Below are 139,439 nucleotides of genomic sequence, written 5' to 3'. Positions count from 1 at the left end.
TAAAAAAAAAAATAGTTGTCTTGGATATCTTTCTTTGCTGTCAAGCGAAAATATTTTGATTGGGAATAATGGACTACCCTCTAATAAAAATTACTCTAGTCTAAAGGCTAGATGTTGCAACTTACAACCTTCTCTCCAATAAACCGATCACCCGAAGAGAAAAAGTGATCTAACAAAGGAATGACACAAATAAACCATAAAATAGGTTTCAACCTTCTCTCTAGATCTATCCATTTGTTATTGACTGTTTGCCGACTCCGGCTGCTTCCATAGAGCTGTAGTCGCTCTTTGTATTTGATCTAGATATTTCGCTTTTGCTCTCGTTTTACTCTACATGTGGATTTCCAGACCTTCGATCTTGCTGTGCCCCTTCCAGAAGGAACAAAAGTTTCAGCTAATCTTGCAGTGTATTAATCGTTCTTCTCCTATTAATCTTTCTAGTCAGCGTGGGTTGGGTTTACTACCCTTCAGATCTATTTATTTCCAAGATACATAATGATGGATTGGATGATTTGCATGATGATATTAATCTCTCTTAATTTGGCTCATATTTGGTTTCGATCTTCATCCTTGTCAAGTTCTTGATCAAATTTGAACCTGTTTATGAGTGGTTTCGGTCCTTGTGGATTATCTTATGATTTGATCGAGATCTACATTCTGTCATGCTTCAATTTTGCGTTTCAAGTCGGTTTTTCTCTGTCTGCGTATTTCTGGTTGATGACTTATGAACTAAAAGTGGTTCTGTCTCCTAAAGTATGAAGCTTTAGTCTCTTATTCTCTTGGGATATTCACTATAGGAGGATTCCCTCGTATTGTCTCTATCAAAAAGCTCTAAAGAAAATCTTCATGACTTGTTTTATTTGAAACACTTTTTTTTTGAAACACAATCTTCATGCCTTGTTATTATTGATTTTTGTTGTTTTTTTTATCTGTTCCTTGCGTCTGCCAGTTTGGATCTGTTAGTTTAGATTATCTGCTTGTTCTATGTTTCCATACTTTCCCATTTGTGGACTTTCGTCTCTGAAGACCTTTGTGTTGGTTTGTCGGCTCTTGATTACCGGAGTTCATTGAAATTGCAAGATTTTGTAACTGTTCTTGTTGAATATAATCCTTCTTTTATTGTTAAAAAATATGTTAAAACCTCCTCAGTAATGAACACTAGGCCAAAGAGGATGACACTCATTGCAGTCTCTCGAAATACTTTTCAATGAGTTGGATACCTCTCTTCTCTGATTGCGAAAAGAGTCCACATCGAATGTAAATGTAAAAAATGAAAATTAAAGTGTTCATATTTTTAATGATGCCGAGGTTTTGGGTTTGTAAGCTAGTGTACCTTTCTAGACAAAAACTAAACCTATATTAAATTAATTCTCTTTTGGAGGTACCGTTCACGTTAGGATTTAATTCAAATTCTGATATCCTTAATTTTTTATTTATAATTATTTCTTAAAAATTATTATAAAATATCTAGTATAATATGTGGTTTGTCCTTTATTTTAAAAATTTGTGACCCTCATATCCATATATGTGAAACGAACATATTAGATAGCGATCACATTATTGTGTCCGGATTTTGCGTGGTAAGTACTATACACTAAGTTTGCCATTTTGGGCTAGTGATATAGATACCACTTCATATATATATGTATGGACTAGTTTATCTGCAGTGAGGCCTCTGCTGTTGTTGGAGATTTGGCAAAAGATCTATTTAGGTTATGATGTAAGAGCATGGAAGGATCCACGGATTCCAACTTCAACTTCACCTGCAAGGTCGGCTAGGCCAAATGTCCTAGTAGCACATCTCATAATTAAGTTAGTGATTTAGTTGATGAAGAATCAATGGAATGGGACGTTGTGATGCTTGATAACTTTGTAGCACAAGAAATATACTATTGGTTAGAAGCTTGGACATAATCTGATATTTACATCGTGATACTTATTGTTGAATTTTTACCAAGAGTGGTATGTAAACTGTTAAGTCAGGAAACTTGATGGACATACATATACTTAAGGCTGAAGAATATGTTGTTTACGTAAAACCAAGCATCGCGAAACTCCAGCATAGGTGGGGGAGGATATCACAGTTCATTTTGAAGACCCAAAAACGTCCATGATGAGGAGCCATATATCGGGCAAAGCCAAAGGAGATTCAAGCTCATTTTTACTTAGTTTTCTTATGTATGAAGTACTTATGTAAAATATCTAAGTATTAAATATTATAAAAAGTGTGTGGAAATATGTAGAGTACTTAGGAGCGAAATTGCTTAAGGGAGGCTATTTCACCACGAAGTAACTTCATAGATAGGAAAAGATCTGAGTTGTTAGATCGGTTCATTCTCAACCGTCCATTAAGAAAGTGGGATGTGTATATAAAGGGCTGAAGCCTCATTGTAAGATTCATTCACCAAGTTATAAAATAAATACTTCCTTAAGCTCTAATCTCTCTCTACAATGTCCTCACTCTTTGTCTATGTACTGATCGAGTAATAGGAGTTAGGCTGACTTAGCAATCACTAGGATGAAAAGGTGCTAAAACTGCACGTTCTGGCAAAGTAAAGAATCAGTCCGTGACAACATGCCCCCTTAGGTCTTCACCTACGTCCACCCCTGGACTCAAGGTCCCCCTCTCAAATAACCACTCTTGTTTCCGTCAGTTTTTGAAGCAATCATACATAGTTTTAATTTTTCCTCTTATTCTTTTTGTCGGCTAGTTTTCCTATTAACAAAAAAATCAAGATTATACAAAATGCCAGTGTACAAATATATCTCTCGAAGAGTAGCCTCGAGCGACTCCCACCCTTCTGGAAATTAACTCAATCTAACCATTTTGAATTTTTCTAAAATATGTAAAATTTAGAAAATGTATTAAAATGAGTGTTTGACACACTTTATTCTAATAACTAGGGGTACTATCGCGCTGCGCACAAGATTTTAAAATATTGCTTACTCGTTTGTTGTATAGATGGTGTGGTTCTACTTGGTTACTTGCATAAGTTATTGAGTACATGTTGGTATGCATAAATGGTTTGTGGGAGGATGGTGTTTTAGATATATTTGGTCGTGTAGTCACATCTGTTTGCCTACACGGATGTGTGTGAGTGGTGGATGTATTATTTAGTAGACATAGAAGGTTGATATAGTGTCGTTTTGTACTGGCGGAGATTTTCTTTGGCATAGGTGGGTGTATGATGGTGTAGTTGTTGTGTCATTAAATTGTTGTTGGCATTTGATATGCAAATGGGTGAATTTGATTATTTAGGTTTGGGCCTGCTTGCGTTTTGGAAAGTTAATTGTAAGTGATACATAAAAAGAAAGATTGGATGTGTAACTACCATACCTTCTCTAGAACAAATCTAAATGTTAGCGAGTCTTGTCATCTGTATGTAATAATAACACTTCTAGGATTGCTCTTTTATACATTTCATGTAGGAATTTTGTGGAATTCTTTAGACTCTTAAATTAGCTATGTAAAGTGGGTTTCTGTGTTTTCTTATTATGCCGAGCCGAGTGATATACATGTGTATTCCCAGCAAACTTTTGATTTGTTTCTTTTTCTCCTATCTAATTTTATCTGAATATGTGCTCCATTCATGAAAATTTTCAGTGCAGAGCATGAGCAGACCGTAGAGATATGTTGCATAGTCGTGTGAAGTTGTGGCTGTGGTCCGTATGTGATGCAGCCCAATGTTGATGTTTTTGTACATATGGTACTCTTCTATGCCTAAAATGTAGTGGCCTCCAGTAGTTGGCCACCTCTGTTAGGTTCAACTTGTTGTAAACATGTCAGTATTTTGCAGCTTGTGTCAGCGGTGGTAAAACGAGCATACTATGGCTGGGATGATATCTTGAGGATGCTGCAACGTGTGACATTATGTCTCTTAAGATGGCATGTGAGAGAGACTCCAATGGTGTCAGCTGTTTTGTTTGTTGTCATTACTATTTTTTTCTTTCTCATAGATGGTTTTTGAAAATGATTGTAGTAGCTGAGTATATATATACCGGATTGTTGTGTATATGAACTTCACTTTATCTATCTTGTAACAGCAAGTGTTTTTGTTGTATTGTTCTCTTAGTTGTTAATAAGAGTATCTCTTATGGCTATCCTCATCTTTTTAAATAATGTAAATTTAAAATGAGTTTGAGTTTTGATCCAATAATTTTTCTAATTTTCCCCCTTAAAAGAAGACATTCCAAATATATTTTTTATTAAATTCTAATAATACTTTTTAATACTTACAAATTTTACTCAGTAATAAAATAAAATATTTTTTATATATATAAGTTTAGTTTTCAACAGCATAAATAATGATTTATTAGAATTTATATTTTTGTTAATGGAAGTATTAATAATTTTATTAAATTATAAAATGCATATCTTAATATATTTAGATATAAAAAAACTATGTAGAAGTTTAAAGATGGTAAATAAAAAATAGTTTTAAAATGAAATTGTAAATAGTATTTTCTCAAACTTGATGTGTTACAAATTATATCTTCTCTATTCATTAAAATTATTTTTGGAAATAATAGCAATTAGTGCAGAGCATGAGCAGACCGTAGAGATATGCTCCATAGTCGTATGAAGTTGTGGCTGCGGTCCGTACGTAATGCAGCCCAATGTTGATGTTTTCGTACATAAGGTACTCTTCTATGCCTACAATGTAGTGGCCTCTGGTAGTTGGCCACCTGATCTGTTAGGTTCAACTTGTTGTAAACATGTCGCAGCTTGTGTCAGCGGTGGTAAAACGAGCATACTATGGCTGAGATGATATCTTGAGGATGCTGCAACGTGTGACATTATTTCTCTTAAGAGGGCATGTGAGAGAGATTCCAATGGTGTCAGATGTTTTGTTTGTTGTCATTACTATTTTCTGTTTTTCTCGTAGATGGTTTTTGAAAATGATTGTAGTAGATTAGTATATATACCGGTTTGTTGTGTATATGAGCTTCACTTTATCTATCTTGTTACAGCAGGTGTTTGTGTTATATTTTTCTCTTAGTTGTTAATAAGAGCATCTCTTATGGTTATCCTCATTTTTTTAAAAAAAACGTAAATTTAAAATGAGTTTGAGTTTTGATCCAATAACGTAAATTTAAAATGAGTTTGAGTTTTGATCCAATAATTTTTCTACTTTTTCCCTTAAAAGAGGACATTCCAAATATATTTTCTTATTAAAGTATAATAATAACTTTTTAAGATTTACAAATTTTACCCAGTAACAATTTTATTTTAAATAAATCTTTGTTATATATATAAGTGTAGTTAGGGCTGGGCAAATAAACCGAACCCGAAAATCCGAACCGAACCCGATCCGATGAAAATGAATCCGAACCGATCCGAACCCGACATAAATACCGAATGAATCCTGTTTTTTGGTATATTGGGTTATGGGTATTATCCGAACCGAACCCGGACCTAAATGGATATCCGATAGAACCCGAAACATTTATAATAACAAAAAGAATTTCTACCAAATATGATCTTAATTCTTAATATGTATCCAAAATACTTTAAGATATTATTGAACTTCTAAAATAATTATCTATTAGATAAAGGTTGATGGTGGAATGTAGCGGTTGAAACCTAAAGTTTTTTTATTTTGGTTTTGTTTTCATTAAATAGTGTTTCTCATTTCATGAGAACTTAGTTTTTGTTTTATGATTTCATTTATCTGGTTTTCTTTATATCACTAACTATGTTTATCTTTCGCTTGATTTTGAATGATCATGTTTGATGTTTTTTCTTATTTTTGAATCGATTTTACTTATGTTTTGGCTATTAAAATATGTACAAATCATGTATTTTAAATCTGAAGAACCGATTTCATTTATGTTTTAGTTACAAAATAGGTACAAATTATGTATTTTTAAACCGAAGAACCGATTGGGACCCGAACCCGAAAGTACAATGGGTTATACCGGTTCTTTGAAGATTTACTAACCCCGACCCGAACCCGATATAACCCGAACCGGTCCCGAACCGAACTTTTATATAACCCGAATGGGGTTGATTTTGATAAACCCGAAAAACCGAAACCCGAATGGATAAAACCGAAACCCGATTGGGACCCCGAATGCCCACGCCTAAGTGTAGTTTTTAAGAGAATAAATAGGGGTGTCAAAATGGGTCATGACACATGGGTTTACCCAACCCAAGTTGACCCATTAACCCAAATGAACTATTTATTTTTGATCCAATTGGTTCATGAGTTAACAGGTTAATGGATTAACATGTTAATGGGTTAACAGGTTAATGGGTTAACAAGTTAATTGATTTATTGGGTTGGGTCAACTCTGAACCATTTTATTTTCAATTAAAAAAAAAACATGAGTAAATCCATTTCTAAGGTTTGATAGAATTGAGAAATCATGAGTTTCTCTAAAGTTCAATCATTTATTCGGTAGTAAAATGCATTTCCCGCCAAAACCGCAAAAAATTCGTTTTTCCGCTAAAACCGCGAAAATATGTTTTTCCGCCAAAACCGCAGAAATGCGTTTTTCTGCCAAAACCGCAAAAACTTGTTTTCCCACCAAAACCAAAAAACACATTTTTTCGCCAAAACTGCAAAAACTCGTTTTTCTGCAAAAACTCGTTTTCCCGCAAAAACATGTTTCCCGCCAAAACCCCAAAAGCGCATTTTCCCGCCAAAACCACAAAATGCAATTTTCCGCCAAAACTGAAAAACCAGTTTTCCTACAAAAACGCATTTTTCCACCAAAACCGCAAAAATGCATTTTTTTACCAAAACCGCAAAAACGCATTTTCCACCAAAACCGCAAAAACACAATTTCTCGCCGAAACTGTAAAAATCAGTTTTCCCGTAAAACCGTGTTTCCCACCAAAACCGCAAAAATGTGTTTTCCCGCCAAAACCGCGTTTTCCAGCCAAAACCACAAAACGCGTTTTTCCGCCAAAACTGCAAAAACTCGTTTTCCGCCAAAACTGCAAAAACTCATTTTCTGCCAAAACGTGTTTTCTCGCCAAAACTACAAAATGAGTTTTCACGCCAATATTGTAAAGCTCGTTTTCCCGCAAAACTCGTTTTCCCACAAAACTGTGTTTTCCCGCAAAACCGCGTTTTCCCACAAAACTGCGTTTTCCCGCAAAACCGCGTTTTCCTCCCAAAACCCAAAAACGTGTTTTCCCACCGAATCCGCAAAAACACATTTTTTCCGCTAAAACCACAAAACACGCTTTCCCGCCAAAACTGCAAAAACTCATTTTCCCGCAAAAACTGTTTTCGTGCCTAAATTGCAAAAACGTGTTTTCCACCAAAACCCACAAAACGAGTTTTCCCGCCGAAACTGCAAAAACTCATTTTCCCGCAAAAATGTGTTTTTCCGCCTAAACCACAAAAAACATTTTCTCATTTAGATCAACTTGGTCTTAACTTAAAAATAATTCATTATAAAGATGTTGGTTTGATGGGTTAGCCATTAACCCATCTAACCAATTTAATTTAATGGGTCAACCCAATCCATTTAAATAAATGGGTTGGGTTGACCCATAACCCATTAACAGTAAACTCATTTGCGTTATGGGTTGTATTGACCCATTTGACTCATTTTGACACCCATAAGAATAAACAATGATTTATTTGAATTTATATTTGTGGTAATGGAAGTATTAATAATTTTAGTATAAAATACATATATATTTTTTTTACATATAAGAAAACTGCGTAGAAGTTTAAAGATCAATTGTTAAATAAAAAAAGAGTTTAACATTAAAATGAAATTGTAAATATTATTTTCTCAAACTTGATGTGTTACAAATTATATCCTCTCTTTTTTTCCTTTACAATGATGTATTATTGGAAAAATTTCTTTCATTTTTATGCTTTTCCACAAAATGATTTATCATTGAAGTTGGTTTAAATAAAGGAGTAGTGTAAGTTTAAGGCTATGCAAAATCAAGAAACTGAGTTTCAAACATGTGGTGACAATTGTTTTTATATGTGTTTTTAAAAGCATCCAGTGCATGTAACATGGGATGGTCGGTTGAATTGTTATTGGGCCTACTAGTTGGTAATTATTGGGTCATTGTGGCCAATATTTTTTACCGATGATTTGTGCATTGCTGTAAAATTGTGAGGCATATGTTATATATATATATATATATATATATATGGGCTTGTCTGTGATTGTAGTGGCCCATAGTTTATATACAGGGGTGTGTAATTTATGTATGGGCGGGGCCGAGATTTAATTGAGTAATGAAAACGATGTATTTTGCGTAGGAATCATTGTTTTTTTGTAGTTAAACTTATTGTGGATTAATGATATAGATTTGGTTTGTGGCATGCGTTACTAATGTTTTTATTTTTATCGTGGTCTGTTTTTTTTTTTAAATACGAAGTAGTTGTTTCATATTTCCAAAAAAGGAGCAAAGCAGAAGCGGCCCACTCTCCTAAAGTGACGTTGACAACTATAATGGGCATATTAAACATGGCCCATGATAACTTTTAATTGACAAGCATATCCAATACAATATTATATCAACAAACATGTGAGACTTTTTTAAAGAAGAGTCTAGCTGACAACATGAAGAAAGAACAATGTTGAGGTGGCATGCTGTAAAGAGAGAATGTTTTGATTTATTGATATAAATTTTCAAGATTCTCAGTTAAGCACTTGAATAAGAAAAAGCAAAGCAGGTGTACAAAATTAAAGTTTATAGTGAAAACAAAAAAAAATTCTACTCAATGACTCACTCTAACTTTAAAAATGAAAACAATCTTAATTAGGTAAACGTTTCAGTTACAAAAAAGCGAGCAATAAGAGTATATCAATCAAAAGGAAAAAAAATTAGGGTTTACAAACGAAATGACATTATTGTGGAGGATGTTAGTCAATGTTAGTCTAATAGGGAAATGAAAAAAACATACCTTTGGAAAAAGAGATGACGGTGTTTGAACATGATACAACAAAACTTGAACAATAGTGTTAATCTGCATATACACAAAAAAGGTTAGAAAAACTCAAAAGACGTTAAACTGTAAAATTAAACTGGTCATATTTATGCTTAATTTCTTCAAAATTAACTACGAAATATAAAAATAACGGTTTTACCTAAATTTTTAGAGGAGATACAGATTAGGAAGATAACAGTTCATATCGAAAAATTTGAAAAAATGAAGGACGATCAAATCATATATGGTTCAAGGGATGAATTGTATATGGCTTCAAGGGAGGAATCGTTATAATAGTGCACAGGCATATAAACCAAAAGCAAAATCAGCTCTCATAAAAATATGTATATATAAAAAGCTTAATGTTTCTAAAATAATAAAAACATTATCAACATAAAAATTTCAGCATAAAAAGTTGAGTGACTTTGTTTCTTCTGTTGTGAATGTCTTATATATAGTATATTGGTGAATGTTTCTAAATGATTTAGTTTATATGATAAGTTAATAAATATAATATTCTCTAATACATTTTCAAAACATTTTATGCTTATAAGATAAGATTATTTTTGGAATATTTTGTTAGTAAAGCTAAAATATAATAACTCGTGAATATATTGTACAAGAACTTTTAGTCACAAATCTCATTATAAATATTAAATGCATGATATTATATGAGAAATATTCTCGTCAGTTGATTGTAACAACTTTTTGATTGACATATTTCACTATATATATTTAAATATTAAAATATATAAGAAGAAATATAAAATATAAAAGTAGATTCCAATTTTTTTTTTAATTTACATATCCCACTATAAATATTTAATATTACATTCATGGTTATTTTGAAAATTATAACTTATGAAAGAAATATTTAAATATTAAATGAATAATTTTGAATCAATAGAATGATTATATAAAGCATGCTATAATATCATATTTAAATTTATAATGCATTAATAAAATAGTAAAACCCAACTTCCGAGTATAGTATATTTATCGTATAGACAATATGTATAAAATAGTATACTATTTACACGATAAATATGTAAAAAATTAATACTAATTTTTTTTAAAAAAAATTTTGATTAAATTATTTGAAATAAAATTATATAGTACTTACAAATTGGAATCATATATATACTTTATTATAAAATTGTATACATTTATATCTTATATTTTACATAACACTATATATTTCATATCAATCTGAAATTCATAAAATATACACTGTATAATATGATAAAATTGAATGTAGTAAGATATTAGCATAAAATTGTTTATTAATGATGTTTCAATTGTAGTGATTTGATTTTTATATAATAATAATCTAATGATTGATTATTTTATAGTATTTGATTAATATATGTGTTTGTCTATGCAATGGGCTGAGCTGAATAATATTTCTATTTGTTTATTTTAAAATTAAATATTTTTTCTAGTCATCAAATTTGGCAAGTGTAATCCTAGTCACATATGACTGGATATCCTAAGTAAATTTTGGTGAGCCACAATAGCACGTTAATTAACCAATAAAATTATAACATTTTCATTTAAGTGTGTTCTCAATTAATAGTATGATAGTGTCTACAATATACTATAACTAATTACATATCAGTTACTTTTGAAGAGAAAAAAGGGAAGATGAAGCGGAGAAAAAAAAAATAGGAGTAAGAGGAAGAGAAAGAAGGAAGAGAGATGAACGGGGAAAGAGAACAAATGAAAAAAAGGAAAAGAGGGAAGATAAATGAGGAAAAAAAAAAGAGGAGGAGTGAAGAATGAGAAAGAAAAAAATGTGGAGGAGAAGAGGGGAGAAGGATGAAGAAGACGAGTTGAAGAAAAATATATTCTACTGTATTATACTATGCCATTAAAATAAAATAGTAAATAATATTTATAATATACTATAACCTATTACATATTGGTTGTTTAATGAAAATATAAAAACAAATATGAAAGAAAATCTATAGCTTTGTCCATAGAATTCTAAACAAATCAGCTTTGACTTACAATTATTTATACTACAAGAAGTGTTATTTCTATTTTTTTGTACAAGTCGAGAAAATATAGAATAGACTCACAACATATATATAACTTTTCATCTTCTTCTTCAACTCACTATCTAGTTTTTATATTCCTTTTCTTCCATCTCATATTGATTCAGATAATTAACTATAATGTGAATTTCTTAGTTTTGTCTTCCAATTTTCCTTATCTTTGGAGTACTAATCATTAACACATTTTTTGGTTGATGCAGTTTTTATCATCGTATGAGAAAGAATCATGAAAAAAAGATATGATTGAGTTATTATGGAGAAGAAGAAAAATAAGAGTTTTTTTTGTTCGCCCTTAGACTAAATATGTATGTTCACCATTGAAATGATAGCCAATAAAAATTTACCAAATTATATTCTCTTTTTATGAAAAAACTACAAAATAATCAGAAGATAGTATTCAACTATTCATTACTGAAAAATAAAAAATAAACTTTAACTGTCGCCATCAGTAAAACCCTAAATCCTAACCATCAGCAAAACCCTAAACACTAGGGTTTAGGGTTCATAGGGTTAAGGCTCATATAGTTTGAGGTTTAGGGTATAGAGTTTAATGTTTAGTGTTTAGAACTTAGGGTTAAGGGTTTAGGGTTTGGGTTTAAAATTTTGATGATAGCGCTAATGATGTCAAAAAAAAATTCGTTATTTGACAAAACTCTCATGGGCTTTTTTTCCAAATATGACTCAAAACAAAAAGTCAAACACAAAACCAACCCATGATTTTTTTGAAACTTTCATTTGCCCTATTAACCCCAGAAGTTTGGATTATTCAAGAAAATGTCATTACCATTTTTTTTTTTAAATGAGTGTTTTACTCTATCATTCTCACCTTCATCAAGTACTTACAATATTGTCATTGTCATCAATCAAACCCACCATGAACAACCAATTTGAAGCTCTTAATGCACTAAAGTTTCGATTTTTACTCTTCATATCTTATTACTTGTACACACAAACTACATCTCTTTTACGTTGTCTCTATATTCATTAAAAAAACCCCAAGATTTTGATTTAACCTTTATAAGGTTCAAAATCATGATTCTTAGTCATTAACAAGTGGGTATGTTTCATGGTGAAGTTCTTTTGTGATAAGAGAAGTTAATCAAGTTATATCACTGGTTGAAAGTATAAAATTGATTTTTTTTTCAGATCTATTCGTCAGAAGAATTCCGTGTAAGACTTCTGGTCGTAGAAGACTTATACGGAAGTCTTCTGGTCAATGCAGATGTTAGTTTTGCAATTAACTTTATGTGTGTGTTTTTAGAGACGACTTCTCTGGAAATATTCCAACTTTTCTTTGATAACAAAAAAATCTCAAAAGTACCAGAAAAGATTTCCTAGTAAGTCGTCTAGGATAAACAAGTTAGTTTTGCAATTGACAGGATTGTGTTAGAAGTTTAACCTTTTCTAGATGACTTTTAAGTCTTCCAAACTCTCGGTGGAAGTTTTCTCACTGTCGGTGAAAGTAGTCTCGGGTTACTTTTGCAATTGAAAAATAAAACTTAAATATTTCATTTTAGTTAGACGACTTCCATGTAAGTCTTCCTGAAGACGATTTACACGAAAGTCTTCCAGAATTTTACTCCGAGATTCTGGTCAAACCATGGTTATCACAGAAGACTTTCGTGTAAGTCTTACGCCGGAAGACTTACATCGAAGTCGTCTAGTTAAAATTAAATACTTAAATTTTATTTTTCAATTGGAAAAAGTTACCTGAAACTATTTACATGGATGTAATATAGTTAAATGTAATATTTAAGTTTTATTTTCTGTGGAAGATTTCCATTTAAGTCTTTTAGAAAATGTCAAATTTGTGACAAAATTCGGTAAACTGCAAAACTAACATGTTTATCCTAGAAGACTTACATATAAGTCTTCTCTGGTATTTTCAAGATTTTTTCATAAGCAAAAGTAAGCCAATACTTACAAAGGAAGACTTTCAAAGAAGTCTGCTACAAAGTAGACTTCTATGGAGGTATTTCTTCGTAAATTTTCAATAGCAAAAATGACTTAAATGGAAGACATCTTGGAAGTCTTCTGGCGGACAATTTCTGTGGAAGTCTTTTACGTCAATGTTTTATAAATTTTCATTTTCTAGTTAATTCATGTATATTGATCGATATTGGGGCTCCTGAATAACATTCATATATTAATTGATTTTGATTATGAGGTTAGCAACATTCATGTTTATTAATGTTTCTAGCTAATTCGAGAAGACATTCCGCGAAAGTCTTATACTTTAGTTTTTGTAAACTTGTTAAGTAACTCTAAGATATTTATTTTAATTTTCAATAGGGTTAAGTAACTTCAATATTATCAAGTTATATGGTTTGTATGTCTTCTTAGATCATTATATATACTTTTCAATTTTCATAAGAATTAAAATTTCAATTTTCACCTAAGATTTAAGTTTTCCACCTAAATTTTAATTTTTCGCTCAAATTTCCAGCTTATATTTTATTTTCTCGTTTAAAATTAAGTCTTTCGAGAAAACTTCCTGGAAGACTTCCCAAAAGACTTCTAGTGAAAGTGCTAAATGTTTGAACTTATATAATGTTAGATATTGTGCATTTGAATAAGTTTTCTTAGAACTCTTCTTCCTTAGTGTTAGCAAATTTGATTAAACTTTGTGTTATTTTATTTTGCTATAAAATTTGTATTAATAAGTTCAATAAGTTCAAGTATTTTTGGCAAGATAATATTGTAAGCATGAACATATTTACGAAAAATTTCATTAATATCTCTTCAAATTTACAAAAAATTCACAACTAAAAGAGTACACTCATAAATCACAAAACATGACATAAATAAAACTATTACACACGGAGTTAGAGATTATTCCTCCACAAAGATAAGCTTGGACTCCACTTAACATGTGAGAAGACTCTGTCAGAAAGACTCTGTCAGAAAGACTTCCAGAATGTCTTATAGGAAATTATGTTTTAGAAAACTCTGTCAGAATACTTCGAGGAAGTCTTCTATGACATTATATTTTAGAAGACTTCCAAAATTTGACACAGATCTGAAAAACCTGCATATCCACAAACGTTGAAATGACTTCAAAACAGAGAAAATGAGTAGAAAATTAGATAGATCTATCTTTAGAGAATACACAATATATATATCCAACATTTATAGATCTAACTTAAAGGAGTGGAAAATGAGAATCATGTAATAAAAAAACCTGCAAAAAAAAGATAAATTAGTGAGAAAGATATGAGACAAAAATGAAAAATTGATATAAAGTTTGGTATTTCCAAGTTCAAAAAGATTAGAGAGAGGTTAGAAAATTTTAGTTTGAGAAAAATGTAAGAGCTTTATGCAACAAGAGGTTACCTAATGAAGAAAAATAAGACATGAAGGCTTTGTGACAAAAACTAAAAAAAAGCTATCTTAGGGAATTTTTCTTAAATTAATGAATACATCATTTATTTAACTGATATAAATTTTTATCATAGTATCATTTTTGGTAAAGTGATACAAAGTGCAAAAAACATATCATTTTATTGAATTGTATTTATTTGTCTCATTTATAAATAAGTGATTTGAAATAGAATCACTTAATTATGTGATACAATTTAAGTGATTCAATTCCCTTCTTTTTTTGTAGTGAATTGTTTTCCACTTGATTGACACAACAAAAGCTGAAATGAGAGTACATGTTTTTTTTCACTCAAAATATATCGTGATATCTGATTACACTCCGACTATATCTAAATAAATAATATAAATTTTTGATTCGAGACATAAATATCTTAATAAAATGTTTTGAATGCAAACATTAATTAATTTTCTGTAATGATATCTACGAATAACATTTTGAAATCTCTTACAAAGTGATTGAATGTAAACCTGTGCTCTATTTTTTTGCATATATGATTAGTAGAAAGCCTCCACAACCGTCGTAACATTGCCAATCGATGATATTTCCCAAAGTAAAGTGTTTTTGTTTTGATCTCTTACAATCGAACATGTATTTTCTTGAATCTCATTCTTCTAAATATGAATAAAATTTAAATTTAACAATTCCATTATTTGGTTGTGCCCATTTATATTTTTTGTCTTTATTGTTAGGTGAACTTCAAGTGACTGGTTCTCCCTCGCACTGTAATTCACTTTTAGGCTTGGTTGTATCGTTTATCTATTTTTGTACCTCAATATGTGCTTCCATAATAACGTTTTGGTAGATTATGTTCTTTTGAAATATTAAGTTACATCTTGACTTCCATATTCTCCACATGATCCAAAAGGAAGCAGACTTTCAGATTGGATAGCCATGGTATGTTTTGTACATTGATGATTGAAATAGTATGATCAACACATAATGTGATGGTAATATTTCCATGTACTTTCAGACATTCTCTAGATCATTTATGAGATCGGACATGAAAAAAAATATGTGATATAGTTTCTGATGTCGAGCAACATCTCCGAAACATATCCATAAAATTACCCTTTGTACTTAATCTAGCAGTTGTTCCAAATTCTTGATTGGATCCTCCATATGAAATATTTTATTTTTGGCATGGCCTAGAGCTTCCATAATATTGATTTTAGTCCATTATCACCATATGGTGTATTAAGGTTTGTTACGATGGGATTGATGTTTTATATGTTGTCCAATAACTACTTTCTCCACACGTTGTATAGTTACAGATAACTCAATCATTTTTTATCTTTGATTGTAACTAGATTAATATGATTATTTTACTATCTTCCTCATAAAATAACTTGCCTATAAGATTGGTATTCTATTGTTGGCTACTACCCTTGGAGGTGATCAAGTCTCTAACTAATAGATCATTGACTATCTGATGGCACATAGCTGATCAGGGGGATTTCTTTCTATCCAATTGTCTTTATAGTCTTATGTTGTTTCACCATCACCAATTATGGTGTATAATCCTTTCTTCAGATGATGAAACTGGTAACAATGTAACTTCATTCATACGGTTGATTCGTGAGTTCAATATAATTGTGTCTTTGTTATATCAATCTTTCATTAGTCGTGCAAATAAAGAGTTCATGTGTTTGTGAAGTCCTAATACTTGTTTAGCCAAAAGAGAATCATTAAAAAAAATTGAATCCTTAAAACCTAAATCTTCTTCCTTCTTAGGGTCTGAATGGTAACATGCGGAATAGATGTAGTACTGTTATAATAGTAATAAAAGCTTATATTAACCGCATCGTGGTGCCGTTTAGTTACCATTTCAAAGCCTGCAGTTTTTTTCATGCAATCCATGATATACTTTTGTTATGCTATCCGGTTTCCCACCAAAAAATGCATCAACATATATGTTATTTCATCCACTATTTATTTTTTGTAATTTAAAGCAAGACACTGAAAAAACTGGCACTGAAAACCTCACTGATTTAGTAAGTGTCTGCTTTTTCAGTATTTGACATAAAATTTGTGCTCCAGTTTGATTTTATTTGACAAACCTTGTTTAAAATGTTCTCAAACATTTCTTTCTTTAATTTTTAAATTGTTCCAACAGCCCTATCTATTTATCATCTCTTCCATGATATATATTCCATGATTTGGAATATTCAAAATATCCTTAAGTTGTAGTTGTAGCACCATATGTACTTGAGCCGATTGTGATTATGGATCTGGATGGATTAATGTTTGATCTGATGCAAGCTCATGTTCTTTGAGAATTTCTTTAGTTTCTCTGCTATTCCTAGTGTTTGCTTGACAAAAAAATGAGAATCATCTGCAAAGAGGAGTGGTGAGATAGGAGAGAATCCATAACCATTTAATTTCCTTTTTCAGACCAAATGTTATCTGCAATTAGATTAATCAAAACATCTGCACTTATTATATGGAGGTACAAAGACAAGGGGTAACCTGTCGGAGACCCTTTGTGGCCTTATAACTTCTTTCACATTTCCATATATAATAACTGGATATTCTATAGGCTTCACAGTTTTCATAATCTATTTGTTCAAATGTCCACTGAGATTGAAGGCTCTTAATGTGGATTCTAAAAAATCTCATTCTAACCGATCATATGCTTTAGTGATGCATGTCTTTATCACCATATCATTATGTGAAACTCGTTTCTTTGATTTTAACGAGTGCATTAGGTCAAGAACAATTTGGATGTTATGAAGGCGCTTGGAGATTCAAATATTATTTTATTGATTCTGGAAGTGACTTAAATCTCTGTGTACCATTAAAAGATCACACTCGTTTAGTACAATATGCTTTTTGGATTATAAAAAATATTTTTAGTAAAATAAAGATATTTTCCTATAGGAAAAAGAGGCTAGTATAAATACGGGTTAACTGATTGAAATTATAATTTTCACACAATCAATATAGAAATTTTAAATGGGTATTTTTTTCAATCATACTTTTTGCCTTACTTTCGTCGAAGTTAATTTCTCTTATGTGCACAACAATTTTGTCAAGGAAAACTTTTATCTTCTTTACAAATTTTTTTGCATCATTTTGTAAATCATATTTCACAACCAGTGGACTTATAATCATATAATGTTGCTGGCCTAGCTATTTTAGGATCATACAAATGTTGGTATGGTTGGTTCCATTTTTCATGTATAATGTATCAAAAATGTTTTTGCTTCACAGATCACATCTTTTCCAATAATATCCCAACCTAACTGATACAAATGAGTTGTTAAGGCATCAGGTCCCATATTTATATCCTCACATATATATTTCTTGATTGCCTCTGCTATTTTTGTTGCATTCACCTTTTTTTTGTTAATTTTGCATTTATTTCTCTTTAACGAACGGTTTGAAAAATTTCGAAATTGATATTTCACAGTAAAAGAAAAAAATAAAAATTAATAATAACTCTTATCTTATTTTTTTGTTATTGTAAAATTTGCTGTTCTAATTTCAATTAAAATCAGGACGTCCAAAATAATTATTTTGGTTGTGCTGTTTTGGGCTTTTAAAAGCTATAGCAAGATTGTACCATGGTTGGTTATGGGCAATGCAAGAACCTCTTAATCAATCGAACATGGAATATTAAAATTTGAAGAGAGCACTAGAAACATTATGACTCTAAAGCTTTTACTCAGAGTAACAATTATATTTGACAAAGAAATAACATTTTTTTATTAAAATTAATAATTTAAATAAAAATACTTCTAGTAGTCTTACCTTTATACCTTTTTTAATGTAACTTTTGACTGTTCCCAAGATCATGGTTGTGTACAAAGAAGTTATCCATAAGAAAAAAAATCCAGTTTGTAACCTTTTTTAGCAGTATAATTAATCTAACCACACAATGATGGTCTAATGACAGGTGAGTTTTAGATTGATAAGCAATTTAAGTTCAAAGGCCCTTCACAATACTCGATCGTGTGGCAACACAAATATGCGCCTCTTACTTACAATTCATTTCAATACCGGAAAGAGGATATATCTGTGGATTACACTTTTCTTTGGAAATTAAATTGAGCCCTTCAATAAGTTCGAGATACTCTAGATTTAAAAAGTATGTAATCGTTTACATTCGTACAAATCTTCTACTATATAACTATTCTATATAAGTAGATGTTATTTATTTATATTATTCAAAACCCGAAATGCTTTTATTGTACATTAAAAGAAAGAAAATCCATTCAACCATACTTTATACAGAGAGATATCATCAATTGTCAACCTCACAATTTTAATTTGATTTAGTAAAATTGTAATATATAATAATATATGAGGTGTTTTTATTTTTGCTTCAGAAGTCAGAAAAGATTTAGGGTTTTCCATAAAAGAAAGAATTATAAAAAGGAAATTATTCAAAAAAAAGTTGGAATACATGGTTTAGAGATGAATGATGAATCATCCATGATGATCCAAGGGTCATGATCTATCAGTTAAACGAAGCCTTGATACTCTTTCTATCAGAAGGTATATGACTTTCAATCTCATTAATAAGAGATATGACCGAGGAAGTATATTATAGAAAAAAAAGATTGCACCTTTTGACCAATTTGACTGGAAAATCATCTATTTAAACTTAGTCTAGAACAAAGATCATTTCACCACCTCCATAAAATATCTAAGAAATATTATGGCTTATTCTTCTTCTCTTTTTCCTTCTCCATTTTTCTCAACCGATTCTTCTTTATTTGAAGTGGAGGTAACTCGAGACGAGTTTCATTCTTTCCACAAAATCGATAGAGACTTGTTCACTCGCCTCGTCTTTGTTCTAAAACGAGACATGAACCAATCGTCTCAAGTGATTGCGTTTCTCCTCGTGGTCGAGCAACTTCGCTTTGCACGCAACTTGGTCGCGTATCTTGTCTCATCACAAGACATGTTAATCGACGCGGTGGCCAATGAAGTCGGTGTGTGTCTAAGTATCTTATACAACCAAGACTACTCAAGCTTCTTCCTCCTTAACCACAACAACAATGATGAGGTGGTTATTCCTTTTCTCAAAGGTCTAACTGACAGTAATCTCACACTCAGTTACATCAACCAGTACCGCGAAACTATTCTCGTTGGAGTGACAAAGAATTTGAACGATGTCTGCAACCGAGCTTTCGATGATATATACGAGAAGGGCTACAAAGAGCAACTGTTGGCGATAGAGAGGGCAAAACTCATTGAGGAGATGAAGAAGATCCGGTTGGGTGCTCAACAACAAACCCCTACTAGGTTGAGTGTTCAACACCAAACCCCTAGCTGGTGGAATGTTCAACAACAGATCTCTCGTAGGTCGAGTGTTCAACAACGAACCTCTATTAGATCGAGTGTTCGACGATCAACCCCTATAAAGGTGAGTGCTCCACAAGAATGGGTTCCTGCTCCAGATGTTGAAAAAAAAGCAAAGGCGGTCGTGATGGAGACAGAGGGGGCGGACATCAAGGAGGACGAGGAAGAGGTGACGCCGGCAGATGATAGGACGGTGATTCTAAAGTTTTCCAAAGGATATCCAATTTCTGAATCGGAGGTTAGGGTTCACTTCACGAGGGAGTTTGGAGAAGTGATAGAAGCCATTGTGATGCAAGAAGTGCAAGAGAATGAGCAGCCCTTGTTTGCGAGGATGGTGTTGAAGATGGAATATGCGTCGAAGATTGAAGAGATCGTGACTCCAATGAACAAAAACATGTTCACTATTGATGGAAAACATGTTTGGGTTCACAAGTTCTTCGCTGCGCCCTCCTCCTCGCATGTTTGAACGTCTTCTTGAGTCTTATAAGTTGTGTTTTTGCTTCTGAATAAAAAATAGTGTTTGTTCTTTATTATTACATTGTAATTCATTAAAGTGGCAAGGTGGATTACCTATTTTCTAATATATCTTTCGTTTTGAATGTGAATTTTTTTCTATTGGATAATACAATTTTAAAACCTGAAGTGCAGCACCCAAGGAGCAAAAGACCTTTTTTCCTCGGTTGTAAAAGTTCAGAATAAATATTAAAATTAAATGTCTGATATAGGGATAAGTTGGAATATTAATAATTAAATTAGAATCTTAACATTAATGACATTTATAAATTTGATAAAAAATACCACAATATCAGAATTTTTAAAACCTGAAGTGCATCTATTGGACATCTATTGGATAATACAATTTTAAAACCTGAAGTGCAGCACCCAAGGAGCAAAAGACCTTTTTTTCTTGGTTGTAAAAGTTCAGAATGAATATTTAAATTAAATTTCTGATATAGGGATAAGAATTAGAATATTCATAATTAAATTAGAATCTTAACATTAATGACATTTATAAATTTGATAAAAAAATACCACAATATCAGAATTTTTAAGTTTACAAAATGAAAATTTTCTTGGACCAAAGTTTAAAATTAATTACGATAAAATTATATGTAAGGTAACAAACGGCTCTCATAAAATTATGATTATCAAACAAAATTTAGGTTGTATTTATTTCGTGGTACGATACTTTTTTTTATGAAAATAAATTTCAGCATGTAGAAAAAGAGGTACGAACTAAAATGAATCGACAACAAAACTAAACAAACAAATAGTAGCCATTGGAATTATTTTGCAAGGAATTCATTCATTATTAGTGAAAAGTGTAGGATTTTGAAATGTAAAAATGCATGATATAATTCGGCGTATGTAGTTCGTACAGAAGAATAATAAATCAAAGCATGATCAGACGGTTACCAAATATGGTATTTACGATCAAAGCTTGATCTTAACATTCATACAAGAAAAGAATAAACCAAAGCTATTGGATGGTACTATGAAGGCAATGTTATTTCTATAGGAAAAAATAACCGCTGAACTCTAATTAAATCCCACCATTTTGTCTTGTTGCCAAGATAAAAGCATGAATTATGTTTCGTGTTTACCCAAGAATTTTTGATGAACCATATCACTCTGTTCTTGTATTTCAACATGTAAAAACCAATTAACTCTAATTAAAACCCCTTACCAATCCTTAAGTTTTAGTTTCAGCTATGACAATTTGACTTTTGATACAATATGCTACAGATGTTCGGTACAACTTGTAATAGTGTTTGAAGCATGATTGTGAAATGTGTCCAGAGTGCTCTTCTGCTGCATCAGTGGAGTTGACAAAGACAAGAACCAAAGCGAAAATACAAGAAAGAATTACCGCAATCGGTGTATATGTGGAATTAATGGAGAAAGGAGTCTTCGGGTTGAAGAGTGGAGATAAAAGCTTGGGAAGTCCAATGCTGCAACTAATTGCTATTATTTATGAGAACATGCGGTAAAATGAAAGCTCCAGAAACATATATGGAGGATAAACCTTCAATTCATCCTCTTAATGGCAAGAAATATGCTCGTCTTCTACATACCATGCTCAATCAACCAGTGTTCATGGTATTGTGGTTACTCTCAAACACACCACATGAGTGGTGAAGATATTGCTTGGAATTGTCAAAGGTTGGGAATGTAGATAAGTGTGTATATAAGGTAGGAAAAGAACTAAAAATATTCTCACTCTGTTGTAGTATCTGCTAAGGGGGGAAGGGTGGACTAGCCATCTTTTGAAATGATGAGGTCAAGATTCATTTTGGAAAACCCTTCTCTCTATTGTTCAAACATGTATGTAAAAGATGGCAGAAATACTTTCAAACATCGTCAGGCTCATTGGTGAAAACTAATAAAGTTGCTGCTGCTCGAGCTTATGAGCACAAACCTCAACTAATATTTCGGGACTTCAATGATATTAATGGCAATTATGAGAAGGAGTTAGGAGCTATCAGGCATAAGCCTCATTTTTCTTATTTTATCATATGCTATTGTTATCCGGGCTTCATGATTTAAAACAATATAGGGAAGATTTACTTGTATTGGTAATAAATCCAAGTTCAAAATTAAATCTCAGATTTATAGAGCAGTGGCTAATTATGACTGCATTGATATGTAATCATCTGCTTGTATTTATCAACCACCTTGGATTGGTTCTGATAATCGGCCATTATTTATTAGTACTTATTCATTAAAATATAGTGAAGAAAAAAAGTTTAGATATGATAATAGATAGATGCTGCAACACGAAGTAAAACAAAGAAAAAATTGTAAGAATGGGTCGTGAGTAAGTTATCAATTAGGACTATGGGTTATGCCAAGTTTTTATGGGACATTTGCTAAAACCAACCCAAATATTCAAATCAAATGTAAAAGTGTACCCCACTTTCAGTCAAATGCAAAATCAACCTAAAGGAGTAGTGAAAGTACTATTTAACCCTTATGACCAAACAAAAAACAGAAATGTATTTTACGTTTCTATCCTTTGGAAGTTTACACGTAATAAAAGAAGTCTACATATATATAGACTTCCTACGAAGTCTACCTTATAGACTTGTTTTGTCGTCTACACTCTAATTTGATAATTTAATTTTGAAAATGCATAAAAATAATTATTGTGATATTTTTAACTAATCATCAATATAATGGATAATATGAAGTAAATAAATTAAAATTTCATATAATCGAACAATTTTAAATAATATATACTAATTTGGTTATCATGTGTTAGACTATGTTCATACTTTAGAAACAAAAGGTTCTAACATGTTATGTCTTTTAGTAGTTGATTTCATAGGGTTAGATTTTAGATTTTTTTTTTTTGTTTTATTAACTTAAATCTGCATATTAATGTTTAGTTGTTTATATTTTGTATAAATGAGACTTTTTGATTATCAAGCAAAACATTTAGGGTTTGAGATTTGTGGTTTAGGGTTTCGTAGACCTACAATAAAATCTATTTATCTGAAGACGTCTTTTTCAGTCTATATTTTTCAATTTTTTTTACAAAACATCATTATATTTAAACTAAGTTAAGTTCCTTACGAATAAAAAAGTGAAATCATATACTATAACTATTAAAAAATAAATAAATCATATATTAAAATTATTAAAATAATAAAGAATAAACAACAATAATTAAATTATTATAGTAGACTTCCAAAAAGGTCTACTATGTTATAGTAAGATCTACTCCAAAATTTTAATTTTAGTAGACTTCAAACAAAGTCTACAGTATCGTAAATTTTAACCTAGTTACATTTTTGTCTCCCTATATAAACAAAATTTATACAGTCTCTCTCTAAAGTGGCTGCACAAGTTTTTAAAACTCTCTCCTTTCTCTCTAAAACTCTCTCTCTTCTCTCTAAAATTCTCTCAATTGTTTCTAAAACTCTCTCATTATCTCCTTTCTCTCTAAAATTTTCTCAAGTCTTTCTCACAATATTATCTTGTCATTTTAGATATTATGATTCATGGTTTTCATCTTCTCCTTTAAAAAATGTAAGTTTTAGATCTATAGATTTTAAATGTGTATTTTTATGTTATTTATTTCTCACAATATTATCTTTTTTTGGTAGGTATTATCACTCATGGATTTCATCTTCTCCTCTAAAAATGTAAGTTTTAGATTAATAGATTTTAAATATGGATTTACATGTTTATATTCAAATAAATTTATAGATCAAACTCTCTACATTAATTTGCTACTAGTTTACCTTATAAATTCTATTATGTAAAGTATTTTCAGATTTAAAATTATTTTCACATTTCAAAATATATATATTTTTTCAGATCTGAAAATTATCAGACAGTGTAGACTTCTAAAGAAGTTTACTAAAGCTTGCAGACTTCATATGAAGTTTACTAAACCACAAAGTTTAAGCAGACTTCATTGGAAGTCTACAAAAATATGACTTTAATTTTTTTTTATGTTTTTTAATAATTTTATCTTATTTTACAGGTATTTTCTTTCATGGTTGTTCTCTTCTCCTCCTAGAAATGAAAGGTTTACATCTATAGATTTAAAATATGTGTTCTAGTATTGATATTCAAATAAAGTTACATATTAAAATTCATATTAATATGTCTTTAATTTATAACTATTTTGTCTATTAAATCATATTTTTAAAAGTTTTTTAGATTTAAACTTATTTCATATTTTTAATGTATTTATTTTTCAGATCTATTTTTTTATAGAGTAGATTTCATTTGAAATCTACTTAAAACTTACGGCTGGTAGACTTCAAATGAAGTCTACTAGCTTTGACTTTTAAGCATATTTCATTAGAAGTTTACTCAAATATGATTTTAATTTTTATCTTATTTTTCATAATTTTATTTTATTTTGCAGATATTCTTTTCCATTGTTTTCAAATCATCTTCCCAAAAATGTAAGCTTTCCATATATTCATTATAAGATATTTTGTGTTTATAATGAACTATATTTATAGATTCATACATTATCTTTTTGCTTTGTTACAATGATGACAAAAAACCATTTTCGAAATATTTTCCAGAACAAAGTATTTTCAAATTTTCTAAATGCACACTTTTAGATATGAAAATTTTTCATTAGTGTAGACTTCAACTAAAGTCTACTAAACAATAACTTTACGTAGACTTAATATAAAGTCTACTAAAATATGATTTCATTTTTTATCTTATGTTTTTCTCATAACTCTATTTTATTTTGCATGTACTTTTTCCAAGACTTTATTTGAGGCATCAAGATTATGAAAAATCAAACATACTCAAGAATACTTTTTAATATATTGCTCTGTAATAACTTTCATAATAAAATATTAATTTTTAAATAATTTTTTAATGCATAATCTATAAACATTGTATTCATTTTTAGTTGTTTTCACTTGTATGATATTATTATTTTTTTGTTAGATATCAATTTTTTCACAAGATCTAACCAACCAAACAAGTAAAACCACCATAAGCTAAAATAATAACTAACACACATGTGAGAAGAAGAAAATCTATACAAAATTTTCCCAAAAATTGTCAAGAGTAACACTAATCAAAACAATTTGCAATAAGTATCAAGTGTATAATTATAACACATTAAATTGTGAAATTCATCCAAGACCATTAAAATTTTACTAACATACACTGTAAAATAATTAAATCATGAAGAAATATGATGAATAATACACAAATACACTTTTAATAGAATTTACGACGTAGACTTCAACTGCAGTCTACATTTGTAGATTTACAAAAACGTCTACACTTATTATCTAACATATAGTCAATCCAAAAAAATTTAGTGTATTTGGCGCAGGCTTGATACACAAAGGCGTACAAAGTGTATCTTAGATAACTCGATCAAGTTCCGTACTTGTCGATTATTCGTGACAGGCATAAGAGGAGTATTTGCCTATTCGGAGTCATTTGCTTTAAATGATGTTTGGTAAGGAATAGGTTAGCACCATCTTCTCAATTTTGTTGTCCAGATCATAATCTTCTTATGTCATTTCAAGAAATTTACCATGTGTACAGCCATCATGCACAAGGAACATTCTTCATCCTTTTCGAATATTTTGTCACCCAAAATGTCTTTGGTCCATGCTTCACACTCGTTCTAAGTTTCCAACCACATCCTTGAACACGACACTTAGCCACATACAGAGTTTTCGTTGTCTTATATACTGAGAATGTAAATTTATATTCCACAGCCACCGACTTCAGCTTTGAAACAAGCTCAGCATTACTAGCAAAACTATAAACGAAGACTTACAAATACGTCTACAATTATTAGCTAACAACATTGTCAAATCAAATTAATTATACCTTCATAATTATAAAAAAAATTATTTTCAAAATCACTCAAACTATTAGGATTAACTAACACACACTGTCAAATAAAAAAACTAGAAAAAAATTTAATGAATAATACACAAATTTAATACACAAATTCACATTTTTATAGATATTTCTATGCAGACTTAATATTCAGTCTCTGAAGATGTAGACGTTCTTTTCAGTTTACAAACGTAGACTGTCAAATAGGTCTACTCTTTGGGTTAGTTTTTGCAATTGACCATTTTACGGGTTGCTTTCTATAGTTGAATAAAAGTTGTGATTTTGTACATGTAGACTTTCATTTCAGTCTACAATTTAAAAAGGTTACTTTTTGCAATTGACCAGAATTCATCCAAGATTTGACTTTCAGTACTAGACTTCATATGCAGTCTACATGTTTAAATTTTTTTGAAAGAGGTTAGTTTTGCAATTGACCAAGTTTGACTTCCAATCAGTAGATTGAAATGAACGTCTACGGGTGTGTAGACTTCTTGTGAAGTCTACTCTCAGATCCGACGGGTTGGTTTTGCATTTGACCAAAATAAAAAAGTAGACTTTATAAGCAGTCTACATTTTTTTTAAGATAAGAAGACTGCATATGAAGTCTACAATTTAATAAATTTTTGATTGCTTTTTAAACTTTTTGGTCAAACACAAAACTAACCTATTCCACGAAGTCAAAGTTTTGGTCAAATGCAAAACTGACATTTTATAGACTTCGTTGGCAGTCTACATTTTGTAGACTTCCGTTGAAGTTTATTTTGAAAAGTCAAAAGTTTGGTCAAATGAAAACTAACCTCTTTTAGGTAGACGTCTTAGTAAGTCTACCGAAAGTTTTATTTTTGTTGTCAAAGGTAAAGACGGAGACTACTGAGAAGCGTGCGTTAGAAAAAAAATTTATCTAGTCAATTACAAAACTAACCCGTGCGTTGACAAATAGACTGCATCGTAAGTCTCCACAGAGGCGTAGACATACAAAACAGTCTACCGTCGCGACACAGATCTGAAAAAGAACGAAAACCATGTAAATAGTTACATTTTTCCTGTGTAAAGCTCGTTTCCAACCTTTTCAACCGTCCAAACTCCAAATATGAGCAAAATGAAGCATCTTTAACGATTCACTAATGAAGAAATTCGAAAATATGAAGTTTGTGATTATGAAAATGATAGTTATGAGAGTTTTTTAGATGGAAATGTAGAGGAGATGAGAGGAAATGAAGTTTTTTGGGTTAGAATGAGAAAAAAAAGTTGTTGAAAATTGAATACTAGAGCTTTAGAGCTCAAAAAATGGTGGTTCATGGTGGTTGAAAAAGTTGATGATGATGGCATTTTTGTAAATAAGAAGAAATGGTTAGGGTGTATTTGGTTTTTTGTTAATTTCGAAATTAATAAAAAACTAAATAAAAATGGTAATTTTTTAAATAATTGAAAAACATAAGGATAGTATGGAAATTTTATTGATGAATAGTATGGACAAAAAAAAAAAGATTGGTTTTGGGTTTGACTTGAAAATATGGGTTGGTTTTGAAAAACACCCAGTTTTTATTTGCAAAGAGGACAACATACTTTTTTGACCCAATAACAAAGTCTTGTAAAAGTCTCTGCAGACCCTATGGAACACAAATATTCACAGTTTTACCATTTTGATTTTTTTAGAAAGAAAAAATAATAAAAGGTGACCTACTTTATATTTACAATTTTTGTTGTTTGTACTCTCTCTCCCTGATTGTCTTAAGATAAATTATAAAAGAAAAATGCTCTCTCTTTCTTCTTCTTTTTTCTGTTTTCTGTCTACTTCTTTCACAGGGAGGACGATGAGGAGATGAGGTTACATTTTTTGTCTTTGGTTCTTCTGATCAATAGATCAGATTTTTAGTTTCTCTTTGGAGATTTTTTTTTTCATGGCGATTTTGGAGTGTAGTTTCAGTTTAATCAGAACAGATCTCCAATCTTTTTATTTTTTATAAAATTTAAATTATTTTTTAAAACTTTATATATTATTCTAATGAATCAATTAAAATCAATATATCATATAAGGTTAAATATTCAATTTAATAAATATTAATAAATCATAAAATTCACAGAATATCTATAAAATTAGTTTTTTATTTATTTATTTTCTAATTACTAAAAACAAAATTAATTAAAATAATTGTTTGAGCAAATTTTAAATCAATTTTATATTCTGAAGAAACTAATACTAAATAAAATAAAATAAAAATAATTATAGAAAGAAAGAATATTTAGGTAACACAAAAACAAAGGTAAAAGGAAAAATATTTTGTGAGAAAGTGATTAAAAGTGTTTAAAAAAGTAAAGAATAAAAAAAAATTAAAAGTGAAAAATAGTTTAGGTAACACAAAAACAAAGGTAAAGGCAAAAAATATTTCTTGACAAAGTGATTAAAAGTGTTTTATTTTAGTCTAATTTTTAAAAGCAAACTGAATAAAAATGATTGTTTGAGTAAATTTCAAATAAATTATATTTTTGAAGAAACTAACACAAAATAAAAGAAATTATATATAAAAAAGGAATAGTTTAGGTAATTAACACAAAAACAAAGGTAAAAGGGAAAACTATTTGGTGACAATGATCAAAAGTGTTTTTAAAAAAATTGAAAGAAATGAAGAACAGGAGGGGAGGCTCGAACATGAATTGGGCGAGGCACCAATCGTCAAGAATTAGCCGGAAGAACTAACACTTTCACTACGTACATATTTACTCAAAGGATTTATATTATTGAGCATGTGTCACGTGCCACACTTATTAGGTGTGTGAATCCACCCCTACTTACAAGGCTTTAGCGTATTAGGTGTCATGATTGTTAAATATTAGGACTAGATAATCGTGTGAAAGTGTAAGTCTGAGTCCCTGTACTTGTAGGTTTAACATCACATTATCAATGACTGACTTTCCTGTTGCTCACTCTCCCTTTACCCTTTTCGGGTGAGATTGAGTATTAGTTAGTAGTTGGACGTTGAACGCTTTTTTGCTACTTGGTATTTTTATTTTCTTTTAATTTTTTTTTGATTATTCAGTTAATGGAGATGTTATTTAATTATTAATAAAGTGTGATTTAGGATAAATTGAAGATACATGAAAAAGTGTTATTGTAAGTGATCCAACATTCTCTAGAAAGGATGTGATGAGTGTTATATTCTTAAGCGGTGATTTCTGAATGACCCTTTCTTGCATGGCTAACTTTGTGTGTATATATATATATTGATTAGTTTTGCCAGTTCATTTTATTTTTCTCTTCTAATTGGCACTCCTCACTTTGTGTTAATTTTCCTTTTAAGTATTCTTTATCTTGAGCCTGTCTAAAATCTAAAATAGGTCATGTGAAGGAAGAGAAGCCCATCTACAATAAAATGGTTTGTAACAATTTTTAAAAATATAAAATGAGATACAAACTCACAGCCACGAGAAAATAAAGACAACGATAAAAAAATATTTAAAAGAAAAACAAAAGAAAAATATGGTTTGACAGCAAAAAAAAAATATTTTCAAAACTATTGAAATAATCTATAATTTTTAGAAACAACTACAAAATAGAAAAGAAATAAAAAAATTAGATATATTCAGTTAAATAAAAGGAAAGAGGACCACAAATAGTTGAAAATAAAATATATCATAACTAAAATGTATATTATACATATATGTTAAGATTATATTGTATACAGTGAATCATAGATATGTCAAATTTTTATTGATTACTTTTATCAAAGAAAAAAATAATATCCAATTATAGCTTGGTTCATATGGTATCAGTAATTTACTAAAAAGGTACCTTACACTTAGCATATATATCATCTCATAAAAGTATTTGATTTTCTGAATTGTAACAATCTTTATTAACATATAACATTTTTACATTTTTGTAATAGTTAAACATGTGTTCCAATAGTCTGTCATACTCCAAAAAAAAAAAACAAATCGTTTTCGGTTCGGGAATTGTGAAAAATAATCCACAACAATTGTAAATGTAACATAAGAAGAAATGTAAAATATTCTTCTTCTTTTTTGCGAAAATTTAAATATCATATAGATGATTTGAAGATCTTAATTCTTAGGTCAGAGCCACTTCAGAAAATAGAAAAAAAAAAAAACAAGGCGGATCAATAGAATGTTTACTTTGTTTGAATGACTATAAAGTTTTGTTAGGGATAATTCAGACTATGTTAAATTAAAATTATCATTTGAGCGGTAAAACTTTCACAATGCGATTTACACCCATCATTTATATCTTTGATTTTTTATTTGTAACAGTTATTGGTTGGTAAAATATCTAATTATCGTATGGATAAAATGAGATAATGAAATCTTTCTGTTCATTATCTTTAATCTATTAAATTTGTGACCCTCATATATCTGTATAAAACGAACCTATTACATAACGAGAACAATATAGTTTATCTTTAATTTTCACATTCTCTAAACTTTGGGCGGTCGGTATTTTTTTCTCAGTTCTTAAAAATCCCAGTCAGTTATGTCAAATTGTAGCATTGAACAACTGCATGCTTTCTATGTTCAAGAAAGACTGCTTTTCATTAAATTGGTACAAAAATTTTCAAGATCTCTAGCTGAGTCACTTCTTGTCATGGCCACATGGCTTTGGCTTGAAGACTTTGGCTTTGAGCACATCTTCTCAGTCATCATGGCTCTCAACGATCCACTCATTGCAGCTCTTGCTAATGAGGCTGTCTTATGCTTCCGGTGTCTTGAATCCGAAGAACCTCCAAATGGTTTCAGTCAGATCCCTGTGACTGCAGAATTTATGGATATATCTCTTCAAATAATCTACCAAAATCGATACAGTGCCATCACAGGAATCAAAAACTTTTTAACCACTGTTTGCTCAAGAATTTTCTCTGACATCGTTCAACAAGTTCTCCTATCCTCCTACATCACTAGCCACAACCAGCCTCTGTTGGAGATAAACTTGAAAGATAGCTTAGGAAACAAGCTATCATTATCCTAGTTAAGTTATGCTTTAGATAAAGATTGTTTTACTAATGAGATTAGGAAATATATTGATCTATATAAGGAGATGTCAACTTGTGACATAACTTGTGAGTTTGATAGATCATTGTGGGAGCTTAAGTTTTGAGATATTTTCTTAAGCTAATAAGAATTGAGTTATTCTTAATTGATCTTTGAGTTCTATAATTGGTATCAGAGCTTCTAGGATTCGATCCAAGCAGGCAACATATGAGAACAAGGTATGGGTGATATTACGACAACAATGGCAGCTACAAAACCGAAAGATGGAGGTCTTTCAATCAAGTGTCCAATGCTAAATACAACAAACTACACCGTGTGGGCAATTCGGATGAAAGTGCTACTGAAAGTCCATAAGGTGTGGGATGTTATTGAAGATGAATCTGTCGAGGTGGAAAAGAATGATATGGCAACAGCCATACTCTTTCAATCTATACCAGAGACATTAATCTTACAGGTTGGAGAGATGAACACAGCAAAACAAGTGTGGGATGCTATAAAAACACGGCACATGGGAGCCGAACGAGTTCGAGAGGCCCGTCTTCAAACACTAATGGCTGAATTCGACAGGCTCACAATGAAAGAAAGTGAAACCATTGATGATTTCGTAGGAAAACTTTCAGAGATTTCATCAAAGTCAACCGCTGTAGGAGAAAACATTGAAGAGACCAAGCTGGTTAAAAAGTTCCTTAAGTGTCTACCACGGAAGAAGTACATTCATATAGTTGCTTCTTTGGAACAAGTACTTGATCTCAAGACTACTAGCTTCGAGGATATCATTGGACGTTTAAAAACTTATGAAGAACGTGTTGCGGAGCAAGATGAGGACAACACACAAGAAAACCAGAACAAGCTAATGTATGCGAATACAGAAGCACAATCTAACCAGTATCATCAACAAAATCGTGACTCTAATGGCTATTACAGAGGAAGAGGACGTGGTGGCCGCTACTTTAACAGAGGAGGTAGAGGTAGAGGTCGATCTTTTACCGACTTTGACATGACAAAGATAACATGTTACAGATGCGACAAGAATGGCCACTTTGCGTCTCATTGCCCTGATCGCCTACTGAAGTTACAAGAAGCGTCTGAGACTAAAAATGATGATACACGTGAAGCTGAAGAATTGATGGTCCATGAGGTTATCTACCTCAATGAAAAAAACGTAAATCCACAAGAATTTGAGACAAGCTTGGACAAGGACAATATCTGGTATCTAGACAACGGCGCAAGCAACCACATGACCGGGAACCGAACTTACTTCCAATCAATAAACAAAGCTATAACCGGAAAAGTAAGGTTCGGAGATGATTCACGCATTGACATAAAAGGAAAAGGATCGATTATGTTTCATAGCAAAACCGGTGGGAAGAAGATCATATCTGACGTATATTTCATACCAGAATTGCGAAGCAACATTATTAGCTTGGGACAAGCTACAGAAGCAGGTTGTGATGTGAGAATGAAAGATGACTATCTCACTCTGCGAGACAAGGAAGGGAAACTAATAGCAAAAGCTCAGAGATCGAAGAACAGGTTGTATAAAGTAGTCATCGATATAGTTGATACACAATGTCTTCAACTAAACTGTGTAAGCGAAACTGAGAAGTGGCATGCCCGCCTTGGTCATATTGGGCGTGACTCAATGAACGTGATGATCAAGAAAGAGCTAGCTATTGGAATACCGAAGATGAAAGTAGAAAAAGAAACTTGCTCTTCATGTTTACTTGGTAAACAATCAAGGAAAGAGTTCCCTCAAGCCACTACTTATCATGCAACTAAACTATTGGAACTAGTACATGGCGATCTTTGCGGACCAATCACACCTCCTACCCCGTCCAGGTTTCGGTATATATTTGTATTGATTGATGATCACTCTCGATATATGTGGTCAATACTTCTCAAAGATAAGGCTGAGGCATTCGAAAAATTCAAGAGATTCAAAGCTATAGTTGAGAAGGAAACTGGAGCTTCAATCAAAACTTTCAGAACGGACAGAGGTGGGGAATTTACGTCAGGCGAGTTCCAAGTGTTCTGCGAATCCTCAGGGATCGTAAGACATTTAACCGCCCCATACTCGCCACAAAAAAACGGCGTGGTGGAACGGAGAAATAGAACTCTCCTAGGAATGACCAGAAGCATTCTAAAACATATGGAGTTGCCTAACTATCTATGGGGAGAAGCTGTGAGGCATGCGACGTATCTAATTAATAGGGTAGCAAGTCGTGTTATAAGTGTGACGCCATATGAGCTCTTGAAAAACAAACGACCAAACATTGAGCATGTCCGGATATTTGGATGCATTGCATATGCAAAGATCGAACGCTCACACCTCAAGAAACTTGATGATAGATCACGCATGTTAATACATCTTGGCACAGAACCAGGGTCGAAAGCATATAGACTACTCGATCCAGTAAATCGCAAGGTAGTGGTGAGTAGGGATGTGGTTTTTGATGAAACCAAAAGCTGGAACTGGAAAAATTGTATCACGGATCCAGAAGAAACAAGAGAATTTGCTATCTCCTTTGGAGATTTTGGGAACAGAGGTGTCGAAAGAAACAATGAGAAACTTGTGGAGCAAGGTAGCGGAGTAGTAGGAAACGACCAAGCTGATGATGATGATATAGTTAACACACAAGAAGGAGATGAAGGTAACGAAACAGAGGACGAGGAAGAAGAAATAAGCCCGCTGCGAAGGTCCGTAAGGGAAAGGAAGAGACCAGGTTACCTTGATGATTACATATTACTTGCTGAACTTGATGGAGAACGCTTGTTGCTGACACTAAATGATGAGCCATGGAGTTACAGTGAAGCCAGCGAGAAGAAAGTATGGAATGATGCTTGCGAAGATGAGATTAAATCCATCATTAAAAATAAAACGTGGGAACTAGTCGATCTTCCAGCCGGTGCAAAGGCCATAGGACTTAAATGGATCTTTAAGATCAAAAGAAACGCAGACGGAAGCATCAATAAATATAAAGCTAGATTAGTGGCAAAGGGTTATATACAGAGACATGGTGTCGATTTTGATGAAGTATATGCCCCTGTGGCACGAATAGAAACTATAAGACTCCTGATCGCTTTGGCTGCTTCAAGAGGATGGGAAGTGCATCACTTAGACGTCAAGACAGCGTTTCTGCATGGTGATTTAAAGGAAGATGTGTACGTTGCTCAACCGGAGGGTTTCATTGAAGAAGGCAAGGAGGGCAAGGTGTACAAGCTACACAAAGCTCTGTATGGACTACGCCAAGCTCCGAGGGCTTGGAATGAAAAGCTTAATAAGGTTCTTGGAGAGTTAAACTTTGTCAAGTGCACAAAGGAACCAGCACTTTATCAACGACAGTATAAGGACCAATACCTTCTTGTTGCAGTATACGTAGATGATCTCCTTGTTGCTGGCTCAAATATAGGTCTCGTGGAAGAGTTTAAACGAGGGATGTCAAGTAAATTTGAAATGAGTGACTTAGGACGGCTTACATATTATCTAGGAATAGAGGTTGTGCAGCATAAAGATGGGATCACTTTATGTCAAGAGAGATATGCGAAGAAGATTCTTCAAGAAACAGGGATGGCAGACTGCAATCCAGTTCACGCTCCTATGGAGCCTAGCCTAAAGATGTCGAAGTCTCAAGGGGAAGCAGGCATAGATGAAAAGGAGTATAGAAGAAACATCGGGTGTCTTAGATACCTGCTTCACACACGTCCAGATATGTCGTTCAGTGTCGGAGTTCTTAGCAGGTACATGCAGTCTCCTAAGCAATCTCATGGCGCTGCATTGAAACAAGTTCTACGGTACTTACAAGGCACTCTTGCACACGGACTGGTGTTTCAGCGAGACACAAGCAACACAAAGCTAGTTGGATACTCGGATAGCAGTCACAACGTTGATGAGGATGATGGACGATCAACTACTGGTCATATATTCTACTACTCTGGAAGTCCCATTACGTGGTGTTCTACCAAGCAAGAGACAGTTGCATTGTCCTCTTGTGAGGCTGAATTCATGGCGGCAACAGAGGCAGCAAAACAGGCTATTTGGTTACAAGATCTTCTTGAAGAGATAGTTGGAGCAATGAGTGAGAAAGTGATGATTCGTATTGATAACAAGTCAGCTATTGCGCTTACTAAGAATCCTGTCTTTCATGGACGAAGTAAGCACATCCATCGTCGCTACCACTTCATTAGGGAATGTGTTGAGAACGAGTTGATAGACGTTAAGCATGTTCCCGGGATAGAGCAGAGAGCAGACATCTTGACAAAGGCGCTTGCAAGGTTGAAGTTTAAAGAGATGAGAGAGCTAGTTGGAGTTAAAGATTTGTCAAAAATGGATTTCAAGTTTAAGGGGGAGATTGTTGGAGATAAACTTGAAAGATAGCTTAGGAAACAAGCTATCATTATCCTAGTTAAGTTATGCTTTAGATAAAGATTGTTTTACTAATGAGATTAGGAAATATATTGATCTATATAAGGAGATGTCAACTTGTGACATAACTTGTGAGTTTGATAGATCATTGTGGGAGCTTAAGTTTTGAGATATTTTCTTAAGCTAATAAGAATTGAGTTATTCTTAATTGATCTTTGAGTTCTATAGCCTCTCATCATCCCCGGGTTCCCGCATCCAACTTTTGGGAGCATCAACGTGATGCCTAGTGTTGCTTCCTTGGATAATTTCTCCAGCAGAAATTTATTCCCTATCCCTAGTGGTATATGGGGCTGGAATGCTAGTTGCATCGCAACTGAAAACGACCGGACCCTTTTTCTAACGTTTTCTCGTGGAATCCCAGTATCCGAAGCGGAAGTGAGGCTGGTATTCACAGAAAAATATGGAGAAAACTGTGTTAAGGGCGTTCACATACCTAAGTACGGTGGAAACTTACCCAATGAGAACTTGAATAGTAATCAGGATGTTCAACAACAATCACTATATGCGAGGCTGGTCTTGGATTCAGTCGTTACTGTAGATCGTATACTTATGGGCGAGAGTAAACAAAAGTTTTACATCGACGGGAAGCCTATTTGGGCTCGTAAATTTAAAAATAGATACAGAAAATAAAAAAATGCCTATGTAACTTGTTCAAGTGACAATATTATTATCTTCTCTTTCTTTTTTTCTGATGCTAAATCTCTTATCTTATGTCATAAATAATCATATTGTTGGATATGCTGACAAAAAAAAATAGTTGTCTTGGATATCTTTCTTTCCTGTCTAATCGAAATATTTTGATTGGGAATAATGGACTACCCTCTAAATAAACATAACTCCAGTCTAAAGGCTAGATGTTACAACTTACAACCTTCTCTCCAATAAACCGATTACCCCGAAGAGAAAAAGTGATCTAACAAAGGAATGACACAAATAAACCATAAAATAGAGGTTTTAACCTTCTCTCTAGATCTATCCATTTGTTATTGACTGTTTGTCGACTCCGGCTGCTTCCATAGAGCTGTAGTCGCTCTTTGTCTTTTTATCTAGATATTTCGCTTTTGCTCTCGTTTTACTCTACATGTGGATTTCCAGACCTTCGATCTTGCTTTGCCCCTTCCAGAAGGAACAAGAGTTTTAGCTAATCTTGCTGTGTGTTAATCGTTCTTCTCCTATTAATCTTTCTAGTCAGCGTGGGTTGGGTTTACTACCCTTCAGATCTATTTATTTCCAAGATACATAATGATGGATTGAATGATTTGCATGTTGATATTAATCTCTCTTAATTTGGCTCATATTTGGTTTCGATCTTCATCCTTGTCAAGTTCTCGATCAACTTTGAACCTGTTTATGAGTGGTTTCGGTCCTTGTGGTTTATCTTATGATTTGATCGAGATCTACAGTCTGTCGTGCTTCAATTTTGCGTTTTAAGTCGGTTTTTCTCTGTCTGCGCATTTCTGGTTGATGACTTATGAACTAAAAGTGGTTCTGTCTCCTAGAGTATGAAGCTTTAGTCTCTTATTCTCTTGGGATATTCACTATAGGAGGATTCCCTCGTCTTGTCTCTATCAAAAAGCTCTAAAGAAAATCTTCATGACTTGTTTTATTTGAAACACTTTTTTTTTTGAAACACAATCTTCATGCCTTGTTGTTATTGATTTTTGTTGGGTTTTTTTATCTGTTCCTTGCTTCTGCCAGTTTGGATCTGTTAGTTTAGATTATGTGCTTGTTCTATGTTTCCATATTTTCCCATTTTTGGACTTTCGTCTCTGAAGACCTTTGTGTTGGTTTGTCGGCTCTTGATTACCAGAGTTCATTGAAATTGTAAGATTTTGTAACTGTTCTTGTTGAATATAATCCTTCTTTTATTGTTAAAACATCCTCAGTAATGAACACTGGGCCAAAGAGGATGACACTCATTGCAGTCTCTCGAAATACTTTTCAATGAGTTGGATACCTCTCTTCTCTGATTGCAAAAATAGTCCACATCGAATGTAAATGTAAAAAATGAAATATAAAGTGTTCATATTTTTTTAATGATGCCGAGGTTTTGGGTTTGTAAGCTCGTGTACCTTTCTAGACAAAAACTAAACCTATATTAAATTAATTCTCTTTTGGAGGTATACCGTTCACGTTAGGATTTAATTCAAATTCTGATATCTTTAATTTTTTATTTATAATTATTTCTTAAAATTATTATAAAATATCTAGTATAATATGTGGTTTGTCTTTTATTTTAAAAATTTGTGATCCTCATATCCATATATGTGAAACAAACATATTAGATAGCGATCACATTATTGTGTCCGGATTTTGCGTGGTAAGTACTATACACTAAGTTTGCCATTTCGAGCTAGTGATATAGATACCCCTTCATATATATGTATGGACTAGTTTATCTGCAGTGAGGCCTCTGCTGTTGTTGGAGATTTGGCAAAATATCTATTTAGGTTATGATGTAAGAGCATGGAAGGATCCACGGATTCCAACTTCAACTTCACCTGCAAGGTCGGCTAGGCCAAATGTCCTAGTAGCACATCTCATAATTAAGTTAGTGATTTAGTTAATGAAGAATCAATGGAATGGGACGTTGTGATTCTTGATAACTTTGTAGCACAAGAAATATACCATTGGTTAGAAGCTTGGACATAATCTGATCTTTACATCATGATACTTATTGTTGAATTTTTACCAAGAGTGGTATGTAAACTGTTAAGTCAGGAAACTTGATGGACATACATATACTTAAGGCTGAAGAATATGTTGTTTACGTAAAACCAAGCATCGCGAAACTCCAGCATAGGTGGGGGAGGATATCACAGTTCATTTTGAAGACCCAAAAACGTCCATGATGAGGAGCCATATATCGGGCAAAGCCAAAGGAGATTCAAGCTCATTTTTACTTAGTTTTCTTATGTATGAAGTACTTATGTAAAATATCTAAGTATTAAATATTATAAAAAGTGTGTGAAAATATGTAGAGTACTTAGGAGCGAAATTGCTTAAGGGAGGCTATTTAACCACTAAGTAACTTCATAGATAGGAAAAGATCCGAGTTGTTAGATCGGTTCATTCTCGACCGTCCATTAAGAAAGTGGGATGTGTATATAAAGGGCTGAAGCCTCATTGTAAGGTTCATTCACCAAGTTATAAAATAAATACTTCCTTAAGCTCTAATTTCTCTCTAAATTGTCCCTACTCTCTCTCTATGTACTGATCGAGTTATAGGAGTTAGGCTGACTTAGCAAACACTAGGATGAAAAGGTGCTAAAACTGCACTTTCTGGCTAAGTAAAGAATCAGTCCGTGACAACATGTCCCCTTAGGTCTTCACCTACGTCCGCCCCTGGACTCAAGGTCCCCCTCTCAAATAACCACTCTTGTTTCCATCAGTTTTTGAAGCAATCATACATAGTTTTAATTTTTTCCTCTTATTCTTTTTGTCGGCTATTTTTTCTCTTAACAAAAATCTTTTTGTTATATATAAGTTATATACCTGTCTGGACGAACAGGTGATGAAATCTTTTTTTTTTTTGATCAAAAAAAAAAATAAATCTTTGTTATATATATAAGTTTAATTTTTAACTGAATAAACAATTATTTATTTGAATTTATATTTGTGTTAATGGAAGTATTAATAATTTTAGTTTAAAATATAGATTTTTTTTAGATATAAGAAAACTATGCAGAAGTTTAAAGATCAATTGGTAAATAAAAATGATTTTTTTCAAATATGACTCAAAAATTGAAGTGAGACACAAAACTAACCATTGTTTTTTTTGGAACTTTGACTTGCCTCTTTCACCCCTAAAGTACATATTATTCATGAAAATTTCATCACCTGTTTTTTTTCGAAAATGCATATTTTACTATATCACCCTCATCTTACTCAAGTATTCAGAATATTACCATTGCCATCAATACACCAACCACCATGAATAACCAATTTGAAGCTCTTAATGCACCTAAAAATTGATTTATACTCTTTCTTTCTCAATTCTTATGAACTAAAAACAACATCTCTTTCACTTTCTCTCTATATTCATCCAAAAAAACCCAAGATTTTGATTCTAAAATTTTTATGGTTCATAGAGCCATTGAAGCTTACGATTCTTAGTGGGTCACTTTTGTTTGAGATTATGGGTGCTTGGAGAAGACTTATGTGTGCTAAACAAGTTATCTCACTGGTTGAAACTATGAAATCAGTTTTTTCTCCCAGAACTGTTCATCCAGACAACTTACCAGTAAGTCTTCTCTAGTATTTTCGATATTTTTTCAAAAACAAAAGTAAGCTGATACTTACAAAGGAAGACTTCCAAAGAAATCATGACTTAAATGGAAGACATCTTGAAAGTCTTCTGGCGGACGACTTCTGTGGAAGTCTTCTACGTCAATGTTTAATAAATTTTCATTTTCTCTATAACTATAAAAAATTTATAACATTTTCTTGTTAATTCATGTATATTAATCAATAATGGGGCTCCTGAATGAAATTCATAACTTAATTGATTTTAATTATGAGGTTAGCAACATTCATGTTTATTAACTTTTCTAGCTAATTCGAGAAGACATTCCACGGAAGTCCTATACTTTAGTTTTTGTAAACTCGTTAAATAACTTTAAGATATTTATTTTAACTTTCAATAGGGTTAAGTAACTTCAAGATTACCGAGTTATATGATTTGTATGTCTTCTTAGATCATTAGATATACTTTTTAATTTTCATGAGAATTGAAATTTCAATTTCACTTAAAATTTAAGTTTTCCGCCTAAATTTTAAGTTCTCGCTTAAATTTTCCGCTTATATTTTATTTTTCCGTTTAAAATTAAGTCTTCTGAGCAGACTTCCCAAAAAACTTCTAGTGAAAGTTCTATATGTTTGAACTTATGTAAGTTTTGATATTTTGTGAATTTGAATAAGTTTTCTTAGAATTCTTCTCCTTTAGTGTTAGTAAATTTGATAAAATTTTGTGTTATTTTATTTTGCTATTAAAGTTGTATTAATAACTTCAATAAGTTCAAGCATTTTTGGCAAGATAATATTGTAAACATGAACATATTTACTAAAATTTTCATTAATATCTCTTCAATTTATAAAAGAATTCACAACTAAAAAAGTACACACATAAATCACAAAACATGCCATAAATAAAATTATTACACATGGAGTTAGAGATTATTCCTCTTGACATGTGAGAAGACTCCGTCAGAAGACTTCTAGAAAGTCTTATAGGGAATTATGTTTTAGAAGACTCTGTCAGAAGACTTCCAGGAAGTCTTTCGGGAAGACTTCCAAAATTTGACTCAGATCTGAAAAACCTGCATATCCAAAAACGTTCAAATGCCTTCAAAACAGAGAAAATGGGTAGAAAATTAGATAGATCTATCTTTATAAAACAAACAATAAAGATATCCAACATTTATAGATCTACCTTAAAGGAGTGGAAAATGAGAACCATGTAATAAAAAATCTGCAAAAACAAGATAAATTAGTGAGAAAGACATGAGACAAAAATGAAAAATTGATATAAGGTTTGGTATTTCCGAGTTCAAAGAGATTAGAGAGAGGTTGGAAAATTTTAGTTTGAGAAAAAGGTAAGAGATTTATGCAACAAGAAATTAACTAATGAAGAAAAATAAGACATGGAGACTTACCAAAACGCTCAAATCTGTTATGAAAGAAGTAACATGAAGTCAGAAGACTTTCAGGAAGTCTTCAGGTGCATTATATTTTAGAAGACTTTCGAGAAAACTTCCCAGAAGTCTTCCTGAGTCAGATCCAGATCTGAGAAACCTGCATATCCAAACTCAGATCTGAAAAACCTGCATATCCAAAAACATTTTAAATTAAAGATATTAAAATTTTTAATGGCTTCAAAATAGAGAAAATGAGTGAAAGATTAGATAGATTTACCTTTATAAAATACATAAAAATAGATATCCAAAATTTAAATGAGTGAAAGATGAGAATCATGTGATAAAACATCTGCAAAAATAAGATAAATAAGTGAGAAAGACATGAGAAAAAAAATGAAAATTGATATAAAGTTTGGTGTTCTTAAGTTCAAAGAGATTAGACAAAGGTTGGAAAGTGTTAGTTTGGGAAAATGTAAGAGCTTTATGCAAAAAGATGTTACCAAATGGAAAAAAAATCAGACATGGAAATTTACCAAAATGCTCAATTCTGTTATGAAAGAGCAAACATGGAAGAAAACTCCGTTAGAAGATTCCAGGAAGTCTTCCGAGAAGTCTTCCGGAGTCTGACCCATATCTGAAAAACATGTATATTCAAACCTTGATCTGAAAAACTTGCATATCCAAAAACGTTCAGATGGCTTCAAAAAGAAAAAATGAGTGGAATATTAGATATATGTACCCTTATAGAACACAAAAAAAAAAGTAGATATCCAAAATTAATAGATTTACATTTAAAAGAGTGAGATGAGAACCATGTGATAAAAAATCTGCAAAAACAAGATAAATTAGTGAGATGAGACAAAAAAATGAAAAATTCATATAAAGTTTGATGTTTTCAAGTTTAAAAAGATTAGAGAGAGGTTGGAGAGTTTTAATGAGAATCATTATATTTTTGTTGCAGCCATTTGAGAGGAAGAAATAGAATGTGTACATTTTTTTTTATATGGAAACAAAATTTTTCTATTTAGGTTAAATATTTTTGATTTAAAAGATTTTGAGGGAAGTTTTTGACCAAAAAAAAAAAAGACTTTGAGGGAAGTTTTCTATTAGAAGAAATTTATACCTTAAGCTTAAATAACTAACTAAATAGAAGAAAAAAAACATTGAAATTGTTTAATATACTCTAAGCTAAACCATATAGGTCAAATTTTAATATTCCAAAAAAATGTCAAACTTCTGAAATCCTAACCCTAAAAATACAAATAATACTACAACATATGTTACAAAACCCTAAACCAAATAATACTATGACTCACTTTATTCACTCATATGTGTTGAAAACTATTCAACTTTACTATATCTTAATTTATATGATTTAAAAATGTTCATAGTTGCATGATTTCATTTTTTCACCCATTAAAATATTTTTAATAAAGTTTATAAATTATTTTTAAGATCTACAATATGAGAAGACTTCTTGGAATACTTACAAAATCCCTAGAAGACTTCCAGGGGTTATATTCGTAAAAGTAAATTCTGTTTTTTTTTTGTCATAATGGGCTACTTGTAATTTCACTAACCTTTTGGATTAGTTTTACATTCGATCAAGTTGGGGTATACCCTTTGTGTTTAAAATCAAATTATGGGTCATATTTGGCAATTTTCCCAAATTTTATTTGCTATCGTTTTATCGGTGAAGGCACATGTTCATCCTAGAGGTGAACAGAAGAAAAACTCAAAAATAAAAGGTAGGCTAAGATGTGTGTGTTTCTATTCGAAGGACAAAAAAGAAATTAATACATATTATATCTATACTATTATTTGTGAAGTTTTTTTTTCGCATTCGAGCTTCCACGTTGAAAGTTATAGTGTTAATATTATTATATCCTTAATAAATAAAATATATAAATTAGTCAAAAAATAAAAATATGAAATCTAAATAAGTGATTAAAATTATCCAAAATCTAAAAAAACAATATTTTAAAACAAAAAGATAATTCCTATATATATTAAGATGTTCTTTGAAAAAAAATGTTCATAAGAATTTGAAAATGAAAAAAAATACATAACTAAATATTAAAAAAGTAAAATTCTTAATTTTATTTTGAAATTTACTTTACCAAAAAAAATTTAAAAAAAAAATACGGAAGAATTTTTAAAAGAATACATACTTAATAATTATATAGTTCTAGTCTTTTAATTAGTAATGAATGTATTAATAACTAATTATATAATTTGCATGCCCACATGCACGGCCGAAATATATTATAGCCATTAGTTTTTTACGATTAGTCTGTTAATTACCGTGTTTTATGGTTACTAGAGCTTTTTTCCGCGCTACGCGCGGATTATGTACTATAAACTTATTTTACAAATTAGATTTTTATGTTCCTATTGATCTTATTTTGTACTTTACATTAGAAATACTGTTCGAATGTTTGATTCGGTTCAATGTGATTTTCTTATTTCAATAGTTTACCACATTTTTGTTTTTTGATGCGAAAGTGAAAAAAATTTGTTTGGAAACAGTTTTTAACATGTTTTTATTGTGTTGTAAAAAACAAAAAAAAAAACATGTTTTTATTGTTAAATAGTAATTCATATAAATGAGCTAAAATGGCTAATACGATTAAAATGGCTAAGAAGAATAAGTAATTTTAACTATCTTCAACCCTATTTTAATTTTTGATTTATTTTAGAGTTGTTTTTGCTTCAATCCTATTTTATTTCTTAATTTAAAATGAATAATGAACAATGCTAATTCACATTTGAAGATATACTATTTACATTTTCATTTTTGAAGATGAACTTTTTACTTATTTTGTATATTTTGTAAAATATATTATATACGTTAATATTATCCAATTAAATTCAAAGTCTCGACTCTTATCTATTTAGATATTGATATCGAAGAATATGAAAATATTAATTTTTAAGAATTCTTACCCTGTTTAAGAAGAATTAAAGATAAATAAATTAATATTTTATTTCAAAACACTTTTGTTAATCACTTATAGAAGAAATATATACATAGTGATTTTTTAAAAAAATGAAACTATATGTTTGTTTATTTATGTTATATAATCAATTTATTGTATGATAATATTTCATTTATATTAAATGATAATTATGTCAGATTATTGTTAAAATAAAACAATTTTGTAACATGAGTGAACATAAAATAGTGAAAGATGTTATTAATAATTAATTAGAGATATAACATACTTGGAATATTATTTTACAGAAAGAAAATAAAATCAACTATTAAAGTAAATACTACTTCATCTTTTCTTCATTTTAAAGAAAGTGAATAAAATAAAATCAATCATTGGAAATGTCCTCATTATTATTATTATTTTTGCTACAGTTGAACTACTACACTTTCGTGCTTTATTTTCAAATATAGTTTTAAGTATTTTACACGATAATAAAAATTGTGTTTTGTTTGCATTGTTTGTTTTTCTACTGCGGTTGAACTTTACTTTTGTACTTTTATTTTCAAATAGAATTTAAAATATTGTATATGGTCATTTAAAAATTATGTATGATAATTTCAATACTGTATTTGAATTTAATGTACAGACATCATAAGAAGCTAATGTTGCCAAAAAAAAAATTAATGGTGCCAAAACATATTAACTTACTTTCAACTTCTCAATTTTCCAATCGATAAAAATATGTATTGACTAAAGTGTCATCACTTAAAATGCAGAAAAAAAAAATAAAGAGCCTTGATAGCCTTTCCATGAAAAAATTGCTTGTGTATCTAAAACTACAACACCATCTTTGAATACACTAAAGATTAAAAGTTAGAATGCCTAAAAGGTCCATTGAGCTCTCATTAGACTCTATGAACGTCTAATGATTTTGTGCTTAAGACCAAAAGTTTGGACGAACCAGTACCTAAGCTACCATTGGCTGATATGCCGGGAGAAGCTTTGGTCAAAGCCAAAAATGCCTGCCTCCTCTCCAAATATATAACACCTTTGTCAGGTGTGGATGTTCCAACAGCTTTACCGGACTTTCCATCGTCTTCTAAAAAATCTTGTTTTACTGATTTCTTCATCGACGCAGCCAATGCACCTCATTCTGATCTTGAACTCTTCATAATCTCTTAAAAAAGAAACCAAGAGTTAAGTTTCTGATAATGTTATGGATATTCTTAAAGACTTTGTTTACTTACTTTCATGGCTCTACGTTCTGTTGATAGGAGACCATTTAGGAAACTGATCCAACACCCACGAGAAAGCAAACCAGATCTCACATATCACAGATGTTAGCAATAGACCGTAAGCACTGTCCACTGGATGGGTGATACGGTAGTGGAAAAACAAAGCCAAGATGGTTAAACGCATGATGATAACGATTCTGTATGAAGTAATTTTTGTCCTTGGGATAGGAATCAAAACAGAAAGCACATCTGTAGCAGAAGCAGCCTCTGCGTTCCTGAAAAAATGACACAGGCCAGTCAGTGTCTCAAACTTTCTGGTGATTAATATACAAAGACTATGTTGTTCCATGAGTGAGAATGTGCTTACAGTGATATATCTTCAATGTGCTGTTGGGGAGGAACCTGAGCATCAGGGTCTTCAGCTTTTGTTGCCTTTGCATGTTTCTTCTTCTTCTTGCTCTTCTTGTCTTTCCAGCTATCAACTCTGTTCTTCCATATAGGATTTCTATATTCATCGTTGAGTTCTTCAACAACAAATCAAAATTCCATTGGTTAGCTTCTAAAACTAATTAAACTCATCAAAATTTTAAACTTTTGGATATTAGTTCTTACCACTGTCTATTGTGGAGACTGTACTTATATGTCTAGCATAAATTCCAGAATCCTACAAAAATGAAGAAGAATTATTTCGAATCTTATTATGACATAAAAACGACACTAATTATATAGTACACACCTGAGGAGTGTTACTGATGTGTGTTGCAACAGTGGATTGGTGTTTAGATGTCTTTGTCTCAACATCATCAAGCACATTCTCTGAGGAGTAAGCAAATAAAATATCATAAATTGTGAAACTACTTTTAACAAAAAAAAAAAAGATACAAAATTTATGGAAAAACATTTGAAGAAATGTGATAATTACCATCGTAAGGCTTGCCGCTACGCAAGCAGATTCTTCGACCTTCTTTGAATTCATGGCAAGCAACGAAGAACTCTCCGTTTGATTCCACACCAGTCTCCTCTCCGCAAGTGTTGCAGACCGGAGACTTGGACTCAATCATCTTCGTTTTCCCTTGAGAGAGAGATAAGAAGGTACGTTATGGAGGAGATCTGAAACAATAGGGGTAAACATTTGATTATTAACTTTGTAGAGTTTTCGCCAGAATAACTGAAAGAAAGATGAAAATAATCCATTGAAGAGCTCAAGCAAGGTTTGATTAGAGCAGTTAGTGGTGAAAGTATGAGTTCAAACGGATTTGGAGAGAAGAGCAAAGGAGGATGTGGAAGTCTAAAGGTAAGAGAAGAACGGTAGAATCACCAAAAAAAGAAAAGAGAGAATGAGTCGACAAAGCTAAGAGAAGAAGCCCTAAACAAACTAAGGAAATGTAAAATAAGAAGCCCAAAACAAAACACGAAGCCCAAATCAATATTAAACAAAAATGACATGGATGATTGATGCAATATTACTGGCTGATTTTCTGATCCTAGGTGGCATAGCTCATAAGGCTTGTTATTCTCCTTTTAGTATAGTTTAGATTGTTGTCAGTTTGCTAATAATTTAAGGGAGTTTTGATGCAATTTGTCATATCCCAATAATTTTAATTTAAGCCCTTTAATTTGATGCAAGGGTGGAAACTTCTTTGGTACAGTGGTTTAACTAAGAATTCATTAATGCTTCTATATCAGAAAGTCTGGGTTTTAATTCCCGAAAAAGACAAAATTATACGAATTAAGAGAGAAAAAGACTTACAAGAGATCTGCATCATTGCACAAGGAGTACCGTCAAGCGTGGATCCCATAGGGCGGCTCAGGTGATGCAGTCATGCCTGAATCAGCTCAGGTGAAATAGTCATGCCTGAATCGGCTGTAAAATCGTTTGTAATATTTCTGATAGTTGTAATAGCATAATTATCCAATGTAAAAAAAAAAAGTTATCCCTCTTCTTCCCTGTTCACAGACATCAATATTTCATCTATCTTCTTTTGATGTAATTAAGGCTGGGCAAATAAACCGAATCCGAAAACTCGAACCGAACCCGAACCGATAAAAATGAATCCGAACCGACCGAACCCGACATAAAAACCGAATGGATCTTGTTTTATGGTATTTTGGGTTATGGGTATTATCCGAACTGAATCCGAACCTAAATAGATATCCGATAGAACCCGAAACATTCAAAATTTCCAAAAAGAACTTGTACCAAACATGATATCAATTTCTAATATGTATTCAAAATATATTGAACATCTAAAATAATTATATATTATATGAAGATTGATGGTTGAAGGTGGCGGTTGAATGTTGAAGTTTTTAGATTTGGGTTTTATTTTTCATTGAATAATGTTTTTCATTTCATGAGAACTTGATTTTCGTTTCATGTTTTCATTTATTTGGTTTTCTTTCGATCAATAACTATGTTTACCTTTTACTTGATTTTGAATGATTACATTTGATGTTCCTTTCTTTTTTTTTTGAACCGATTTTATTTATGTTTTAGTTACAAAATAGGTAGAAATCAAGTACTTTAAAACCAAAGAACCGATTTTAGTTACTTTTTGGTTACAAAGTAGATATAAATCAGGTACATTTAAACCGATTGCGACCCGGACCTGAAAGTATATCGGGTTATACCGGTTCTTTAAATACTAAACCCGACCCGAATCCGATAGAACCCGAACCGATCTCAAACCGAATTTTAATATAATCCGAATGGAGCTGATTTTGATAAACCTGAAAAACCGAAATCCGATTGGACTAAACCGAAACTCGATTGGGACTCCGAATGTCCAGGCATAGATGTAATATCTTTTTTCGCTCAATCCTTTGGCTATTTTTCTTAAAATTTCAGCTTATCGGATTTACTCTTCGCTTGGCGATTTTGTTGTGCATAATCAAAACAAATTGGGACTGTTCTTCATGTTTATCTTTCCCTATTTGTTTTGAGTTTAAAAAAAGTTTATTTTCTCCTCTTTCGCATTAAATTGTGATTTGCACTTAATCCTTTTCTGAAAGAATCGATCTTTACTCTCTGTTTGAGAAGCCAATAGATGGCTCTAGTAAAGTCTCTGAAGGGAAATGAAGCGGTGATGTGGGATTTGATTTCGGCTGGCTTTAACGGAGACTTGGCAAAGCTGGCATCTTCTCTATATTGAAGATGGTCTAGCAAAAATCTCTTGTTTGGTCAATCGATCTATCTTAGAGTTATTATTCGATGGACATGGAGTTTTCTGAACACAAGCAAAGGATTGAGCGAAAGTTGGAGGTTGAAGAGTGCAAAGTAAAGAGGATGCAATATGGTGATGGAGGAGCTGTAGCTTCAATCAGGGGTGGTTCGTTGGCGGGCGCCGGAGATACAGTTTTCAGATCTGCATGTTAAATTTTGAACACGTATTGTATTTCTTTTTTTTCTTAAGCTGACGCGTGTGTGTTACGTCGATGCTCAATTGTACTCTTCTTTACTTGCTGGAATTTAATAAAATCCAGAATGTTGACAAAAAAAAACCCTTTAATTAATTTATATTTTGATTTTATGGATTAGATATTTTGGGGAAGAGAATCTTCTATGCCAGTCACACATATCACAAACAAAAATACAAAACGTTAGCTTCAGTTTCTTTGTGTTACGTTTCCGACAAAAAAAAGATGGGTGAAATCGGAGCCAAGCGATGGAACTTCGGAGCCAACGAGGTGGTCGAACGTTCAAGCTCCTTAAGCATTCGTGAGTATCTTAATACCTTAATCAGTAACCTCGACGAAGGTGGCACCAGACCCGTCATCGCCCTCGGACATGGCGACCCTTCTCCGTTCCCAAGATTCAGTACTGATCCATCAGCTGTTAAAGCCATCTGCGACGCTGTTAGCTCCACCAAGTTTAACAACTATTCTTCTGCTTCCGGTATTCCTGTCGCTAGGAAGTAAGATTACTTCCTCTTCTTTTTCCTTTTTTTATATGTTCTTGTCTTAAGGTGTAGTTTTGTTAGGCGCCATATCATTATTCGAGGGTGTCTTGTCTTAAGGGTCTGTTGTTGTCTGAATTCAAATCTTGATGACTTTGTGTTTCTCTTTTTTTTCCCCTTCAAATAGAGCTGTTGCAGAGTACCTCTCTCGCGATCTCTCTTACCAGATATCTCCAAATGATGTTCATATCACTTCTGGTTGTTTGCAAGCAATTGAGATTTTGATCTCCGCACTCGCAAATCCTGGTGCCAACATTCTGCTGCCTAGGCCCACTTACCCCATGTATGATTCCAGAGCGTCTTTCAGTCAGCTAGAGGTTCGTTATTTCGACCTCCTACCAGAAAATGGTTGGGATGTTGATCTCGATGCTGTTGAAGCTCTTGCAGACGACAACACCGTAGCTATAGTTGTTGTCAACCCTTGCAATCCTTGTGGAAACGTTTTTTCCCGCCAACATCTTCAAAAGGTGTGCACTTTGCTTCTCATTTTTCGTTTTTTTTTTAATCGCAAAGTTTTACTCATTTTTGGTATGTGGTGATGAAGATTGCAGAGACAGCTTGCAAGCTTGGAATACTTTTGATCGCAGACGAAGTTTATGACCATTATGCATTTGGGGATAAACCATTTGTGTCCATGGCAGAGTTTGCAGAGATAGTGCCTGTAGTTTTGTTAGGCGCCATATCGAAAAGATGGTTTGTTCCAGGCTGGAGACTTGGCTGGATGGTGACTCTTGACCCTCATTGCATCATGAAAGATTCTGGGGTTTGTTTCCTATCAGTTGATTTACTTTTTGGTTATGATTTAACTTCTGTGTCTTTTATATATTAGTTTGTTCAGTCTCTTACCAACGTCATCAACATTTCGACGGACGCCGTAACGTTCATTCAGGTATATTGATGGGATGCATTGGTGTTGTAACACATATCTCTGTTAGGAAACATGATTTTTTCTTTTTTTTTTTCCATCTGAGCCAGGGTGCCATTCCTGAGATCCTTGGGAATACGAAAGAAGAATTCTTCTCAGTGAAACTTGAAAAGATGAGAGAATGTGCAGAGATTTGTTATGAAGAGATTATGAAGATCCCTTGCATCACTTGCCCCAGCAAACCCGAGGGGTCCATGTTCACGATGGTAAAGAACTGAGGCAATCAGGTTAACTCATCAGTCAAAGCTCAATCTCAGAGGCTAATCCATTTGTTTATCGGTGCAGGTGAAGTTAAACCTGTCGCTACTCGAAGATATCAGTGATGATTTGGATTTCTGCTGCAAGCTGGCTAAAGAGGAATCGTTGATCATCCTACCCGGTAAAATATAGTAATCTTGTTAACGAGCTTTGTTGACAGTTACGGGCAGTTAAGATAATCAATGAGGCTCTTGCAGGTCGAGCTGTTGGGCTCAAGAACTGGCTACGTATCACTTTTGCGATTGAGCTGGATCTCCTCATAGACGGCTTTTCCAGGCTAAAGAACTTTTCCCAGAGACACTCCAAGAAAAAGCCATGAGTGTTAAGTCTCTCTCTCCTTCTCAAGAGTCCAAGCAAATTAGATTTTGCTTAGAAACTTCTAAAACAAGACATTGTAATAACTAGTAAGCTTTGTTTTTCCTTTGAACAAAAATATGAACCAAGTGATGCCAAGCAGCAGCTGTTACCATGAGGTTCTCTCTTTGTCAAACACTAGCAATGCAACAAAAATTTAATAGCAGCCATCCCCATGAAATATCATATCAGTTGCTTTTTTTTTTTTGAGCAACTATCATATCAGTTGCTAGGATGCGAGAATCTAGATTGAAAATTATAAAAAAATTGAAAATTCCAAAAAAAAACGAGTTAAAAAGGATAATATAAGGCGGTGAAACGTTTGAAAACAATTATGAAAATATACGAATATGTGGGGTTCGAGATTTAGTCTCTTTCATTAACTTAATATATCATTTCTTGGTGGACAATTTATGTACGATATTTGAATCCAAGGATAAAATTGTGTGAGACTGTTTAGTATTATCCAAAGAAAAAGTTCTTTAAAAATACACAGATTAATTTTTATTTACCAATAAAATACACAAACTATTTTAGACTTTTGTTTAATACACGAGCTAATTTTTGTTGCCTATTAAATATACAAACTTTTGAAATTCGTAGATTTTACACATCATTTTAGACGAAATCAATTCTGTTTTAAAGAAGTGATGATGATGTTAGTGTTTAACTAAACATGTGGTTAAACTGTGAAAAGAGAAATTCTTAAAAATGCACTAACTAATTTTCATTTACTCATAAAACACACAAACTATTTTGAATCTCCGTTTAATATATACACAAACTAATTTTCATATCCTATTAAATATACATTTTAAAATTTTACAGATTTTACACTTTAATTTAGAAAACGTCAACTATGTTTAATAGAAGTAAAGAAGACATTAATGTTTAATTAAAAACATATTTAAACTATAAAAAACACACTCATCCTCAGTCAAAAATTATTTAAAAGTCAACTATGTATAATTATTGTGTTTACCACAATTTTCTCCGATTTTAGTTGAATTCAAAATATTTACTTCATGAATTATTATCATTATTAAATATGTCAAACAAAATATTAATATTATTTTTTGCGTATGTGTGGGTTTAGAATCTAGCACATAATAAATTAGAGACAAGTATAATAAAGTTTTGAAAATATTATTCTATTAAAAAAATAAGAATGTAGTATCGCCACACCTTTCTTTGTTTGCCACGAGACTATTTAAGTAATAATTAACATATTTTAACATTATAATTAACATTAAATATAAAATTTATATTATAAATCACAAAAAACTATTTTACTGAGAGCATCTCCAACCCATTGCTATTTTCACCTCTATAATAGCATTTAGAGGTGAAATTGCTCCAACCCATCTCTATTTCTTCCTCTATAATAGAGATCTCTATTTTTTCCTCTTTATAGAGGAAGAAATAACATTCCTCTATTTTTTACTCTATATTTTAGAGATTGCTATTTTAGGGGAATACATTAGAGCATATCTCACTTCTATTATAAAGTTTTCCTATTTTAGAACTGAAAATAGCAAAATACATCGGAGATGGTCTGAGGGATATTTCAGAATTGGATTTTAGATTTAGTGGCACAACACACGATTTATCGTTAAAGATCCTGCTTGTAATCTATTTGCCTCGGTAGAATCGCTTTTGTTTACCTAGAAAGAAGAAAAAACTTTTGCTTCTGATATTCCATGTCAGCATTATCCTCATGCACCAGATTTTCTGAGTCGTGTCTGTATTCTTAACCTTACGCTCAATCAAAAACAGAGTCAAAAATCAACATTTTTTGTTCACTAAGTACAGAGTTCGCGATGACAACAGTAGCCTCCGGCTTCGTATCTTTCTTGCCGGCGCTCAATCTGGTGAGACAAATCGACCAAGATGCATCAACTCCTTCTTACCCAACCTGTTTTCTCTAACCATCTCTCGAATTCAATACATTTTTCAGGCCAAATCTCGACGGTCATGTCCCAGCATTCGAACTCGGTCTGCATGTCTTCCAGTGGTTTCAGCATCGCTAACCCAAATCGAAGTAGACACAACAACAACAACAACAACAACAAGCCTCTGTTCAAGTATTGTCTCGTCAAAACCAATCTCGGAGGCCTTGCATAACATATCTCTAGCAGATCTGGATCCAGGAACCGCAAAGCTCGCGATTGGGATCTTGGGTCCTGCCTTATCAGCTTTTGGGTTTCTCTTTATTTTGAGGATTGTTATGTCTTGGTACCCGAAACTCCCAGTTGACAAGTTCCCGTACGTTTTGGCGTACGCTCCGACCGAACCAATCCTTGTTCAGACGAGGAAAGTGATTCCACCACTTGCAGGAGTCGATGTAACTCCAGTGGTTTGGTTCGGACTTGTGAGTTTCCTTAGTGAGATTTTGGTTGGTCCACAGGGACTTCTCGTTCTTGTTTCTCAACAACAAATTAGCTAGAATCTGAGAATCTTACTCCGTAATACATTTGTTTTTGTACACTCTTTTGGCCTCTGTTGATGGTATATCTTTCTGTATGTGCTGCTCATTATTCTTTGAATTCTGGGCATCCATATTTTGAGATTTTGGTCTGTTCGTTTTGGATAGATGTTGCATTAAGATGCAGATACTCTATTTTTTTTTTTTTTTGACAAAGATGCGAATACTCACAATGTTGCCTTTATAATGGAAATCGCAGTCATTTACAATTCAGTAATAACCCCAAGTTATTCTCTCCTTTTTTTATATTTCTCTCTCTTTATAAAACTAGTTAGATTTTGACCATTGCTTGAATAACTCCAACAACTAAAAACAGTGCTTTAATAGTATAGAATTCTTTTTTTTTCAAATAATCTCTTTTTATAAAACATTTTTACATCCGCAACATCTAAAATGTTTAACATCTGATACAATGTAACAGCGGGTTTGGTGAAAGATAGAAGAAGATCAAAGATGATCAAAGAGAGAGATGATAGAAGGAGGTGAGGAGATGACGAAGATAGATGAAGATGAGAATAGCATGAAGGAGATCAGAAATAAAGAGAATCGGAAGAAGAAGAAAATAAAGACATTTTATAATGATATTTAGAATTTAGAGAGTCTAGTGGTATTGGTTTATAGATTATCATATTTTCACTAAAATCTAGTAATACTTGGGTTATGATTTTATAATTCTATACAAAATCATTTGTTAATTAAAAAGTTTAGATTTTAGTGATTCTATAAATGTATTAAAATTAGTATTATTGAGAATTGTATTCTTAACTATTTAACTCATAAAACGAGATTTTGATAATACTACATATATCCTTCGGATTTTTAAAATCATTATAGTTATTTATTTTCATAGTTTGTGGCAATATACAAAATTCTCTCTAAGTCTTTTTTTTTTGATAAAATGTAAATTATAATATCAAATCAAAGTTTGAATACATCCGTTATATAACCGAAAACTTCTATGGCCAAAAAAAAAAGAAAAACCAGGGAGAAGCCAAAATTTAGCCAAACAATTAGCACTATAGAAATTAGCTATGGGCAAACCAAAGAGAAAGGAGTTGATCACAGCCTTTCCGATGTCTTCTTGCCAACAATGTGTCTCTGATGACTCTATCCAATTGCTTGAACGAAGCTAATGGAGCAGTTGAAGGTGCCCCATGTCGTCTGTCGTTCCTTTCCTTCCATGTGAGATAGATAACAGCATGACAAACGAGCTTCATAAGGGTCCTAGTCTTGACAGATGAGTGTCCATTTAACAGCCAGTCTATAAGCTCGTCCCAAGATTTGAAAGGTTGATAGGTAAGACCAAAGCGTCTCTAAGTCTTTCCAAATTCAACAAATTTCTATACTGTTAAAATCAACACTTTATATAGTCATATAGATCTAACTCCCACTAACATCTCCAAAGTTGATTATTTTTTATTGATTAGGTAAAGAACTACATATAAGTGTTTGTAAACTAAACTGGAAATACACAACCAAATACATAACAAAATATTAAACCGGGATGAGATAATTGAACCATAACTCATGTAACAAAAGTACTTGGTGAAAGTTCTTGCAGCAGTTGTTGTAGTGTTTTTTGCACCATTCCTTGCTCCGCCACTCGTTGTTGCCTCGACGATCGTCTTCAGCTCGTCCCTTCCTTATTTTTTTATTCTTGACCAGCTTTGTTTGTTCTGAAAAGCTGATGAGAAAACTGCTTCCTAATTATGCTTTTGGTGGAAGAGGTGAGAAAATGGTGCTACTCCGAGTCTCCGAGACAAAATTGGTATTTAATTTATGATGATGGCATAGCAAGAGTGGCTATGAGTGAGCCAATTTTTTGTGCAGGAAGAGGGGACTGCTGCAATTGCTTCACCCTTGAGAGTGACTAACTTCTTTGATGTATATGAAATCCCTGAGGATATGAGAAAAGAGTCAAAGAGATGAGGATAGAAACTAATCAGTACTTGATAGAGGAATCTATGAAAAAGATTTCAGAGAGGACAACAAAGAGTGGATTGGATAATAAACATGTGAGAGAATTTTGGAGGGTTTATTTGATATTGTTATTGGCCCGAGTCGAATGGTTGTTAGAATGTATTAAAAACCATATGTAACAGGGTCATTTTCAACTTAAATATATCAAAGTCAAGGACCATGTACATAGTGTCTAAACATTAACATAACATAGTGGTGGTGGTGAACTTATTCAAGAAGTCTGCCGATGTCATATGTGGAGTATCTTCCACAGTACCCATCAGCTTGTCTTATTCTTTCTCGATGGATATTAACTTGTTAAATGTGATCATGCATTGTATTGTTTTTGATTCCAAAATTAAATCACTCTCAAGTGGGTTTTTCTTTTTTCTTGTTCGAAACCAAGACTGTACAAGTTAAGTTGCTGAGATTGAGGTTTTTGTGGATGTCGATGAAGGTGTTGGTATAGCGAGGAGAAGATATGGGCAAAGATGGAGACAGTAAGGAAGATAGTCGGATACAGTGTTGCCAGAAGCACAACATATTCTGAAGAACTGGAGGCACTTTACATGTTTACGGGTGTGGAACCCCATACATCAATGTTGGAGAAGGAGAATCAAGATATGGCACAAGTCAGTGAGAGACTTTACTTGCTAATGTCTGGTATTGGAATAAACAGAGCTTTTGTTGGGACTATTTTATGATCTGATCGTTTCTTTTTTGTGTTTAACATGAAAATGTGTATCAATTTAAGAGATGTTACTCACCAAAGGTGTTGGAGAAATAAAGAGATGAACAAGAGAGAGACTACAGAACCTGCAGAGGAACTATGGCTCACAAGAGACTATCTGATTTAAACTTCATCTTTACCAAAGATATTAATACGAAATAATCCCAATAAATAGATAACCAGAGAGACAACAACATCAATGACAAGAAACTGTTTGGTTTATTTGTGCAATGAATAAGCATTTTTTCTGATCAAAGGTCCACAAGCCATGAACTAGTTTTGTTTCTCCAGCAAGAAGATTGCACTCTAAGGGAAATAACAAAATAAAATGAGAGTTTTAAGACTGCGGAATCAGGCAATACTTCCATAGTCCATCCTTCCATGAACATTTGGGACATGATGGTTAGTCCTACGTCCTCCTACAAGCCAATTTAATTTACGGACAGTCTAAGACCAATCAGAAGCTGTGAACAAGAAAAAAAATAAGGTCTAGAGATAAATTAGTTATGGGTGAAATGAAGTACCCCAAGGGGCACCACTGGTATATGAGCTACTTCTGGGTGAGCGTTGACCCCCAGAACTAGTGTTGGACGGAGGAAGCTGAGCGTTGACGTGATTCCGATCTGTAGCCCTTCCAGCATTTGGTCTCCCATGATTGGAGCGTTGCTGCCCTAAGCGACTTGGAGAGTTCTGGGTGACATGAGGAGTGAATTGCGATCCTGGCATAAGTTGGCCAAATCTGGCATAAGGATCATTACTTGGAGGGCTGCCAATCTCTACTTGCGAAAAGGATTGATTGGGAACATATCTCCTGAAGTGTAGATCAAAAGTTACAAGCAATTACGCCAAATCAGATCCATCAAGACTGAAACAAAACAACAAGAAGCGAAAATGCTTCCAGGACAGAAGCTTAAATTTCTCTATCAGAGCACGTTCATGTGATAAACAATACATCATATCGTCTAACATCTTAAGTTCAAATTGCTTTTTACTGGGTCACTAAATAGTGTAGAAAGATTTGTTACTCTTATTAATTGCTTCAGATACACGTCCACCAAGAATCAGTCTTGTACAACGGTTCACACATACTGTACAAAGCACTGTATACATTTTCTAATAGAATGAATATATAAGTCCCATCAAGATGACTATTATGCACATAGATAATATCACAAATTCAGGAGGCATCAACATCAAGTATGGGACTTTATGCATTTCTATAATCTAGTTGAAAAAACCCTGATCCAAGTATAACATAGTTCTGATACTCAAGACGAACACATAGTCTGCACTGATAAGTTAGTATATATGAAAGATGTAGATCTAAGTATCACCGAAGTTACTCGTGGGGGTATATGTTCACGCATTCTAACAGAGGTTCAACAGCAAAAGAAAGAAAGGTTGTCTTTTAGGTTACCTTTGTGTTACCGGATTTGATGATGATGAGGTCGAGGGATTACTGTTGAACCTTCTGGAACTGGAGGCATCTGTTGAACCAAATTGCATTCCTCTACTGAATGCATTAGCAATAACACTTTCATCTGCGATATCTTCTTGTAGAAGCAATTCTTCGCTGTTCATGTAACAAAACTGTGCATATTAGAGTACTTCCAATTAAAGGATTAGAAGCAAGCATGTATCTTATGCGACTGCAAATAGCAGAATGAAAAAAGAGGTTGATATCATTTTAGCTGGGAAGATTAAACAGAACAGAGAATAACATCAAGCAACAAAGAATGATTGCCCTTTAAATGGAAACGTGATTGGTTCTAGATGTCACTCCACCGATAGCTTTTGATAGAGTTTCAATGCCCTTTAAATTTGTCTATCTAAGTTTAAAACCCAACTACCAGTTAACAATGATGAGAGATCAGGGACTGTGACATGCCTGGTCCGAATGGTTGAACTGAAGGCAATACACAATATCACTCATATTCTATATAAGCCTCTCCCAGATTTCTTCTATATATACTCGCAGAAAAGAGCTTTGACATTCTATAATCTGAAAATTAGGGAATATCTTGAATACTTGCCTGTAATTTGGGTCCCAATCTCCTGGATCAGGCACTGATAAGGCTTTTTCTGTATTCTCAATATGGGGACTAGTACTGGACCGAAGGGATGAGCTGGAAATGTTATGCGTAGAGTACCCAGGACTTCCTTGTGACTGTTTACGGTTTTGGAACCCAGGATCCAAATGTCGATGTGGAAGTGAACCAGAGAATTGCCCAGAATAACCCTCATTTTGATGCAAATTGTCCATCCCATGCCCCTGAGCTTGTGACAAGGAAGAATCTTGAGACTGAGAACCTCCAGAATATCCAACGCTTTGTCTTCTGTTAAATTGACTGAATGCTGCCATTTTCCCTAAAGGAGACCCGTGACAACTGTTTCTTGCTGGAGATGTCGGGCCATGGTGTCCAGGAGAGCCAGCTAAATATTGATTGTTTGGATTTGGTGGAGTAAATTGTGATGGACTAGTGCCGAGGGGTAGTGGAGCAAAATTTCCCGCGGATGGACTTGTACCAAGGCCATTTCCATGTGGATACTGCATAACCCTGCGTCTGGCATCAGGACTAGTTCCAACCATTGGGACACCACCTCTGTTTTGCATGTATAGGCCAGTATGATTCACAGGTGAATAATAGGCAAACATATTGCCGTTATCTCCATAGCTCCCGTAGCTACTTCCCTGTACGGCACCATCATTGTAGCTACCATAGCTTCCAATACTCCCATAACTATTTGCATGTGAATAAGGTATCATCTGAAAATGGGGACTATTGTGCATTGGGATTCTGGTTCTCCCTGATGCCTATAAGAGAAATAAATAACTTTAAAAAAGGAGGTCCACAAACAACTTGTAGGTGTTGAAAATATTCTATAGAGAAAAGATTCATACATGAGGAGAAAGACCGGCGGCAAACCAGTGCCCTCCACCTGGATGATGGTCAACTTTGAAATTTTGAGCAACATGCTACAAAGAAAATGGAAAGATAACAAGAACCAATTCAGCGAATAGAGGAATTTTAAACACACGTCGGTCCACAAGAAAGAACTGCATTTGTCTTTCAGCTAACTTTCTGCAAGATCTTTAAACTGTGAAGCATATGTATCCACCACAGAAGATTGAAATATCGGAAGAAAGTGCTAGAATGAAAAGTATCTTCAATTTATCACATGATTGTTTGGTTTAGAAAATGATGAAATAAAGAACTATTGGTATGACAGCAAGGCCACACAAGAAGTTTGAGACATAGGAATAAATTCAATCTGACTCACCACATGAGGTGTTTCTGGCGGAGGGTTGTATGGGCACGTAAAAGGTTCCCCGGTGATAAAAGGGTGTTTGGCGGCCTAAAGAAATGAAAAGTAGATGTTTTTATCCACTATGGGTAGCAACATAATATTAAGCCTTTAAAACAAGATATATAGATGACGTTAGCCAGGAAGTTCAATACCTGAAAAGGTGACCAACGTTTAGCTGGATCAAATTCAACAAGTCCTCTCAAAAAGTCTATAAGAGCTAACCGGATCTGAGTTTCTGTGATAGTTCATGAAAAAAAAACTGTCACCATGGAAGATAGTCCAGTGATTATCCCTGAAACTTATAACACTATAGGGTCCTGACTTTACCTTTGACAACATCGTCTTCAGGCAAGTTTATCTTGTAAGGATAGCCTTTTACAATTTCTTCAAGGTTCTTATGGCGGAAGTACTCTTTCCCAATATCTGGCTTTTTCTTTTCTCTCTGAATAAAAAGTAAAAAATGGCACATAGTTATCCAGAGAAAAATCACCAAAGTGAAAAGTTAATGACTATCTAAGAATAAAATTAATTTCCTCATGAAACGATCTAAGCCTTCTTTGTTCACTGACATAATTATCTTCCTCTGTTTTCAATATTTTTTATATTTTTGTTTGTCTCAGAGGTAAAGCATTACTTACAGCTTCAAATTCTTCTTCCGTCAGAGCCATATAAGCACTTTTGAGGCCACCATGAGTTCCACCATTCCCTAAATTGTGGACACTCCCAACACACTTAAAGAACTTATTCGCATTTTTTGCTTCCTTGAGCACATAATCAGGTGGTTTCTTTCTGGAAAACAGTATGACATAATATTGGTACAATCACAACATGAAGAAGAAACAGAATAACAAGAGTTCCTCGCTCCTAGAAATCTCGACACATTGATTAAATAAAACTGAGGACTTCATTGAGAAGCTAAAATAAGGACTGCTGAAAACAGAGGCCAAAGAAAGAATGACTGTAAGCACCAAGAGAAGGCTAACACAATAAAATAACCGCTACTAGGAAAATGCATGAGTACTAGTATTGACCCATCAAGGGTGCAAAACCCCAAAAAGAATTTCCCTGGCCCCTACAATTGTAGTCTGCTTGCTCATTTACCAAATTTATAATAAAAGATCATACCCCAGTATTTCAATCATACGCCTCATGATATCAAATTCTGAAGCTCCTGGAAACAGTGGTAATCCAAGAAACAGCTCGGCAACAATGCATCCAAATGACCACATGTCGATAGCTGTAGTGTATCTATAGAGTGGTTAAGCCTCAACATACAATCTCAAAATACTTTAAAGATATCATGTACCAGGGGAAGACAAAAGCAAAGAACTTCTGTTAGCATTAAAATTAACGCGGGACAGGAAAGTTATGAGTTTCCAAGGACAGTGATTCCGCTACCAACGACTTTGAGAAAATATTCTAATTTCGTTTATTATATATATAACTAAAAAGGATACTGATGACCAAGTAAAACTTCCGGCGATCTGTAGTAACGACTCTGTAGAAAGGAAAAAATAGGTAACTTAGTTCATTTGTTTGGTTTGACATAAGAGAATAGACAGATAAATAGGAAGCAAAAATAAAACCTGAATATATGAATAAACAGTCCGATCTTCCATGCACGCTGATCCAAAGTCGATTATCTTAATTTCAGTTGGCTTCACACTGATGCAATTGAAAAAAAAAAAATTCAAGTAAATTAAAGTTATGGACTCCAGTTGTGTGTATTGTATTGGTGGTAGAGAGTAGACCTGGCACACAGAAGAATGTTCTCTGGCTTCAGATCACAATGAATTATGCCAGCATCTTTCAAAAGAGCCAAACCAAGTAAGATCTATGGGACACCATAAGAAAACAGTCGATACAGTAAATTCAGACGCTAAAACAAACAAAATGGTGAAAACACAGATCTAGAAAATATAAATACCTGCTTAGAGAAGAGCTGGACTATGCTTAACGAGAGACCTCTAAATTGATTTATTTTTATGAGCTCATACCTAAACCACAAATTACCACGGACAATTGACTTATCATCAACACAAAAAAAAAAACTGTATACAGTTGGCATTAATGGAAATAAGAGGACAAACATATAGTCACAAAGACGGAGAAGAATACTTTAGTTATACAACTTACAGATTCATGTCCAGAAGTTCAAAGCATATGCACAAATGACGTTGATGTAAGAAGTAGTCGTATATGCGAACAATATGGTGCTTATCCTCTGGATCGTACTTCTTGTTTAGCTACAAACTCAACCGATCCAAAAATTATGAGACAAACCTCATACGATTTTTAGTACTAAGACAAAGTTATCATTCAAGTACAGAAGAATCTCATACCGTTGTTAAAATAGATACTTCAACCAGCGCCTGCTGATAGTATGCAGGCTGGTTTTTTATTACTTTTACAGCAACAAAGCTGTTTGTCTCAGGAACCCAGCATTTAGCAACCTGACCAAAAGTCCCATGGCCAAGAAGATCTTTGACAATGTATCTAAGAGCACGTGGTGAAGCTTAATCAAAAAGACATCTTTCGTAGATAGAAAGCGGTTCAAATTGTATGCCTCTAACAGCACAACAAAAGAAGGAAGAGTATCGGTGAAATGAAAATTGAAGATAACTAAGAGAATAGCAAACCTCTGCCGTGAGTCTGAACTGCTCAAATCATCATTTACAGCCAGAATTAGGTCGGAGTTGACATTATCAAAGCCATCATTGAGCACACCAGCCGATGGAGTAGTCAAGTACCGCTTGGGATTCAACTCTCCTCTATATTTGAACTGTGGATTGCATATTTTGTATGTCTCAACCAAGCCGCTAGTTAGTCTCACCACTACCTGCAAACAGACAATTATATTAAAAAAAAAAAAAAGAAGAAGAAGCTAATTTGAGCTCTGGAAAGTATTGGAACAGCAACAAAAATCTTGACTGTTACTATTCTCACGTAGATATACATTTCTGATGACTTGTCATAAATCAGAACAGTGATCAAGTACAAGATAAAGAGGTAGATAGAGCATGGAACACAAGTATAACCTCCTGTAAAGTTATGGCAAGAAAACAACAACATTTATCAAGTATCATCCACTACCTCTGTAGCAGCTAAGGTTAATGCACACTTAAGAAACACTGGACCAATCATTCAACCAGGACCCTAGCGAACCCCACAGTAAGAAAATGGAAAACATTTTGCATCAGATTCATAAATGAGTTGATTTTGGCTGGTGAATACCTAAAAGCATGAAGGACTCTAACCCGAACCTTGCATAAAAAGAGATATTTGTTGAACAACTATACATCCTTCATCTAAAGTACTATGGTAATTGCATTGAGCTGTATGTAGGACTTGGCAGTGTATCACCTACTTAAAATAGTTCATGAGATAGCATGATTTAGGTAGAATGAAAGAGTGGTAACATCTTCTAAGCAAACTTTATCATAGACCTCCTTTATTACTAGTGTAAGCGATAAAGACTGGACCTAGAGCTAGTTCTGGCAGCTTACAAACAACATTGGCTTACTTAACGAACATACAAGTATTGCGTTCAATTACTTAAAATCTAAGAGCTATTATTATCACACAGAGTTAAAAAGAGAGGCTTGCTTTAGTGCATTTGAAAGATGAAATGAAATGTGCAGAGCAATTCTCACCGACTTCTTCTTCTTTGCAGTAGCACGGAATGTCCCACCTGTGAAATCAGACTCATTCGGTGGGATGTAAGGCTTGAAAACAAACTGAACTGGCTGCCACGGTGTTGATGAGCCCACCTCACGAGCACCACCATCAATGTCATCCATAATCGGAACGAAGCAACTTGAGATAGATTACAATCACCAATTCTAAGAGCCGATTGACTCAAGTCCCATGCCCCGCTCTTTTCTTCATCAAATCAAACCCAAGTCAGCGCCCTTGATCGATGATCCATAAATCAACACAGGTGGTGTATTAAAGGAATCGACTTTGATGGAACACCAGCAAAAGGGTAAGGTTGGATGATTGATGTCGGAGGAGGAAGGACTCGCAGAGCAGCCCAGGGTTTGGGAGATTGCGAGGAAGGGAAACGAAAAGAGAAGAGAAGAGATAAGGAATCAGAGGGAGAGACAAAAGTGAATAGCTTTTTGATTCTGATTTTTTTGGTCTGAGGAAGATGAGATGAGTCGATTTGATTTCGTCTTCGATTCCACCACTCCTGGTTTTTGTTCTTTCTTCTCTCCTTCCCTTTCCTCTCCAGTTTTATTTATGTATATATATTAAGAGGGATTATTATTATTATTCCTTTAATTTTTGTAGATATTTTAATGGCAAAGAATAATTATTTTATTGATAATCCAATTTAGTTTTTGTATCATTTAGAACACTAACCATCCATATCAATTTGGTTAACTTAAATAAAATCTTCTAAAATTTTAATTTTTTTTTATTACATATAGCTATTTACCTAAGTTAGTGTAAAAACAATAAAAATAAGCAAATAATTTGAAAAATATTAGTAAATGCAAGAACTGATATATCAGAGAGATCAATATTCAAGATCCATATAAGTTTTATACACACTTCTCACTTCACACCTCTACATTCCAGATCCCAACCCTTCATACCTCCAGATTATGGCATTAGCCGGATTTTTGCTATGTAATAAATATACATTAATTGTTATTTCGACATGAGGTGGTGGACATTTTTTTTTACTTGTTTTGCATTTTGAAATTAGATATAATGTGACTAATATTTGTATCGATTTTTAGTTAACATGACTTATGACCTAATTGTTCATGTCATACATTGAAAGACTCAACCAAATATCTAAAATACTTTTTTCTTATTCATTGAAAATTTCATAGATACAAATTTTGATGGACATTACATTCATTTTGGCAAGTCCATCTTTATAATACCACTTACCCACACAGCCCCATTCTTCCTAATCATTAGCTTGTCTACCTCAAGGTTCATGGCGAATCCATTCTTGCTGAGTAAGCTCCCCGTAATCAAGTTTTTCCTCATGTCAGATACATGCTTCACATTTTACAGAGTAACTTCAAGTCCATATGTCATCCTCAAAATCACATTTCTGCAACCTTCAATTTTGGATACTGTATTGTTTTCCATGCACAACTACTCTTGAGTTTTGCTCACTTGATATGTTCTAAACATCGACCTATCGATATAAATGCGTGTGGTGGCTCTTGTATCATACCACCACTCCTTAAGGTTGTTCTCAACCATGTTGACTTCAGTCACCACTGTGCAAAGTTCCTCTTCAAAGAGATTGACTTGATCTTTCCCATCTTTGATCTTACTGCGGCACACATCATTCTTGTGTCTGATTTTTGTTACGGTATTGACGTTTTCCTTGAAATTTTTCACATTTGATTAAACGGCTTTCTTTTCAAGTTTGTTTTAAGAAGTTCTCAAGTGAACATCCATTTTGGAAGGCTAGCAGGAGAGTTTATCTTTGGCTTTCCTTTTGTTTTTCAACTCAATAATGCTGACATTGTGCTCTCTAGTGACGAGCTTGTCAACATTTCATTTCATGGATTCTAGTTGAAGTCTCATGATGATGTCTTTAAAAATTATTGGCTTCTTCTTGTGCTTTAGGTAGTTTTCGAAAGTCAGCTACGCTGAAGAAAGCTTCTCGATGAAGTAGTTCATCGTCATGTCTCGCAGATCGATATTCTCTTAGCAACAATTTCATGGCACAACAGCTGCAAAGCTTTAACTTGATAATGAGTTTTGAATCTATCATTTTGAAGTCAAAGAAATTCACAACTGCAAACTTCTAGTATTCAGCATCTTTGCCTCTCTACTTCCTGTGCAAAGATTTCCAGAGCTCTTTCACTGTCGAAATCTCATTGTTCTGTACAATTGGTTATTAAGACGAGCAAAAATTCATCTTTCAGAGAATGTTAGATTGCGTTTATATCTCAACACTCTCAAGAGTGTGAACATCCTCAATCCTGTGAGGAGAAAAGATTTGTCTTCCTTGATAAATTTGTCCAACTTTAGTGTTGTGAGGAAGAACAAAATATTTTTCAGCCATATTTTAAAGCTTTTGCCATCAAATTTGTCTAGTATCAATCCTGCAATGACTTTTTTTTTTGAACAAATCTGCAATGACTTATGTTTATTGATTGTTGAAGAGATTAATGTTTCAATATAATAGAATAAATGATTTAGTTAACCAGATTCTTTTTTATGCGATAAAACTTACATTAATATAAAATTGAGTTTATAGAGAAAACATAAATAACAAAACAAAATTATTAAAAGAAATTTGACCAAAATGTATTCAGTCAAATATATATTTATATATATATATATATAATTTCTTTAAAAGACTCAAAAAGAATTATGGCCCAAATAGCACACATGGAAAAAATAACCATAATAAGTTTTTTTTTTAAAGAGGTAAATGACAATTCAACTCCAATTTTATAGATATAAAAATTGAAAATTTTCTTTCCGAAATTTTTTGTTTTTTTTTTTGAATTTTTTTTTCAAATTTAGTAAAATATATATATATATATATATATATATATTTTAAAACTTAATATCTTAAATCTTAAATTTTAGACCCTAAACCTTTATCTCCAAACTCCAAAACTCACCTCCTCAAATATAAATCTAAATCTAAGTCTAAATTAGTTAATCATATGAATATAAATTTCATGCAAATGTGAAGCTTTGATCTGGATAATGGAGTGCAAGATGACCTATGTATTACATATATAGTGTTCGCCACAAACTATTTACAGTTGGTGAAGATGATGTATGCACCGACAGAATGACTACCTTTTACTACGCATATGAAGGAATTTCAATTTTGCAAGTTTTTCCTCAACTTTGCATTCCAACATATTCCATAAACAAAAAATATAATGGCTGATAATTTTGCACATGGTGCACGGATTCAGTCTTTTGCTAAAGTCAGTGTTGATTAAGTTATAGTGACATAGTTTTGAATTTGGAATCTGATTAGTATGACCTTTTAAAAAAAGTTATATATGTACAAATATTTTTTTCTCTTTAACAAAATTTATGTTGGTCAAAAAGACCTAGTTAGAAGAGCTCTCTCTCTCATCTCTGTTCCTTTTCTAGTCACAGAGAATAAAGAAATCCTTTGTTTTTTTTTGGTTGCCGGTCCTCTCCGGGGTCTTGACTCTGGGTTTCGGTGGCTTCCCTAGCACCTCATGCCGACTTTGCCTCCATGAAACAATAGCTTATAAAGCACCAATTTCTATGGCTTTGGTTCGATCGTCACTTCTCGTTTCCTCTGTTTTACCCATTCGATCTGATACTATTTATATTCCTCCCTTTTGTTTAGGGCTGCTTCATCTTCAAAATGATTGCTTATTCTTGCAGGAAGATCGAAGTTTGTTGGATCAAATGAAGATGGTGCTTCTCCTTCTAGAAGCGATGATTCATCAGACTAGGTTCTTCAGATTGAACTTATGTGAAGGCTGGTCAGATTGAATGGTCTCTTCACTGGTTCATTTCTTCGCTGACGCAGTAGTTCTGGCGCATCTTCTTTGGCTCGGGCAAAGAAAGTGAGTTTTCACCATGACGCGTGTTCTGAGATCGCTGGGCGACCTTCCACGTGGTGGGTGACATGTTCTTTTCCTTCCCTACAATTTATGTTTGATGGGCTTATGGCCCCCAAGTTTTTGTTATGCATGCCCTTTTTATGTGTGCCTTTGTTTTATGATCTTTTTTGCTTTAATAATATTCAGACGAAAAATAGGAATTATGTTGGTCATTTATCTCTTAACTAGGTAATAACCCGCGGCGTGCGCGGGATAAAATAATTGATTAGATTATTTATTTTACGCTGTAATAAGAGATTTTTCGTATAGTTTTTTCAAGGGATAAACATTCCGATATTCGTTTGGATTCAGTTGATCTATTTGGATTTTAATTTTTAGAATTAGAAATTTAAATATGATTCATATATTTAAAAATTTTGGTTTGAATTTGGATTGGATTTGATTTGAATCATTGCATGTTCGGTTCGGGTTCGAGTTCGGGTACCTATTTAATTATGTAATTTTTTTTAACAAAAATCCAAATATATTTAATCCTCAAAATCCAAAAATAAAATAATATAAAACATAAAAAATTGAATAATTTAAGACTAAATAGTTAAATTTACATAAAATAGTTCAATTTAAATATTTAGATGGAGAAAATATATATTTTCATTATTTTGAACATATTTTTTTTATTTTAGGTATTTCATATCAATGAATATATAATAGATATAAAATTTAAAATAACCAATATATTTAAGTATATAATTGTGTTTTAGATATTTTTGGTATCCAAAATATTTAAGTTTTGGATCGGATTCGGGTCTTGTTATCCGGATATTAAACTTTTATATCTATTTGAGTATTTAATCAATTTTAGTTTGTGTTTAGGATTACATTGAAATCAAGTTTGGTTCGGTTCTTCGGATCCAAATATTTTACCCAGACTTATTTTTTCTACGAATATAAAGAAAAATAAGTAAATGTAAAACTAATATGTTAGGCTTATTTTACATACATAATTATTGGACCATAGTTTAAGAATACCAATAAAAATGGTTGGGCATCGTATCAAATATTGTTGGATATGTTAAAAATTGATTTATTCTATAATCAATAACGTGTACTTTCTTATAAAATTTCTTGGTAAATATGATAAAAATCTGATACATCAATCGAATGAAATGGGTTAGAATTGCGTCAAAAATAATGTGATCTCTTCACTCGGTACATGAATTATGTTTTTCAATTGATTTCGCGAATTTTCTTTTATTTTAAAGCTTTTATGATTTCTGATTTTTTGTAACAATCTGATTATGTTTCTAATTATTGGTTTGATATGAAAACTTTGTAAAGAAAAACAATAGTTGACTAAACTAAAGATCCAACTTTGTGTGTAGCATTTTTCACTTTAGTTTCCTTAATTCATAACTAATCACAATTATTTGTTGCTTTTGTATGCATAAACCTCAACCACGGGCAAGTTCGGCAATATACGAAACTATCAATTTTAAAAAACATTCTCATTCGAGCATTTTAGTTGATGTGAATCTTAATGATTTTGTAATTTATTTCTTTCAATAATAATATTATTCAGTACTTGTCCGGAGAAAACTTTAATTCACTAATACAAATGTTAGAAATACGAAAGCAAAAATGAGCTGATTAAAAAAAAATAGTGCGTGAACACGTTTAATTGTTTGCGATAGAATTAAAAAAAAATAGTGTATGAACATATTAATTGATAAATAACTATGAAACTGATACGTGAGTATTTTAAATTTGAAAAATTTGTGAAGGTGACAGGTGTCAATGTCTATGTCAAAACATTTATTATAAATGTTTGTCTTTTTATAATGGATGACTATTTTTGTGATAAAAATGTTTAAAGACTATTCAAAAGTATTTTTCTATATACTAGGGACTAACCCGGGCTACGCCCGGGATTTTTATTTTTTTTTCTAATTTAAGTTGTTAAATTATTTATATTTAGGTTATGATATATATTTATATAAATGTTAAGATGCATGTCATAATTAAAATTTATTTTTAAATTTTAATACGTTAAATTAACATATTTTTTACTATTTAAATATCTTTTTTTTGTAATTTTGTTGGCTATCTAGTTATCATATTTAGCAAAACTATCTGTTGAGTGTTGGAATAAATGTTTTAGATATTTAATTAAACTGCAGAGTATTTTCGGATCGACCACATGCTCAACAATCGATCGATCCGTAAAAAGATGGTCGATCTCCTTGGCCAGGTAAGTACAATTTTAGCAAAAATATCTTTGATTTTCAAATATTAAGTATATAACTATTTTTTTGAATATTGTTTTTTTGAATTGTATTTTTTGATTAAATTATTGTATTATAATGTTTATGTAAATATTTTTTGATGTTTGAATTTGTGTTGTTCGTATACTTAACCATAATATTACAATTATTTAATTTAAGTTATTATAAGTATAATATATGCTAAACCAACTTAAATTATATTTACAATATGACCATCCTAAACCGGTTAATAAACCAAAAATAATACTAAACCAACATGAACCAATACCTGATTCGGCGAGGAAGGAAGTGTTTCGGGATAAACGCTTGAATGGTTATTAACTGTAATGGTTTGATCATGAAAGAGTTAATATGAATATTAACAATAAAATTATGGATTAGATTAATTTAAATTTGTAAGAATATCTTTGAGTCTATGAAAAGCAATTCAATTCCCATGAATAATTTTGGTTTTTGGAAGTTCCGGATTTCCCAACAATGAAAAAACAATACTAAACAAACATGAACCAATACCTGATTCGGCGAGGAAGGAAGTGTTTCGGGATAAACGCTTGAATGGCTATTAACTGTAATGGATTGATCATGAAAGAGTTAGTATGAATATTAACAATAAAATTATGGATTAGATTAATTTAAATTTGTAAAAATATCTTTGAGTCTATGAAAAGCAATTCAATTCCCATGAATAAGTTTGGCTTTTGGAAGTTGCAGGTTTCCCAACAATGAATCTACCTAACAAAAGTTCGTTGTTATAAAAAATCTCCTTCAAGGTCATTAAAGGTTTTTGGGACGGCAAGAGTTGATGGTTGAACCATTTTTTTGCTCGAGTGCTTTGAAGTTTTCTTTGATAGTGTGAGGTTGATGTTGATGGAATAATAAGTTTTATAGAGACTTTCTTGATGTAAAACTATATTTTTTTTTTAATGTGGTATTTCCATTTTTATATAATTTACTACCATTTTAATATAGATGTACATTTTATTTAATGTACTCTTTCCATTTTTTAAAAATTGTGCATTTACTTATTATATATAATTCGTATATTTATATATTTATAATATTTACTTATTAGTTATTTTTCTATATATTGTGTATTTCTCTTTCTTATACTTTATATTTTGTTAATATCTATATTTTATATTTTAAGATATATGTTTAAATCTTAATGTATTTTTCCATTTTTAATGTAAAACGGCAATGTTTAATAGAAGAACTTGGACAAATAGTCAAATAGTTATATTTATGTTTTTTTCTTTTTTTATAAAATGGTAATGTTACATTATGGAGATAAGCCATTTTTTTAGTGAAAAATGGTAATCTTACATATCTTTAATGTAGTTTTTCCATTTTTTTATGTTGTATGTTTACATATTATTGTTATTTTAAATGTAAAATGATAATCTTACATATGTTTAATGTAGTATTTCTATTTTTTTATGTTGTATGTTTACATATTATTTATTATTTTCGAAATTATATATAATTTTTTTTTACAAAATAGTAATGTTACATTATGGAGATAGCCGTCTTTTTTTTAGTGAAAAATGGTAATCTTACATATGTTTAATGTTGTTTTTCCATTTTTTATGTTGTATGTTTACATATTTAAAAAAAAAATGTAAAATAGTAATCTTACATATGTTTAATGTAGTATTTCCATTTTTATGTTGTATGTTTACATATATTTATTATTTTTGAAATTATATATAATGTTTTTTTACTTTTTTTTTATAAAACGGTAATGTTACATTTTGGAGATAAGCCGTCTTTTTTTCAAGTGAAAAATGGTAATCTTACATATGTTTAATGTAGTTTTTTCATTTTTTATGTTGTATGTTTACATATTATTTATAATTTTCGAAAATTAGTAATATTAAAATGTAAAACTATATTTTATGCCACGTGTCATATTTCGGGAGAAGTTTTTTTTGCTTATGTGGACGCTCTATTGAGCCTCAAAATGTCCATTTTATTAGTAAAAGTAAAACTATATTTTATGCCACGTGTCATCTTTCGGGAAAAGTGTTTTTTGCTTGTGTGGACGCTATACGGAGCCTCAAAAGGTCCCTTTTATTAGTATAGATTTAAACGTAAAATGGTAATCTTACATATGTTTAATGTAGTATTTCTATTTTTATGTTGTATGTTTTACATATATTTATTATTTTTGAAATTATATATAATGTTTTTTGTTTTTTTTTTATAAAACGGTAATGTTACATTATGGAGATAAGCCATCTTTTTTTTAAGGGAAAAATAGTAATCTTACATATGTTTAATGTAGTTTTTCCATTTTTTTATGCTGTATGTTTACAGATTTTTTACAATTTTCGAAAATAAGTAATATTAAAATGTAAAACTATATTTTATGCCACGTGTCATCTTTCAGAAAAAAATTTTTCCGCTGATGTGGACGCCCTATGGAGCCTCAAAAGCTCCCTTTTATTAGTGTTGTATGTTTTACATATATTTATTATTTTTGAAATTATATATAATGTTTTTTGTTTTTTTTTATAAAACGGTAATGTTACATTATGGAGATAAGCCATCTTTTTTTAAGGGAAAAATAGTAATCTTACATATGTTTAATGTAGTTTTTCCATTTTTTTATGCTGTATGTTTACAGATTTTTTACAATTTTCGAAAATAAGTAATATTAAAATGTAAAACTATATTTTATGCCACGTGTCATCTTTCAGGAAAAAAATTTTCCGCTGATGTGGATGCCCTATGGAGCCTCAAAAGGTCCCTTTTATTAGTATGTAAAACTATATTTTATGCCACGTGTCATCTTTCAGGAAAAAAAATTTCCGCTGATGTGGACGCCCTATGGAGCCTCAAAAAGTCCCTTTTATTAGTATAGATTTGACCAAATAAAAAAGTTTTACCAAGAAAATACTAGTGATTTGACGAAATAAAAAAAGTAAAGAACGACAGGCAGCAGGGAAGTTACATTATTGCCCTTAATGTACTAAAAAAATAGCTGGAGAGCAGCAGTGGAGTTCCTAAAACCCTAGCCGAGCCAAGAGATACACACCCTAATCGATCTCTCTCTCTCTCTCTCTCTCTTCCTGGAGCCGAGAGAAAATGAGCGACGGTAACATGGACGTCGAAGATTCTCCAGAGGTTTCTTCCCTGGAGGCCTTAGTCGTCGACGGTTCTTCTTTCTCAAGAAACCTATCGAAACTCTCTTCCTCTTCCCGTCTGATCCCGACGAGTAAAGATTTTCACTTCTTCTACAACTTCGACGACTTCAAGCGACCCACCGACGATGTATCTGCAACCTCGCAGTCACTTCTCGAGACGATCGGTGATTCCGAGCATGTTCTGGGGAAATCGATTACGTTCCCCGGGGACATCGAAGAAGACGACGCCGATGATTGGCTCTGCAACGTCAACGATGAGTTTCTCGAGAGCTTCGATGTTTCGGTTGATGAGTTTCAGAGGGTAAGGAAGGAGGAGGAAGAAATAGGTCGGACTCTGTTGCCTCCTGCGTCTGATTTTGAGGAGGTTGGGTTTCAGATGGTTTACGGTAAGAAGAAGAAACCTCTAGTTGGTGGATCTGGTAGGGATGGTGGATCAGTGATTGATGTTAAAGTGGCTGAGAGGAGCTTATCTGGTAAGGCAAAAGTTCCTTTCCATGTACCGACCATAAAGAAGCCTCAAGAAGAGTTTAACATTTTGGTGAACAACGCTAATCAACCGTTTGAGCATGTTTGGTTGGAGAGGAGCGAGGACAATCAGCGGGTTTTGCATCCACTGGTTACTCTCTTTTTTTCTATTGCTTGAGCACGTTTCTTGTTTTGTTTCATAATTGACTTAAGCACCACCCCTTTACTGCAAATAGTGTATTTTGGTTCTGGTTACACATGTGGTTTAGAGTTGAAAGAGTTATACTAGATGTATAGGCTGTGGCATTTTTTCCCCTTTTTTTTAATGTTTGTTATATGTTTTCTGCAGGAGAAACTTTCAGTGGTTGACTTCGTTGGCAATAGTGTAAGCCAGATGGAACCTGTTAAGCCCCTCCCATTGGAAGAGACTCCATTCAAGCTCGTTCAAGATGTGAAAGATCTGAAAGATTTAGTTTCTAAATTGCGTACTGTTGAAGAGTTTGCGGTAATTTCTTTTCTTCTTGTTTAACTATAATGTCTGTTAGAGTTGGTAAGAAATTTGATAGTTATATCATTATTATGTAAAGACTAGTCTATTGTAAATAATAATACTGAACTACCAGCGTCATAGTTATTTCAGCATTTTGATTTGTAGAACAAAACGTTTATCTTATTTCGTTACCCAAAACGACTCAGATTGTGGAGTTACCACCCTTCTCTTATAACTGTTCTTTTTGCTCTGTTTAGGTTGATCTGGAGCATAATCAGTACCGGTCTTTTCAAGGATTGACATGCTTAATGCAAATTTCCACCAGAACGGAGGATTATATAGTTGATACATTCAAGCTTCGTGTTCATATTGGTCCTTACCTAAGGGAGATTTTCAAAGACCCTAAGAAGAGAAAGGTTTTTGCCTGTGATACATTAATTTCCTTTCTAGAAGGTTTAAAATATTTTCCTACACTATGAACTCTGTTCATTTAACTAGGTGATGCACGGAGCAGATCGAGATATTGTTTGGCTTCAAAGGGACTTCGGGATATATGTCTGCAATCTCTTTGACACAGGACAGGTTTGATTCTAGTTTGAGCAATGACTTCGTAATTTTCCTGTGATGTTTCCTATCACACTAAACATAGGAGGTCCATTTTCCATAGTGTAAACCTGTTGCTATATTGAAGACGAATGCTGGCATCTGAATTGAGTATCCCGCTTCATGTGATAATTTGAACCTTTCTTCCTTACAAAGTACATTGAACCAAGTTATTTGGAAGATATGTTTTTGTTAATTATACCATCTAGGGGACAACTAGAAAGAATTTGCGCACGCTGGATTTTTAATTCTTTTAATACCCTCCTGACTGTTAGTAGCTCATGGTATGTGTTCCAAGACATACAAGTCAATAGGTTAGAAATGCTTTGGATTTCGTATTGTGGTGATTAAGAAGCAAACAGATTTTAATCTGATTTATATAGCCTTTTCCCCTAAAAGTAGGGTGGTTTTGGCTTACATATTCGCTTTTTTTCAGGCTTCAAGGGTGCTAAATTTGGAGAGAAACAGCCTGGAGTTTCTTTTGCAGCATTTTTGTGGTGTTACAGCAAATAAAGAGTGCGTTCTAGTCCAATCTGTTTTCTTTTTCGTTTTCACTCTCATCTTGTCACTTGTATGTCAACTTGTTCATTGCTGCAGATACCAAAATGCAGACTGGAGGATTCGACCTCTTCCAAAGGAAATGACAAGGTTAATTATTTTCTGTCCTGTGTCTTTTCACTACTGTTCTGGTATTAGTTTTTTTTTAGCTCACCTTTCCTTGGAATTCCGTGCAGATATGCAAGAGAAGATACCCACTATCTTTTGTACATATATGACGTAATGAGACTAGAACTGCAAAGAGTGGCAAAGGCTGACCATCAAACAGACTCTCCCCTGCTTGAGGTAGTCGTCATTAAACTAGTCTGACAAGTCTAATATCCATCTGCATTTTGGTATTTACCCGATCAATATAGTATCTTTCTGTTAGATTCCCACACTGGCCAAGTAGGAAGTAGCTTAAAAACTTGATGTCATAGCATTGTTTGTGGAATATTATTTGCGGCCAAGTGCGTTGGGTTTATATGGGTGGGTTATGTTGTCTTCTACGCTAGTTGGATTTTCAGTGATCTTAATGTATATTAGCTGCCTAACCTAAGTGATTCTAGTTTTGCAACATTCTTCTGGTTTTCTAACTCTCGGAGGGATTCATCGGTACATCATAATTGGTGGGTTTTATTGTAAGCTAGTTAATTTTCAGTTTTTTTATTGTATATTAGCTGGCTCGGCTAGGTGATTTCCTAGGTTTGCTACACTTTTATGCTTCTTAAAGAGTAAATTTGGGAGGCATTCATCATGCATTTAATTGTTCTCTGGCTGAATTGTCTTTAGTAGCACTGGCAAAAAAGTTCGTCAACCACATGTTTTGGGAAATCATATTGTTTATCGGCATTCACATTTGTCTGGAATTGGTGATTTTAACATCTTTGCTTGTCTATATTTTGTTTCATTCAGTAGATGTATAGCCCAAGACGAATAGGCTCTATCTTCTTCAAAGTTCTGACCATTTTGACTTACTGTTTCCTATAGGTCTATAAGCGCAGTTACGATTTGTGCACACAACTATATGAGAAAGAGCTTTTGACTGAGAATTCATACCTTCACATATATGGGTTTGTTTCTTTTCCTTTAAAGAATCATTATAATTTAGTTTCGATTGGCTCAGCAGACATGGTTTATGTGTTTATTGTTAAAGCCTATTAAGCATTTATTTATTTTCACTAGCCAAGATTATTTCATGAGTAGACTCCTCTTAAGCCAAGTTACATAACCACCGATGTTGTTTCCGTTATCCTGGTATTTTGTCAGGCTTCAGGCAGCGGGCTTCAAGGCAGCTCAGCTTGCCATTGTTGCGGTAATATATGATGCATCCTTATTCTGCTTTTGCTAATACTATATGGAGCTCACTTCAAATTTTCTGTTTTGTAGGGACTTTGTGAATGGCGTGATTACGTTGCACGTGCGGAGGACGAGAGTACTGGTTATGTTTTGCCAAACAAACTTCTTCTTGAAATAGGTATATAGCCTAGGTTTTGATTTTTCATCTGCCAGAGTGGATTGTTCTGGTAGTTACTAACTTGGTCTAATGATTACTATCATAACAGCCAAGGAGATGCCTCTTAGTGTTGCCAAATTGCGTCGGTTGTTGAAGTCAAAGCATCCTTACATTGAGCGTAATGTTGATTCTGTTGTCAGCCTCATCAAGCATTCGATACAAAATTGTGCAGCATTTGAGTCTGCTGCTATATCTTTAAAAGATGCGTCTCCTGGAACTGTAAGATATCTGTTAATCTATTTTCAGGTCTCGTTCTGTTTATATAATGTAAGTGCAAGTTTTCAGTTGAGGTTTATAAGCTAATTGAAAGCCGATTAGGGTATTTAATATCCTCTGATACTCAAACCTCCAAAGAAACAAGAGCCTAGCGTTGAAAGAATTTAATTTCAAGGGTTAATTGTGATACCAAATTCCTAGTACTGAAACCTCACCGAATAGCTCCATATACTGCCTATTGCTGTATTCTCCATGTCTGCTTGAAGATATACTTCTCCTGTTGTAGGTAATGGAGAATATTGAACCTCTTAGTGAGAGGAAAGACATGTATACTCGTACACAAGACGTAGCTTCTCCGAATCTGAAGGAAAATTCTTTGCAAGTTCAGAATAATACCTCGGGCCTAGTCACGGTTGCAGCAGATGCTAGTGAACTGAAGGATTTAGGGACAGGCTTGTTTGGTTCTGCTAAGGTGACAACTAGTTATTTCTTTGGTCGGTGCTCTTTTGTAATCCATGCCGTAGTCACAAAAGCCTTTCTGTTATTTATTAGGTTCCTGCGGCTGTTCTGATCTCTAAGAAACCAAGCAGTGGTTTAGGAGCATTACTGGGAAGTTCAGCCTCGAAAAAGAAATTTCGAACGGATAAGAACGTAAGTTTGTTTAAGTTAGAACTCTAGAGTTGGTTTTCAATGCAGAATGATTGATAAAAATGTTCTCAGGTGAATGAAGAGGCGAAGCTCGAACAGATACGATCATCTGTAAACCTGCAATTCCAATCTTTTACCGACAAAAGTTCTGAAGAGGTGTCGACTACTATGCCAGCCTCTGTTTCCAAGCAACATGGTGTGACTGCGTTAAAAGATGATTCAGAAGAAGCCTCAGAAATTGTTGGTACTTCTGATAGAGTTTCAGATGCCGAAATATCTTGTTTTGAGACAGAGAATGTTATACCGTTAGACGATGGTGGTGGGAAGGAAGTTGATGCGGAAGATGATCCAATGTCCCTCTCGGAGTTGTCCACAAACTTTCAGAAATGCTTTAACTCCATGAGTAAGAGCAACAATAAGGCCCAAAAGCCCGAGTTCTTAAACATAGAACCGTTTGATTATGAAGCTGCAAGAAAAGAGGTGACATTTGGAGAAGGACAAAAGGGAAGACAAGGAGGAAAGAAAGAAGGTGGGTCAAAAGCAGGAGGTCAGAAGAAGGGGTCTGCTCCGGAACAGTCTGAGTTTGGGCAAGGAAAACGCCGTCAAGCCTTTCCAGCATCCGGGAATAGAAGTGCAACCTTCAAGAGTTAGACTCTCCAACTGAATATCTAATCAATGATCTGATCTCCGGACAGTCAGTATTGATAGGTTTTGTTTTGATTACAATTCATTTTGGCTGTGGTCAATGGTGACTTTGTTTTACTTATTTACATTGTCTACTACAGATTTTCTCATTTTTTATGGGACTTATGGATACAAACTCTTTGGTTTGAAACATCAAAATCTGATTCACTGTTCAAACCATCAACCACTTTAACTCGCGCTCTTGTGGAAATTGTAGTGAAGCGATTGTCCCCGTGTCATTTCCGTGAGGCGTGGTGCAGCTAACGGTTTCTACGTTTTCCTTGCAGCTTCTGTAGATGACTTTAACTTTTTTTTTTGGTTAGCTTTATTTATTTTTAATTCATAAATTCTTACCAATCATATTATAACTTTATTTTAAAAATTAAAGCTTACAATTTTTAAACAATTTAATGAGTCTAAAATAAAACTACAATATATGCAGCCTTTATTATGTTTCTTCTTCTTAAAGCAATTATTCAAGTATTTTAAAATTGGAATATTTTTTTAAATATATATATATATATATATATATATATATAGCTAAAACAATAAACATTACACTACAAACTAAGTCCTACAATAGAATTTTTACATCTACAGTTTAACCAGTTATCACTATTAGTCTCTAAAGCAAGACCATAATTTATTTTGATGCATTCACTTCACTATTCACTAGTGTCACTTAACCCTTCTTATAAGTTATATGAATGATTTACATAGAAATACACTTTTGTCAAGTTTTGTTATTCATGGTTCTATTTTTACGGTCTCAAAAATATTGATATATTTGTCCCTTAACTAAGATATAATGAAACAAGAAAGAAGTCAACATAGAAAAGACTAGGGACCGCGTCCTGCGCGGACCTGTCCGCAAAGACCCACATTGAACATGACCGCGGCGGGGCGGGACTAGGCAGGGCGGTACAACCCAATTGCCAACACTATAGACGAGCTAAGACCTAAATCGATTTCAGACTAAAAGAAAAAAAATCAAACTCTAAATTTCTATAAAAGTAGAGTATTGAAATAGAGGAATTGAACCATAGAGCGGAAGAGAAAGTATATTTGATTAAAAAAACGATTTCAAAGAGAAATACTGTGAAAAATGTTATTTGGATAAATGAAGATATTGCACTCACTAGATAAACAAAAAAATCATAGTTCATTAACTAACCAAAAATAGACTCTCTCTCATCTTTTTTTCTTCATATCTCTCTCTATACAACTAATTTTCATTTTTTTGGTTATTTCAAAAATAAACCCATGAAGATATGTATTTTGCTAGGACTTAAAAAAATTCTAATTTTTTTGCTTCAACATATCTTGTTAAGACAATTTGCATATTTTTTTAATACATGAGCAACCAATTTTAAAACTAGACACTGATGCCATTGTATTTATAAAAATGCTTACAAGATCACGTGTTATATGAACTAATTCACCATAGCACTGTGTTTGACATTTCCATCATTCTCAAACATCCAAGTCCTATAGTTAGTTCCAATCTATTCTTCTAAAATATAAAGTCAATTTAGACTTTCTTTTGTGGGATTTTTGCCAAAACTAATCCACAACTTAATTTTAATTCCAAATCTATACCCAAACTTGAATCAAATGCAAAACTAACCTAAAAGCCTAGTGAAATTACAGCTCAGCCCCTTGTGACCAAACAAAAAAACAAAAGCCATTTTTACGAATATAGCCCCAGTAAATCGTCTGAGTCGTCTGAGATGTTGGAAGTCGTCTGGACGACTGAAGTGTAAGTCGTCTGGTACCAGTTTATTTTAAAAATAATTTATAAATCTTAAAAAAAATATTTTGATGCGTAAAAAATAAAAATCAAGTAATTATAAACAGTTTTAACTGATATAAATTAAGATATGATAAAATTGATTTGTTTTGAAGATAGATGAGGGGAAGTAGTGAATCATGAAATACTTTGGTTTAGGAGTTTGGCAAACATATGTTGTAGTATTGTATGTATTGTTAGGGTTAGATTTTGGAAAACTAAAATGTTTTTTTCAAAAATTAGTTTTCACCTATATGTGTTTATTTCTGTGTATAGTAAACACTTTTCAAGTTTGATTTGGTTTTATGAAGTGTTTAATTAGATAATTAGGTTTAGGGGTTATGTTTAGGGTGTGGACGACTTATATTTCCGTCGTCTGTTGAATAATTTACCCGGACGACGTATATTTCAGTCGTCCACATCGTACCGAACTTTATATTTTACCAATGTACGTTTTAACCTAACCGGATCAATTTACTCGGACGACATACATTTCAGTCGTCTAGTGAAGAAATTAAAACAAACGACTTACATGTAAGTCGTCCAAATATTCCCGCCTAAAATTTTTTTAAAAAATTATTTTCCCGCTTAAATAATTTAAACCAGACGACTTACTTGTAAGTCGTCTGGAAAGTCTTCTATTTTAGTTTCCCGCTAAAAATATTTAATTTCCCGCTAAAAATATTAAACTCTTCTGGACGACTTACATGTAAGTCGTCTGTTTTAATTTCTTCACCAGACGACTGAAATGTAAGTCGTCCAGGAAGTCGTCTGAGTCAAAAATATTTAACCAAATTGGATTTTTTGTCTCCCTATATAAAGAAAAATTTACACATTCTTTCTCCTCCTCTCAAATGGCTGCAACAAAAATGTAATGTTCATCATTCTAAAACTCTCCAACCTCTCTCTAATCTCTTTGACTTGAAAACACCAAACTTTATATGAATTTTTCAGTTTTGTCTCATATATTTCTTACTAATCTATCTCTTTTGCAGGTTTTTAATCAAATGGTACTCATCTTCCACTAATTTAGAGGTAGATCTATTAATTTTAGATATGTATTTTTGTGTGTTCTATAAATGTAGATTTATCTAATCTTCCACTCATTTTCTCTATTTTTAAGTCATTTGAACGTTTTTGGAAATGCAGGTTTTTCAGATCTGGATTTGATGTGCAGGTTTTTCAGATCTGGAAGACTTCTGGGACGACTTACCTGTTAGTCGTCTGGAAGTCGTCTGGAAGTCGTCTGGACTTCCTAAAAGTCTTCTGGACTTCCTAAAAGTCGTCTGGACTTCCTGTAAAGTCGTCTGAACTTCCTAAAAGTCTTATGACAAAGTCGTCTGAACTTCTTGGAAGTCGTCTGGACTTCTTAGAAGTCGTCTGGACTTCTTAAAAGTCGTCTGGTCTTGTCTACTCAAGTGGAATCCAAGCTTGTCTTTGTAGATGAATGATCTATAATAATTTTGTTTGTGGTCTGTTTTGTGAATTGCATGTATACTCTTTTAGTTGTAAATTGTTTGTAAAATCAGTAATAATGTTTTCCAAGATGTATTAAATGTGCTAACAATGTGTTTACACATTTACAAATCAATGAAATAATAGACTTCAGTAGCCTTTTTCTTATCTTTGGATCTCTCATATGCAATAATAAACTCCAATGGCATTTTTCTCATCTTAATAAACAAGAATGTTGGTAGCTTCATATTGATACAACATTTTAAGAAGCATTTAAGCCTTCTTCCAACTCATCACAATAGTCATCATTATTGTCTATAACAATAATACTTAAGAGATGGAAACAAACAATAGTAACTAGTCAAAGCATATCATATTTTTTATAAGTTTGCATTGAAAAACTTAGTCAAATTTAGTAAAACTAAGGGAGAGAACATATTTTCTAAATATAAGTTTTACATATCTTGAAGTTACTTATCACTCTTAAAAATACAAGTTATTCAAAAACTAACGTAGAAGACTTAAAAACTAGTGGAGAAGACGCGGACGACTTCAATCTAAGTTGTCTAGACGACTAAACTATATGTCGTCTGGTCAACGCAGAGGTTATTTTTGCAATTGACTTTGAAATCTGTTATTTCGGACGACTGAAAGTTAAGTCGTCTACTATTGTTTGGTTAAAAAAAAACTCCAAAAAAGCTAGACGACTTACATTTCAGTCGTCAGAGGTTAGTTTTGCATTTGACTGAATTATTTCAGAAGTTTGACTTTTTGGACGACTTACATTTCAGTCGTCTAGTGAAAATTAAAATAATAATATTTTTTTAAAAGTAGACGACTTACAGTTAAGTCGTTATAGGTTAGTTTTGCAATTGAAAAAAAAAACTTCAAGATTTAATTATATACAGACGACTTATAATTCAGTCGTCCACGAGACGACTGAAATATAAGTCGTCCAGGATTTACGAGGTTTGACCAGAATCTCGGAAAAAAATCATGGACGACTTACAATTAAGTCGTCTGGTGGACGACTGAATTATAAGTCGTCTGTGTATAATTAAATCTTGAAGTTTTTTTTTTCAATTGCAAAACTAACCTATGACTACTTAATTGTAAGTCGTTTACTTTAAAAAAAATATTATTATTTTAATTTTCGCCAGACGACTGAAATGTAAGTCGTCTAGGGAAGTCAAACTTCTGAAATTATCCAGTCAAATGCAAAACTAACCTATGACGACTAAAATGTAAGTCGTCTAGGTTCTTTGGAATTTTTTTTGAAACCAAACAATAGTAGACGACTTAACTTTCAGTCGTCTCAGGTTACAGATTTCAAAGTCAATTGCAAAAATAACCTCTGCGTTGACCAGACGACTTCCAGGTAAGTCGTCTACAGCCAGACGACTTCCAGGTAAGTCGTCTATAGCCAGACGACTTCCCAAGTAAGTCGTCTGACGAACAGATCTGGAAAAAAAACTCGATGTCATACCTTAAATTGGTGAGATAAGTTCCTTAGCATACATAAGGTTTCTCCAAGCACACAGAATCACAAACGAAAGTCACCCACCCATAATCATTAGCTTCTATGACTCTATGAACCATAAAAATTTTAGAATCAAAATCTTGGGTTTTTTAGCTCATTGTGGAGAGAAAGTGAGAGATATGTTGTGTTTAGTTCACAAGAATGGAAAAAGAAGAAGGGTAAATCGATTTTGGGAGCATTAAGAGCTTCAAATTGGTTGTTCATGGTGGTTGTGGTATTGATGACAATGGTAATCTTGTAATTACTTGAAGATGATGAGGGTGAGAGAGTAAAAATGTCATTTTCGAAAAAAAAAAATTGATGGCATTTTCGTAAATTATATGAACTTGTGGGGTGAATAGGGCAAAACCAATTTTCAAAAAAAAGGAGGTTAGTTTTGTGTTTGACTTTAAGTTATAGGTCAATTTTGCAAAAACCCCTTCTTTTGTTAGCATTCATAAATTTTGAAATCTTGTTATAAGTGAATCAAAATTAAATCAATCTTAACTTATTAATATTTTCAATTAATATGAGATATATAAAAGAATAAAACTTACTATATAAGAGAATAGTCTAAATTAATAATTTAGAAAGTTAATTATTTTAAATAATTTAATATATTAAAATATAGCTAAGGGTTTTCAGACCAGTCATATCCCAAACGAGCTTAAGTCTAAAACATTTAAAGCCCAAATGAACTAAGTTCGAAAGGTTCAATTTTTTTGGCTTATATAATTAAGCCCGAGTCGAGTAATATGGTTCAGCAAGATCGAGGTTCAGGGTTCAACCCCACCAAAGTTGTTTAGCTAGTAAGGCCAAATCAAACTCATGAATTGTACGGAATCCAATTCCCACCCTCCTCTTTTGGTAAGCAAATCTTCTCTCATTTTTCAAGTGAATTTTTTTCTTTAGTGGGTTTAAATTCTACCAAAATGTGAAATACTACTTGCAAGATTCTTACATATCTCCAAAGAGATGTCGGAAGGGTTAAAAATAGTTTTGATTAATACTTCTTTCTCTCTTTTTGATTACTATCTACCGGTCCATTCGTTCACTCTGTTCAATAATTTTTCTTTTAGAAAAAAAACAAACAATTTCATTTAAATCCGCTAATATCTTCTGGAATTCTTAAGTAGAATCCACTTCACCTTTATTTTTGATCCTAAGTGTATCTTTAATCTATTGTCATACATTTCCGGTGACTTTTATTAAAGAGTAGAGACATTGGTTTGATGCTTGCCCGGGGCGGGAGGGTGTTTGTTACTTTGATCATTACAACAAGAGTTAACTATATGTATATGTATATTATTACATTAACGTCCTATATTTATGTTACAGTAACTAACATACATTTATGTGAAATCCAGTGACGTCCGATTATTTATTCAATTATTTATTGAGACCTTGGAGAGTTGCATTCAAAGCAATGGAAATTCTGCTAGGATCACAAAAGCTGACATTTCCGATTCTCTCAAGTATCTCAACGTTCCTCCCTCCATGAGTTTCACCATCTTCTGTGTTATGTGTAGTCCCAATCCTTCCCTTGATGTATCTTTCGTCAAAGGCTGAAACATCTCTCTTACTAGATCGTCAGGCAGTCCCGGTGCCGGGTGTATTATCCTGAACTCTAGCTCTACTCTCTTCATTCTTTTCCCTATAGCTTCTATCCTTGACATTACCTTAAATGATACGCACAATCCCTTCAATGCAGGAGTGAACCGTATGCTGCTTGAGAGTGTCTCTGAAAGGATTTGCTGAAGCCTTAAGGAATCTCCATACAGTCTCATTAACGAAACTTCTTGAGGATAATCGCAGATGATCTGCACTTTACGTTCTATGCTCAGCTCCATCACTTGTTTTACAACTGCTTCCAGGGATTCCTCAAGGCTGAATTCGCTGCAACCCAGCTGCACATACCTGATTTAAAGACATCAACAAACAAACAAACAAAAAGCAAAAGGATTAGAACAGAAAATTCAAAATTCAAAAAATAGTAACCAATCCAACCAAGAAAAAAACACAAGAATACAGGTTTACAGTAGTACCCATCCTCGATTCCCTCTATGTCTGAGTCGCTTATGACTTTGGCTAACTGCTCCCTGCATGACACGCTTGTACTCAAGAGCTGCTTTTGTTCTTCATTTAATCCAGATGAATGTAGAAAATCTTGAAGGAAGGATATTGCTTTTTCTGGATTCTCCACTTGTTGGCGGAGATATGCCATTTTGTTGACAGCGCAGGCCATTGCCTGCTCTGATATTCGCTGAACCTGTAGAGCGTATTGGAGTTCTGGACTAGGTACTTGCAGAAAGCATAAAACCCCTGTAACTTTTCCTTCCATATCAGTTCTTTTGTTTGCAGAAAGCAAGGCCTCGATGAATCTACCATCACGATGGTAGAAGCCAAATAAAAGCTTCTCTATGTTATCCTGGCCAGAACTCACAGCATTTAAAGCTATTCTGAGTTTAGTTAACGTGTCATGGTCTTGAAGGCGGCAGCATGAGTCATTTGAGGTGAAAACCTCTCCAAGAAGCATTTTATTCACAGCTTCTTCTCTCCTTATACCAGAGAGCTTCTGCATCGCGTCGTTCCACTCTGAGCATAACCCATTCTCAGTGGTCATAAAAATTGGTGGGATCAGTGTTGAAGGGCTCCACATGATTCTGGCGTAATCTCCTTGCACGCGGCTATACTTCTCAATAAGCGTCTTCTGGCCTGTAACATCTTGTCCAATGAAGCACACACCAAGAACATTATTCCTTGTATCTCTGCTACAGCAAGTGTTGACGACTAATTCAATAGGACTGCTTTTCCTTTTAGGACCAAATGCTCTGATCCTGATCTCGGCGCCACGTTCTTCGCTACCTATTATGTATTATGAATGAATATCTGTGAAAACAGTCTGGAAAATATGAAAACTAAATGTAAAAGGGAACCGGAAACATTTGCTTCCAAATACTGACCTTGGAGAGCCAATGCTAACATGTTCTTAACGGTTATTGCAGAATCATCTTCAACGATATCTGATACAGGTTTGCCTATCGCTTGTTCAACAGCCAACCCAGTCACCTCAGCCGCTTTTGAATTCCAACCGTTTATAACACCAGAGGCATCAGCCGCAAAGATCGGAACAGCAGCTGTGTCAATCAACCGCACCATTTCGTTCACAATAACACACATTTCATCCACCTTCTGGACTCTATTATCCACAAACGGCGGCACATTCACAACAGTCTCTGGATGCTCCTCTTGCAGTGAGCCTTTTATTATCAGCTGCAGAGAATTGATAGCATCCATTTCCATGTCATCCCAGGGCATACTTTTCCACCGGACTATTTCCATAAAAGCCTTGAACGAGGATCTAGGATGCATCCTTTTACCATCTCTGTCATCAGGATCATGTCTTGCACCACCCCACTTGATCTGTTTTGCAGTGCCAGACCGGAACCAGAAAAGGAAAACCTTTTGGGTTATATGTACGGCAGCCATTCCACAGATTGACTCCCCGAGGACGGAAGCATCCGGATAGCCAGACTCCATTAGACTTTCAGTGGTAAAGCCACTGTTTCCTCCTCCTTGACTTTTGAGAACCCAATCGATTATATCTCTAATTTGTGTCTCTGTAGGAGCAACCCCTAAAGCCCAGAGCTTATCTCTGTAATAAAGAGCTGCTCCATCACATTTAACAAGATCCATTATATTTGGAGACTGAGTGACTATACCCATAGGTGCATTGCGAAAAAGCATGTCACATAGCACACTCTGAGTTTGCAGAATACGCTTCTCTTTCAACAGAAGAGCTGATTCCGCTTCCTTGTTGATCTGCACGCCAAACACCTGAGTCAAGAATTCACAGGCATATCTCAGAGGAAACGGGACGACCCTAGGACTTGCGTGATGACAAACCACTAAGCCCCATAAGGTTCTACCCGTCTGCAAATCTCTGTTCATCTCATCACTCTCACTACCATTGATCGTTACGGACATAACAAGAGATGCCACTGAGCCCATATTACTCATATACTGCGCGTGACAGCCATGAGGAGCTCTCAGAGTAGATCCAGCGAGAGTAATCGGCTGTGAGAGACTCTTGTCCTGGACTACTTTAACTGGAACAGCCGAACAATCACAAATCATCCTAACCTTGTTCCTCATAAAGAGAAATCTAGAGGCTTGTGGTATATCAGTAGCCGAGTAATGCAACCCAAGATAAGGTTCCAAGTCTGCCTTACAGCACTCAGCAATCACTTCCCCATGCCCATCTCCATGAAACTTATAAACCATCACCCTATCATAACCGGTTAACTCACTAACTTCCTTAACTAAAGCATCACAGAGCAACGACATATTCCCACTAGGCAAAGCCTGCAACCTCGAAATCGATTTAGCAGCGAGCTTGTATGACTTCAACGCACCAGCAGCAGTCACTGGGACCTCATCAAGACCCACTGGCTCCAAATCTATAACGAGACCTTGTTCAATCCGATGGAGAATGGCATAAAAAGGCTTACCCGAGGTCCTGCAGTGAAGCGTGATAGGATTCAGAATACTAATCTCGCCAAAGTCAGCAGCTTTCTGCAACGCAGAAGAGCCTTGAGACTGAAACAGAGACTGCACATCAGTTCCGAAACTCAGAGCCTCACGTTGCTCCATGCTAGGCACAGTGTGTGGAGACAAACCCAACATCTCTTGCGTGTTCTCGCTAAAGGCAATTACTTTGAGGGTCTTGTCGTCAACGACGATTAAGCAACCAAAGGGCTGAATCAACATCCCTCTCTGAATCTTGTGTAAGCAAGATGAGACGTCTGAAGAGGAAGGGATGTCGTAGGAGGAGGAGGTGGGCATGTTCACGTGAATTGAAGCTGAGTAGTCGAATAAGCGCTCGGATTCCTCGAAACTCCCGTGGAGCTTTGCATCAGCGAGGACTTGTGAAGAAAGTCGAGAGTTGTTTCTGGATCGAGTTGAACAGCTTCCGGAATTGCTGCTACCTGATGACATTTTTAGACCTTTGTTTTCGTTTCCTCCGATTTATTTGAGAGTTTGCATCTTTTCTTTGGTTACTTTAGTGAGTGAATCCCAGAGAGGAGAGGAAATGGGTAGATTGATTCATTAAACGGCATGCGTTTTATTTCTGGATATAGTGAATTGCGTCGCGTGTAGAATAGAAAGAAGCATGGACCACCAAAACTGTTCTCGCCGCTGCGAGAGATATTTTGTTTTCGTTTAGACCTTGTACATTGGTTAAACATTTTTTTTTAACACTAATTTATTACGATACGAAAAAGATTATATAGACGATTCGACAACCGACAATACTACATGCCTTATAAAGACTTACGTTTAACTGCATCACATGAGCTGTATTATGAAGATCTCTTGTAAGTCTTTCTTCCGTAATCTACATAATTGTTTAATAAATCGTTTTCTCGAGGATTTGAAACTTGGATTTTCTGTAATTTGCAATAAATTGTATTATCTGGGATTCAAACCTCAGACCTGGATGTGGAAACCTTTAAACTTTAACTAGTAGGCTACGGTGCTTCCACGAGTTAAACATTTTCGAACACCCTATTTTTCTCTTTTACCATTCCACGTCATCCTCTCTCACTTCCACATAATCATTCATAATATGTCTAATTTTTATTTATTTACAATATCTTTTAAAAAAATCTGTTACTTTGTTCTTCTATTTTTATTTTATATTTATAAATATTTAAATTTTATGATTATAAATGTTTATATTTTATCTTACAAAAAATTATGTAAATATAAATAAAGAATATTAGAAAAATAAAATAAAATAAATATTATAATAATATAAAATATATATTTGTCCAAATTCAACAAAACAAGTTTCTATTTATAAAACACAAAAATAATAATTTTTTATATAAATTAAATAAATTTATTTATTACAAAATAATAGACCTGAAATAATTAGTGTGATGAAAAATATGTACAATCACAAGAACCACTAAGTAGAAGCCGAAAATCGAATTGAAATAACAATAATAAATAAAGTGATATTAAGAAATAAACGATTATAAAAACCAAATAGAAACATAGATGAAAACTGTTTTAAAAAATGGACATTGAGTCGAGATACAATCTATTTTCTTAACTTTAAATATTTGCTCCGTAGTGAGACGGAACTATATGAATATCGAGTTCCAGGATATAACCATGGCAGACGATCGTGAACTCCCTATCAAACTATAAACCCTATTGAGATGGAGACGTTGGAGATATCTGGTCAGGTTGATGCTTCCATTCCTTCGGCTTGTTCTATATGTTAGTTGTGGTATCTACCATGATGATTGTCTCCTGCCTTTTTCCTAGGTTTTTTATAGGTTTTGTCGTTTTTGTCTCTCTTTTTCTTTTCTCATTTTTTGTGATCCGAGATTCTCGTTTCGAAAGTGTTTGAATTGTACGCTGAATCTTCTTTCCATTTGTACTCAAAACTCAAAATAAGACATCTTTTATGGTTTTGCACTAATATTTGGTTAGTTCTTTATACATTATCATTTTATATCAATGCTAAACTATTCCAATTACTACGACATTAGTTTTATATTTAATTACACTAAAATAACATTATTACTATACCATAGTATCACATTTTTGGTCTAAAAGATTTATTAAATTAAAAATAATATACAAATTTATCAGAATTATAATATTGGATTTATTTATTTTAAAAAAATTAAAAATATATTTTTTTTGTTGACTTTTGCATTTCATAATCCCAAAGGTAGAGGAGTACAAACACATGAGCAAAAGTATTTTACACGTGTAAGCACAAAATAAAAGGATCAAGCAACGTTCCTCAGCTCTGAGATCATTCATGTACTGAGAATGCATAATTTGAAGGCGGACAGTCTAGTACACAATATAAAGAAACAACCTTCTTTCGTTGTTCACGTGGATGAGGAGCTACTAGTATGGTTCACAGAATCAATAAGAGTCTGTTTTTAAGTCGATGATAAAAAAAGGATCAAGCAACGTAGCGCAAATGAAGCAGGCAAACAGGCCCGGCCCTGGGCTAAAGCCCATAAAGCAAGGGCTTCGGGCGCCAAGGTTTATAAATATTTTAGGGGCAGTTTGTACAGCGAGTTTCTTTAGTGCAGTGGTTATTATATATCTAATTTCTCCTCTGCGCCCGGGTTCGAATCTTCCTCCTATCATTTTCCCTGTTCGCCTATAATAAAGGCAAATTGCCAATTTTTTTTTTGGTTTACCTTTGCCAATAGCCAAAAGATGATCGTGAAGATTGATTTACCTTTTCTAACTGATTATATCAAATGATTAAAAAAATAAACTACAATAATACCTATTGTGTTTACCCTAACAATTGACATTCTATCTTCTCTTCTTCAACCTTCTTTTTTATTTTTTCTGCCTATCAACCATATTCCATCTTCTCTGAATCTATGTAAGTTTTTTTTCTTTGTTCTTTTGTTTTCGTTAACTTTTGATTGTGATTTACTTGTTTTATGTTCTAGCATATGTAATCTATTGGTGTCTATTATCTAAATTATGTTTTTCTTTTTAATGTTTTTGAATTGTAGTCTGTAAAGAATGCTTCCAGGAAATAGAATAAGAATTCAATCAAGTGGAGCTAAAAATAGGAACAAAAAAGCCAGACAAGATGAAGTGATCAAATCTCAAACCAATGCTATGCTTAAGTATGTCACAATAACTAAAAGTTCTAAACCTGATGAAATCTCTGAAACTGAAGAGGAAAAAGAAGATGAAGAGTTTGTAATTGAAGAAGATGTTCATGATAAGAGTAAAGAAGAAACTGCTAGAGATGATGCAGATTGTATGAATGTGGACAAAGAACAATCTGAGAATGAAAACATAGAATCCCAAGAGAAAGTTGATGATATTAGAAGCTTCCATGAAGATGTTGATATGGATGATCTTGGAAATTGGAAGAACATTGAACAGAGAATGAGAGATTATTTGGTTGAGAGAGGTCCACCTACAAGACCTCCAGTTGATTATCTTTTTCCAAGAGATCGTATTCAAAGATGTTTCACTTATTCATGTTTTACTCAAAATGGTTATTTTACTCATTAGATGGAGAGAAACAAGACAGGAGATGGTTAGTTTACTCAAAATCTAAAGATAAAATCTTTTGTTTTTGCTGTAAATTATTCACTCATGAAACATTTCCTCCTCTATTGGTAACTACTGGATATGGTGATTGGAGAAATGCTTCACATAGGCTGAAAAACCATGAAACTACTTACAACCATGTTGTTTGCATGAGCCGCTGGATTGAGCTGGAAATGAGGCTGAAAAAGAGTGAAACTATTGATAAGCATTTGGAGGAGGCAATTAACAAGGAGAAGAAACATTGGAGAGATGTTATGTTGAGGATAATTGCAGTGGTAAAGACTCTAGCAGAAAGAAATCTAGCCTTTCGTGGAAATGACGAAAAGGTCAGTGATCCAAACAGTGGAAACTTCTTGGCTTTTATTACGATGATTGGAGGCTTTGATGAAGTAATGAAGGAGCACATTCGACGGATTGACAAAGGTGAAACCCAGTACCATTATCTTAGTCATAAGATTCAGAATGAGTTGATAGAATTACTTGCTAATGAGATTAGGATGGTAATCTTAAAGAAGATTCAAGAGGCAAAGTATTTTTCAATCATTTTGGATACTACTCCTGATATTAGTCACAAAGAGCAGATGACTTTTTTAATTCGATGCATAGATGTTTCTACGGATTCACCTAAGGTTGAGGAGTTCTTTTTGTCATTCTTGGAAATCAAAGACACAACAGGAGAAGGAATTTTTACCACTCTTCAAAATGCATTGGCTGATCTTAAGTTAAATATTGGTGATGTAAGAGGACAAGGTTACGACAACGGGTCTAATATGAAAGGAAAGCATAAGGGTGTTCAGAAAAGACTGCTGGATATTAATCCAAGGGCATTTTACACTCCATGTGGGTGTCACAGTCTCAATCTTACTCTTTGTGACATGGCTTCTTCAACTGAGAAAGCAGTTTCATTTTTTGGCACTGCAATGTTTATACAATCTGTTTTCATCAACCAACAACTGGGAAGTTTACAGAGAGATGGTGAAAGGTACTACACTTAAACAATTATCACAGACTCGTTGGGAAAGTCGTATTGCTAGTGTAAAACCAATAAGGTTTCAAGCTGTAAAGATACGAGAGGCTTTGTTTTACTTAGCAGAGAACAGTGGTAATCTTGGACATCGTAGTGGAGCTGAGTGTCTTGCAGAAAGTGAAACACATGGAATAGGAAGATTTGAGTTCTTGTTTGGCATGGTAATTTGGTATGATTTGCTTTATGTTGTCAATACAGTGAGCAAATCTTTACAATCAGAGGATATGGATCTTGAGGCTGCTATTATCCAGTTAGGAGGGCTTGTTGGTTACTTGAAAGGGTACAGAGAAACTGGTTTTGAGAAAGCAAAAGCTGAAGCTATGCAAATTGCCATTGACATGGAGATCGAACCAACATTTTCTTCAAAGCCAAAGCGGTTAATAAAAAGGAAAAAGCATTTTGGTGAAGATGCTGAAAAAGTTGATGATAATTACCAGCTAAACGCGGAAGAGAGTTTTAGGATTGATTATTTCATCAATATTTTGGATCAAGCTATAGTGTCACTTGGGGTTAGATTTGAGCAGTTTCAGCGGTACGAAGAAATCTTTGGGTTTTTGTTTGGTTTGAAAAGGCTAAAGTCAGCAAAAGATGATGAATTGATGATATCTTGTGTCAAGCTTGAAGCTTCTCTAGAGCATGATGGACATTTTGATGTAGATGGAAAACACTTGTTTTTGGAACTTTAATATCTAAGAGGAATGTTACCAGAAGAAGTTACAAAGGTGATCCAGATGTTGGAATTTCTAAAAAGAATGGATGGTTGTTATCCAAACACAGAGATCGCTTATCGTATATTACTAACAATTCCGATTTCAGTTGCTTCTGCAGAAAAAAGTTTTTCAAAGTTGAAGCTCATCAAGAATTATCTACGTTCGACTATGTCTCAGGAGCGTTTGAATGGACTGTCGATGATATCCATAGAGCATGAATTAGCAAAAAAACTTGATTACTCGAAGCTGATAAATGATTTTGCAGGAAAAAAAAGCAAGGAGAATTATCTTTCATAAATAATGTATTACTTTTTTTTTACTTTTTATTCTATGAAAACAAATTAAACTTAATAATATTTTACATTGTCTGATTATATATTCATATTACGAAAAGAAAAAAAGTTATAGTTAGGGACATCATATTGGCCGTGTGCTTTAGACACCACGGATGTCCGGACCGGTACTGCATGCAAATAAGAGTCTTCCACTGTCTGCAGTTCTCTGCATCAAACCACCGTTTGTATATCACCTTCACCGCCACAAAGCTTCCAAAGAGCACTCCTTGACCCAATCTTTCACCAAAGCCGTTGTTTGGATCCATGGCTCATATCCATACAAATTGATAGAAACAGAGAAAAGACTCAGTTGATTTAGTGAGGATTTTTTATCGGACCATACAACAATACTGACTCTGCTGGATCCCCTTACATCAACCAAGATAATTTCATCATCACAGTTTTCCGTTCCCTTTGAGGATACTTTACTCTTACATCAATCTCAGATCCATTCAAGGATGAGTAGAGATTGACACATTTATGAAAAAATATGTGAATATTCGGTAGAGAAAAGAACCGAACCAAACACGGAATTTAGATGATTAGTGAAAGGGGCGAAAAACACATGCAAACAATAGCGGCCCTGGGCAGGCTCGAATTGAGTTTTAATGATGTTTTTAATAATTATTTACAATCAAATAAAATTAAAATAATGGGTCTCTAGAGGCCCGGCCCGAATTGACCCAAATGGGCCTTAATGAGAGCCTTCAAAGTGAACATTCCATTCCTAATCTCTCTCTGATTCACAAGTAGCGAAGAATATGGCGACGGAGGATGTGAACGAAGCCCTTGCGGCGGCGGAAGTACCGATAGAGTCGACAACGGAGAAGCAGCCTCATAAGCTGGAAAGAAAATGGTGTTTCTGGTTCGATAACCAATCTAAGCCAAAGCAAGGCGCCGCCTGGGGAGCTTCCCTTCGTAAAGCCTCTACCTTCGACACTGTCGAAGATTTCTGGGGGTGTGTCTTCTCCTCCTCCTCATTTTTAGATTTCTTCGATTAACTTCTTCTGACATGCGTTTTTGCAGTTTGCACGAGACTATATTCATTCCCAGCAAATTGACACCCAATGCTGATATCCACTTGTTCAAAGCTGGCGTTGAGCCCAAGTGGGAAGATCCAGAGTGTGCTCACGGCGGAAAGTGGAGTTATGTTGTTACCAACAACAGGAAGCAAGCTTTAGACAAGGCTTGGCTTGAAACTGTAATACCGTCTTCCCTTTTACTGTTTTTGTCTTTAGACCATTGTGGCTTATGTCCTAATGTCTGTTTCTTCTCTCTCTCTCGTAATTGGGCGGCAGTTGATGGCTTTGATTGGAGAGCAATTCGATGAGGCAGATGAGATTTGTGGTGTTGTTGCTAGTGTGCGCCTAAAGCAAGACAAGCTCTCCTTGTGGACACGGACTAAATCAAATGAAGCTGTCCTGGTTAGATTACGAATCATGTTTTCTTCTAGTTGTCTTTTTTTTTTTTTTTTTTTTTCATTTTCTTGCTTTTTGGTGGTGTGCGATGAGATGCCCATGTACTATTCACTAGCTTCCTTTGTTGAACGTGTTGATTGCTTTCTACAGTAAAATAGCATAAGCTGTTTAATATATCAATAACGCTACTCTAAATTATCAACGAAAGATGTAGAGAGGTTTTTTATAATGAGTTAAATTAGTTTTTATACTGAAGGTTTATAGGTTCGTTTAACTATTCATATTTCTGTGATACCTGCTTTTATAGTTTACGCTCTATAAACATAGCATTTGACAGCTCTTTAGAACATGGCAGTATCTAGATGCTAAAAGACTAGTTTCTGAATCTGTCTGCTTAAATTACTGCTTTGTTGTTTGTTATGGTAAATTCAGATGGGTATTGGAAAGAAGTGGAAGGCGCTACTTGACGTCACCGACAAGATAACTTTCACTAACCATGTAATTAACGTTCTCCTATAGAAGCTAATAATACTTTTGTTCATGTTCATCCTTTCACGTGCTTACTAAAATGTGGTCTACTTACTTGCAGGATGATTCTAGAAGAAGTCGGTTCACTGTCTGAAACGAAGACGCCAGAGGAAGATGAAAGATGTCTTTTTTCTTCCTTATTTTGTCGGTTTACTCCAATAGCTGAGACCTTTAGGGCCACTTCAGTTTGAGGTGCAACTCTACAAAAAAATTATGTTTCATAGAGATTTTTAATATTATGTTCAGCTATATAAATTCACTTTTTGAAAGCATCGTTTTTGATTACCTTTTTTATCAAACTAATATTTTTTCCTTGATGATATTATCTATATTGGTATATTCCAGCAAATTGGTATATGCCATGTTCGAAAACACGAGCGAGTTGGCCGATTACTCGCCGGTTAAACGCAAATCGGTGGTGTTCCGATGCGATTTTGTGTTATTCGGGTAAAAACTCGGATTAAAAAAAAATTGTACATATTTTGGCATTTTCTGGTTCGAAATCGGTCCTTTCAACATAAATCTTTCATATCTACTCTATTAAAATAGAGTCCTAAATTTATCTACCATTGAAATTGTCATTTAAGTTTTGGACTGTTTCAAGTTTGTTAATGTGTTGCATAATTTATGGACCATATCCTGTTAGTTACAATTAATTATACAATAAAATTAAAACCAGATAACTTAAATTAAACCAACAATCTATTATATTATAACAACCAAACGAATTATGTTCTATTGAATTATGTTCTATCTACTCTCTTAAACTATACCGATTGTATAATTACAATTATACTAGCAATTCAATAACTCTCACTTGGACCTCTTTTACTATAGATTAAACCTTGCTCTAAGTTGATTTATAATTTTCTCTTATCAACATCATATAATTTTCTCTATACCAAACATGTAGATGTTTGGTTCCTCTTTGCTTCTATAATAGATTAGATATGATAACTTTTTTTACACCTCATTTTGTATATATGTTACTTGACTCTAAGTTGATTGATTTTGTATTAGGCTTAGAGATACATGACATTATGAACACATAACTTAGAGACTTAGAGATACATGTCATTATATAAACTTCAATAATATAATTTCAAAAGTGCCAAAATATGATATCTATTTATAAAAATCTATTTAAAAAAAATAGAGTAGAAGTTAGGAATTACATGTATTATTTATTTAAAAAATATTTGTAACTACTAATTTCGAAAATATAATCCTTATCTACAAGAGAATTACAAAGATATTATTCAGCAAATATTTCAAAAATATAATCCTTATCTACAAGCTTCTTAACAAGATATTATTCATACTAACTTGACTTGCACACCAAATAATCGATAACAACTTAATACAATTTATTTATTACAAGATTCTCTCATATTTGAAAGTTTATATTTTTTAAATAAATTAAACAATCACATTAACTATATAATAAAAAAATTAGTTTTTTTTCTTATATGTTATATTTTGAATTTTTTAAAACGTCTATAAATTACTAAATCTCGGTCGATACAACAAAGATTTATTTAGAAGCTATTGAAATCACCTAGCGAGAATATGAATTGCACAACAAATTTGCTTTTGTAACCTTTACCCCCTTTCTCTTCGTCACAATACCGAAAAATGAATAATTTGAAAGTGTCGATTAAAAATCGGAAATGGTAATGTTTTCTTTAGTTCGGTCCATTGTTTTCCTTAACTAGATGGGCCACGTACATAGAAGAATGTATTTTGGCCTAAAAATGATTGCATACCCAAAATCAATATGAATCATCATCTATTTCGTTTAAAATTTTGTTACAAAAAAAAAATATAGGTTTGGGCAAAAAATCTGAATCCAAAAAATCGTACCAAATATAATCCGAAAGGTAGTAATGAACTTTAATTAAAATTGGTTAGATATCCGAACGGGTTCAAAATTTTGGTATCTAGAGAACCAGAATGGAACCGGATCCGAAACAAAATATTTCGGGTATCCGAATATATTCGAACCATATTTATATACTTAAATATATTAATTATTTTTAAATTTAATATTTAAAGAATATACAAAATATATAAGATGTTTTTAAGTTGTTTAAAATACTTATATATATATATAAATAGTTAAAAGTACATGTTTAAAATAGTTAAAGGATACTCAAAATACCAAAATTACTTAAAATATCTATTTATTTCATATCCAAATATTTAAGGTAAACCAAAATTTATTTTAAGTTTAAGTATTTTGGCATACATTATTCAAATTTATATGTTATATATTATTTTTATTTTTAGATTTTGAGATATTTAAAGTATATATGAATTTTATTTTGTTTTTAAAGTTAAATGAGTTATCCGAATCCAAACTCAAACCAAACCCGCAAAGATTCAAATTAAATCGAACTCGCAAAGATCAAAACAAACCAAACCAAGCCAAATCGAACCGAACCAAATGGAACCCGAATGTCCACTCCTAAGATTCAAATGTAAAAAAAAGTTATTCATAGCAAAGTATACTATTTATAATATTTAAATACAACATATTTTTAAAAAACCACTCCGCGCAGAGCGCGGGTTATCATCTAGTTTTATTGTTAATAATCAAGAATCGAAGCAAATCGTTCCAGGAGAAGATGATTTATGTTAAAAAAAAAAATGGCCATAAACTATGGTTAAAAGATGCACAGGTCGGGAGGAAGAAGATGAATTGTATATTACAAATATACCCTTCATTAAAGAAATGCAAAAAAATGAAAAAATAATATTAGTGGGCGTCAAATCCGGGTTAAGAGAGCTGAATATAGGCCTAATGTAACCGCTGAGCCACAATAACACGTCTGTTATTGATTTTCAAAACAATTTAACATATACTATAAATGAAAAATTGTGAATTTTTCTTATTTTTATTGTAAAATTACTCTCCGAGTACTCTCCGATTTTATCCCGATTTTTTCTTAACTCGCTAGGTCCAGGTCAAGCGTACGTATAGCGCTTAGCGCAATTTCGAACATGGGGTGTATGTAATGTTTTTGTTCATGTGCTGGGTAGCCTGATGTTTTTAAACATGGAAACTATACATGAACCGGCAAGTGGTGATGTCAATTTAGTTGATCTCATGAGGTCTCTACTGACGCGATGCATATGCAATGACCTGATCCTTTTGCATAAATACACAATCAACAAATGCTCAGCATGCTCTTCACTACTCCAAGAATAAACCATGTTATCATTGATGAAGATGATCACACACTTATCCCGTTGCTCGCGAAACACATCATTCATAAGCTTCACGATTGCTATTGGTGCATTCGTTAACCCAAATGATAACATTACACACTCATAATATCCATAATGTATATTGAAATCTGTATTCCGTACATACTCCTTAGTTATAAAAATGTGATGGTATCTTGATGCCAATTCAACCTTCAGAAGCATGAACCTCCTTGCAGCTAATCCAACAACTCGTCGATAAGCGGAATCGGTACTTATCTTTATCTTTGATGGTTACTGTTTGAGGTGAGTTTAGTCTCGGGTGAAGTAAACAATACTAGAAATGGGTCGAACAGAGGCGTTTATTAGATTTCGAGATGATGTTACAAAGGTGGAGAAAGTAAAAGCAAGCCGGAGCTCGTGAGAGCTTAAACCGGAAAAGTACAAATAGCAGAGAGATGATTGTACGGATGATAAACCCTAATCTCGCCGCTAAGTTTGTGTAGCTAAGTGTCGATGCCTTTCTCCTTTGCTTTCCTCTCCTTTTATACTCTGTTCGATTACCTTAACCTAATCTCTTTTTACTGATTGGGCTTTGTCGGCCCTTCGGGCCTGATTATGAGATGCTCGCTCCGAGCCGTTTAGTCGATCAACCTCGCTTCGCTTGCTCTCCGCTTCGACTAACGGCGCTTCCTGGTTAAGTTGAAGCCTCGAGAATCGGCTTCTGCGCCGACGTCGACTCGGTTTGCTGGACTGGGCTCTTTGTTCGATGGGCTTTGTGGATGGGTTAAATCCATCCCCAACAGTAAGTCCCCCCCCCAGTTTATTGATGGTCGAGCAATCGACCTTCGATGAATTTGGTGTTTGTAGTTCGGAGAACAAAAGGTTCAATCCGAGCAAGCGACTGATCGTTGAAGAGTCGATCCGTTCAATTGATACTTCTCGATCGAGAGAATGGATTGACGCGTCCGTTTCTCACGCGTTGCGATCGTGAGATAAACGCTTACGGGTCGAGAAGACGGACCGGCGCATCTGTCGATCACGCGCCTAATTGGGTTTAGGCCCACTTAGGCCTTATTAGGCGTAATGATGACGCCTTGATCTCCGCGCTTATCTCTCCCTATAAATAGCTCTCCCCCCCTCTCCACTTCTTTTCATTTTTCTCCGCAGCGCTAAAGGTACTTTCTCTCTCTACGCTCCTTCTCTCTCTTTATCTCTGTTTTTAGATCTGCGATTATCCGAGATGTCGTCATCTCATCGTTTGACGCGAGAACAAAAGGGAAAGGGGGCGGTATCTTCTCGGGATTCTGACGATATCCATCACGAAGCGATGATGGATACGGGAAATATGGACTTATCGCAGCGTCTCTTGGTCTCGGAGGCGAGAGAACAGTTCCGGGGTGATGACGACGGTCACGAAGCGGTTGACACTTCGATTGTTCCGATCAGCTATTATCCCGGGAACATCTTCGCCGAGGAGAGTCCACTGGAGGTCTGGAGAATTCGACCTTCGGTCGTCGACGGACAAGATTGGTCCAACGTCGAGAGGACGAAATCCACCGTGGAGTCGGTGGAAGCTATCCTCCGAGATCTCAACGCACACGGGGTCTCGTTCATCATTCCAAAGCGGGATCAGAGGCCTTGGTCGCCTCCGAAGGGGTATCAGTGCATTTACGAGTCGTATTTTAGGAACGACACGAAGTTATGGTTCCCAATTCCCCGAATCGTCACGGCTTATGCGTTCCGCAGAGGAGTCGCTTTAAGCCAGTTGATGAACGGTTCTCTCCGGTTGATGGTCGTTTTATCGGTGATCGCGGCTGAGGCAGGGACATCGATGAGTGTGAGGTCGTTTGAAGAATTGACTTCAGTTTCGATTTCCGACGATGGGCTCGTCTCGACGAGGATGCGCCCAAACTATAACGTGGTCACGGGGTATCCGACCAAAACTTCAGACTGGCAACGCTCGTACTTCTACGTGAAGTCGAACAGATCAGCATTCGAAGAGCCTCCGAAGTCTGGTTACCGCGTTCTCTGGAATGCAGAGATGGGTACTGCACGCTGTCTTATGTGACGATTGTGGCGTGTGCTCGTCTAACGCGTATATTTTTTTTTGTAGTTGGTCACCCGAATCTCGCTACGTACCCCGAGAATTGGAAGGAGAGTGCTCGGATTGTCGCGTTGCAGAGGCAAGATCACTGGGAGGATTTTACTCGGGAGAGAATTCAAAGATCTGTAGAACGGATTGCGAGTCGTAAGTTCTCACTCCCCCTTTGTGTTTCCTATCAAGCGAATAACATCTTATTAGGGATTTTCTTTTGCAGAGCATTGGATTTCGGATTCGCTTCCTCTCATCAATCGATCGACTTCGAAACGGTTGTCTCTTTTTACACGAGCCGAGCAAAAGGAAATCAATCAGGCCCGAACAATGAAGCAACTGCCCGATCTTAGTCTTATTGCGGCGGGGAAGATAGGTGCCAAAAAGGGTACTGACGGCTCTGCAGGAGTCGAGATTACGGACACTGTCCCCGTTACCGCCGAGCGGGCGCCTACTGGTGGCTCTTCTCAGGGAAAAGCCTCGAAGAAGAAGAAGAGCAAGGAGACTCGGAAAGAGTCCAATGAGATAGGTCAAACCGATCTGGATAACTCTTCTAAGAAGGGTAGTAAGAAGAGGAAAGCCGCGGAACCACCTGCGGAAGACGTTCCCAGGAAGAAGAAAACGAAGAAGCAAGATTTCTCCGTGCCCCGACCATCTTCGGTTTGCGAGGAGGAACTCCAAGCTTTGGTCCCTGACGCTACTCCCGAGGTTGAGACCTCGGATGATGATGAAAACGAGACCATCGCTTTGCGTCGGAGAAGACGAGAGGGCCCTCAGCAGAATCGCGGAGCCTTAGTGGGTGATCAGGGCCTCTCGGAGACTTCGAAGGGGTTGCCAGCTTCTGAAAGACCGCGAGTCCCTCTGAGGGGCGACTCTTCGGCTCACATCACGGAAGGTTCTGAGACCCGTGTGTCCGGCCGTCCCAAGGAAACCCCGGAGGATGGGTTCAAGTTCGAGTTCAACCGAGAGCTCCCGCTGGCCTGTTACCCGGAGGATTGCGCTCGTTTGCTACGGCTAGTCAAAGGCGGTCCCGATCTGCTTCCTTCAGTGGGGGACCTCATCTTCAAAGATGAATATGAACATGCTTCTTGCTCGTCGGTAAAGGTAAGTGGTTGCTCGTTTCCTTCTTCTCTGAACTTTAAATTATTTTGGCTAAGTCTCTTTTTTTTTTGTGTTTTGATCAGAGTCACGGCGACTGGAATGTTCTGGTTGGGAAGTATGACTCAGCCCTTAGGCGGGCTAGAGAGCAGATCCGCGAGAGCGAAGAAGCCAAGAAGAAAGTGGAGGAGGCTCTTCGGGTGTCTTCGCGGGAGAAGACTGAGGCCATTGCTCGGGAGAGGTCTCTCAGGAAAGCGTTTGACGAGACGCGAACATCTGACGCGGTTGAATTGCAGATGTGTAAGGAGGCGATGAACAACCTTGAAGTTGTGGTAGACAAGCAGCGGAAGGAAAAGGTCGACCTAGAGAGAAGGATAGCCGCGGAATCACTTAGGCATTCCGAGGAGATGACCAGGCTTCGGAAATCTCGTAGGTACGAGGTTACGCACGAGAGGATTCGCGTGTTGATCGCCATGATTGCTAAGGCCGAGAAACGCTTCCATAAGATTTCTCTTCGTGAGGACCAAAGGGACAAGTATGACGATGCTAGATGTCTCTATAGCCAAGCCTTTGGAACAAGGAAATGTCTCGAGCAGATTAAGGCCTCAGGTGTCGAGATCCCGCAGGAAACCATCGATTTCTTCGCTGGGCAAGAGAGGCATTATGAAGAGGAAGCAGAACGCTTGGAAGTAAAGGAAATTCCAGCAGAAGATCTTCGCCTCTCCCCATTAGTGTTGGAGTCTCGGTTCCTGATCGAAGAGATTTGGCGTCAGCTCGACCCATTTGGATCGAACATTGGTTTGATCGATTCAGAGGCTGCCATTGCCCTTCGCACTCCCCTCGCCGACCGAGATCCCCGATCTGCAGATCCGACGGAGAAGCCCGCTCAGACGGCCGTATCTTCCAACCAGCACACCGACCAAGGTGTCGACCCGACGGAGCGAACATCAGTGGGACCGGTTGTTCAGAAGGACGGGGCCGTGCCTACCATCGTGCTGACCGATTCCTCTGCGAAGGCATCGAAGAATGCCAGCTCGTCGGCTTCCTCGTCGGAAGACCCGGGGAAGGGAGACGACCTTCCAACTGAGACGCCAGCTGCGAATGTTACCGAGTCAATCCCAACAAAGTTTGGCCGCGTCTCGGGTCCCGGAGAGGGTGACGGCAGTGGCGACAAGGATCCTCCTGTGGTCGATTAATAATCAATGTTGTTTGTTGTAACTTCTTTCGCTCTTTTTTTTTGTAGCCTTGATTCCTCGGAATCTATGAACTCAGCATTCCGTAAAAACTTTGAAATTTCTACTGAGTGTTTGTTCTTTATGTGGGTTACTGATAACAGCTAACAACTCAGTAGATTATGAAATTATTCGTTGCTCGTTAATTCGATCCCGCTATTCTTTCTTTCAATAAGTCGGGAGCAAACTAAGACAAGAATTCTGAGTAAGTTTCCGAGGGAAAGGTTTCTGGACGCGACACGGTAATCGAGAGAAATTAGGTCGGCCAACTCATTATTCTTCGATTTGTGACAAGGTCCGAAATTCCACTCGTGAGTTTGGTCAATGATTTTCATCATCGGTGACTCTGTTTTTCCCTTCGTTCAATATCTGATCAGGATATGTTCGATTAATTGGGCGAGTGCTTGTGCGCCGCTTTCGAGTTAAGGGGCTGGCATCGTTTGCTCGTTAGATAAACGAGACGAGTAAAAAGTTTTTTTTTTTTTGTTTGTTTGGGGCTGGACCCCGTAGAAGGGATGCCTACGTACCTCCGAGGAGGATCAAGCCTTTCGTAGTTCGTTTTAGTCCAAGTAAAAGTGGCTTGGTAGTCACTTTTACTTGGTCGAGTAGAAGTGACCGTAGGGTGCATCTACTCGGGTTTTTTTTTTATTTATTTTTTTTTTTTTTTTTTTTTTTTTGAGTAAAACGGTGATGTAGATCATTTTACTCGTTCTGAAAGGTTACTCGTTTTACGAGTAAAAACGACGAAGATGCATGGAGTTCCAAGCTCGTGGGACTGCTTCTCCGCGGGAAGTCTCGAGTCGGTACACTCCTGGTTTGACGACTCGAGTGATTTTATACGGTCCTTCCCAATTCGCGCCGAGTTTTCCAGCGTTGGGTTCTTTGGTGTTCTCAAAGACTTTTCTCATAACCAGATCGCCGAGCTCGAGAGGACGCGAGCGGACCTTTTTGTTGTAGTAGCTCTCGATTTGGTTTTGGTAGTTTTGGATTCGAAGTAAGGCTTGGTCGCGCTTCTCCTCTAGCCCGTCGAGGGCATCTAGCAGCATCTCTTGATTAAGCTCAACATGCTGAGGCATCTTGGACCGGCGGAGACTTGTTACATTGACCTCGGCTGGAGCCATTGCCTCCATCCCGTAAGCGAGTGAAAAAGGGGTAGATTTTGTTGCTCCTCGGGGGGTTGTCCGGTGCGACCAGAGCACGCCGTCAAGTTCATCGGCCCAATGTCCTTTTTTGAGGTCAAGGCGCTTCTTGATTCCGTCGATGATAATCTTGTTCGAGGATTCTGCTTGTCCGTTTCCTTGAGGATATCTCGGCGTCGAAGGGCTTAGTCGGATGTTCCATTTGTTGCAGAAATCTTTAAAATTTCTGGCCATAAACTGTGATCCGTTGTCTGTCACGATCTCGTATGGTAGACCGTGGCGACAGATGATGTTCTTCCAGACAAAGCCGCGAACTTCCTTCTCTGTAACCTGCGCGAAGGCTTCTGCTTCGATCCATTTGGTGAAGTAGTCGGTCAATACCAGCACGAAGCGACGTTGGCGAGAATTCGGCATCGGTCCGATGATATCCATCCCCCATCGCATAAATGGGTAAGGGGCTGCGGACGTTCGTAGTAGCTCGGTTGGGCTATGGATACTCGGAGCGTGTCGTTGACATTTGTCGCACCGCCGGGCATATGCTTCGCAGTCGGTATTCATAGTTGGCCAGAAAAATCCTAAGTTCCGAATCTTCAGGGCTAGTGACCGACCTCCAGAATGGTTTCCACCTGCTCCTTCGTGAGTTTCCGCCATTACTAGCTGCGTTTGCTCGGCAAAAATGCATTTCAGGAGGACCTTGTTAGCCGTTACTCGGTGGAGTTCTTCTTCCATGACGACGTAGTGCGCGCTGCGCCTCTTTAATCGTCTTGCGGCCCATTTATCCGTTGGAAGTGTACCCGCGGTGAGATATTGGATGAATTCAGTCCTCCAGTCGGGTAGTAGCTGATCTTGGTCTGTCATCTCGGAGTCGTCGTTGGTCTTAGATAAGGGCGTTGTTTCGGGTTCTGTGGTGACGAAGTTAGCTGATTCCGTTGAGATGTCGATGCTTGGTTTCTCGATTCGGTGGATTGGAATAGTCCTTTTGACTTGATCGCGTAGCTTGCTTCCGAGTGCTGCTAACGCATCCGCACAGACATTTTCTCCACGAGGAACCTTTGTGAGCTCGAAGAATTCGAACTCTTTAGCCAATGCTTGTACGACTCGGAGGTAAGCATCCATTCTATCGTTGCGCGCATCGTAATCACCGCTGAACTGACTGGCGACGAGCTGTGAGTCGCAGTACGCACTGAGTCGCTTAGCCTTGACTGCTTTGGCGAGGCGAAGGCCGGCGATGAGTGACTCATACTCTGCTTCGTTGTTTGATGCTGGGAAACCGAAACTGAACGACTGTCGAATGAGTTCTCCCGATGGGGATTGAAGCTGAACTCCTGCTCCAGAACCTTTGTTTGTCGAGGAACCGTCGACATGCAGGATCCATGTTGAATCCGAGGTTTCCAAATCTTGAGCGAGTTCCGGAGATAACTCGACGAGGAAATCAGCGAGGACTTGAGCCTTAGCGGCGGTTCTACACTTATAAGTGATGTCGAGTTCTCCGAGTTCGATCGCCCATTTGGTAAGACGGCCAGCTCTGTTCGTGTTCTGTAAGACAGTTCTGAGCGGCTGGTCGGTGAGAACTTCTACCGAGTGTGACTGAAAATAGGGGCGGAGTTTCCTTGCTGATTCGACGACGGCTAGGGCCATCTTTTCAAGTGTCGGGTACCGGGTCTCCGGTCCGGTCATCCTTTTACTCATGTAGAAAACAGGTCGTTGTTCTCCTCGGTCTTCCTTGATTAGTACGCTGCTGACTGCGGCAGACGAGACTGCAATGTAGAGAGATAAAACGTCGCCTATGTCTGGTTTAGCCAGGATAGGAGGCGTCGTAAGGTAGTGTTTGAGCTGATTAAAAGCCTCCTCACATTTATCGTCCCAAATGAATTTCTTGTTTCCTCGGAGGAGATCGTAGAATGGGAGGCATTTATCGGTGGATCGGGAGATGAAACGATTAAGTGCTGCGATTCGGCCTGTTAGTCGTTGGACTTCTCGGCAGTTTCTCGGACTGGGGAGATCAAGGACAGCTGATATTTGCTTCGGGTTTGCTTCGATTCCCCGCTGCGTCACTATGTAGCCAAGGAATTCTCCGGACGATACCCCGAAAGTGCATTTGGCCGGGTTTAGCTTCATCTTGTACGCGTTTAGGATGTCGAAACACTCCCTTAAGTGTGCCAGGTGGTCGTTTGCTCGGACTGATTTGACGAGCATGTCATCGATGTAGACTTCCATCGTTGTACCGAGCTGTTTAGCGAACATGCGGTTGACAAGTCGCTGGTACGTCGCACCGGCATTCTTCAGCCCGAAGGGCATTACTTTGTAGCAGTAAGTTCCTCGATCCGTTATGAACGACGTCTTCTCTCGATCGTCGGGATGCATCATGATCTGGTTGTATCCCGAGAAAGCGTCCATAAACGTGAGCATTTCATTGCCGGCAGTTGACTCGACCAATCTGTCGATGTTCGGAAGTGGGTAGCTGTCTTTTGGGCAGGCTTTGTTGAGGTCAGTAAAATCGACGCACATGCGCCACTTGCCGTTTTTCTTCTTGACAACCACCGGGTTAGCGAGCCATTCCGGGTAACGAACTTCTGCTATTGAGCCCGCGCTTAGTAAGCGCTCGACTTCCTCGACAACTGCTTTGGATCTTTCGGGACCCAACTTTCGTCTCTTCTGTCGGATGGGCTTAATATTTGGGTCTACGTTTAGCTCGTGAGTCGTGATGGACTGGTCGATTCCCTGCATGTCAGTCATCGACCAGGCAAAGGTAGACAAGTTTTGCTTCAGGAAATCCGTGATATCACGTTGCATCTTGTCCGACAGATAAGCGCCTACTCGTAGCACTTTACTTGGATCCGATTCGTCGACTGGGACTTCGAGCACCTCTTCCTTTTGTGGGCAGATCTTGCTGATAGGAGGTGAGATCGAGTTGACTAGTGACTGAGATCGCTGCAGTTTGACCGTGGCGATTAAGAGATCTCGCGCGGCCCGTTGATCTCCTCTCACTGTCTTAGTCGTGCCATCCATTCCCGGGAATTTGACGCACTGATGGTACGTGGATGCGATTGCACGCATGGAGTACAACCATGGAGTGCCTAGTATCACGTGGTAGGGAGCCTTGGTGCTGACTACCGAGAACTTGACCATCCGTGCTACTCCCTCTGCTTGTACCGAGAGACGGATAGTTCCCATGATTACTTCGGAAGAACCGTTAAAGCCGGTGAGAGTCCTGGATGACGGTTTCACGTCTTTTAAGTCGATTCCCATTTTTACGAGAGTTTCGCGAAAAATGATATCGACCGAGCTGCCAGTATCGATCAGCACTTTGGTGACGTCGTACTTATCGATGGCTAAAACGACGAGGAGAGGATCGTTGTGAGGGAAAGTTACTCCGACAAGGTCTTCAGTTGAGAAGGAGATTGGGAGATCAGTTGGGAACTTCTGCGGCCAGCGCTGCGAGGTGTCCACCATTCGTCGGTGATCTTTGACTGCTCGTACGGAGTCCCCGCAAGGTGGAGATCCTCCCATAATCACGTTGATCCGCGGCCTGACACTTGATTGCTTCCTGGTGAGAAGAGCTCGGAGGTCTTCGCTTTCTTTCGGCGACCCGGCCTTTTTGTGGTCCAGTTTTGCACGCAAATCACCGACTCGCGCGTTAAGCTGATCTCGTAGATCGACGATAGGATTGCCTTCCGTAGTTACCAATGAGGATCCTGGGCTCAGCGAATGCTTAGTTCTTTTAGCATTGAGCTCGACTCGGAGATCGGATGATCCGGGAGTCTTGTCATTCGTTGGCGTGGTCTTTCGTTTGAGGAGTACACGTAAGTCCAACGGGTCGAGGGCTTCCTCGAGATCGCTCTCTTCGTCTGATGAGGACTCCGGTTGGGCTCGAATGACTTCAATCATTTGTCTGGCTGCCGGCGGATCTTCGTCAGCTGAGGCGTCGCCATCGTCGTCTTGATGTGGGATTTGCTCGGCGACCTTTGGTTTTTGGTCGTCTTGACGCGGTTTTGCTTGATTTTTTCGCTGATTTTTCCTGTCCTTGTTTCTGCTCCAACTGTTCTCGCTTTTTGGCTTCGGAGGAGGAATCTTAATTTCACCGCTTTCGAGTGAGGAGAGGAATTGCGCAAAAAGTGTTTTGCACTCCGAAGTGTCGTGACCTTTTACACCGTGGAGTTTGCACGATTTAGTAAGCCCTGGTGGGGTCCGGGAAGATCCCGCTGCCAAATCGACCTGGGCGACCGTAGCTGGCGCTGTTGCTCGGGGGGATTCGCTTGGAGGATCGGTTTCCCGATGAAAGGTGTTCCACTTCTTCCCGTTTTCGTCGACGACGTAAAGGAGACCGTTCTTACGGTTATTTTTGTCGCTTGGAGCATGCTGACGAGGTTCGACGTGAGCTGTGGCGGCATTTTTAGGCGCCGATTGCTTCGCCGAGTTGTGCTTGCTCAAGATGGCTTTAGTGTCTTCTTCCATACGAATGAAGTTGTGAGAACGAGCAACGGCATCTTGCAACGTCGTGGCGGTGCATCGATAGAGATCTTCTCGGAACTTACATTCCACAAGGAGATTGTTCCTCAAGGCATCGACGGCGATGTGGTCTGGGATATTGATTCTTGACACGACCGACTTAAAACGTTCCATGTAATCGCGAAGATTCTGATCCTTCGTTTGCTTGAGGTTCCAGAGAGTCGACGCCGTTGCTTCACGCTTGGTGAACATGATATAAGTCTTGAGAAAAGCCGAGGAGAGCTCTTTGAAGCTTCTAATTGAGTTCTCTTCGAGTCCCGAGAACCAGGTTAAGGCTTGCTCGTTGAGTGTTTCAATGAAAAGTTGGCAGTATCCCGCGTCTCTTTCATCGGGGGCGAGTCTGGCCCTCGCTACCGCAATATTAAAAGCCGTCAAGTGCTCGACAGGATCTCCTCCTGGTTTGTATTCCGGAAGACGCAACTTGTCCATCTTTCGGAGTTTGACCTCCGTCAGTTCCTCGGTGAAAGGAGTACGCGATGTTGATGCGATGACACTGTCAATCTCGGGTACTGCGCTCGTTGCTTGGTGGATCCTCGAACTCATTTGTTGGAAATTTAGTTTAAGCTCAGCGATTTCTCGGACAGATGATGGATCTGACGCTGTAGGAGAAGCATCGGCGGCTAGGGTTTCCGCGAGTTGAAGAGTGGGATCGACTGGGTTCGTCGTTCGTCCTTCTGCCGGAGTAGGAGGGTTTGTATTGAAGAGGTAACGACGGAGCGGTTGTGAGTTGCCGGTGGAGGCGCTAAGAGCAGCGACGATGGCGGCGAGCTGATCATTCGTCGTCTTCTGAACTTCTTCTTGATGAGCAAGTCGGGCTATGACTGAACTCATGAATTCCGATGAGAGGAGGGGAGGAGGCGGAGGAGGCGTGAGTGCCGGCTCCTCTCCTGAGGTATCAGGGTTCGTACCTCCGGTGGTCATATCGGTCTAGAAACGCTGGGTCTGTTGGCCCCACGGTGGGCGCCAATTGTTTGAGGTGAGTTTAGTCTCGGGTGAAGTAAACAATACTAGAAATGGGTCGAACAGAGGCGTTTATTAGATTTCGAGATGATGTTACAAAGGTGGAGAAAGTAAAAGCAAGCCGGAGCTCGTGAGAGCTTAAACCGGAAAAGTACAAATAGCAGAGAGATGATTGTACGGATGATAAACCCTAATCTCGCCGCTAAGTTTGTGTAGCTAAGTGTCGATGCCTTTCTCCTTTGCTTTCCTCTCCTTTTATACTCTGTTCGATTACCTTAACCTAATCTCTTTTTACTGATTGGGCTTTGTCGGCCCTTCGGGCCTGATTATGAGATGCTCGCTCCGAGCCGTTTAGTCGATCAACCTCGCTTCGCTTGCTCTCCGCTTCGACTAACGGCGCTTCCTGGTTAAGTTGAAGCCTCGAGAATCGGCTTCTGCGCCGACGTCGACTCGGTTTGCTGGACTGGGCTCTTTGTTCGATGGGCTTTGTGGATGGGTTAAATCCATCCCCAACAGTTACCTTGTACAAGTCTTTGTAGTTGATACAAAGTTTGAAACTCCCATCTTTCTTCGTAACAACAACACTGGTGTTCCTCAGGGTGAAGTACTCGACCTGATAAACCAGTATTAGATAGTTCCTTCAACTGCTTTTTCAACTAATCTATCTTTGCTGGGCCGAGACAGTATGGACCTCGTGACAGCGGTGCTGCCTCTAGTTCACGGTGAGAAAGTTATTGACGATTTACTACACGACCCAAAACTGAAACTAAAGGCATAGCGGTTTCCAGCGGTTACCTTGATCTGCGTACGGTGGTGATGAGGTCGATGTGGTCAATCTCCGCTGGTTCAATCTCTAGTATCTGCAAAAGCTCCACTATTTTTCTTGTTGATTTGGAGGAAATAAAGTTGATGGAGGTGAGTATTTATAGAGAATCATTCTGGGTTTCGGGAATGCCTGGACTTTAACGGACAAAACTTTTGGACTGAAATTGGGTCGTTACAATATGGTTCATAATTTTTTAAAAAATATGACCACGATTATTCTTGCTCGTATTGTCAACTATTTGAAAAGACTAACTGGTGTTTGCTCCATTAGACTTGCATCTTCTCGTATACTCACATCCTGACTCATTGCTTTCTCATATATTTAATTTGGTCATGATTATAATTAATATTGATCTACATGAATGTAAGAATGATATGCGTAAAGACCATAAAACAAAAATATTAGTAAATATGAAGCTGAAATATTGGTCAATTTAAAAGAATGATTGTTATGAAAATACTAGACTGTATGAGTACTCACTTCATAATTCACTGAGTCCTTTTTTTGTTTGGTTCTCATTGTCGTTTACATTCATCTGCATTAGATAACAAACACATTATTTTATGAATGAAATTAATAAAACTCCCTAAGGTAGTACCATAAATATTGCATATGCTCGTGTACTCACATCTTACTTTATTTGCTTCTACGTGAGTATACAAATGGTAGGTAAAGACATTGAAAAATCACAATATAGGTAAATGTTTTCCCTAACCTTCTCCCCGAGATGCAAAAGTTCTGGAACCAGTAATCATGACGGTCGGTGGCAGTTCTTGAAAGTCAGAGGCAGTCGGTATATCTGTAAGGACGGCTAGGCGCGAAGGTTTGTGGAGAGCAGAGGAGTCTGCGTTTAGGAGCTCGCTCGTTAGATTCGAGATTTTCTCCTCCTTTCGGTCTTTGCTGTGTCGGTGGCGGTGTGTCGGCCGCTTTGAGGTCCTATCAGCTAAATCAAACGTTTTCTTTGCCTCATAGTGGGCGTATCTGCCTCTCAGTCTTTGTCTTCTCTGTCTTTCCAATGGAGTCTTTCGGTGCCTCTGCGGATTAGGGTCCATCTCCGATGAATCGCGGCTATATGATTAGTAGGGTCTTGTGTTCCGATGGTTGAAGCAATCCTCATGGTTTTGTTGGGCTCTTGTTTAGCGGGTCGGATGTGTCGTTCTTGTCAAAAGTCCTCCTCTCCCGTTTGACCATGCGTGTAGGATGGCTCTGTTCTGATCTTCTTGGATTGGTCTGTTTGGGTCTATCCTTGTTGATTATTCATGTACTCTTGCTCAAGATAGTGGGAATGTCGCTAGCAGGCTCCGCTATCTTGCCTGAGTTACAAGATGTGACCATCTCATCTCCAGTGGCGACGTGCAAAATTGGCGGCAAAAAACATCTTGCAATGTGGTGGAGTCGCGGTTCCTCTCTTGTCAGTCCCCGATACACCGTTCTGTGTCAACAATTAAGATGTGATGGATATTCAGAGCTACTAAGGTTCGTCGTAGTTTTACCGTTTGGTCTCGATTTAGTAATCAGTCAGTTTAGGACAGGGTTTCAACAGGTTGTGGGTTTATTTTTGTGACTTCCCTCTTAGTTAAATTAGTTTGTGTAGTTTAGTTATTGTAGTAGCTATTTACTTGTATCTTTGTAATCTTCTACGAAAATCAAAAATAGTAATAATATTTAACATTTTTACCAAAAAAGACTTATTTTAATATATTTATGCAGTTCTTCCAATTTTTAAGGATCTTTTATTCTTTTGTTTTTTGGTATAACTAGTTGATATCCCGCACTTTGTGCGGACTAATATATATAACAATTTTTAATTATAATGTTCATTTTTATTAAAAAATTTATTAAATTAGATACAATTTTAAATTAATATTTTAAATATACTTCAACATCATATTGGTAATAAATATATTAAACTATGTTATTTTGTTTCATATTTTATATTTAAGATGTGAGTTTTGGATCAAAATTTTTCCATGGTAATAATCAAATTAGGAAATCTGGATTTGAAATTAAACACTTATTGTATTTGGACCGAAAAGAAACCCACTGGCACGGAAAGGATTATATAAAAACTACAACCCATAAAACGTCAACAAAATAACAATAGTCTAGGGGTGTTCAATCCGGTAAAACCGACTACTGAAAACCGAACCAAACCAAAATAAAGAAAATAGTTTGGATTTGGTAGTATCGAATAAACCAGATAGATGTTATTTTAAGAAGCCATAATATATGGATATGGTTCAACATATTAACTGATTCAACCGAATAAACTGAAGAAACCGATTAAATTAAATATATTAGTATACTTATGTATAATTTTTATAATAATATATATATTTGGATCAATATTTCCAATAAGAATCAGAGAAATAGCTATAATATTAGTCATTAAGTCGTAAACTAAATATAAGATAAACAAAATTATGATATTATTTGTAGATATTGTTAATATCAATTGTTAATATCTATTTTCTTAATTAAATGTTCTAAATATCATATAATTATATATTAAATATATATTTTTAAATAGTTTATATATCAGTAAAATAATTTAATTTTTATTAATTATTTTAAATATCATGATAAATATATATATTAACATACTTTTTTAAATAATAAGATTAATTAAACTAATTATTTATCCTAAAATTATGGAAAAGATGATAAATAAACAAATTCACTAAAATCATGGAGAATATGATATGTTTGATTTGTGGCCACATATTTTGCGTCTTACCTCCCTAGTAAATCCAGAATAGAGGGATTCTACGAAAGTTCCTATATTATCTCAATAATAGAAGCATTTTCAAGATTCAAGCAGTTGCAAAAAAAAAAACCTGTCCATCCCTTTCTGCAATTGCTTTCTAAAAAAGCGGTGTGATATTGCTTCCATCTCAATCACTGATACTATAATGGCTTCGTCTTCTTTTTCTCTTTCTCCTCTATCTTCTCTGCCTCCAAATTGGAAGCACCATGTCTTCCCGAGCTTCCATGGGGCAGATGTCCGCAGATCCTTTCTTAGTCACATTCTGAAAGAGTTTAGAAGCAAAGGAATTGACACTTTCATTGACGATGATATCGAGAGGAATAAGTCGATCGGTCCCCAGCTTATCGATGCTATTAAAGGATCGAAAATTGGGATCATCTTGCTCTCCAAGAACTATGCTTCTTCGTCTTGGTGCCTAAACGAGTTAGTGGAGATCATGAAGTGTAGGACAGAGCTTGGTCAGACAGTTATGACCATTTTCTATGAAGTGGATCCAGCTGATGTAAAGAAGCAGAGGAAAGATTTTGGGAAGTCCTTTAGAAAAACGTGTAAAGGCAAAACAAGTGACGAGATTGAGACATGGAAAAAGGCTTTGGAAGGTGTGGCCACCATCGCTGGTTACCATTCAAACAACTGGTATACATTTGTTTTTTACTTGTTCTAACTGATATTTCGCAATAGGACATTAACTCTATCTCTCTCCTTTTTTATCCCACTACTTATATTATATATATATATATATATATATATATATATATTCTGTAGCTTTACAACTTATAAGAATACCAACAACTACGTATTTTAATGGAATTATAAATTATTTTTTCTATTTTTTAGGGATAATGAAGCAGCCATGATCGAAAAAATAGCAACTGATGTTTCAAACATTTTGAATAGTTCCACGCCAACAAGAGATTTCGAGGAGTTAGTTGTACCGGGAGCTCATATGGAAAAATGGAATTATTTTTTTTTGAATGTCTAAGAGGTTCTGGACACGTAGGCCTATACTTTTATGGCGAAATTTGTATTATCTAATTTCATTTTTATTTGAAGAGTAAACCCTTTTTAAATTGATAATTGGTTATTTGACCTTTAGAATCCGATATAGAAGATCACTACACGAAAACACTTAATTCGTAAGGAAAAATTGCAAGGGAAACTTTGCTTCACAAAATTGTATTGGAACTACAAGGAACATGTTACCTGGCAAATTTGCGAGGGGATATTTTTCTTGCAAATGTGTGAGGGTTTTGTGAGGCATTTTCATGTCGGTTTCAGTCCATTGCAATTGCTTTGCAAAAAACAAGTAAAGTTGTTGAAACACATTTGTTTCTGTGAATACTGAATTTTTGCAAGGAGAAATTTTTCGCAAATCCCCTGCAACTTTTTAAAAAGTCTATAAATAGCTGACATAAAATCTCGACAACGACAGTACAACCGAGTGAGATCTGGCTTTTGACTGAGACGATAAATAATTTTACGATTTGGGTTTGAGAAAAGACAGTTGTGCTATTTGGGATTTAATAAAAAGAGGAGACTGTTCGGGTTTTTGCAGAAAAGAGAAAGGGTTATTCAACTGTCCCGATACTTTGCATCATTATTACTTTGGCGTGCAACCGTTTCAATCTCCAATTACGACAGACAGGTGGCCGACCCCTGTATTTCCCTTTTCTTAGGAAAATAGGGACAATTTCGGTATTATCATAAAAGTAACAGTATCGTATCCACTTAGCTAATAAATTTCTGATTCGTTGATATGCACTGCAAAAACCCTAAATAAAATACTTAACAAAGTAAAACAAAAAAAAAAAGGTAGAGAGAAAAATATCTTTCAAACATGAAATATACGCATTACAGACATTGATGTACAATCATAAAGATCCAAAGACTGGTGAAGTGACGAAAAAGTATTGTGCTAGATTATGGGGATTCTTACAACATGCAACTAACCAACCATTCGCGAGAGAACATGGTAAAATATTTTGTCCTCGTAGAAAATGCAAGAACGAGCCATATTTAGAAATAGATACTGTAAAAAAGGCATCTATATAATAGATTATTTAAACGAAACTACTACATATGATTTTTGCATGGGAATTGCATCAAGTCGTAGTACAGACCAAAGATTTGAACTATCAAGTTATAATGCTTATTATTATGAGTACCATGCACAAAATATGTTTGGAAATAATGTGTGCGATGGGTATGAGAAACATGGAAATAAGTATCATGACATGGTTACCGATGCATTTCATGAAGTTGTCCTTCCTAATAGTAACAGGAAAGAACCTAACATAGAAGCAAAACAGTTTTATAATATGTTAGACGCAGCAAAAAAAAACCCATATAAAGAGGATGTATAGAAGGGATTTATAGATTATCACTCACATCTAGGATGATGAATCTTAAAATTGATTAGAATCTAAATGAGAATTGCATGGATTCATGAGGTCAACTAATTAATGAGTATTAATTAGAAGGTAATCTTGCTGCTGAAAATTTCTATGAAATTCATAGGTTAGTAGCGGATCTTGGTCTACCATCTAAATCATCGATGTATGCGTTGACAACTGCATGATTTTCTGGAAAGACGATAAGAAACTACTGGAATGCCGATTTTGTGGAAAACCGAGATATCTAGAAACTACAAGAAAGAATTGTGTGTCGTACCAAAATATGTGGCAACTTACCAATCACAAACAGATTAAAGCGTTTATATCACTCGGAAAGGGCAGCCACGTCAATCAGGGGCGGATCCAGAAAATAATTTAACATGGGGCACAACATATATACATATATATTGTATTTATGAAAAACTTATCATAATATATAAATATATATATTTATTAAAACTTTAATTATGTATTAATTAATTAAATTATAAATTATAAATTTTTAAAGAACATTTAAACAACCACTTTTCAAAAACTTGAGTCAGTTGATAAGATAAACAGGTTTTTGTTATGTTGGATACTTTTTACTGATTATTTTAATATAAGTATTGAAAATAAAACTAGATTCTGACCCACCCTTTTAAAGGGCATGTATATTTTTTGTTTTAATTTTTTTGAGAGATTTAATTTTTATATTTGTGTTATTTTTTGTAATCATATTTATGTTTAAAATTAATTTAATTTAATATAATTTTTGGTAACTATATTAAATATGTCAAGTTGCATAACTATACACTTATGCCATATGCATTTTAAAAATTATTTAGAACTTTATTTCTAAAGTTTGCAACATATTATATTTTCTTAACAGTTACCTAACATAGTTAGATATGAATATTTGTACCCAAATAACCTGACTCGGGATCAACCCGAAAATTAAAATCTCATACTCTATTAGACATGGTCTATATATTCGAATGGTTCTTAAAGTGTTTTATCCAGAAACCAATGTCAAATCCAATCCACACCGAAAACCAAACAAATTTTCAAAAAAATGCTTGACAAAAGTAATTTACAGTATATTCTGTTATATACATATATATGGATTAATATGGTCTTCACTAACTTTAAGTAAAATCACATTTAATAAATATTTTTTAATCGAATAAACTATTTAAACCCCTTAAACTAAAACCCGTAAAATATAATTTATAAATAATACTTCCATAATAATATCAACTTAAATAGTTTTAATAATCTTAAATTTATTTCCAAACATATACTTTGTAGAATTTGGTTGGACTAAAGTTTATGTACATTAACTGGTTTTGTTAAGTAATTAAATTTTGTATTGAGAATATATGGAAAATATAGTTTCAGATTGAAGCATCCTATTGATTTTGAATTTTGATGAATACTGCATTATTCGAAGAATTAAAGAATAAATAGCTAAGATATTATATTATTATTTCAAATTGGTACATGTAAGATTTGCAACCAATATGATTTAAATATACCTTTAATAATTCGGATTTAGAAAAAAAATTTTATAATACTTTAATATCATATATAATAGAAAGTTGTTTAAATATTAAACATTTTTGAATTTTTAATTATAACAATTTTTAAAATACTATCATACTATTAAATAACATTGGCCGGTTAATAAGTAAGAATAATAATAATTTTATAAATGTAAACAGTTCGTTTGTTGAAAACATAATGAAATGTTTAAGAATCAAATGAATAAATAATATTGATTAAACATATTAATTAATTATTCGTAGGTTAATAGTCAAACCAAAAGGAAGGAAAAATTATATATCTGAAAGTGAGGATAAGTAATATAACAAATGACACATGTTAAACTATTACTTTAAATATAATAGATAAAACCATGGCATTTGGTATGAACTAAAATGAAGAAGTAATATTCAATATTTATAACAGTAGCTGAATATATGTATTTGGGGGAAGTCGGTTCCTAAAATTTTGGAACTAAAGTAGAGGTTGCAAAATTATTTTATTAGAAGAAGTAGTTATGGTTATAATTTGCGTTGCCAAAAAAAGTCGTCATACAATTTTTTTTTGTATTTATTAAATAAATAGTTGGACTTAACATTTATCGGCAGGTCATATTTTTGTTTTGATAGAATAGATTGATAAAATAATTGTTAAACTAAAACTTAAACAAAATAATTTATATTTTTGAAAAGGTAAAAGCTAATATTCAATCAAAGGAAGAAAAGCAAATCTTTTCTATTAGATAGCATAAAGCAAAAGATAAAAAAAAAACTTATTTTATAAAAATGTGACTAAAATATAATAAAGTAAACACAAATCTGAAGAAAAAACGCTCACTGGTGTCGAACATGGGTTGAATGGGGGCACATTTGAACATTTTAAACCACCAGAGCTGACAGTTTCTATCAGTGGATTTATATGCATAAGATACCTCCTCAGAGGGTGGGTCCGCCCCTTACGTCAATGAGATGGCATGCCCATCATTTGGTAAAAGATTGCGAGGTTACACATCCTTTGGGTGCTAAGGCATGGAAACACTTTCAAACGGTATAGTCCCTTTGTGTGCTAAGGCATGGAAACACTTTCGAACATGGAGGTCAACAACAATTCGTTGTCTCCTAGTGGTTGACCTCCATGTTCTCTAGACAAATAACCCGTTTTCGATTCCTCTTTGATGTATTTTATTTAATTTACATTATTAATTCAGGTACCCATCGGGTTTCGGGTTTGGGTCGGGTCGGGTCTAAGACCCGCGGGTCCTCTGCAACAAGACCCGATAGGGTAATTTGATCGGGTCGGTTCTTACCCGAACCGGGTTTATTCGGGTCGGTTTCGGGTCGGGTCTTCGGATCCGGATAAAATGCTCAGACCTACCCGATATTAGCTAAGGTGAGGGCTATTCTCGTAATTTCTCGTACACAGTTTAAGACTTCAAATATACATAGTTTAATTTTAATATGTCTTCTCTTCTTGAATTGAGTTTTAGTGGAATCTATTTGTTAGTTGATGTGTTAAACTGGAAATGAGACGTTAGAAGATTCAACATTGTTTGTTTCATTTAAATATAATAAATGTATGTGGATATTGCAGTAATCTTCTGATTGTATGTGGTCGGGCATTCTCCCGACTATTGGTAGCCTGAGACTCTCCAAACTATAGGTGGTCGGGCACTCTCCCAACTATTGGTGGCCTGGAACTCTCCAGACTATAGGTGGCATGACATTCTTCAGACTATAGGTGACTCCGACTTTATGAGCCTTCTGGTGTGGATGTCACGATTGTTACGTATTCATAGAAGCTCTTACCGTTTGCAATAGCTGAGCTATTACCAAATTTGCGAGAGAATTACACTCACAAATCTCTTATTGCAAGGGAATATCTGCCTCGCAAACTTGGGAGGGAACACTTCCTCGCAAATTTGCAGCGGGATCATAGGCTCGCAATATTTCCCTCACAAATGTGCAAAGGAATATATTCCCTTACAGTTCCCTTGTAAAGTTGAGAGGAATATTGTCAATCGAAAATTTGTGAGGAATTTATTTTCTCTCGCAATAACGATTTTATTGTGAACATGTTTTATTTGCGACTAAGGACTTGCGAGTAAATGTCTTTCTTCGCAAATAACAATTTGCAAAGGAATTGAGAGGGTTTTTTTCACACAAATCGCATTGTTTCTTGTAGTGGATACATAACATTACTATTGATTAATTTGGATTAAGTGAATATATTTGGATGTATCAAAGGATACTATCAAAGACCTTACTAGGTATGTACAATGCACAACTAAAACTACATAATAAATATTGTCTCAGGTGATAAATTAGAAAGATACAATGTATCTTCACTAAGAGACAAGAAAGTGTTTCTCATTTTTGTATTTACGTCTTTAATTAATGGATTTTCAAAATCAAATTCTAACTAAAAAATCATGGCAACAATAATTACTATACATAGTTTTAAGTATTCTTTGTCTTTTTCTATTTTATAATATATAAATGTGTTTAGAAATAATTAATTCCATATATATATATATATATATATATATATATATTTCGTAATTCAATATACATACATTATATTGTAATTATTTTACTAATTCCATGTATACATAATAATTAATTCCATAATAATTCGCTACCTAGCTTTAAATAGTTAATAAACAATATTTTTTTTAAAGATATATAATTATATTTTTATTATTTATAAGTAATAATTGAAATAAAATCACATAAAAAGAATCATTTATATAATATATAGATTAATATAAAAATATATTATGTTATATATATTTTCACATAAATAATAGTCCGATGAAAATTCGGTATGATTATATTTATATATATTTTTAAATAGTATATACAACAATTTTATTATATATTATCATAAAATTATGATCCATAAATAATAAAAATACATTTGTGTGGATATACTGGTCATATTCTAAAATATGGATGATAAAATTGATGATTTGCAAGATAAAATAAAATTAGTTAGTATAAACTATAAAATTATTGTATTTATAAAAGTCATATTAAACAATTATTTACACAGATAAATGTAAAAATATATATTATCATTTATAAAAGGGTAAAAAAAAAGACAAACACCCACGCAGGTGCGCAGGTCAAGCTCTAGTATGAACACAGGATCAACCATATTTTCAAAAGAGATTTCAATCAGCTGTTGAGGCTGTGCAAGTATTATGTCCTTAAGTTTTTGTCTAGAAAATCCCTATTTTTTTTTTTTACAAATCTTGTTATAGAAGTTACATGGCTTCCTGGTAAAACTCCTTCTAGGTCTAAAGGTTATGATGGGCTCTTACATTAGAGAAATGTCTGAGCAGGAACAGAAAAATGCACTACCAAAGTTAAGGTGTCCACTTGAAACAGAAATTGAATGGTGAAAGTAGAACACCATGAAGAGCTGAACCAAGTGGCATGAGGAGAAGCTCTTCATGTGGTGCAACGAAGGAACTTAAGTGAGACAAACTACTATACACTCCAAGGTAAACAAGGAAGATCACATGAGTGAATGTGTGGGGGCAAACCGTCTAGTATGCATGTGAAGGACAGCTTTAGGGAAGCAAGGCTATCATCACTCAAAGGAGCAAAAAAGGACAAAATGGAAACCTTCAGGAGTCCATTCGAGTGTGGCAATCACTCATGATGCAGAGAAGACGAATAATGCAGCAAGTGCATGCGAAAAGCACACATGCATCAATTGGTGCATATTGGCGTGAGAAGTATAAAGTCTCGCAAGGTGCAAGGTGAAGTATGACGTACAAAAGTGAAGTATGGGCATGAGTAAAGAAGCCCAATCATTATGTACATAATGCCACCAGCCTACTTAGACATTATGAAGCTTAGTGTAGTCCAATTAGTTTGTCTACATAAGGTGTCCAAGAAGAAGAATCCAATTAGCACAAGGAAAAACCATGAAGAAGACCAGTCCAACAAGGATCCAGCAAAGAGAAGCGGCCTGGTGAAGGAAGAAGCAAGCAACTATACAAAAATCAACAATAGCTGCTTTCTTATTTCAGAGGAAAGAAAATGACTGAGATATTTTCCCACATACTAGAGGTGGCCCACGGTTTCTTCAGCCTGTTTTAGCTCTTGGTTTTACTTTGTATTAGAGCAATGATGACAATACTAACGTGAGATGAGCTTTAAGCCTGTTTAGTTGTTGTTTATGTATAAGTATATATGTATTGTGATGAATGAAAGTTAAGAGAGCCATTGAGCTCATTCCCTCTATGATAAGATTTTCACCAGAAATGTTTGGGTTTACTAATTCACAATAATCAACATGGTATCGAAGCTCATTTTATTCCATGTATTCTCAAGTTTTCAACATGGTTTAAGAGCAGTGTTTTGCCCAATCCATCAAAAAGCTTTGCAAAACTAAAAAGAAGAGCAAGAGCTCTGTCCAAATCATTTACATAAGCTTGGTTATTAATACCCATGGAAAAGCTCAAGTTTTTAGGACTTTAATACTCTGGTTACTTATTTCCACACTCACAATTCTCTAAGGATGGGGGCGTGCCTAACGAGAAAGAAATGATGTTCACCTTTAAAGTTTTCAGAGAACTATTTGAGAGATATTGTTTTTAAGCTGCTGAAGATGTACCCTTGCGAAGACCATGATGGTCCAGAAGACAAGGAGCTGAAGTTCAGTATCCTTGCAAGCAAGTGGCGTCTTCCATTCAAATAAGAGGATTATGGAGCTGTTAAAAGCAGCTATGGAGATTGATATCGCTCAAATTACTTTTGAACAACCTTTTCTCTCAAATAAGTGATCATATTGTAGTATTTATGGATCAAATCTACATGGAGCATGAACACATAATAAACTATAGAAATAAAGATTAAGCTAGATAAATAATTATTAAATTAGTAAATAATAGAAAACAAGTAAATAGTTGGTTGTAATTTATTATACAATAAAATTAATTTATTTATTAACCCGCGGTTCGTCCGCGGTTAACTCAGTGACCTAGTGACCCGGTAAATCGTCCGGTTCAGTATCCGAGTCGGGTTTAAAAACATTGGTTGTAAGATATATGGGATGAAAGCTAAACTTAGAGGGTTTCAGGCAATCAGTGTATCAGTTATAGATGCTAAGAGAGTATGATGAACCGTCCTATAACTTGAATTCAAAAGTAAGATATCCAACTTTCGCTGCGAGTCTAATGAGATGTTTAATCTATTACTCCAGCTCTCACGTGTGAGTAAGGAACGAGTGTCGATCGGTACTACAAAGTGCCAATCAATACCTCTTTATACAAGCATTAACGCCATAATCAATATGTTCACTAGATGATTAGACCATCTCTCGCATACGCCTAACGACCTAACTCATCAAAATTATTATCAAGTAAAGAACTCACTTTTGTGGTTGTCTATTATCCTAAGTTCATGGTTCTAGTTAGTTACTTTACAACACAATCAGATAGATCAATTCTGTGAAAGATCCTAATTAAGTCACCATAGCAGTTCTATCTTATCAGTAATTCATCAAAACCCTATATTCTGCACTTAAAATCAGTCCAATCCCAAAATCTCCGACTATGCATCTCTCTTGAACCATGTCAATGCTTCTCCTTTGACGCAGAAGTATACAATATCAAGTTTTAATTCATCTCCATAGATCTTGAATTCAAATAATTTCTCCAATTTCGTGAACCAAACTGAAGGATTTGTTCCCACAAACACATGCATCTAACTGTGGATAACATTATGACGAATGTTTAAGTTCAATATACCAGATCGATAACCTATATGAGAATCCTTTCGGTTTTGTTCTAGAATCATGGAATGTACCTAGTTCTGAGATGATTCTGGCGATGTGCACAACTCCATGTGTTTTTTTATTTCTCGAGAAGTTGGAGGATCGAACATAGTTGATAATCCATATCATCAAAATGCGTCTCTATCTTCTTCCTAGCTCGATCCAATCTTATGTAACCTCCCTTTAAGAACTACAAATCCATAGGCTGTGATTTGATCTCAAAATCACCAATTGTTTCCCCATGCACCAAACTCGTCGCAACGACCTTTGCCTTCGACATCGTAACTATTCGCTTCGCTCCACCAAATAAGACACTCGACGCCTACACTTCCGATCAACACCACAAAGTCAAAATCTGCTTCCAACCGAATCTAATCTACGAGTCTTGCCGTGAATCGTCTTTTCACCTAAAATTAGCTCGCGATCATTGATCACTGCTCCGTCAACACTCACACCACGTTGGATCTGAACCGGTTTCACAGCACCAATTGTTAAATATGAAGATAGGATCCCAACTCAACACTGTTTATTACTGTAAACAACGATTGATTACAGGATAGCTTGAGGCTTGTATTAATCTACACTCTCATGTCGAGTGCATTTTGAATCATTAATCTCATAGCGAATGTATTTAAGGTTATGAGTTAATATTATATTATCTAGGTTTAGAAAATATGCGACGAAATCAAAATTTATTTTTATATGCCGGTAAGCATTACAACTTCATAATCAGACAATTCAGACGACAGTGAAATTAACTGAACTTTGGGCTGTGAGAAGCACGGGAGGTAATCCTAGTCTTATCTTAAACTAAAGTGCTCGCACCCATTTTCCTTATCTTTTTAAAACATTTCATCTGTTTTCTCCTCTATCTCCACCCGATGGGGACTCTCACGAGCGTGGCTTTCGCAGCTGCCACTAACATCAGATTCGGATCGTTTCATTGCAATCTCCGGGAGAAGATTAAGACACCAATGCCTAAGGTTACTTCACCATTGAGAGAGAGATACTGTTTCTCTAGCCCTGAGGAAACCCGCGTATTTAAGGCTGTAAAGTGTTTAGGGAATGATCAAAACGGTAGCAGAGGAATCGACGGCGGAGAAAACAGAGACACCAAGTCGTCCGTTATTAGAGATTCAACTGTTGAAACTGCTTCGCGTGAAGAAGAAGATGATGATGCAGACGAGAAAAGTAACAGTAGCAGCATCAACGAGTTCGGTTCCGACAAGACTCCTTATGTTTCTTCAAGGGTACACAGTCTTGTCTCTGATTTTACATTCCCTTTTTGTCCTTATTTCAATTGTAAAACTGTCCAAATCATTTAAAATTGTTTAGTGGAGACTTGAAAGTTGTTTTGTGGATTAAGAGTATGTTACACATTTGCAATTAGAAAAATAGGAACTAGGAAGCAACTAAAGAGCAGTTGGTGTCTTTTTTTTTCAGCCATCAACTGAATCTCCTATTGATCCAACATACAGTAGCTTCCAAATAGACTCATTTAAGCTAATGGAGCTTCTTGGACCTGAGAGAGTAGACCCTGCAGATGTCAAGTTAATAAAGGACAACATCTTTGGCTATTCAACATTCTGGGTGACGAAAGAAGAACCCTTTGGGGATCTCGGAGAGGGCATCCTATTTCTTGGGAACTTAAGAGGAAAAAGGGAAGATGTTTTTGCAAAGCTTCAAAGAAAACTGGCGGAGCTTACTGGCGATAAGTATAATTTGTTCATGATCGAGGAGCCTAACTCGGAGGGACCAGATCCACGCGGCGGTGCACGTGTTAGCTTTGGTCTGCTTCGTAAAGAAGTCTCGGAGCCAGGACCAACCACGCTCTGGCAGTATGTGATTGCCTTCATATTGTTCCTTCTGACTATTGGTTCCTCTGTAGAATTGGGAATTGCTTCTCAGGTATACCCTACTTTTATCCCAGGAGCACTACTACATCATTATGTCACTGATTACTTACTTGATTGACAGATTAACCGTCTACCTCCTGAGGTGGTAAGGTATTTCACCGATCCAAATGCTGTTGAACCACCTGATATGGAGCTTTTGTATCCATTTGTAGATTCTGCATTGCCTTTGGCATATGGTGTCTTGGGAATTCTTTTGTTTCATGTAAGTTGCAGCTGCTTGTGTTTCTTTCATATTCATATTCATATTCATATTCATATTCATATTCATATCAAGCAGGCATGCTTCTTTTTGAAATGATAAGCCTTTTTCCTATATTGGTGATATGTGGTTTTCTTATTTTTGCTCTCATTAATATTTTTTAAAACAAATTTATTTGCAGGAATTGGGGCACTTTCTTGCTGCAGTTCCAAAGAAAGTGAAGCTTAGCATTCCTTACTTCATTCCAAACATTACACTCGGAAGTTTTGGTGCAATCACACAGGTGGTATTCTTCATTCTTTCAAGTTCAGGGAGCTTATCTCTCCTGTTGATCTCTCTACGTAATTCACATCTACAAGAAGACATTTTATTATCTTTACTTCTCTACTTAAAAATATTTATTGAAGACAAGACTATTGGCTGACGCTGCTTACTTGATTTTGTACAGTTCAAGTCGATTCTTCCCGACCGGAGTACAAAAGTTGACATTTCGCTAGCTGGTCCATTTGCTGGAGCTGCACTCTCAGTTTCCATGTTTGCTGTTGGTCTGTTTCTATCTACTAACCCAGATGCAGCTAGCGATCTGGTGCAGGTCCCTAGCATGTTATTCCAAGGTTCATTACTTCTTGGACTCATCAGCCGAGCAACCCTGGGATACGCGTAAGCTCTCTACCGCTAGCGACATTTCAACCTAGACAGACAGACAAAAAAATAAAATAAAATCTTAACTCCAACATCCGTTTCTGTTGATTGCAGAGCTATGCATGCTACAACAGTTTCGATCCACCCGCTTGTTATTGCTGGATGGTAGCGTCTAGTGCCTTGGCTTATAAACACACTACTATTCCTCAGAGAAATTGTTACAATTTTTAACGTGCATACAAATTTATTTAATTGTTAAGGTGTGGTTTAACAACAACGGCTTTTAATATGCTTCCTGTTGGGTGTTTGGATGGAGGAAGAGCTGTACAGGTACTTGTCTCGTTTTTGCAACGGTTGTAGATTCTTCAATGCCTAATAGCATAGTATATTTTTTGGTTTACAGAACCTGAAAAAATTCCTGAATCGTATTAAGGAAAAGGCTTCTTGTCTTTAGAACTTGCTGCAGTTGATTCACGTGTGTTGTATTATTAAATATTCTCAAAATTCTTCTGAGAAACAACTATGGACTGACTGAAAAGGTTCCAAGATATACATGCAAGGGATCAGAATGTTAACATTATAACATCACGTCTGAAACATGGTTATGGCTTTCGTGCAGGGCGCATTTGGGAAAAATGTACTGGTTACATTTGGGTTGTCAACCTATGTAATGCTTGGACTCAGAGTGGTATATTTCAACTGTTCTGAGCCATTTTTTTGGCGTTGATATAATTTGTGCTCTCGAACCTGCGAGTTTAATTCCCCTTACTTTTTCCTACTTTTCAGCTCGGTGGCCCTTTGGCACTTCCTTGGGGTCTCTACGTGCTAATCTGCCAGGTACAAAAAGTTTCTGAACTTTGTACCTTCAACCATGCAAGCTGTTTCTAAAAAATACAAATTTCTTGAACAGAGAACACCCGAAAAAGCATGCCTGAACGATGTGACCGAGGTTGGAACATGGAGGAAGGCACTTGTCGGGACAGCAATTATTCTGGTTGTTTTGATACTCCTGCCTGTATGGGACGAACTCGCAGAAGAGGTAGGCATAGGGCTTGTAAACACATTTTGATATTGTAGTTAGGGCCAACAAGATGTAAAATTTAGTTTTGTTATGTATAAGATTGCCAGATATAACGAGTCATATTTGTACGATGTAAGCTGATGAAGATAATTTGTACTTCTGATATGTGCTTTTGCTCCACATTATACATACTAGATTTTTTAACGATATTATATGTATTTCTCAATTCTAAAAAAAATAATATATAATATTGTATTACATTATTTAAAGAATATAAAATAATATTACATAACATAAATATATTTTTAAAATTTTCTTTGTGGAAATCATTATGTTGTTTGATTTTTGTACTTGATTCACATATTTGCATAGTTATATATGATAGATGAATAACTATATTTTAATTATCAGTAAATAATATATATTTATTATATAATATAAAAAAAATTATTTACTTTTAAAACAAATTTGTCTCATGTTGGGGACTCGATTATAGACATATCATATTCGAAGGAGACATTTTTAAAGTTATTAATCTTCTTAACAGTCATGAAACAAATTTGAATATCAAAACAATATGTCATACGATCTCTTTGTGGAATAACTGCTCTGAAGAAATTCAATTTAGACATCAAAAAAGACTGGAAATGGATGTGCAGATGTTTTATCTAAGTCAGCTTTACAAAATACTATTCATAGTTCATATATCATTTATGTCCATCCTATTTTTTTGTCCATCATTTCTTAAACATCTTGAAATAACTGATGCTAATTAATAATAAACTTTTGGCTGGCAAAAAAAATCAATTTTGTCTAACTGATATATATGTATTTCTCAATTCTAAAATAATAATGTATATTATTGTATTACATTATTTAAAAAATATAAAATAAGACTACCTAACATAAATATATTTTTTAAATTTTCTTTGATTGTTGTACTTGATTCACATATTTGCATAGATATTTGTGATAGATGAATAACTATATTTTTATTATCAGTAAATAATATATATATTTATTATATAATATAAGGAAAATGAAATTATTTACTTTTTAAACAAAGTTGTCTCATGTTGGGGATTCGGTTATAGACATATAATATCCGAATGAGATATTTTTACAGTTATCAATCTTCTTAACAGTCAAGAAACAAATCTGAATATCAAAACAATATCTCATACGATCTCTTTGTGGAATAACTACTTTGAAAAAAATTGAATTTAGGCATCAAAAATGACTTGAAATGATGTACAGATGTGTTATCTAAGTCACCTTTACAAAGTACTATTATTCATAGTTCATATATCATTTAAGTCCATCATTTCTTAAACATCTTGAAATAACTGATGCTAATTAATAATAAACTTTTGGCTGGAAAAAAAAATCAAATTTGTCTAATTATTGCTTAAATATTTTATTAATATTGTCTAAGAAGCTTTCCATTGATATCATAGTTTAATTTTTATTAGTTTTTTTTTGTTAATTTTAGAGTTTTTTGTATTTAAGATTTTTTTCATATTAAGCTTATATTTCTTTCACATAATATATATATATATATATATATATATATATATATATGTCATAAAAATTACCATCAAATCAGTTTTACTTATTTATTATTTTGTTTTAATGAAAATACACTTTTTAAATAATTTAATTTAAAATAAAATTATATATTAATTTGTTGTATTCTAACAATTTGATTGATTTAATTAATTTGCTTTGGTGGATAACTTAAAAAAATTTCATATGAATCGGGGAAAACAAGCTTATGTTGTTATATTATATTTATTTGTGTATATGGAATCTATATATAATGCTAGTGTAATAAAGAAATAAAATTATTTTTTTGTAACTTCAAAAAGATACATTATTACAATTTGAAATTATTCAAAGTTGAATAAAATGGTAATTATATAAATATAATTGTTTTTTTATCTTGTTTAGTTTGATTCTCATGAAAAGAAATCGATAGGTTAAACAAATGTTTCAAAATTTGTTGTGTTATTGTTTTGTCTATAAATTACAAAATTTATTGAATCGATATATTTAATTATTGCACCCTTAAATAATATTTTATTAAAACATTAGAGAATTGTGTTTTGAGTTGTTTTGTCAAAATTGTACAAAAATCTATGCTTTTTCATATTTGTCACGAAAATTTATATGTTAAACTTTCTTTTACAAAATTCTTAATTTTGTCACGAAAACAAAAATCTATGTTTTTCATATTTGTCAATGTTCTCACACTTTCAAATAATATATTAGCTTAGTCACTTACTTATTTTTTTGTACGAAACAAAGTATCGGAGTCTTGAAAGTTGAATCCATATTATTGTAAATGTACATAAGAGTTTGTGATTACATATTTAGTGATTCTTGTATATGCATCCAAGAAAGTTTCAATGGCTAGTGGTGTTTGTCCTATATTTATGTCAAATTAACCCGGGTTCGATCTTTTCCTTTGCATTGTTTTTTTTTATTTTTTACGAAAAAATGAATGAGATGACGTGGCAACTTCGGACTATCTGATTGGACGATTTTTTATGCCTACGTGGACACTCTAAGAAGAGGTTATATCCCCCTTTTAGTATAGTATAGATATTACATCCGGCTCTAAAATGGCAACATCTTTTATCTATTGTACAAGGAGATGATAAAGAGAGTATTATTTAGCATGGACGATATACAAAACATGATAATCTCGTAGAGTTTGCTTCTACTAGCACTTGCGACAAGATAAGATTGGTCTTAAAGAAAACGTACCAAAGAAGTTGTCATTTTCCAAGAGAACGCAACGATCATAACTTCGTGGAACTATCCATCTTACTTATATATTAATTGAGAAGTCACTTTAGTAATTTAAAGTGATTTTTGCTTACATGTCGACGTCGATCATAGGTTAACTCTTACAAAATTGTTATAATTTGGTTATACACTTACCTTTTTTTCTAAATCTAAATAAAATAAATAAAAATTAAAAATTATCTGCCAATCAAATTATAACAATTTTGTAAGAGTTCATCTATGATCGACATGTAAGCAAAAGTCACTAAAGTAAGTTCTTAATTAATATATAAATAAGATATCACTTGCCAAAATAATTTACATAATATTACAAATAATGATTTATGATAACTAATCAAATTAACAACGAATATCACCTTTGTAATACCTATATTTTCTTGTAGTGAAAATTTCGGAAACTACCAAATCCACAGCAGCATTCAACATGCTATTGACTTCTACTCACATCATGAAGACCATGGTTTTCACTCAATGAGACACAAATATGCATAATATTTGTCTTGGACTATATGATAAAGTTTACAAGTTATATGCCTTTACAATATTCCTGCAGTTTGTTCGCCTTTGACTTGTTCGTCTTTGACCTGAAAGACCAATAGTTACATTTGTCAGATATATAATTTATATAAACGAGGATCGGATACAAAGGATTCATCACCTACATAAATTACCCATGATGTTCAACGAGTTTAGGATATTGGATCTTTTAGATGAGAAAAACAATGCAAATCTTTTCTTTTTACTAGTCTTTTTATTTATTTTCTAATTTCTAATTTCTAATTTTTGGAGATCGATAATAACATTTTTATTATTCGAAATAATTTTTTTAAACGCTGATTTATTATGATATTATAATTATGATACGAGAAAAGTTACATAGATGATTCGATAACCGACAATACTACATGCCTAACTGCATCACCTGAGCCGTCTTACGAAAATCCAATCTTTTATAAGCCTTTCTTTAATAGTCTACATAATTGTTTTAATAAATCGTTCTCTCCGGGACTTAAAACCTGAATTTCCTGTAATCTGCAAAAAAATGTATAGTCTGGAATTCGAACCCCAGACCTGAGTGTAGAAGCCTTTAAACCGTAACTACTAGGCTAAGATGCTTCCACTATTTCTATTTGAAATAGTTAGCTATATGGAAATGCCCAAAAAATTAGACCTTTCTAACCATTTTTTTTTCTTTAAAAGGATACCATTCTCATCTTCTCTATTAAAAGAGAAGTACCATTTTTATCTACTATTTAGAAGTCTACTATGACCATTTCATTAATCACATAATATGACATAATAGTTAATAAGAATATTAATAATAAATTAATTTTAACTCTAGATTTGAATTTTATTTTCAGTTATAACAAAATCTGTTGAGAAAAATCTAACAAAATCCTACTAAATTCTTAAATATTTTTTATTAAATATTACATTAACTAATTTCGTAATTAAGTAATATAATGTTTTCATTTAAATAAATTATCATATACCACTAAAACGGGTTCAAATTTGTTAAACATGTCATATTTTTTTATACAAATGAAGTTATTAACATATGTTAAAATTTTATTTTTACAGCTATATATTTTCAAAAATCATATGTTAAAAAATATTTTTTTTTGATTATTTCAAATTATGAAAACTCGAAAACGTAATAAAAAAGGTAAAATGTATAAAACGAACTCTTATATTAATAAAGTAATAAAAAATCTAAACAATAAAATTAAAGAGTTATAAAATACATAAGACTAAGATATAGATTGTATATTTAAATTTATATAATAATATCAAAATTAAATATTTATAAAACGAAAATATACCCGCACGATGTGCGGGATAAACTCTAGTTTTTAGTTTTTGTTTAAGATGAGATATTCTAACAAATAACCATATCATATTAACATGGACGCTTCATGTTTAGGCTAATAAAAGCATAGAAAGAGGTGGGTGGATACAACATTGGTACAATAGATAAATCAAGAGTAGTTTAAATCGATGGTACCAATTCAACAACCACAGACTACTGCAGAAAATCAACCCCTTTCTACCTTTAAAAGCATGTCCTCCCTCTTACTTCACTCCTTCCATAAAGTTTTTAAGTCAAGATCCTTTTCTGTTGTCGATATATATATTTTACAAGAAAATTAGTTTGTGATATTTCACTTTAAAATCAAAACATTCAAAGAGGTAATTTTTTTTTACTGTTTTATTTTAATTAAAACTACATTTACTTCTTCTTTTGTCTATCTCTTTTTCCTCTTTGTTTTCAGTTTCAGTAAAATTTTAATTATAAGAATACAAAGAGTACAATACCTTTTATTTCAATTTAGTTTATATACAGTATGATATAAAATATACTCTATTACGAAACTCTTTTATACTGAGAATTGTGATCATTTGAAACAAAATACAATTACTTAATATATGTTCAGTAACAAATGCAGAAAGACGGTAGAGATGAACCAAAACTTCGGAAATACCGTTGCTTAGGAATGAAACATTGAAGTTCGAACATCTATTTTACTAAAAGTGAAGTACAAATAATATTTTCATATTTTAAGTGAATTCTTGCCGTTTTTATTCTATTTTTAATTAATTGTAACCATTTTATTTATTTTTTTTTTCTAAATAATTTGACATCTTTTATTAGAGAAGTACTAAACATAACTTACATATTTTGAAGTTTTTTATTATATCTTTTACATTTTTTTCAATCATTTTAACTATTTCATTAATTATTTTTACTGTAATACTTCAACAGCATTTATTTTACATATCCCCTATATATTAATCCTAGAGTATTATAACATGTTTTAGTATCTACGTGTCATCACGAGAATGATTATTAGATTTGTTAGAAAATAAGTTGGTCCATATAAACATATACTATGTTTTTTATTAAACTAACTATCAAATTAATTAATAGTGTACAATAAAATATTTTTTTATTCCTTAAATAAAAGTTACAGAATTACTTAATATGATTAACATATATATGACAATTAATGATTATGAATAATACATATTTAATAAAAATAATTTCTAACCTCTCTCTCTTTTGTTTAATTTTATACTATTAAAAGAAATTAAACAATCACATTAAGCATATAATAAACATAATTAGATTTTTTCTTATATGTTATACTTTGAATTTTTTAAAACGACTATAAATTACTAAAAATAGTAAAAGTCCCACATTAAAAAAATTGTGATCAATGGTTTAACTTTTTTTTTGTTCAAACAAGATACAAATTATCATATATCATAGGGGTGGACGTTCGGATACACGTTCGGATTTGTACCGGATATTTCAGTATAAAGGTATAGAACCCGTTCAGGTATTTCTACACTTCGAGTCGGGTTCGGGTATTTTATGTTCGGGTTCGTATATTTTGCGCTGGGTTCGGATATTTAAATTTTGAAGAAAAAATAAATAATTATCCATGGTTTAAGTTTTTGTATTTAAAATATATTTTAACTTAACTTTTTTTAATATTTAAAAGATTAAACTATTAATAGGTTTGGAGATAAAACTTTAAAAATAGAAAGACACTAATTTAGTTGTTGTTTTGAAATTTTAGATGCAACTTTCGCTAATGCAAGAAACAAGAACTTGATATGTATTTTAAGTGAGTAGCAAATGATTTTGTCCATAATTATATGTATATTATCTATTATTGGGAAATAAGAATCATTAATATAAATATTTTGAATAAAATTAGAGAAATAAACTAGAAATATAGAGTTAATTATATTTATGTTTGGTTATCTTTGGATATCCATCCGGGTTTGGATATTACCCGTTCGGATTCAGATATTACCCGAACTGGTGAAATAAGTAATTTGTTTTGTTGTTTTAATTAGATGACTTTTAGACCGAGCTGGTGAATATATACTAGGCAAAATTTTATATTTTGAGTTTGCACTTATATTCTATAATGGCTTGATATATTATATTTGAACACTAACCTGTTAATATTGATTGCCGGTCATTTTTTTTTCAAAATTTTGATTCTTAGATATGTATATGGAGTGAACCTAATTCTTACAGATGTCCATTTTTTTTAAATTGACAGTAATGTAATTCACGAAATTCATAAAAGAAGTTTAAAAAGAAACTTAACATAACAATGAAACAAAGACGAGAACGAAAGCACAATTCTATAGATGTAGAAAATGAAATAACTTATGGAGAGTCAATAGTAACCAAATCGAGAGCAGAAAACCTAATCTCCTTTCGTCATTATACAATCGATGTTGCCTATTTGGTTTTGGTGATTTGTGTCAGCCGCAAAACTTAATTTTCTTTTGTGCATATGAAGTCTTAAAAATAACTAAAATGAGATGTAATACGTTAACTCTTCAACAACGATGATATATTTAAGAGACCAACATTTGTATTCATCATTTCATAATCGATAAAAATTATAGGGTTGCAAAATGTTAAAACTATTTCATAAGCAAATATTATTATAAGAACTCACCCCGTGCATGCGCGCAGGTTATCATCTAGTTAACCATAATAATTCGACATGCTTAAATGAAATTATTCCATTTGTGACAAGAATTCAAATTGGTTAACAAAGATTTTTTGTTTGTTTACATAATCAATTAGGTATAGACATTTGGTAACTGTTCAGGTGCGGGTTATTTTTTCAGGTATCAGGTTTTGAATGGATATTATAGATTTCCGGGTGGGTTTCCTCCCAAGTCTGGATGGTTTCAGTTTTGAAGTACAAAAACTTAAAAATATTCAAAAACTGATGTATGTGAAACATGTTCGGATATTTGTATTAACAGTAACATTATTAAAGATTCGGTTTTGCTATTTTGAATTCAAACTAAAAGTAACTTAAAATTAATCAAATAAACATATTATACGATTTGATTCGAGTTTCATTATGATATATAGGAACCTAAAAATATTTAAATATTTCTAAAATTAATTGCAAGATGACACTTATAAATATATAACAGTAATGAAAAAACAAAATATCAATTTATAAAAAAAAAATAACTAACACCCGCATGCGGATGAAGTTTTAGTTATCTGTAGGGCACAAGGTGGTAATGATTTCCGGTGGTTGTTTACGGAATATATTATAATTTTGTTTCGAAGACAAATATGATTCCACAGAATCCAAAGAAATGAATAATATAATTAATGGTATTTAGGGCATTTCCATCTCTACTCTATTTTTTCCTCCAAAATAGAGTAAAAGTGAATATGAAGAAAAAAATGCCCCAACCCAGCTTCATATCTCACTTCATAATGAAATTTACTTTATAAATGGAGTAATCTATCTTTTGTTTGTTCATCACTCCATTATGGAGTGGGAAATGGAATAGAGTTGGAACAATTTTATTTTATTTTCACTTTTACTCTATTTTAAAGAAAAAAATAAAGTTTTATATTAGAGATGCTCATAGGTCGATCAAAAAAAGTATGGACGTTTCGATGCTTTAGAAACAAACAAAAACGGGAGCATCTCAAGAACAAAATGTGACACTATAAAACATAGAATATTCATTGATACTGAATGGCAATCATGCAAGAAATAAAGTAAACTAAATGCAAATGAACAAAGCTGAATCCAATTTTAGAAAAAAAATATAGGAATATATAACCTCTTCTGAACCAAAAACCGTCGACAAAAGTATAAACTATCTCTATGCCGTATTTATTCCACAAAAAAGTTATGTGTTTAGGTCTAGTGGTATTAGCAAACAAAATTATATTTTTGTATTTCAGATTCATATTTTTGATATACAATGTTATTGTTCAGTCTATTCTATTAAAATAGACGCCACAACCTCATTTCATGTGTGATTTTTAAGTTGGACCATCATTTAAATTTTTTATCAAATGTATTTATTAAATGCTAATAATATTTAATCTTTTTAACTACTTTAATCATAATATCTTTTGATATCTTTTAATTTTAATATAAATATAAATATAATCTATTTTTTAAAAACAAATTCTAAAAAAAATCTGTTGAAAAAAATTATACCAAGATTTTCATTGTCAAAAAATGTATAGATATATTTTTACTAATTTTGTAATTAGTAATGAAATGTTATTATACATTAATATATATATATTCAGTTATATTTTATAAAATGAAAAAACATATCCTATTTTATCTATTTAATTTATAATAATATCTTTTATTTTAAGTTGATAAGTTAATATATTTTATTTTCATAAATATTAAACATCTATGCTAAAAACTATAATATGTTTGGTAGAACGAGTTAACATTAGTAACCTATATAATACATGTATAAACATTCAACTATCTTAAACTTTTATATATACAATAATTTATTATCTTAAATAAATAAACATTAAAAAAATGCTAAAAGAAATCTACTCCTCTGAATTACGGACCAGGATCATAATAAATTAAATACAAAATAATTTTCAAATATGTTGTTTCATGCATAAAAAAATTGTTTGATAATCAAAAAACAATTCAATAGAACAAATATATAATACGAAGAAGCATATATATACGATGATTTGAAATACTTAATTAATTTACATCATGAAAACTATAAAATTAATCTACTTTAAGTAATTATATAAATATTTAAACATATGAGTAACATTAAAAATATATACTTATTATGTATAACAAATATCTATATATATAAATGTGAAAATAAATACCCGCACGGTTGTGCATGTCAAAATCTAGTTAAATTTTTAGAACCTAAATGAAATTATTAGCATAACCTTGTACTTATATTGATCTGCTGATTTTCAATTTCTGTTTTAAAAATTCATTTACTCCCTAAGTCCTTAAATCCATTTATTGGATTATCAAATACCAAGTACGAGTTTTGTAATAGTAATTATTATTTTTTGTTTTACAGTTTTTACTATTTAAAGTCTTGTTAATATAAAATATTTACTGTCTATTTTGTTATTTTTGACATCAAACTGGTTATTGTTATTTTGTTGATATTGTAGGAAATATTACTGTTTCTAATGCATTCAATGATACTAGGATTCCTTTCAATTCACAGCTACAGGAAATGTTTGGTTTCAAATCAAAATTGGTTAATAATAATTTGATTGTTACGATAGAAAAGATTTATATCCACTAAATAAAAATAAGAAACAAAAACAAATTAATACATCAATTGTCAACATGTATATCAAAGTTAGATACTCTATAATATAAATTGAAAATTTGTATGTAATTTATAAATTTATATTTAAGTAAAAATCACATTAAAACCAAAATTCGTTAGACATATATTGTTAATCCGCACGACTGTCATTTTAGTATATAAACAATGATAATTTCGTAAGAAGTCATGTGTTTTACCGATTTTCAAATAAAGCAATATCACACGTTAAATCAATACTATTTTAAAAGTTTTACTCGAGATAAATAGTCTGATATTTTCAAATACTGTACGGCGTTTTCTAACTAATAAAAAACCATGGTCCCTAAGTTCATTTTTTTCTTTAATATAAGGAAGAGCTTACTGGGGACAATTCACCAAACTCAAAGAAGACGACAGAATTAATAAACGAAAACAGGCCTGCTTCTCGACTTCAGAGTTACAAGAAGAAAACAGAAAGATGGTGCTTGGAAGCTCCATCTCCAACACAAGAAAATTCTTCCAAAAAACTATCGACAACGTCAAATCATTTTTCTCCAACAATGCTACCTATCACAAACTACCTAAAACACCTAATAACATTTCCATCAACGATCATCATCATCAAAACCCAAATAACATCATATCATCATCATCGACATCATCCATACATAAGCAGTTACAGCCTAAATCCAGAGACTATGTGACCAAAAACAGAGTTCTGACTCAACCACCGAGAAGAGGAGACAGAGATGAGACACTCTTTTCCAAACCAAAGGTTGAGCTTGTTCTCCTAAAGCTACAAGAGATGGAGGCGATAATGAATGCTGATATAATAAATGATGAGGAACATGTCTTAGATGTTCGGGAGTTCCTCGATTGCTACTCTCGCCTTCGTTGCGCTGCTTACATCGATGTGGTTGAGAAGTTTTTTATGGAGGTCTACTCTGATTTGTTTAGCCCTCAACCTCTCGAGCACAACTGATGGATATTCTGATATGATGATCTGTCTTCTTTATTTTATTTTATTTTTTGCTTGTCATTTTTTTTTTAACTTCATGATCTTATTCCCTGTTGTGTGGCTGTATTTTACTGGTTTTATTTTTACTCTATTTTATGTTTCTTATGACTTGTAATAATGATAAAAACAATTTGCTTAAAGTTGTTCGAGTTATGATCATTCTATAAGATCATAATAAGGACTTATGTTGGTTACTTTGGATGGTTGCTTTGGCCTTTCTTTATCTCGATGGGGAACAGTACCAGTCTGTTACAGCATTTAAAAGTAAAATGGTGGGAATGGGATCACACGTTGGTTGAGGAGGGAAAAATGGGGCTTGATATTAGCTCTAGCTGGGAGTTTCCACATGTCTTTATTCATGGTGGTATGTAATCGAGAGGTGTACTTAATGAGACATATTGACATATACTATGGCATAAAAATTGGTAAAATTCATAGTATATCATTTATCTCCATGCTAGCTCAAAACTTCCAAAACATCAAGGTAAAGACTCCAAAACATCAAGGTAAAGACTATAAATAAGCGCTTCACAGGAGACAATTCATTAGCAAGTTTTAAATTTGTTTTTTTCATTGATTATTGATTTTTCGTATTTACTTATTTCAGGTTAAAAAATCCAAAGAAGACGAGTCTGCAATAAGTATCGACCAACACTTGGTCAATGTCGATCGATATTACTCTAGAGTATTGAACGCCACACTCATATCAGCGAGCATGTATTCTGTTTTTCCTTATTAAAATTTTCCTTATAATTTAAATCTTCACCAAACTTAGAGGGTGATTGGTTGGACTGTAACTATAGAAAATTTACTTTAGAATTTAGTCTGTAGAATTTTTTGATTTAGCTTTAAGGGTTGTAGCTTTAAAATTTCCTACAGCTAAAAGGATGGGGCTTTAGAAAATAAGATTTTTACAACTATTTTTTGTATGTTTTTGCTGTAGCTTTAGGTTTTTGGTTGTAGCTTTAAAAACTAAGATAAATCATGATTGGTAGTATTTAAGGTTGTAGATGGAAATTAAAGTTAAAGTCACTTCCTACAATCCAACCAATCACCCCCTTAGATTATATAACACTAGGGATAATGTTGTTTATGTTTGGGGAGGTAGTTTATGTTACGGAAAGAAAAATATTTTTTTTTACAAACTCATAACTCCTTACCAATCTCTTTCACTTTTCGCATAAGATTGCCGATCCACTTCTTGCCATGTGATCATTGTTTTGTTTCATGTCTGCTATTGAACTGATGGTCTATAACGACCTTCTAGAAAGAAAAATATATTTTTCACAAGCTCGGATGTCTCCTTATTAGTTTCTTTAATTTTTGATTGGTTGATTTTATACTGTTTTTAGCTGGTTTTTCTTTATTGGATACAATTTTTTGCCATGCAATTCAATTAATATTAATATTATTTTATTATATGGTACATCGAATTATAACTTATAATTTATAATTACAGCATTTTGTAAATTATTTCATAAATATGTATATATCAAGTATGAAACGAATTAAATGACATTTAGTTAATTTATATTATAATAAAATTAATTTTCCCATTATGAAGAATTTATAAATAGATTCATATTAGTACTAGGAGGGTTATAAAATTTAAATCTTATTTTCATAAATGATATTTATATAAATTTTAGTTTAATTATATATACTTTCAAAAAGTGTCATATAAAAATGACTATGTATAAAATTGCTAATTTTCACTAAATAAAATTTTAGTAAAAATTAATCTTGGGATCAAAATCTGTTTTTTTTTTAACTGGTTTTATATTACCATTCACATGCTTTTCCATTATTTACGTTTCATAGAAGAAAAAAATTTCTTTTCCAAAAAAGTTATGAATTATCGGACCGTATTTACTTGTCCAACTACTAACTATCCAACAAATTACTTTGAATTACTCATTGAAGAAATCATAAGAGTTTTAATTTTTCTATACAAAGTCTAATAAATACACACTCATATTATAACATGTATACCAAACTTATTTTTAATTTTGCTTATATTTCTCTTTAAAGAGAAAACACCAATTTGTAATACACAGGTTAATGAAATAGTAAAAAACAGTCCACAAAATTGGGCCGTCAGTGACAATTCTATCTGTACATGGTCTTCATCGGCTGTGGTAAGTGTTCCGTTTCGTACTGACCAATTACAGTCTCCGTAAACAAATGGTGTGCATGGACAAACGCAATTGGGGGCAGACAGACCATCTGGCAGCTCTAGATGCATCAGACAACACTTGTATGAATATATGGAATCACAACAAAATTTTATAGCAACCAAATGTGCAAGACAAAGTAAAGTAGTCTTTAACACCAAATAAACGACAAGTTCCACTGTATTTTTAGCCTTCTATCGTGTTTAGCTTTTGCTTTGTTTCTGTTTTCTACGCACAAACCATTATCAAAAGACTTACCTCATATTTGGAGATCAATTTATATGATAGCAAGACCAGTTTTCAGGTAATCCAAGCAAGAGAAAGGAAGACGAAGGATTTTGTCCACTTGTAAGGAAGTCTTCATAAGACTGGTCTTGATTTGGTCTCTACGTCTTCCATCTGAACTCATGCCTCTGCTCACCACCAGAGATACATTACATAGCCATGGAACTTCACAAGCAAAAACCAATCCATTCCTCTGATTCTCCATTAAACCCTTTTTATAGGCTTTACCGACTTTCCTAACATACTTTCCCGTTGTTACACCTTCATTTGATCTGTCTAAATCTGAGATGTCCGCATCAGAGTGAAGGTTCACCACCAGAGTCCCATGCTCATGGTGAAGTCTTTCGCTCAGAGCTTTCATGAACAGAGAATTGGAATCCCACAGACTATGTGGAAAAATGTCTGCTCCATCGTAAGCATCCATGAAGATAATGTCATAAGAATTATTTTGGTTATTGAGAA

General features: G+C 34.0%; 13 protein-coding genes, 1 long non-coding RNA gene and 1 pseudogene across 17 annotated transcripts in view; 11 read left to right on the top strand and 4 right to left on the bottom strand.

Moving 5' to 3' along the window:
• Window positions 1–19,011: 19,011 nt before the first annotated feature.
• On the top strand, window positions 19,012–20,124 carry LOC106366672. The gene has a single exon (XM_013806336.2). It carries the CDS (start codon window positions 19,012–19,014, stop codon window positions 20,122–20,124), a length of 1,113 nt encoding a protein of 370 aa, XP_013661790.2.
• A 10,479-nt stretch (window positions 20,125–30,603) lies between these two features.
• LOC125597420 lies at window positions 30,604–30,984 on the top strand. The gene has a single exon (XM_048772155.1). The coding sequence runs from the start codon at window positions 30,604–30,606 to the stop codon at window positions 30,982–30,984; it is 381 nt and encodes a 126-aa protein (XP_048628112.1).
• Window positions 30,985–36,093: 5,109 nt separating this feature from the next.
• On the top strand, window positions 36,094–38,406 carry LOC125597439. The gene is made up of 2 exons (XR_007331701.1): window positions 36,094–38,063; window positions 38,152–38,406. It is a non-coding gene; the product is annotated as an uncharacterized LOC125597439 (long non-coding RNA).
• Window positions 38,407–44,686: 6,280 nt separating this feature from the next.
• LOC125597436 (cellulose synthase A catalytic subunit 8 [UDP-forming]-like) lies at window positions 44,687–46,398 on the bottom strand. Its single transcript, XM_048772183.1, has 6 exons — window positions 46,160–46,398; window positions 45,974–46,053; window positions 45,850–45,901; window positions 45,605–45,761; window positions 45,250–45,512; window positions 44,687–45,179 (listed from the first exon to the last, which is right to left on the bottom strand). Exons 1-5 carry the CDS (start codon window positions 46,296–46,298, stop codon window positions 45,260–45,262), a joined length of 681 nt encoding a protein of 226 aa, XP_048628140.1. The 5' UTR covers window positions 46,299–46,398; the 3' UTR covers window positions 44,687–45,179; window positions 45,250–45,259.
• A 2,381-nt stretch (window positions 46,399–48,779) lies between these two features.
• Window positions 48,780–50,893, top strand: LOC106384874 (tyrosine aminotransferase). Its single transcript, XM_013824789.2, has 7 exons — window positions 48,780–49,151; window positions 49,321–49,660; window positions 49,738–49,956; window positions 50,023–50,082; window positions 50,169–50,324; window positions 50,404–50,497; window positions 50,574–50,893. The coding sequence occupies exons 1-7, from the start codon at window positions 48,880–48,882 to the stop codon at window positions 50,693–50,695; spliced, it is 1,263 nt and encodes a 420-aa protein (XP_013680243.1). The 5' UTR covers window positions 48,780–48,879; the 3' UTR covers window positions 50,696–50,893.
• A 1,532-nt stretch (window positions 50,894–52,425) lies between these two features.
• LOC106384873 (protein COFACTOR ASSEMBLY OF COMPLEX C SUBUNIT B CCB3, chloroplastic) lies at window positions 52,426–53,428 on the top strand. The gene is made up of 2 exons (XM_013824788.3): window positions 52,426–52,601; window positions 52,688–53,428. The coding sequence occupies exons 1-2, from the start codon at window positions 52,551–52,553 to the stop codon at window positions 53,174–53,176; spliced, it is 540 nt and encodes a 179-aa protein (XP_013680242.2). The 5' UTR covers window positions 52,426–52,550; the 3' UTR covers window positions 53,177–53,428.
• A 2,624-nt stretch (window positions 53,429–56,052) lies between these two features.
• LOC106384872 (dual specificity protein kinase YAK1 homolog) lies at window positions 56,053–63,416 on the bottom strand. 2 transcript variants are annotated; one of them, XM_048772165.1, is made up of 18 exons: window positions 62,867–63,416; window positions 61,853–62,052; window positions 61,556–61,709; window positions 61,350–61,459; window positions 61,141–61,210; window positions 60,965–61,047; window positions 60,800–60,878; window positions 60,671–60,711; window positions 60,339–60,461; window positions 59,852–60,002; window positions 59,541–59,655; window positions 59,366–59,448; window positions 59,187–59,261; window positions 58,807–58,881; window positions 57,938–58,719; window positions 57,322–57,477; window positions 56,429–56,715; window positions 56,053–56,351 (listed from the first exon to the last, which is right to left on the bottom strand). In XM_048772165.1, the coding sequence occupies exons 1-18, from the start codon at window positions 63,011–63,013 to the stop codon at window positions 56,341–56,343; spliced, it is 2,742 nt and encodes a 913-aa protein (XP_048628122.1). In that variant the 5' UTR covers window positions 63,014–63,416; the 3' UTR covers window positions 56,053–56,340. The 2 variants fall into 2 exon arrangements, with proteins under 2 accessions (XP_048628122.1, XP_048628121.1); XM_048772164.1 differs by having other exon boundaries at window positions 56,053–56,323.
• Window positions 63,417–72,076: 8,660 nt separating this feature from the next.
• On the top strand, window positions 72,077–77,531 carry LOC106384870 (protein RRP6-like 2). 2 transcript variants are annotated; one of them, XM_013824783.3, is made up of 14 exons: window positions 72,078–72,804; window positions 73,003–73,158; window positions 73,401–73,559; window positions 73,642–73,725; window positions 74,183–74,262; window positions 74,344–74,394; window positions 74,481–74,589; window positions 75,274–75,356; window positions 75,553–75,598; window positions 75,673–75,760; window positions 75,849–76,018; window positions 76,302–76,487; window positions 76,568–76,666; window positions 76,736–77,531. In XM_013824783.3, exons 1-14 carry the CDS (start codon window positions 72,130–72,132, stop codon window positions 77,312–77,314), a joined length of 2,565 nt encoding a protein of 854 aa, XP_013680237.2. In that variant the 5' UTR covers window positions 72,078–72,129; the 3' UTR covers window positions 77,315–77,531. The 2 variants fall into 2 exon arrangements, with proteins under 2 accessions (XP_048628133.1, XP_013680237.2); XM_048772176.1 differs by having other exon boundaries at window positions 72,077–72,804; window positions 74,183–74,394.
• Window positions 77,532–83,383: 5,852 nt separating this feature from the next.
• On the bottom strand, window positions 83,384–87,167 carry LOC106384869 (phytochrome C). Its single transcript, XM_013824782.3, has 3 exons — window positions 85,074–87,167; window positions 84,156–84,975; window positions 83,384–84,027 (listed from the first exon to the last, which is right to left on the bottom strand). The coding sequence occupies exons 1-3, from the start codon at window positions 87,106–87,108 to the stop codon at window positions 83,529–83,531; spliced, it is 3,354 nt and encodes a 1,117-aa protein (XP_013680236.2). The 5' UTR covers window positions 87,109–87,167; the 3' UTR covers window positions 83,384–83,528.
• Window positions 87,168–89,917: 2,750 nt separating this feature from the next.
• Window positions 89,918–92,265, top strand: LOC106403234 (annotated as a pseudogene).
• A 779-nt stretch (window positions 92,266–93,044) lies between these two features.
• LOC125597428 (eukaryotic translation initiation factor-like) lies at window positions 93,045–94,531 on the top strand. 2 transcript variants are annotated; one of them, XM_048772171.1, is made up of 5 exons: window positions 93,045–93,261; window positions 93,330–93,504; window positions 93,602–93,727; window positions 94,154–94,219; window positions 94,311–94,531. In XM_048772171.1, the coding sequence occupies exons 1-5, from the start codon at window positions 93,065–93,067 to the stop codon at window positions 94,341–94,343; spliced, it is 597 nt and encodes a 198-aa protein (XP_048628128.1). In that variant the 5' UTR covers window positions 93,045–93,064; the 3' UTR covers window positions 94,344–94,531. The 2 variants fall into 2 exon arrangements, with proteins under 2 accessions (XP_048628128.1, XP_048628127.1); XM_048772170.1 differs by lacking the exons at window positions 94,154–94,219; window positions 94,311–94,531 and having other exon boundaries at window positions 93,050–93,261; window positions 93,602–94,091.
• Window positions 94,532–112,112: 17,581 nt separating this feature from the next.
• Window positions 112,113–113,159, top strand: LOC106385074 (probable disease resistance protein RPP1). Its single transcript, XM_048772184.1, has 2 exons — window positions 112,113–112,718; window positions 112,920–113,159. Exons 1-2 carry the CDS (start codon window positions 112,228–112,230, stop codon window positions 113,062–113,064), a joined length of 636 nt encoding a protein of 211 aa, XP_048628141.1. The 5' UTR covers window positions 112,113–112,227; the 3' UTR covers window positions 113,065–113,159.
• Window positions 113,160–122,627: 9,468 nt separating this feature from the next.
• On the top strand, window positions 122,628–125,729 carry LOC125597431 (probable zinc metalloprotease EGY1, chloroplastic). Its single transcript, XM_048772173.1, has 10 exons — window positions 122,628–123,036; window positions 123,230–123,694; window positions 123,764–123,904; window positions 124,083–124,184; window positions 124,350–124,561; window positions 124,658–124,708; window positions 124,804–124,873; window positions 125,163–125,231; window positions 125,330–125,380; window positions 125,454–125,729. Exons 1-10 carry the CDS (start codon window positions 122,668–122,670, stop codon window positions 125,610–125,612), a joined length of 1,689 nt encoding a protein of 562 aa, XP_048628130.1. The 5' UTR covers window positions 122,628–122,667; the 3' UTR covers window positions 125,613–125,729.
• A 10,185-nt stretch (window positions 125,730–135,914) lies between these two features.
• LOC106385320 lies at window positions 135,915–136,712 on the top strand. The gene has a single exon (XM_013825249.3). The coding sequence runs from the start codon at window positions 135,979–135,981 to the stop codon at window positions 136,480–136,482; it is 504 nt and encodes a 167-aa protein (XP_013680703.2). The 5' UTR covers window positions 135,915–135,978; the 3' UTR covers window positions 136,483–136,712.
• A 1,691-nt stretch (window positions 136,713–138,403) lies between these two features.
• LOC125597438 overlaps window positions 138,404–139,439 on the bottom strand; it is a 2,402-nt gene continuing 1,366 nt past the window's right edge. The window contains exons 4-5 of the mRNA XM_048772186.1: window positions 138,951–139,439; window positions 138,404–138,753 (exon numbers count right to left, since the gene is read on the bottom strand). The exon at window positions 138,951–139,439 is cut by the window's right edge and continues 195 nt beyond it. Of these exons, the coding sequence (XP_048628143.1) occupies window positions 138,970–139,439 (470 nt within the window). The 3' untranslated portion in view covers window positions 138,404–138,753; window positions 138,951–138,969. The remainder of the gene's footprint in view (window positions 138,754–138,950) is intronic.

Source organism: Brassica napus, unplaced genomic scaffold (genome assembly GCF_020379485.1).
Source record: "Brassica napus cultivar Da-Ae unplaced genomic scaffold, Da-Ae ScsIHWf_1459;HRSCAF=2050, whole genome shotgun sequence".
Lineage (NCBI taxonomy): Eukaryota > Viridiplantae > Streptophyta > Magnoliopsida > Brassicales > Brassicaceae > Brassica > Brassica napus.
The sequence above is the reverse complement of the archived record's forward strand: the minus strand, read 5'-3'. Positions and strand labels throughout refer to the sequence as shown.

What these genes read in the sequence shown, in the direction of transcription:
- LOC106366672 (XM_013806336.2), top strand. Translation starts at nt 19,012, where the DNA reads ATGGCTTATTCTTCTTCTCTTTTTCCTTCTCCATTTTTCTCAACCGAT.
- LOC125597420 (XM_048772155.1), top strand. Translation starts at nt 30,604, where the DNA reads ATGGCCACATGGCTTTGGCTTGAAGACTTTGGCTTTGAGCACATCTTC.
- LOC125597436 (XM_048772183.1), bottom strand. Translation starts at nt 46,298, where the DNA reads ATGATTGAGTCCAAGTCTCCGGTCTGCAACACTTGCGGAGAGGAGACT. An exon ending in TAGCGGCAAGCCTTACGATG is followed by an intron (nt 46,054 to 46,159) that starts GTAATTATCACA and finishes CTTACTCCTCAG; the next exon opens with AGAATGTGCTTGATGATGTT. An exon ending in CACATTGAAGATATATCACT is followed by an intron (nt 45,513 to 45,604) that starts GTAAGCACATTC and finishes TCATTTTTTCAG; the next exon opens with GAACGCAGAGGCTGCTTCTG.
- LOC106384874 (XM_013824789.2), top strand. Translation starts at nt 48,880, where the DNA reads ATGGGTGAAATCGGAGCCAAGCGATGGAACTTCGGAGCCAACGAGGTG. An exon ending in GGTATTCCTGTCGCTAGGAA is followed by an intron (nt 49,152 to 49,320) that starts GTAAGATTACTT and finishes CCCTTCAAATAG; the next exon opens with AGCTGTTGCAGAGTACCTCT. An exon ending in ACGCCGTAACGTTCATTCAG is followed by an intron (nt 50,083 to 50,168) that starts GTATATTGATGG and finishes CATCTGAGCCAG; the next exon opens with GGTGCCATTCCTGAGATCCT.
- LOC106384873 (XM_013824788.3), top strand. Translation starts at nt 52,551, where the DNA reads ATGACAACAGTAGCCTCCGGCTTCGTATCTTTCTTGCCGGCGCTCAAT. An exon ending in TCTTGCCGGCGCTCAATCTG is followed by an intron (nt 52,602 to 52,687) that starts GTGAGACAAATC and finishes TACATTTTTCAG; the next exon opens with GCCAAATCTCGACGGTCATG.
- LOC106384872 (XM_048772164.1), bottom strand. Translation starts at nt 63,013, where the DNA reads ATGGATGACATTGATGGTGGTGCTCGTGAGGTGGGCTCATCAACACCG. An exon ending in GAACTTCTGGACATGAATCT is followed by an intron (nt 61,211 to 61,349) that starts GTAAGTTGTATA and finishes TTTGTGGTTTAG; the next exon opens with GTATGAGCTCATAAAAATAA. An exon ending in CGTATGATTGAAATACTGGG is followed by an intron (nt 60,003 to 60,338) that starts GTATGATCTTTT and finishes ACTGTTTTCCAG; the next exon opens with AAAGAAACCACCTGATTATG.
- LOC106384870 (XM_048772176.1), top strand. Translation starts at nt 72,130, where the DNA reads ATGAGCGACGGTAACATGGACGTCGAAGATTCTCCAGAGGTTTCTTCC. An exon ending in CTTCCAAAGGAAATGACAAG is followed by an intron (nt 74,395 to 74,480) that starts GTTAATTATTTT and finishes AATTCCGTGCAG; the next exon opens with ATATGCAAGAGAAGATACCC. An exon ending in CTCAGCTTGCCATTGTTGCG is followed by an intron (nt 75,599 to 75,672) that starts GTAATATATGAT and finishes TCTGTTTTGTAG; the next exon opens with GGACTTTGTGAATGGCGTGA.
- LOC106384869 (XM_013824782.3), bottom strand. Translation starts at nt 87,108, where the DNA reads ATGTCATCAGGTAGCAGCAATTCCGGAAGCTGTTCAACTCGATCCAGA. An exon ending in GTTAGCATTGGCTCTCCAAG is followed by an intron (nt 84,976 to 85,073) that starts GTCAGTATTTGG and finishes AATACATAATAG; the next exon opens with GTAGCGAAGAACGTGGCGCC. An exon ending in ATAGAGGGAATCGAGGATGG is followed by an intron (nt 84,028 to 84,155) that starts GTACTACTGTAA and finishes TCTTTAAATCAG; the next exon opens with GTATGTGCAGCTGGGTTGCA.
- LOC125597428 (XM_048772170.1), top strand. Translation starts at nt 93,065, where the DNA reads ATGGCGACGGAGGATGTGAACGAAGCCCTTGCGGCGGCGGAAGTACCG. An exon ending in ACTGTCGAAGATTTCTGGGG is followed by an intron (nt 93,262 to 93,329) that starts GTGTGTCTTCTC and finishes GCGTTTTTGCAG; the next exon opens with TTTGCACGAGACTATATTCA. An exon ending in ACAAGGCTTGGCTTGAAACT is followed by an intron (nt 93,505 to 93,601) that starts GTAATACCGTCT and finishes ATTGGGCGGCAG; the next exon opens with TTGATGGCTTTGATTGGAGA.
- LOC106385074 (XM_048772184.1), top strand. Translation starts at nt 112,228, where the DNA reads ATGGCTTCGTCTTCTTTTTCTCTTTCTCCTCTATCTTCTCTGCCTCCA. An exon ending in GGTTACCATTCAAACAACTG is followed by an intron (nt 112,719 to 112,919) that starts GTATACATTTGT and finishes TCTATTTTTTAG; the next exon opens with GGATAATGAAGCAGCCATGA.
- LOC125597431 (XM_048772173.1), top strand. Translation starts at nt 122,668, where the DNA reads ATGGGGACTCTCACGAGCGTGGCTTTCGCAGCTGCCACTAACATCAGA. An exon ending in CGAGCAACCCTGGGATACGC is followed by an intron (nt 124,562 to 124,657) that starts GTAAGCTCTCTA and finishes TGTTGATTGCAG; the next exon opens with AGCTATGCATGCTACAACAG. An exon ending in CCGCTTGTTATTGCTGGATG is followed by an intron (nt 124,709 to 124,803) that starts GTAGCGTCTAGT and finishes TTAATTGTTAAG; the next exon opens with GTGTGGTTTAACAACAACGG.
- LOC106385320 (XM_013825249.3), top strand. Translation starts at nt 135,979, where the DNA reads ATGGTGCTTGGAAGCTCCATCTCCAACACAAGAAAATTCTTCCAAAAA.